General features: G+C 41.8%; 2 protein-coding genes across 2 annotated transcripts; both read left to right on the top strand.

The window, feature by feature from the left end:
• The first annotated feature begins 7,604 nt into the window (after window positions 1-7,604).
• Window positions 7,605-13,972, top strand: LOC149274210 (thioredoxin, mitochondrial-like). Its single transcript, XM_089505705.1, has 3 exons — window positions 7,605-7,879; window positions 10,244-10,367; window positions 13,856-13,972. Exons 1-3 carry the CDS (start codon window positions 7,605-7,607, stop codon window positions 13,970-13,972), a joined length of 516 nt encoding a protein of 171 aa, XP_089361831.1.
• A 77,573-nt stretch (window positions 13,973-91,545) lies between these two features.
• Window positions 91,546-119,237, top strand: LOC149274209 (myosin-9-like). The gene is made up of 40 exons (XM_089505703.1): window positions 91,546-91,878; window positions 92,493-92,649; window positions 93,865-93,892; window positions 94,227-94,320; window positions 95,001-95,093; window positions 98,005-98,068; window positions 98,919-99,017; window positions 99,131-99,274; window positions 99,727-99,822; window positions 101,117-101,235; window positions 101,315-101,467; window positions 101,712-101,885; window positions 101,962-102,135; window positions 102,222-102,336; window positions 103,062-103,255; window positions 103,562-103,683; window positions 103,806-103,875; window positions 104,128-104,288; window positions 104,365-104,473; window positions 104,628-104,759; window positions 104,888-105,094; window positions 105,498-105,635; window positions 105,763-105,886; window positions 106,069-106,240; window positions 107,003-107,215; window positions 107,303-107,447; window positions 107,882-108,088; window positions 108,169-108,273; window positions 108,669-108,821; window positions 111,132-111,380; window positions 111,616-111,828; window positions 114,315-114,527; window positions 114,598-114,759; window positions 116,422-116,550; window positions 116,654-116,742; window positions 116,918-117,041; window positions 117,506-117,714; window positions 118,259-118,367; window positions 118,455-118,627; window positions 119,123-119,237. Exons 1-40 carry the CDS (start codon window positions 91,546-91,548, stop codon window positions 119,235-119,237), a joined length of 5,880 nt encoding a protein of 1,959 aa, XP_089361829.1.
• Window positions 119,238-144,179: the final 24,942 nt, after the last annotated feature.

The raw sequence follows: 144,179 nt of genomic DNA, 5'->3' as shown, positions 1-144,179 counted from the left end.
GTAACGGAAGTGAGACGGCTGATGCCCTTGTGGAAGGTGAGGAAGTATCAGAATGCGTTTGAAAGCGTCAGTTAATAGCCTTGATTTTATTTTTTGCGTTCGTACCGATTGATTTTAAAATCGGAGTTCGACGACGGGGATTCGATGTCAGTAGGAGTTCTTTCTTAATATGTGCCGTTATCTGAGTGCAATGTTTTCGCAATCTTCGTTAGTGCGCAAGTCCGTATGTGTACTTGTAAAGCGTCAATATCCCCTACAATTCATCAGCGGGAAAGCTGACTGCTGCCTCTAGTACTAAGGGTCTCCACCTGCTAGTGGGTTTTGGCAAAATTGTTTCAGAATCTTGCGTATATAAAGTTCCTGTCCCATGTCAATGCTGAATTAACCATTTTTGTAATTAAATGCAACGCTAGAATCATCGTTCCTAGTGCTGGCTAAGTCCCTAAATCCAAAACACTCCAGTAACACAAAAGCGGGCACTGCCTGAGATAAGGAAGGAGCCTCTAAAAAAAATTCGCTGAGAGGACCCTTTACATTTACATGTTGGTGCCCAATTTAAGTGCTGTTTCAGCTAACTCTGCAAGCCAGGGTTGCTTTCCTGTCCCTGATTATGGAGGACACAGAGGCAGTGTACATTCTTGCCCCTCCATCTTTCACTTGCATTGTTTGCTTAGAGCAGGGGTGTCCAAGGGGTGGGCCACTTCATTAGAATTGTATATGTGCGAGGGCCGCACTCATTTTCACTTTTAGATATTCAAATTTAAATAAAGTAAATGACACAAAACGTCATCTCACTGATTTCTGGGCCTAGAAAGTTTTGTGACTACAAATTCAGGATTCTGGATAAGTAAAAATGAAATAGTTCTATTTATCCTAGGGATACACCGAAATGAAAATTCTGGACCAAAACCGAAAATTCAGGGTTTACTTAGCTGAAACCGAAGACGACCCCCCACACCTTTAAAAATAATTTAAAATTCCCACACTTTTAATAAAAGTAAGTTACACACCAAAATTGTACAATAAATTTAATAATGTTAATATATATATATATATTATGATTAACAGTAATCTCAGGCATACCCAGATTCCAGCATGTACTGGTTGGCTGGGCATGATAGGAGTATGATTGCTGTCAACAATCATATAAATTAAAATTATTGTATCTTATTGTCCAATTTTGGTGTGTTAACCACACTTTTATTAAAAGTAAGTAACACACCACAATTGGACTAACTGCAATCACACTCCTTTTATACCCAGGCAACTAGTAAATGCTGGAACCTAGGCATGATGGGACTGTGATTGCTATTAGCAATCACACTCCTATCATGCCAAGTCAGCCAGTACATGCTGGTACAGGGTGGCTGGAAGTGATGTGCAGGCCCCATACTGCTGGCAGCATCAATACACAAGGGGGGCAGCTAGCCAGGTTTCGGCATGTACTGGCTGACTTGGCATGATAGGAGTGTGATTGCTAACAGCAATCACAGTCCCATCATGCCTAGGTTCCAGCACTTACACATCCATCCTATCACACACACACGCATTCATATACTCATTCATTCACAGATTCATCCCCTCGATCACGCACTCATTCAAACACCCTCCCCACCCCCTTACCTGCACTGCAGCTCTCTCGATGCCGCTCTCAGACTTCAGCAGGGGGCGCGGCGTCCCTCTGCGTTCTCTTGTACTGCACAGAGGAAGCAGGACTGGAGCAGAATCATGTGATGTCACGTGAACTCTGCTGGGTTCTGCTTCCTCTGTGCAGTACAAAAGACCCTCCCACAGGTAAGTAGCAGGGCCCGGGGGATCTTGTGATCCCGGTTGCCCTGGCTGCCGATCTCACGCGGGCCGCACCTCGAGGCCGTATCTTGGACGCCCCTAGCTTAGAGGATACCCTGGTGTGTCTCTTTGTAATTTTTAGAGGGTGAATAACGACATGTCAGGCGCCTCATGGAACTACATCCTGTTGGTGACAGTTGGTATGCCTGGCACATCAAAGATCACTTTCTTCTCCCAAATAGTGTTGCTGTGATGCCTCCGAAGAGTGGCCACAAGCCCCATTGCGAGAGATTTTGCGGTGGCCATTAAAAGTACTGTATTCGCTTGATTATAACACAAAAAAATATGTAATCAAATAGAGGGCTGACTATAAGACTAAGATCCAGATCCCATGCAGCGCTGCAGGGGGCCTGGATCCTCCTCGCTGCTGCTGGCACATCCGCTGGGGCTTCTATGACAGAGCGTCATCATGACATGACCCTCCGGTGCTCCACCATAGAAGCCCCAGCGGAAGTACTGACCAACAGCAGCCTTTGTGTAGCTGTAATTTTGTTCTTTCTCATTTAGTGTACCCACACAAGTTATTTGTTTTCTTTTCAGAACATGAAAGTCTTTCTTCAGATACTATTTCTTTATCATATCTAATTTCATATATAAAATATGGTGAAAATGCCAAAAAAAATAATACTTTTATTTGAAAAATCTTTCACTTATCTACAAAAGCTAATGAAAAAAACCTGCTAAATAGATTCTACTATTTGTCCTGAGTTCATATTGCTATTTCAAAACTGGTCATTCTGCCCCCATGTACTATTGGGGACATCTTTGAAGCCGGCCCCTTCAATTTACCCCATAAAACTAGACACCCCAAGGTATTTTAAATGCTGGTATTTTACCCCTCTCCACTGCCCCCTTTGTCAAACTTTGAGGTAGTAATTTATTTGGGGCTTTTATTTAACACAAACTGTAATTCAGGTATAAATTTACAGCTTCTGAAATATGTCACTTCACAACAACACCTTGATATGTGTTCAGCGATACCACCCATGCATGGGGGCTAAAAGGCCACATTTGGGAGGTGCACTTTTTTTTTTCCTCTTCATTTTTACCTATGCCCTATTTGGGACATCTTTAAACATGATCAATTCAATTTGTCTCATCAAACCATACATTTGAATTTGAAATGCTAATATTTTAACCCTTTCTATGGGTTTTGGGGAAGATATTTTCCTTTTTTTGTTTGGAACTGGATGGTTCCCCTGATTGTTACATCACTGTCTAAGTGTTTTTAAATGTTACCAAATCCATTTTCATTTTTAAAGAAAAAATATATTTTAGTAACCGTGTAGAGATTAGAAAGCTGGGCTCAGTTTACTTGCATGGTTGAATGCATTACCTGTATTTAATTGACTCCAAAGCTCTTTTAAATCAGGTGACTGCCCCTATACAGTGTATGGTGAACATTGACATCTGGGGGAGGGGCTACACAATGCCGCTGCAGTAAATTTCGATGTTGCTGAATGCCTCGACATTGGGGCATTACAGCAACACCATTTAAGCGGAACAAAACAATCCAGGCCCCTCAGTGGTTGTTAAGTGTCTTTATTTCCCATAACATAATTGGCACGTTATTGGTTGAAGGGTTAAAATAAACGTTGTTTTTAAGAGTTTAAAGAACAATTCACTTCTCAATATGTAGTTCTTTCTTTAAACAGTATATTAAATTGTTTTAGTTCGCTTATGTGTGTATTTCCAATATGTGTTATCTGGGGGGAATAATATGCCTCTCCAACATACTGTCACAGCACTTGTAAATGTGGATTGCTGTGTCAGAACATCCACAGTAAGGGCGTGGGGCTGGGATAAAGGAAGAGAGGGCAATGGAATTTGTAGGGAAGACATGTTGGCTATGTCAGCAACTTTACTAGCTATTGGGCCAAGAAAATGCAACTCTGGGCGGGGGTGCGTGTGTGTTGCATACTCATTTTGGTTACTCCTTGCTACAGCCATCAGTAACTTGAGGACCCCAGCTGCTGATAGAAGAGACTGTTCCCCTGTGGCTGTGCTGTTTGTCACTGGGAGGGGATTGTTTCCTTTCCCTGGTGTCTCTTTATATCAGGGCTTGACAAATTTGTTGTGAATCTAGGCGCCAGGTAAAAAAGTTAGGAGCCAGGATTTTTTTAAACTAACAGTTGGTTAGGAGTGATCGGATCATCATCAGCCCACTTACTAAACTCACAGCGTTTGACCTGGAAGCACCCTGGACTTTCAGGTCAGTGCTGTTTTTTTTTTATTATTATTATTTTTTTAACTCTTTCGATGCTGATGTTCCATTGGAGCACAGCATTGACTGATATTTAGTCCCCACAAGCTTGTGGGGAAAAATGTTAACCCCTGCAATGCCACGAATGTGTCATACACAAGTGTGGCATTGAAGGGGTTAACGCTGCACTGTCGCTCTCATGGAGCGAACAGGCAGCAGGGGGGTGTTGGGGCTGGTGTCCACACTCATGTGGAGACCAAAGAACCTTCTCCCCTGTCCCTGAAGCTGCCTCTGGCAGCTGGGACTCAATTGCTGGTCTATAGAGCAGCCATTGCAGGGAGGGGAGTCTTTGATGACTGCTGTAGGCTTCCATGCCTACAGGAATCATCAAAGGGCTTGTGGGGGCTCGTTTCTGCTGTTGCTGGTCTGCCTGGGCTTCCAGGCAGACCACCAGCAGCAGAGCCCCGTACAAAACGGGAATTAACCCCTAAATGCCGCGATTGCGGCATTGAAGGGGTTAACGCTGCACTGTCGCTCTCATGGAGCGATCAGGCAGCAGGGGGGTGTTGGGTCAGGTCCCCACACTTGTGTGGGGAACCAATCAACACTCAACCACCTTCCCTGAAGCTGCCTGTGGCAGCTGATAACACGATTGCTGGTTTTGCAGCAACCGCGGTTTCAGCCTACAGCAGGGGTGGGCAATTAATTTTCCCATGGGGCCACATGAGAAATTGGAATGGTTTTAGAGGGCCAGACCTCTACAAACTCCGAAGCCTTGTCCATTTTGTTAACTTATGTGCTGTTTAATAAAGTTATTCAAGCCTACGTCATTGGTAGAGGTGCTTGAATAAGTAAGGCCTGAATAACTATTAGCACAGCACAGAAGTGAACAAAATGAACAAGGCTTCGGAGTGCATACCGTATTTTTCGCTCTATAAGACGCACCTGCTGATAAGACGCACCTAGATTTTAGAGGAGAAAAAAAAGGAAAAAATATTTTGAGCTAAAAAATGGGCTAAAATATTTATTACAATAACTGAATAAGCTATGAACACAGTAAGACACACACACACACACAGACACAGTGAGACCCACACAGACACAGTGAGACCCACACAGACACAGTGAGACACACACAGACACAGTGAGACACACACAGACACAGTGAGACACACACAGACACAGTAAGACACACACAGACACAGTGAGACACACACAGACACAGTGAGACACACACAGACACAGTGAGACACACACAGACACAGTGAGACACACACAGACACAGTGAGACACACACAGACACAGTGAGACACACACAGACACAGTAAGACACACACAGACACAGTGAGACACACACAGACACAGTGAGACACACACAGACACAGTAAGATACACACACACACAGTAAGACACACACACACAAACACAGTAAGACACACACACACAGTAAGACCTCCCTCCCTAACCCCCCTTCTCAGTATCTCCCCTCTAACTCCCTAACCCCCCCTTCTCAGGATCTCCCCCCCCGCCCCGGTCACTTACCTTAAACTCCTGTGTTGGAAGCGTGAGGCGTTTGTCTCGGGTGCCGGCGCTTCACTGCTGATCGCCGGCGTCTGACGTCATATGCCGGCGCCCAGCGTAAAGCGCCGGCACCCGAGACAAACGCTTCCAACACAGGAGTTTAAGGTAAGTGACCGGGGCGGGGGGGGACACCGGACTCATTGGTGAGTCACCAGGACACTCTTTGCGGGCCGGATGTGGCCCGCGGGCCGTGCTTTGCCCAGGTCTGGCCTACAGGATCACTCCGTGGGAGTGATCTCAGGCTCGGGGGCGGGCTCTGAGTGGCTGTGCTGTCTGCCCAGACTCCTGGGCAGACAGCAGCAGCAGCGCCCCCGTGTGGTTACTCAGCCTCTTACATCCACATTTTTTTATGGATGTAAGAGGCTGACAAAACCTAGGCGCCAGGACAAAATTCTCTGTCGCCATGGTGACCTGGCGCCTGGGATTTGTCGAGCCCTGCTTTATATAATAGAGACATTGTTTATAGTATGTATGTGTAAACAGCAATGTGACTGTATTATGCATGTAGATAGCTGTATTACGAGTGTATAGGGTAGTATGACTGTGTAATGTGATATTTTGGATGTTTTTCCCAGCTGATTATGTTAGAGCTAAAGAAGTGCTCTTCTCTTGGTTTAGAGTCAGAGGGTCCCCCTGGGAAATTGAGACTAAGACTCTCTTTAACCCCTTAATAACTTCTGACGGGCCAGACACATCACGCAAAAAACAAGCTTAGAAACTTAAACGGTTAAACTGTGCTGCTGTAATGCCTCAATCAACGATCGCCACCTAAGCTATCCCCCCCGTACACATCTATGCTATCACACACACTCATTCATTTAGTCATTCACAAACATTCACTCATTTATATACTAATCATTCACAGATATTCATTCCCTTAAACACGCATACTTGCTCATACACCCTCCCCCACCCCATTGCCTGAACTGCAGGTCTCTCACTAACAGACTTCCATAGGGAAGTCTACTGCTTCCGTCTGTGCGAACTTCTGTTCAGAAGTCAGAAGTAACTGAGCAGAGTCATGTGACGTGCATTCACGTGACTCCGCTGGGTTCCTGCTTTTCCTGGCCAGTACAATAGATGCTGCTCGCACAGAGCAACGCACAGGTAAGCAGCCTGGCCCCTGGGGACGATTATTTTCAGCCTTTTTTTATTTTTTTTTTGGCGTATTTTTTTCAAATATAAGTGAGAAAAATTGGGGTATAGGAAATTAGATGATACAAGCCCTTTTTGTCCTAAAAAAACAACATAACTTGTGTGGGTACACTAAATTGGAGGGGAGAAAATTACAACTAAACACGAGCCCCGCAAGAGTGTTAAAACAGCCTTGGTCACGGGTAAAAAAAACAGCCTAGTCCTTAAGGGGTTAAAGCAGTTTTTAAAAAATTACCCAAGGTCAAAGCTGCCCTCTTCTCCGGTAGTCTGATTATTATTGCTTGGAGCAGCCATTCAGTGACAGGAAGACGCTCCCATTGAAATCATGTTGTGAGGAATAGATTCTATAGAGGTCTGTTCCTGCAGAAGCACAGATCTCCACAGTGTTAAATTGGGTTATAAGGCCCTACCAGGTTGCCTGATTGCCCAAATAGGGTGGTTTGGCTGTAGTAAAGCAGTAGATGGTAAGCCACCAGCTGGTAAAGAAGGCCCTCCTTGCAAGCTTACATTATATGAAGCAGCAGACTGATGAGTGCTCGAACAAAGAGTTGAAACTCTTGAGAAACATAAAGGCAACTGCATAGGAAGCAAATGCTCAAGCATGATTTAACAATTCCTCATTAGTCATATTAACGCAGGGGTGCACAACTCCAGTCCCATCAGGAATTATGTGTAGCCTTGAAAACAATAGGTAAGTTATTTAATTGATGTGCTCGTTTTAATGCTGAGTTTTTATATTAGTGTATTTATTATGTGCCCAAATAAGCTTTGCTTTATTTTATACTTTATGACACTAATTTTATATTCTTTTTTGCAGATGGCTCAGCGGTTGTTCCTGAATCCTGCCCTTGCTCACTCTATAAAAAGTCTTATTGTTCCAGCACAACCCATGTTTACAGTGTTAGTAAGGTTTAGAAAAGCACACTGTTGTCAACCTCTATATACAGTTCAGCGTTTTTCCACTCTCCCTAATGTCCGTCACTTCTCCAGCTCACTGAAACACAGAGTAACGTTCAATGTTCAAGATGCAGATGATTTCCAAGAACGGGTAGTTGCTAGTGAGACCCCTGTTGTTGTGGATTTCCATGCACAGTGAGTTTCTTACATATCGTTGATTACTACAATAGTTTTAGATTTTTGGATTTTAGCAAAGGTGAAGAAATGTTAAAACATGAGGTCATCATCTAAAACTAGACTTTCTAAAGGGTTAGATGTTATGTAAGGAAGTTTTACTGAAAGGGTGGTAGATAAGTGGAATAGCCTCCCAAGAGCAGATGAATGGGTGAATACGGTAAGGCTTGATTAAGTTTTGAGTTTTTAGAGAAGTAAAAACTGGGCATACTAAATGGGCTAAATAGTTCTTATTTGTCTTCAAATTCTATGTTTCTTTAAATGTTTTTGTAGCTAAATGCAGTATTAGAAACATTATTCCATACTGTTGAATATACAAACAAGTCCCAGGGATAATTGTCCAGTCTTGTAAAAAAATTATTTTATCTTTTTTTTTTTTTTTGCTGAGAGCTTGATACAATAGCAGACACTGACATGCTGTTGCCATAAAAACAGATAAAGCTTATGTTTATGTGCTATTCCTAAAGATTGCAATTATTATTTTTGTGAGTGAATCGGCATCTTTAATGCATCTAAATGTAACATTTGGCAAAACCGGTCTACACAGGTGCCACTTTTTTTGGTTGATATACATCAAATAGCATGCAAATGCCCTTGCTTCGAGTGCAACTGTTGTAAGCAGATACACTTCTACTACGTTTCTATGTGTGAGTGGACATTAACGGACCTTTGTTCTCATCCAGTCTTGAGGTTATGCATATACACTGTGTGACCAAAAGTACCTGGTACTTCCTGGTCATGTGTCATCAGCAAACCAGGGTGTACCAGGTATGTCATTGATGATGCATGATCCAGCGTCGCTCTGAACGCTGGGATCGCGAGGGGATGGCTGCTACTGACCCCAGCGATCCGTGGCAGCCAATCCCCCTCAGTTCCCTGCACGTGATCGCTGCTGACGCGAATCACGTGTATGGAACACGGAAATTTTAAATGGGTACGCGCTAGGGCTGCAACTAACGATTATTTTAATAATCGATTAGTTGGACGATTATTTTTTCGATTAATCGGATAAAAAAAAACAATATGCAAATTTTTTGTTTATTTAAAATAATTTAATGAACTGGATGTTAAAAAACAACTTAAAATTTACATTAACATTCTTATTTTGTTATGATGTAATAAAAAAACAATATTTTCAAAGTACAAAAACCCAAACACAATATTTATGAAACAAAATAACCCCAAACATTCTGAAAAGAGGTGGACTATTACTGTTCAAGAAACTTTGCACCCGGCACTTTGCACCCAGCACTTTGCCCCACCCCTGGCACTTTGCACCCGGCACTTTGCCCCAGCCCTGGCACTTTGCACCCAGCACTTTGCACCCAGCACTTTGCACCCAGCACTTTGCACCCAGCACTTTGCACCCAGCCCTGGCACTTTGCACCCAGAACTTTGCACCCAGCCCTGGCACTTTGCACCCAGAACTTTGCACCCAGCCCTGGCACTTTGCACCCAGCACTTTGCACCCAGCCCTGGCACTTTGCACCCAGAACTTTGCACCCAGCCCTGGCACTTTGCACCCAGCCCTGGCACTTTGCACCCAGCCCTGGCACTTTGCACCCAGCCCTGGCACTTTGCACTGTGCCCCTGCACCCAGTCTCCAACTCTGCCCTGCACCCAGCCCTGCCCCCACATTCTGCCCTGCCCCCACACTCACACCCTGCACCCACTCTGCTCTGCACCCACACTCACACTCTGCCCTGCACCCAGTCTCCAACTCTGCCCTGCACCCCCACCAATGGAGCCACTCGCACAGAGCGAAGCGCTCTGTGCGAACGGAGCCACTCGCACAGAGCGAAGCGCTCTGTGCGAACGGAGCCACTCGCACAGAGCGAAGCGCTCTGTGCGAACGGAGCCACTCGCACAGAGCGAAGCGCTCTGTGCGAACGGAGCCACTCGCACAGAGCGAAGCGCTCTGTGCGAACGGAGCCACTCGCACAGAGCGAAGCGCTCTGTGCGAACGGAGCCACTCGCACAGAGCGAACCGCAACTAAAAGAAGGCGCGTGTAGCGGAAGCGGGGAACGCTCGCGGAGGTAAGTAAAAGGAGCCGAGTGCTCCAACAACGAATCGATCACTCGATTAATCGATAACGGAAATCGTTGACAACGATTTCCGTTATCGATTATTATCGATTTTATCGATTCGTTGTTTCAGCCCTAGTACGCGCTAAAAGGAGTATGAACTTCTGTGGTAGTTTTGTCATTTCAAATAAAAGCGTGCAGCTATTTACAATTTGAGTGGGATATGGAGGGTAAACCACAGAGTACCCTTCCATTCTATTTTTAAAACAAGTCCTTACCGGTCTTTCTCTTTACCATTAGGTGGTGTGGACCCTGCAAGATCTTAGCACCAAGATTGGAAAAGATGATTGCCAAGCAACAAGGAAAAGTGCTGATGGCGAAAGTAGATATAGATGACCATACTGACCTGGCCATTGAGTATGAGGTATATGTAGCATTTGAGAGATGTGCCTACTTGTGAAATACGCACTCCCTTTTCAGGACTCTTGAAAAATTGGTAAATTGTGTGTATTATACCTAAGATTTTACAGTAATGCTATTTGGCAATTATTGAAGCTCTCTTACTGTCCTAGTGAATGAAGGTACCCCTAGACAACTGCCATTACCCATTCCTTAGAAGATTCAGGTTAAATATTTGGTGCAGTACAGGCTTTTTGACAGGGTGGCTAGAAGAAACAAAACGTTGCTAGAACTGTCTGTAAATTACCCTGCATCAAAATATAAAGTACCGTATTTTCCGGCGTATAAGACGACCCCCAACTTTTCCAATTAAAATATAGAGTTTGGGCTATACTCGCTGTATAAGACTACCCCTCTACCCAGTATACAACAACCAGCCAATCACGGCAAGCGATGTACCTCACCGGTGATTGGCTGGTTGTTATACAGACATATACATACATACACTGCCCTTACACACACACACACACACACACACACACACACACACACACACACACACACACACACCTACACATACTAACATACGCCTATCTATACATACACATTTATACACTGCCCTCACCACACACCCCTGCCTTTACACGCACACATATATATGTGTGTGTGTATATATATATATATATATACACACACACACACACACCAACTTACAAACACACAAATACCTACACTGCTCTTACACACACCTGACCATACACATACACTGACCTTACACACACATATATACACATACACCCCTTTCTCCCCATCTCTTACCTTTCTCATCTTCCTTCTTCCATCCAGTTGTGGGAGCGTGAGGTCTGTCATTTCAGACCTCTGCTTTACTGCTCCCTCATCACTACACGCCAGCAATTGATGCCGAGTGCCGGGATATGAGGTAGTGATTAGGGAGCACGGACGCCGACCCTAATGTTGGGCTAGTTAGAGGGAGGTCGTGATCTCCCCAACCAGCCCTGCTCATCAGGCGCCCGCTGATCAGGGCTAGTTGGGGAGATCACGATCTTGCACCTACCTCGGCGCGACCCTGAAGACCGGTCCGAGGGAGGAAGCTTCTCCACTCGCCCCTCCCCTAGAGGGAGGCTACAGCTTCGTGGGGAATCATCCGGCTCGGTGAGTTTCAGTACCCTGCGTATAAGACGACCCCCGACTTTTGAGATTTTCATGGGTTAAAAAGTCGTCTTATACGCCGAAAAATACGGTATATAGCTTGAGAATTCGATCCTAAAATAGCAAATGTCTCCAGCGTATACAGTGGATATGGAGTGTCTCTTTATCACGTTTTATATTATTATATGCACAAATAAGTTACTTATTTCATGCTTAAATAAGTTATTCCTGATCTGATGTCTAATCATCCAATTTCCCATTAAATATAAACCCAAAGTACCTACTTAAAATAAAATACTATTATTATTTGTGACAGTTCCAGGCTTACCAAACACTTTTGGGACTGTAGGTTCATGTAGGTCACTGTTGCTGCTCCTCTTCTTTAGATGACAAAAACCCTGTTGCTCTGGAGATTCTGAAGTAGTAGTGTAATGATTTATTTTGCAAGTAGGGAAAACGCACCCAAAAAGTAGCCGAGACTTTGTTGAGGACTACACTGGGAGAACTGATTTATTGAGGAAAGAATTCAAACTGAGCAATAAAATACAAAAGGGCTTGGTTTATATTAACCAAAAGGGTGTAGAGGGAGGGCAGACCAAACAACTAATAGACACACGCCATTAGAAACCAGTGAATGCAGGGGAGCTTTACCTGCTAGTAGAAGAAATAACTAAGATGTCAATGTGGTTATCGTTCTAGGGGACTTTAATCTCAGTTATGTAGACTGGATAAAACAAACAGTTGGGTCAACCTGGAGTAGACATCTTTACAGGGACCGTATCTTAGGTTATAGGTAGAGGAGACAGCAAGAATGGAAGGCTGTGCTAGATTTAGTATTTTCAAACGGAGACTTATTTTCGGATGTCATCGAGTGTTTGGGCTCCTGTGACATCAATTTGTGTGGTTTTATTATAAGGACAGATGTATTGCAACCCACTGAAACTAAGGTTTTAGGTTTTAGAAAAATACATTTTCTAAAATGGAAAAATATGTAGGTGAGTGTTTGATGATCTGGACATCTTTAGATGGTCCAGAAGAAATGGAAATTGAGATGTCCTGCCAAAGGTAGGAAAACATTGCATTAAAGTTGTTTGTAAGACTAAAAGAAAAAGGTAATAGGAAGACATGTAAAGCATATGTGTTTACAGAGGCAGAAGTTCTACTTGAACTTTCCAAATTAAAAACCGGCAAATCCATGGGACCTAATGCGATACACCTAAATTTATCAAAAGAGCTCCGGAGTGTCCTGGCAAAACTGTTAGCAGACTTATTTCTTTAAACCCTTTTCACACACCCCTTGTGTGGAACCATTTCTGTCCATTTTTATTACATAATTTATTTGGGGGGGTAGTTTGAAAGTTGTGTGTAGAGCGGTATGTCCCCCAGCGCTGCAGGGAATTCTCCTCTCTGGGTGCCGGGAAGGTATGCGTGTAGACAACCTCTGCTGCTGCCCGCACTTTCGCCGGTGCCGGGTGATAGAAACCCTGGTGGAATTGCCGGCAGCAGCTGAGATTACCAGACAGGAGGATCCAGATCCCACATACCGCTGCAGGGGACCTGGATCCTCCTTAGTCTCATAAGGAGACCTCTATTTGAGGTCTGATTAGAAGACGACCTCGATTATAAGACGAGGGGTATTTTTCAGAGTATTTGCTCTGTGAGATACTGTGTGTGTGTGTGTAAAATAGAGATATATATATATCTATCTCTATAAATCTATATATATCTATCTCTATATATCTATATCCATATTGAATTTTGACCTGAAACACCTGATTTATTGCAATATTTTTACCTGTTTTGGGTAGTTAAGACCCAAAGAATTTTACTAATTTTACTTAGGCATTTAACCAATTAAGGACAAAGCTGTTTTAACATTTCTGCTGTGTTCATGTTTAGCTGTAATGTTCTTCTTTCTCATTTAGTGATTATATGATATATTGTAACAGGAGGCATTAAAGGGATAAATAAAAAAATAACCACCTTGACAAAAATATGTAAATGAAGGCGGATGTAGTTAGGCTTTGATAGTGAATGGACACTAGGAGCTGTGTCTCAGGAGCATTAAAAGTGGCAACAAAGTGATATAAACATACTAATAATAATATAACAACTTGATACATATAGGACGACTCATCATGTCCTACAGCCCCCTTCCAAGTTCATTATTTCTTTTAACCCCTTAAGGGCAATGGGCAGTCCCAAAACCCATTGAAAACAATGCAATTTCAGCCCGTACATGTACGGGCTTTGTCATTAAGGTGTTAAATTACAAAATGCTCATAACCCTAATTTTCTTTGAAAATGTTTGGTTGAAACCATGGTATGGTTTATTTTTTGCAGGTGTCTGCTGTGCCCACAGTGCTTGCGATAAAAAACGGAGATGTTGTGGACAAATTTGTTGGACTGAAAGACGAGGACCAACTAGAAGCTTTTCTTAAGAAGCTCATTGGACCCTAAATTGATATGAAATCTTAAAAGATAACTGTGCTCTACCAAAAAGGCATACATCTATTTACTTAAGTCCCATCTGGCCTATGTGTACTTTTCCTGTGTTTTCATCCTAAACTCAGTACTTCATAACACAATATACATTGTATAATACAATGGGACATTTGAATATAACTTCTCACTTTACATTAAGCAAAGTTTCTATTATTATGCATATTTCTTTTTTGTTAATGTGAACCTCATGCCTATTTTAAGGCAAACCAGTTTGCTCTGCAGGCCATTCTTGCAATGACCAGCACATGGTAAATTAATAGGTAGTACATTATGTAGGTTTTTTTCTCTTTTTCATAGTATGTTCTAAAGCCTAAATGTGCATCATCTACTTAAGAGGGAACTAACAACTGGGTTGTGATTTTAAATCTCTCAACTCACACTGTACTGAGCGTGAAGTACTGAGTTTACTGAATTCTATTTCTCTAAAGAAACATCTGTTTGGCTATACATATTACATGCTTTTCCTTCCTGGTGTTAGATCTTAATAATGAAGTGAAGAAACAGAAAAAGGAATCCCCTGGAAACTTTCCCTTTAGTGATTAAACCCCAATAGGAATCAGATATGTTTTGATGTAGATGCCTGTTATAGACGTTTTTAAAATCTTATCCTCTATAACTAATATTTAATAACAGTACTCTGGACTATGCAACAATGTGATGAAAGCACTTAGTAAATGCACCACAGTCCCAGTTTATAATAATTTTGATGGCCTAACATCACTCACCTAGTGTCACAATCATACTCCTTTTTTAATTTGAAGAATCATTGAACGTGTATATCAACTGTGGAAAAAAAATAAAATATGAATTTGTCTATGTCCAGCTATGTGAAAAATTACAAAAAATCAAAAAACTGTCACTCTTAGTCAATGTGACAGTATAGCAGGAGTGGAAATTGGACATACAGTACTTTCCACAGGATGGTAAAGCAGCTTCAAGTGGGATGTAAAGAACTGATACTGTGAAATTTTTTTCCCTTGTATATAATTTGGTGGCAAACAGGAAGAGAGGTTCTCACTTTGGTTGAGATCATGGGTAATTTATTACATTTTTTTATTTTATTCAACTCGTTTCATTTAGAAATACAAGGCATACAGAAATGCAGCACTGCCAAATCCAGTGAGCCATTCTATGTAACACAACATATTACAAACGTTTGGAAGGACTATGCATACGTTGGTGATGTTCAATGTTTACCCAGTAATGAATGAGAAACATACTTATAAAAATATCTTTAAATGCTGTATGGTTCACAAAGTAACTATTAGTATCAGTTCTGTTAGCTGGAGAACTGGACAGACCAACAACAGTCAATCTCGGCTAGTTCTATGCATGTGGTTCTGTTATTCTTGAGAGTTTGTAACTGGTATGAAATGTCAAGATTGCAGTGTAAAAAGGGGGCTGTTTTTTCAGTTAACTTCTTCACCTCTTCTTAGCATTCAGCTGTCAGGCACGTACCGGTCCTCTACCGCGGCGCGGGTGCACGACAGGGCGGCGGTACTCCTAGCGAAGGTGTCCGTCACTGGCTCTGTTGTCCGGGGACAGTGGCGGCAGGACGGGCAGCGCTCCTGCACGTTGTCCCTGTGCTGCCTTCTCCTGCGTACTGTGTGACAGGAGGAGGGGTGGGCGGGACATTACTGGGTTCAGTTGAATGGGCGGCACTTCCAGTGCGTCTCCTTCAACAGACTATAGTAGGGAAAGGTACGGGAGGCAGATCTACAGGCGTGACATCATACAGAGATCCCTATAAAACCTCTGAGCTCCCTTATGTCGGTGCTCCGATATTCTGAGGTGCTCTGTGTGCCACAGTGCGTTCCCAGTTCTGTACTCCTTTCCCTATTGTAACATGTTTTCTTCATCTCTATTGCTCTGCTACTGTTACTGACCTTGGATTGCCCATTTGATCGCTGCCTGGAACCTGACCTTGGATTGCTCTTTGACCTTGCTTTTTGAAACGCTGCCTGCCTACAGACCTTGGACCGCGTACTGTCAGTTACATACCTCCTATGTAGTGGTTTGTCCTAAAAGATTGCAAAAAGTGATAGATCACCTTTTTGTAGTGTAGTGCTGATAGACAGCTTTCTCCCACCTGCCCCTAAAAAGTTTTACTAGTAAATATTAATGTAAACTGTTTTTTCATATTTAATAAAAGCTATGATTGAGAAAAAATTGTTTTTATTTACCTTTATTTGCCACTCTGCCCCCAGAAATGCCTTGTACCCCCCTATATGCCAGTCTGCCTCCAGAAATGCCTTATACCCCTATATGCCACTCTGGCATATAGGGGGTTAAAAGGCATTTCTGCAGGCAGAGTGGCATAAAGGTGGTTAAAAGGCATATCATGGGGCACTTTGCGTCCAGAAAAGCCTTATGCCCCCCATATACACCCCCCCGACCTTCCCTGGTGTCTAGTGGGGACAGCGGGTGTAGTTCTGCCGGGACTTCTGTGACTGAGCACCGGAAGGTCATGTGACGCCGGTGCTCCTTCATAGAAGCCCTGGCGGAAGTGGGGGTTGTCTGTGTCCATCGCGCAGACGTTCGCCGGCTGCTAGAGAAGAGAATTCCCCGCAGCGCTGCTGGGAATTCTCTCTGGCAGTCGGGGAAGGTCTGTGTGATGCTTGTAGACAACCTCCGCTGCTGCCGGCACTCGGTGATAGAAGCCCCGGTGGAAGTGCCAACAGCACCTGAGGTTACCAGACAGGAGAATCCAGGTCCCCTGCAGCGCTGAGGGGGATCTTGATCTTAGTCTCATAGTCAGACCTCTATTTGAGGTCTGATAAGACGACCTACAGTATAAGACGAGGGGTATTTTTCAGAGCATTTGCTCTGGAAAACACATTGTCTTATAATCAAGCAAATACGGTATGTGTATGTGTATGTGTGTATATATGTATATATACACTGCTCAAAATAATAAAGGGAACACTAAGATTATACATCCTGGATCTGAATGAATGAACTAATCGTATGACATACTTTCGTCTTTACATAGTTGAATGTGCTGACAACAAAATCACACTAAAATTCTCAATGGAAATCAAATTTATCAATCCATGGAGTCACACTCAAAATCAAAATGGAAAACCACACTACAGGCTGATCCAACTTTGATGTAATGTCCTTAAAACAAGTCACAATGAGGCTCAGCAGTGTGTGTGGCCTCCACGTGCCCGTATGACCTCCCTACAATGCCTGGGCATGCTCCTGATGAGGTTGCGGATGGTCTCCTGAGGGATGTCCAGTACTGGACTAAAGCACCCACCAACTCCTGGACAGTCTGTGGTGAAACGTGGCGTTGGTGGATGGAGCGAGACATGATGTCCCAAATGTGCTCAATCGGATTCAGGTCTGGGGAACGGGCGGCCAGTCCATAGCATCAATGCCTTCCTCTTGCAGGAAATGCTGACACACTCCAGCCACATGAGGTCTAGCATTGTCTTGCATTAGGAGGAACCCAGGGCCAACCGCACCAGCATATGGTCTCACAAGGGGTCCGAGGATCTCATCTCGGTACCTAATGGCAGTCAGGCTACCTCTGGCAAGCACATGGAGGGCTGTGCGGCCCCCCAAAGTAATGCCACCCCACACCATTACTGACCCACCGCCAAACTGGTCATGCTGGAGAATGTTGCAGGCAGCAGAACGTTCTCCACCACGTCTCCAGACTCTGTCACGTCTGTCACATGTGCTCAGTGTGAACCTTCTTTCATCTGTGAAGAGCACAGGGCGCCAGTGGCGAATATGCCAATCCTGGTGTTCTCTGGCAAATGGCAAACATCCTGCACGGTGCTGGGCTGTAAGCGCAACCCCCACCTGTGGACGTCGGGCCCTCATACCACCCTCATGGAGTCTGTTTCTGACCGTTTGAGTGGACACATGTACATTTGTGGCCTGCTGGAGGTCATTTTGCAGGGCTCTGCCAGTGCTCCTCCTGCTCCTCCTTGCACAAAGGCGGAGGTAGAGGTCCTGCTGCTGGGTTGTTGCCCTCCTACGGCCTCCTCCACGTCTCCTGATGTACTGGCCTGTCTCCTGGTAGCGCCTCCATGCTCTGGACACTACACTGACAGACACAGCAAACCTTCTTGCCACAGCTCGCATCGATGTGCCATCCTGGATGAGCTGCACTACCTGAGCCACTTGTGTGGGTTGTAGACTCCGTCTCATGCTACCACTAGAGTGAAAGCACCGCCAGCATTCAAAAGTGACCAAAACATCAGCCAGGAAGCATAGGAACTGAGAAGTGGTCTGTGGTCACCTCCTGCAGAACCACTCCTTTATTGGGGGTGTCTTGCTAATTGCCCATAATTTCCACCTGTTGTCTATTCCATTTGCACAACATCATGTGAAATTGATTGTCCATCAGTGTTGCTTCCTGAGTGGACAGTGTGATTTCACAGAAGTGTGATTGACTTCGAGTTACATTGTGTTGTTTAAGTGTTCCCTTTATTATTTTGAGCAGTGTATATATATATATATATATATATATATATATATATACCATAAGACCCACAAACAAGCAGCAACTGTAGCCTTGCTGACCATTGCATTGCAGCATATGAAATATCTCTCCATCATGAAAGTTAATCCCATCATGACAGCAATGGGTAAACATCAGGGCCCTGATGGTTTCCCCTTACCTAAGACATGAAACGCTAGAACCTAGTGTTGTTGTGACTAACCAAACTATTTAACTCTCTCTCCTAGAAGGATCATTGCTTGGGTGTCACACTCCTCCTCACATACAGTGAAGGAAAAAATAATTTTATCCCCTGCTGATTTTGTACATTTGCTCGATGGCAGACTTGATCAGTATATAAATGTTTATTTGAACAGTGAGAGATATAATAACAACCATAAAATCTAGAATAACGCATTTCAAATAAGTTATAAATTGATTTGCATTTTACTCAGTGAAATAAGTATTTGACCCCTTTGCAAAACATGACTTAGTACTTGGTGGCAAAACCCTTGTTGGCAATCACAAAGGTTAGATGTAGTTGGCCACCAGGTTTGCACACATTTTAGGAGGGATTTTGTCCCAGTCCTCTTTGCAGATCAACTCGAACCTTCAGCTCCCTCTGCAGATTTTCTATGGGATTAAGGTCTGGAGACTGTCTAGGCCACTCCAGGACCTTAATGTTCTTCTTGAACCACTCCTTTGCTGCCTTGGCCGTGTGTTTTGGGTCATTGTCATGCTGGAATACCCATCCACGACCCATTTTCAATGCCTTGGCTGAGGGAAGGAGGTTCTCACCCAAGATTTGACGGTACATGGTCCCATCCATCGTCCCTTTGATGCGGTGAAGTTGTCCTGTCCCCTAAGCAGAAAAGCACCCCCAAAGCATTATGTTTCCACCTCCATGTTTGAGGTCATAGGCAGCATTCCTCCTCCTCCTCCAACACAGTGAGTTGATGCCAAATAGCTCAATTTTGGTCTCATCTGACCACAACACTTTCACCCAGTCAATCCTTTGAATCATTCATTGGCAAACTTCAGACTGGCCTGTACATGTGCTTTCTTGAGGAGGGGGACCTTGGGGGTGCTGCAGGATTTCAGTCCTTCACAATGTAGTGTGTTACCGATTGTTTTCTTGGTGACTATGGTCCCAGCTGCCTTGAGATCGTTGACAAGACCCTCCCGTGTAGTTCTGGGCTGATTCCGCACCATTCTCATGATCATTGAAGCTCCATGAGGTGAGATCTTGCATGGAGCCCCAGACCAATGGAGATTGACAGTTATTATCTGTTTCTTCCATTTGCAAATAATCGCACCAACTGTAGTCACCTTCTCACCAAGCTGTTTGGTAATGGTCTTGTAGCCCATTCCAGCCTTGTGTAGGTCTACAATCTTGTCCCCGACATCCCTGGACAGCTCTTTGTCCACCATTAAAATTATAGACTGATCATGTCTTTGTCAGTGGGCAGACATACAAAATCAGCAGGGGATCAAATATTTTTTCCTTCACTGTATTGGTATAAAACCCCATCAATGCTTCACGCTATCAGAGTATTCAGAGTTGTTGGACCATGGTTAGCACTGTGGGGTTGAGCAGGGAGCTGTGCTACAAATATGGTGGAGCTACAGGCTACTCAAGCCCTTCTGGGAGCGCATAAAAGATATCCTCAATAAACTGTAAGATGACCCACTGCTGTTTAACAGCAAACTACCTCCTGCACCATAACAATAGACCATTCTTGCACTATAAGAAGTCAATCATGAAGCAATTACTTATTGCTGAAAATCATAGTATTCCTTGGCAGGTATAAAAATTAGGCAAATACAACCTCAGATGAACAATAACACACTTCAACAAAAATAAAGCTGACATGCAGAAGCCATGTATAAAAACACGAAATACATCCTTACAGCTTCTATATGAATTACGATGTTAAGTAGCAGACAGATGATGCCCTTGATTAATTGATAAGCAACAAGCGTAACCAAATCTATAAAAGCCAAAGGTTTAGTGGTTTGCTGGTCTGGAGCATTCTGTAGAATGTTAACAACGGGAATGAAAGACATCAGGAATGGCCTTGGAGAAGAAAGTCTTGCTGCCCATTAGTCTGGGAATTATTATTATTATTATTTATTGTTTTATATAGCGCCATCAAATTCCGTAGCTCTGTACAATGGGTAGACAGGACATAACAAGCATCCTTAAAGAAGTGGGTCTTGAGGGATTTTTTGAAGGAATAAAGGCAGGGGGAGAGACGGATAGACCGGGGGAGGGCATTCCAGAGGATAGGGGCAGCCCTTGAGAAATCTTGTAAGCGGGCATGAGAGCTAGAAATCAGAGGAGAGGATAGAAGGAGATCATTGGATGAGCGGAGAGACCGGTTAGGAGTGTATTTAGAGATGAGAGAGGAGATGTAGGGAGGGGAACCGCTGTGAAGGGCTTTGAAAGTAAGAGTGAGGATTTTGAAGTGAGACCTGAAGCGCGCAGGCAGCCAGTGAAGAGACTGACAGAGGGGATAGACATTAGTAAAGCGATGGGAGAGGAAGATGAGTCTGGCAGCAGCATTCATGGTGGATTGTAGAGGGATGAGAGGGAGACCGGATAAGATAGAGTTACAGTAGTCAAGACGGGAAATAATCAGGGCATGGACTTGCTGTGTTAGGAAGGGACGGATACGGGCAATGTTTTTAAGATGAAGGCGACAGTTTTTAGAGACAGACTGAATATGGGGTGTGAACCAAAGGTCGGACTCAAGGGTGACAGCGTGCATGAGTAGACGGGGAGATGATGGCACCATTAACATTAAGGGAGATAGATGGGGGAATCTTAGAGTTGGAGGGAGGAAAGATGAGGAGCTCAGTTTTGGAGAGGTTGAGTTTCAAGAAACGTTCAGACATCCAGGTAGAGACAGATGCAAGGCAGTTAGTTACACGATCTAAGACAGAGGGAGAGAGATCAGGGGAGGATAGATAGATCTGGGTGTCATCAGCATACAGGTGGTAGTGAAAGCCAAAGGATAAGATCAGTTTGCCAAGGGAGGAAGTGTAAAGAGAGAACAGAAGGGGTCCTAAAACGGAGCCTTGGGGTATCCCAACTGAGAGAGGGAGGGGAGGGGAAGTGTTACTGGAGACAGAGACACTGAAGGTACAATCAGAGAGGTAGGAAGTGAGCCATGAGAGAGCAGTATCACGGAGGCCAAGATCATAAAGCTTTTGAAGGAGAAGAGGGTGGTCCACCGTGTCAAAAGCAGCAGAAAGGTCCAGTAGGATTAGCATGGAGTAGTGGCCCTTGGATTTAGCAGTGAGTAAGTCATTAGTAACTTTAGTAAGGGCGGTCTCAGTAGAGTGTCGAGGGCGAAAACCAAACTGAAGAGGGTCAAGCAGGAAGTTGGAGTCTAGAAACTTAGTTGTGTATAAACAATTCTTTCAAGAAGCTTGGAGGTGAAAGGAAGCAGAGAGATGGGACGTTAGTTGGAGAGACCAGTCGGGTCGAGGGAGGACTTTTTCAAGATAGGAGTAATGGTAGCATGCTTGAAGGACGATGGGACAGATCCAGTAGTGAGGGAGAGCTTGAAGATATGAGTTAGAGTAGGGACAAGGGTAGATGAAAGAGACTGGGTGAGATGGGAAGGGATGGGGTCAAGGGGGCATGTGGTAGGACAAGAGGAAAGAAGACAATCTTCAGTGACAGCAGAGAAATTAGTTAATGTAGTGAGGGGAGAAGAGGTCAGTGGGAAGGGGGGTGCGTAGTCAGAGGGAGTTGACTGTGCAGATATGTCATCTTTGATAGTTTGAATTTTATTATTGAAGAATGTGGCAAAGTCAGATGCATTAAGGTTAGTGGAAGGGGTAGTAGGGATCGGTCGAAGCAGGGAATTGAAAGTATTAAAGAGTCGTTTGGGGTTGTGGGACAGGGAGGAGATGAGGGAGGTGAAGTAGGTTTCTTTAGCAAGGTTGAGAGCAGAGTAGTAGGAACGTAGCATAAATTTATAGTGCAGAAAGTCAGACATGGAATTAGACTTTCGCCAACTACGTTCGGCAGTGCGGGAACAATGTCAAAGGTGTCGGGTTACAGTCGTGTGCCAGGGTTGGAAATGTGAACGTTGTGAGGAGCGAGTAGTAGCTGGTGCTACATGCTCAAGAGCAGATATGAGAGTGGCGTTATAGAGTTACCATTGCTAGGGCATGACATGTTTGAGATTGGAGAGAGGAGAGGGAGTAAATTGGGAAGGGTTATAAGCCCATTTCCAAACAATTTAAAATCCATAATTTCACAGTGTTAAAGATTATTCAAAAGTGGAAAACATTTAAGACAGCTGCCAATTTTTCCAGACGTGGATGTCCCAGCAAATTCACCCCAAGGTCAGACCATCCAATTCTCAGAGAAATTGCTCAAACTCTACAGGCCTCAGCATGTTAAATGTTAAGGTTCATCATCCTTGCCGAACACCATCGCCGCTCCCTGAGGGTGCCGAGAAGTGGCGGATACTCTCCGCAGACTCACCAACGGAGAGGACACAGCGGGGGGCCGCCGGCGACGTTGGAGACGGGGTTGGTCGGCTGTCATCCCCTGATCTCACCGGTGCCAGCACACACACTACAGATGGTGGAAGAAGTGCCGTCCATCGCTTTTCTCAAGCCATCCTGAGCGCCGTGTGGCCGCCACCTGCTGTAGGATCCTTGGCTCATCGTCACACCATACAGGCCTGTATACCACCACAGCATTCATACTTCTACAGTGAATGAACATTGTACGAGAAAACGGCTTTTACTTATATATTGATAGGCTATCAGAAGTAAATTTATTGTATATATTCTTCAAGATGTTTCCCTGGGCCCGATCCGCCTAATGGCTCCATTGTTTTGATATATAGCACATTGCATGGGGCTCATATCAGTCTTCACTTGAATTTTATTACACGAATCTCCCTAGCACCTGTGCTGAATACCTGCTATAGATTGGAGCCTTACGTCCACGGCAAAGCGTGGCTCAGTATTAGTTTTATTTTCCACGTTCTTGTGTATAATCATCTAAAGCCTGATTCACTTACTGACAGCACCGTGGGCAATAACGCATCGTGTGTGACGCTCTCCAACCTTCACCTTGAAACTCATATACCTCATTGGTAATGTTCTTACCTAACAAATTCTACTGTCTACACTGACTCTTTTTGTGCCACAACGTCATTACCTATTACAGTGCCTATTCTCTTCTGCATATAACCACTACACTGTTCCAGAAAACCAGACAAGGAGAGGTGACAAAGCTAACGGCAACCACGTAAAGATGGATAAGTTCCTCAACTCTTCGGGTAAAGCAGCCGGCAAATCCTCAAAAAAAAAACGTTTAACTAAACTGCAGTCATCCCAACCGACAAGTGAAGACTCACAGTCCCTTTCTCCCAAAGCGGTCTTCTTTGAAGAGGATCCAGAGGACAGCGTTACCCCTCCTCAGGCTCTGGCACTGGTAAAAGCAGTTTCTGACGTCATGATGCCGATGCTGCGCTTCCAAGACCTCAAAGAAACTTTACTCACTATACGGCAAGAAGTAACAGATCACACTACCAGACTCACCGCGTCCCAGCTCACACAGGAAAAAAGTTCTAACAGTGCTACAAAGGTACAAACCCCAAATAATGTTTCTCCAGGAAACTCATTGGAAAGTAGGCTCCCAATCAACACTAAAGGATTACTGGATGGAAGCTTGCTACTCAGCCCCTTATAAAACTAAATCTCGGGGAGTGGCAATCTTAATTAGTAAATCCTTACCTTATGACATCCATAATACAATTATTGATCCTAATGGCAGATACATACTCTTAGCTCTCACCATACATCACCAGAGGTTTAATATCGTTAATTTATATGCTCCTAACTACCCGAATCATTCATTTTATGTACAACTTTATGAAATGCTTATCACTCTTTCTTTCCCCTCCAACTTCCTCATAGGCTGCTGTAGGATCCTTGGCTCATCGTCACACCATACAGGCCTGTATACCACCACAGCATACATACTTCTACAGTGAATGAACATTGTACGAGAAAACAGCTTTTACTTATATATTGATAGGCTATCAGAAGTAAATTTATTGTATATATTCTTCAAGATGTTTCCCTGGGCCCGATCCGCCTAACGGCTCCATTGTTTTGATATATAGCACATTGCATGGGGCTCATATCAGTCTTCACTTGAATTTTATTACACGAATCTCCCTAGCACCTGTGCTGAATACCTGCTATAGATTGGAGCCTTACTTCCACGGCAAAGCGTGGCTCAGTATTAGTTTTATTTTCCACGTTCTTGTGTATAATCATCTAAAGCCTGATTCACTTACTGACAGCACCGTGGGCAATAACGCATCGTGTGTGACGCTCTCCAACCTTCACCTTGAAACTCATATACCTCATTGGCAATGTTCTTACCTAACAAATTCTACTGTCTACACTGACTCTTTTTGTGCCACAACGTCATTACCTATTACAGTGCCTATTCTCTTCTGCATATAACCACTACACTGTTCCAGAAAACCAGACAAGGAGAGGTGACAAAGCTAACGGCAACCACGTAAAGATGGATAAGTTCCTCAACTCTTCGGGTAAAGCAGCCGGCAAATCCTCAAAAAAAAACGTTTAACTAAACTGCAGTCATCCCAACCGACAAGTGAAGACTCACAGTCCCTTTCTCCCAAAGCGGTCTTCTTTGAAGAGGATCCAGAGGACAGCGTTACCCCTCCTCAGGCTCTGGCACTGGTAAAAGCAGTTTCTGACGTCATGATGCCGATGCTGCGCTTCCAAGACCTCAAAGAAACTTTACTCACTATACGGCAAGAAGTAACAGATCACACTACCAGACTCACCGCGTCCCAGCTCACACAGGAAAAAAGTTCTAACAGTGCTACAAAGGTACAAACCCCAAATAATGTTTCTCCAGGAAACTCATTGGAAAGTAGGCTCCCAATCAACACTAAAGGATTACTGGATGGAAGCTTGCTACTCAGCCCCTTATAAAACTAAATCTCGGGGAGTGGCAATCTTAATTAGTAAATCCTTACCTTATGACATCCATAATACAATTATTGATCCTAATGGCAGATACATACTCTTAGCTCTCACCATACATCACCAGAGGTTTAATATCGTTAATTTATATGCTCCTAACTACCCGAATCATTCATTTTATGTACAACTTTATGAAATGCTTATCACTCTTTCTTTCCCCTCCAACTTCCTCATAGGCTGCTGTAGGATCCTTGGCTCATCGTCACACCATACAGGCCTGTATACCACCACAGCATACATACTTCTACAGTGAATGAACATTGTACGAGAAAACAGCTTTTACTTATATATTGATAGGCTATCAGAAGTAAATTTATTGTATATATTCTTCAAGATGTTTCCCTGGGCCCGATCCGCCTAACGGCTCCATTGTTTTGATATATAGCACATTGCATGGGGCTCATATCAGTCTTCACTTGAATTTTATTACACTTCAACACAGTTCTAGATGACAAATTGGACAGGACGGGACGGACTATACACTCCATTACCCCCTTGGAAGGTATGCACCAACTCATTACACCTAGTGGACCCATGGCGTGTAACACACTCTACACATAAAGAATACACTCATGCTTCTAGAGTACACCACTCTTTCTCTAGGATCGACATGTTTCTTGCATCATCTTCGCTCTTACCGTTTATATCTGACACTCACATAGACACAATAGTAGTCTCGGATCACGCACCCATTCGTCTTACGGTCCAACTACCCAACACACAAAGATCACATAGACATTGGACATTCCCTGCCCATTATACCTGCAGAGACGATTTTACCACCATGTTACAAACATCTTGGGTAAATTATCAAGATGACAATTTGGAACACATTAATAATCATATGCTCTTCTGGGAAGCCGCTAAAGCAGTAATAAGGGGTAACATCATATCTTACGAGGCAAATCAACGTAAACACTGGTACCAGAGGTATGATTCCTTACTTGCAGAAGTGCAACGCACTTTTCTTGACTACTCCGTCTATAAAGATGACTCTCACAAAATCAAATACACGGAATGTAAACAACTCTTAGACGCTTTGTTATTAGAAAAAGCCCAAACTCAAATAGACAAAACAAATTTTTCCGATGGGGCAACAGAGCTGGTAAATTACTGGCCAATATGGTGGAATCCCGCAAACCAAAACATATTATTCATAAAATCGTTACGGACGCGGGAAATAGCGTTTTTCAACCTAAAGATATTAATCATGCATTCTCCACTTTTTTTACACACCTATATACCGCAACACAGGATAACACAGAGTTAGGCATACAATTATTACAGAAGGCAAAACTGACAAAACTTACTAATGAACAAAGGGACAACTTAAATGCTATCATAACAGAAGAAGAGGTTAAACACACTATTCACTCCCTGTCCAACGGTCGTGCTCCTGGCCCAGATGGCTTCTCTGCTGAATACTATAAGATACTTTCACACCTTGTACCAGCCCTCACTGCATTATATAATGATATTTTTCAAAATAATTGCCCTATACAGTCTTTGACACGTTCCACCACTATACTGATACCAAAACCACATAAAGACCCTACAAAAGTTCAATCATATCGACCCATCTCGCTTCTCAACCAAGACTTGAAAATTCTCACTAAATTAATTGCCTCCAGACTGCAATCATTCCTCCCAAAATTAATCCATCACCAGTTGGGTTTCGTAAAAGGCCGCAATTCAGTCAGGGGTATCCGTACAGCCCTAGCAGCTGTGATAACATCCAACTCTGACCCAAGTCACCATCCTTGAGCCTTATTAAGTCTAGACGCAGAAAAGGCTTTCGATACTGTAGCTTGACCTCACCTCTACAGGATCTTAAAAAAAACGTTTCTTTGGACACATTTTTTTAAACTTTATACGCAATTTATATACGTGTCCAGAAACAGTTATCATCACAAACGGGATGGCGTCTGAGTCTATCCGCTTGGGCCGGGGGGTTAGACAGGGATGTCCTCTTTCTCCTCTCCTCTTTGATTTGGCTTTGGACCCCCTACTTCGTATTCTTATTTCTTCCAATGATTTTCGAGGTATTACTTTTGGTTCGTTGGAACACAAACTGACGGCATTTGCTGATGACATCCTCTTATACATCTCTGACCCCAAAACATCCATCCCACACATTCTCTCTTTACTACACACCTGGGGGGAGGTGATCGGAGGCGCTTTATTTGGGCCCCCTCTGTCTTGCCTCCGGATACCCCTAGTTTTGGCTTTCATTGGGCGACAACTTCAATTAAATATCTAGGCATCATTCTACCAAAATACCCACATCAACTCTACAGATTAAACATTTCTAGAATCGTTAAGGAGGTTACGAATGAACTGAAACTATGGCACGCGTTACACTTGACACTGACGGGTAGGATTAATCTCATTAAAATGATTAGCTTTCCTAAACTTCTTTACACCATGCAATCCTTACCCCTCTTAATCAAATCCACTGTCAAATCAACAATTTAACCTCTTCCTTTGGAAGGGAAAGAAGCCCAGGATCGGCTTACACAAACTTAAACACGCACCACAGTCCTTAGGTTTTAATTTCCCGGATATTAAGCAATATAACATAGCTGCTCTTTCATGACACACAATTGATTGCTTGCCGCTATCCCACAAATTTACAGATAGCTCTCTGGAGAGTCAATTATGTACCCCGCATACGCTATCTGTCCTATTACACACGCCATACCTTGAATATTAAGGAAAATCCTTTACTATACTCCACGATTAGGGCTTGGAAATCTCTTCGTACTCTCCTCAAACTCAATTGGCAATACACTTCTCACTTACCGCTTGTCAACAATCCAGCCTTCCAGGAGGGACACTCCACATTTCCATTTACCATGTGGCACGCCATGAGTCTCACATCAATTTCTCGTCTTCTTGATGAGTCTAACCAACGCATTCTTACACTGAGTCAATGTCGAGACAAATTTCCTAACCTACAGATTCCTTGGTTTGCATGCCTGCAGCTTCAAAGTTATGTTGGTTCGGTCACTGCTCATTTCACCCGCCATGACTGGCACAACCTTCTTGACAGACACATTCATGAACACAGAGGACATACACCTTCCATCAGTTTTTTATATAAGTTTATTCGATCTACATGTGACTCGACTGACAAGATTGGTGGACTGTACAGATGGACAACATACATACCGCCTATTACCAGAGATGATATATGTAAAGCTACCGCTACCGCCTCCTCTATTTTGCCAGTGGCGACGTATAACGAAATGGCTTATAAAATAACTCATGATGTCTACATTTCTCCTGAACGTCTCCACAAACTGGGTTTGAGGCCAACCTCTAATTGTCCTAAATGCAATGCTGAAAATGCACACTCCTTTCATTGCTTCTGGCAATGCCCTTTAATCCAAACTTTCTGGTCCCAAGTACACACTTTTGTTTTGAACCACAAGATTGTATCGTTTCCGCTATCTCCTGAGGTGGCGATGTTTGGTATGGTTGGTCCGACTGGTCGTTCTTTTAAAAAACTCACACATATTGTTACTGCTGTGGCTCGTAAATGTATACTTCACCATTGGATCCGACCTCAACCACCCACTCTCACTCTTTTCCAAGACAAATTGTTCCACCTATTTCGGATGGATTGGGTAGATGCCACGCTGACAAAAGGAAAATCCACCAGTAAATTTTTTGACACCTGGGGCACATTCATTTCCACATTGAAAACAGACACACAATTGTTGATCCAATCCGCTTTTCAACATACCTCGTGGTACAGTCTCCAACTCTTTCAAGTTTGCCTACATAGGTTCTGATGCCGTACACAACCTGGTGTTTAATAATGGTCAAACCCCCCCCTTTTTTTTTTTTACCACCACGCAGGATGAGCAGAGGGTTTATCTGTTCTTGTTTGTTATGTTATGTTCTGTTTCACAGATTACATTTATACACGCTCATGTCTATGGATACACAGAATCATATTTACCTCACGACGAGGGCCTCTACACCTACTCATATTGTTGACACACACATTACCATCTCACCTCCTCTCCGTGGATCTCTACCCGAGATTGGGAACTACTCATGCTTTTGAAGTCTTGATGCACTGCTGTTATCTCTGTTACATATCCTCAACTTATATGTATTCTTACTTATATTTATTCCACGACATTCATGTTGTGATGGCTCTGTACCCATTCATATACACTGTGTGAATATGCTTGTAATTTGAGATTTACCATGGATCTGAAGGTGCATTATTTGTAACCCCCCCTTCTTTCTTTCTGTATCCTTGACGTGAAAAACAAAGAAAACACAAAAAAGAAAAAACTTGAAATAAAAAGAAGTTTAAAAAAAAATAAAAAAATGTTAAGGTTCATGATAATACAATTAGAAAAAGACTAAACAAGTATGGTTTGTTTGGAAAGGTTGACAGGAGACGAATAGTTAAATTAAAAAAATTAACATTTAAAAATAATTATGCACTGATGTCACATATTAAAAAATAAATAAATCTAAAAACAGTAGGACATGGGCGCAAAATGTCAAAATGAAAAAATAGCTGCCAAACAACCAAACCAGTAACCAGTTTATAGGCCATAAATATGTGTATTAGTATGGATTTTTCTTGGCGTGTGCACGTTGGGAAATTTAAGTGCAACAGAAAAATTTGTGGGGTTAAAGTGTTCTCATTGTCCAGGATTTCATGTAAAATACCATATTTGCTCGATTATAAGACGACCCTGATTATAAGACGACCCCCCAAATCTGAATATTAATTTAGGAAAAAAAGAAAAAGCCTTAATATAAGACGACCCTATAGGAAAAAAGTTTTACCAGTAAATGTTAATTCATGTAAACTATTTTTTTAAAGAAATGCCTTATACCCCCTATATGCCACTGTGCCCCATGATATGCCTTTTGACCCCCTATGTGCCACTCTGCCTCCAGAAATGCCACTCTGGCATTAAGGGGGTTAAAAGGCATATTATGGGGCAGAGTGGCATATAGGGAGGTTTAAGGCATTTCAGGAGGCAGAGTGGCGTATAGAGAGTTAAAAGGCATTTCTGGAGGCAGAGTGGCATTAACGGGGTTAAAAGGCATTTCATAGAACACTCTGCCTCCAGAAATGCCTTATGCCCCCCATTTAACACTCCCCTGCCCCCCCCAAACTTACCGGTGCTTCTGACTCCCCTGTCATACAGCCGGGGCAGCGTGTAGATGTCTACGCGATTCACGTAGACAACTTACGCTGCAGCCGGAAGGAGGTGTGGCTAGCAGCGGGGGTTGTCTGCGTCCATCGCGCAGACCTTCCCCGACTGTCAGAGACAGTTACTTCTAGAATGGCTTTTCCCCAGTCGGCCGTTTTATGGAAATATTCCTCCCATTTAGAAAGTGCTCTCGGTTTACCAGTCCCTTCTAGGTCCATCACTTACAATTTACTGTTCTGATGTTTAGCTAAGAAATGTTCGAGTTCTGTGCAGTTCATAGTACCTGTGTTTTTAATAAAATTTCTAATTCTGAGATAATTGTAAAATTCCATTGCAGGCAGGTTGAAGTTCTCCTCAAACACCTGGAAAGGTCTAATCTTCCCTGCTAATAGGATTTGGGAAATTTCATCAATTTTACTGTCTTTTCAGCTATCCAGATTTATATTCTAAATCATATATTGGACGGCTTTGATTGGAGTTGACAACAGACGTTTGTTCTGTGTTTTTATTAATTTCTTTTTGGTCTGAGAACTGATAGGATATCCCTAACTATACATTTTTTAATATTGGCCAGTTTGATTCTACCTAGGTCGGTCCAGAAAAGGTTGGATATGTTAGTAATGCTTTCTCTTCCATTTCTTTTTCCAGTTTGAAGTATAGGATTTATTTTTGTCCCATTTTAGATAATGCAGTCGTGTATCTGTTTTACGTGCAGAATGGAAAGTACACAATCCTCCGGTCTTTTAGCTAACCTTCTAAAGGATATTCTGGGCTTCTTCTATTTTGAAAAAGTTTGATGGAACTGGGATAGGACCACAGCCGGCATTCTTAAGGGGATAGATCTTAACAAGAAAGTAAGTTTTGGTAACATGTAAGCTTTTACTGCATTTACTCTGCCCAGCCAGGAAATCTCTAATCCCCTCCATTTGATTGTATTTTCCCTCACAGAGGACAGCAAAGGGCCATAGTTCTCTGGTACTATGCCTGCCAAGTCCATTGTCAGTTTGATTCCTAAATAGTCCATCAGGGTCCTATCCCAGTCCCAACTGTACATCCTTTTGAGTCTGCCGAGTTGGTGTAATATTACTGGTTAAAATTTGTGTTTTAGAAAAGTTGAGCTTATAACCCGAATATGTTCCAAACTCAGATATAACTCATTACACTGGGAATTGATGTAATAGGATTTGTTATTGTTAATAGTACATTGTCAGCATATAGAGAGATTATATGGTGCCTCAGACCTATTTTGACCCCCTCAATACTTTTATCTTGTCTAATTAAAGTGGCGAGTGGTTCAATAGTGAGTATGTACAGGAGTGGGGCTAAGGGACATCCCTGTCTTGTAACATTACTCACGTTGAACCGGATGTTATCCCACTTCCAATGACCCTTTGCTTGTGGGGAGGTATACATGGCCATAACATTCTTAAACTGTCCCGCTACACCATATTCATCCAAGACCAAGTTGATTAAAGATATTTGGCAATAGTCCGGTAGGGTGGCTGGATCTTTCCCTGCTTTGGTATAGGAATCAGGTCTGCTTGAAGATATTCAGTGGGGATTAGATTTTTAGTAATCTTGGGGAAATCAACTTTATAAAGGTTTTATAAAAAGGCAGCTGAAAACCCATGAGGGCCAGGGGCCTTTCCAGATTTGATTTTGGAAACGGTTTCATTAATCTCAGTTATCGTGAATGGCGCGTTGGGGAGCTCTAATTTGCTTTCCTCAATTTTGGGCAGGTTACATTTTTTTAAGGAATTTTTTATATCTGCATCATGCGGGGCCTCATCTTTCGAGTTGTAAAGATTTGAGTAATACCCCCTAAAAGCCTCTCCGATTTGTTTTGGAGATAAATGTTTTATTTCCAGTTATAATTTTTCTAATGATCTTTTTTTTTTTATTTTAGTTTGTTAGAGAGAGCTTTATCTGGTCTGTTATTTGTACTGTACCATGTTTGTTATAGAATGAGTAGGTATTTATTTGTTTTTTCTATTTCTTTTTCTTTTATTTGTTTTTCAATATCAGTTATTTTTGTATGATTTATGTTGGGTGAGATTTTATTTTTTCTCTCATGGGTGTCATACCTTGTTTTTTCTTTAGATGTAAACCCAGTGTAATAAGGGGCCCCGCATGAAGCATTTAAAGTTGACCATATCACAGAGTCTGCGACTTCGTTGTTCAAAAAAAAGTCCTGAGCTTGTTTCTCTAGATCTTTTACATGCGATTCTCATGAAAGTAAAGCTTCGTTCAACCTCCATTTGGCTCTTATCCTGCATTCCCCATTATTTTGAAACTTTAGGAAGGGGGGGCATGGTCCGACCAAGAGATTGGGTCGCCGGTACAGGAGTCAAATTTATTTAGTGTATCTGCTTTAGTCAGTATTAAATCTATTCTTGAATATGAGCATGCAAAGTGAAATCTTTTTCTCTTGGGTGATGCACGCTCCAAATGTCATAAAGGGAGTTTTTGAGAAGTAGATTTTAAAAAGAGGCTAGAGAATAGAGTTGAAGTCACCTCCGAAAATCAGTTTTCTTTGTGATATTTGATCTATTCTATTTATTAAAGATGTTAGGAATCTTAATGGGGCTTGGTTTGGACTGTATATGTTGACCAGTGTATAAATTATATTATTTTGTTTACAAATTAAAAGCAAAAATCTTCCATTTATGTCTTCTTCCTGAAAAATTGACTCAAACTTAATTTTATCAGAAAGGACGCCTCTTTTTTATTGCCCTTAAGATTTGCTTAGGCTATAATAGGGTATTTGGAATATTTCCATAGACCCCCTGCAGGTATGGTCCCGTGGGTTTCCTGGATAAAAGCAATATTGACTTGGTTATGCATTAAGGTTTGGTAGAGGTGTCCTCTTTTTTGGGGGGGAGTTTAAGCCCTGAACGTTGATGGTCATCATATTAAGTGACATTAAAGTGACCCCTCGTTACCGCTACCGCCAACAACCTCCCTCCACCCATCTCTCCCAAGAAATTCCCGATCCTGATCAGTTCAACATACAAAAACATAGACATAGACACAGTATATTTACAATACACAAAGACTTCCTGCATACACTACTAATCAAGCGTGCTATCTTGATCTGACCTGTAGCCGTCACAGGTCCCATTCTAGGTGTGCAGTACATTGAAGTAGGCGTATATTAAATATGTGGTATACTGTCTTATCTATATACGTAGATTTATGTTTGCCTTAAATCTCTGTTCATCCCCCTTGTGGGCCTTGTGCTTTTGGATCGTGCTTCGGATATTCTATTTGGTAGCCCGTACGGCTATTGTGTGTGATATACAGCTCTGGTGTAGATGTACAAATAGGCCTCCTTCCAACCTCTTACCCCTCTCCCTTCCTTTACATTTTTGGGTGAGACATAACTCCATACCCTAATTTATGTTCAGCAAGACTATCCCATAGAAAATAAAACTTATCCCTTCCTTCCCAGAATATTATCCTGGGTATACGTTGTGCAATTTCGGTCTTGTTGTACTAGTCCAACCCATATTAGATCATAGCCTTCTCCTTCCCTGCAATCTAGGTGGGGCTTAACGCCGTTCCCTGGGTTTAATGAACCCTATAATGTAGTAAGAGAGATAACAGAAAAAAAACAATATCAATACTCAGACGGTTTTCAACCTAGTTGGCTTACTATGTGCCCTTATCCAGCAAAATGTTATCCTGGGTGTGTGATGTGCAATTCTAATCCTGTTGTGTAAATAAGAAAAATGTGGAAATAGTGGAAAAAATGTGGGGGAAAACCCCTACCTAAATACCCCTTTCCTACATCTGAATGGGGGATAGCTCAATTCCCTAGTTTAAGTGTAAACTCTAATCATGATAATGTGCATAGATCAACAGTGTAAATCCCCAAAATGTCAAAATAAATGGGCAAAATGTGAAAATAGTGATAGTGAACATAGTGATGAGAACATTTGGCCTCAAATTCTAATTGGCGCGTCCCCAAATGGGGCAAGTTACTGTGCGTGAGTCAACAGTGTAGTTCAACTGTGTAAAAAAAAATTGACTTGATGGATGGCGACCAGTTCGTGGAAAAAATATGTGGGGATTCGTCGTATTTTGAGAGAGTCTTTATGTATTAATTTGGTTTTTGCTTGAGTGGGGTCGTTAAAAACCTGTGTTGAGTCCTCATATTTAACTATCAATTTTGTAGGGAATCCCCATTTTCAGATCTCAAAGGGTGGATGTGCTTTCATTAAAAAAATTTCTTGCTAGTAGGGTTGCTGTTGAAATCTGAGAAAAAAATCTTAAATCTTTGTATTTCCCATCTACTATTGGAAATTTACGAAGTTCTTTCATTATCAGATATTTTAAATGTAACCCTTTTTTGGACTAACCTGGGTGCAGGGTTAGTCTCCAGCTTGGTTACCTCCATATTGGTGATAGCAGGTAGTCCTGAGCCTCTGCAAATTGTTGAGAGATTGGGGATCTAATGACGCAGTGCCTACACTTAACTGGGATATCTGAAGCTTTCAGATATATTACCCACTAAGAAAATAACTTTACAATAACAAAAGGGAAAAAAAACAAGGCAGACACAATAGAAACCTTTTTTTCACAAGAGGAATGACATCCACTAAATATATTGTAGCAAACTATACTTTATGTGATATTAGAACATCAGTAACTATAAACTATGTAAGCACACAGCTCTTAACCTAACATTTACACAGAATGCAATAGCACAATTTAGACAACAATGCCCACTTTCCCAATACCCCCTCACAAAAGTGTAACTTGTGTCCAATCTGCAGTAACCCAGCCCCAGATTCCCCAGGGAAACGGTGGTGCACTTAGGTGGGGCCCTTCAATGTAGTAGATGGTATTATCTTGGAATAACAGGTTAGGATGACACCAAAACTTTATGGAAAAAACTGGTAACAACTCACACGTCCCAGGGTCTGTTCTTTTGAAGAGAGTAGGTATTTTAAGTGTTGAGGCTGGATTCAACTCCAACAACCACTAAATCATGCTTGACTAAACTTAGCTTCTTCTGCCCCAGTGTGCTTCAGATTTGTAATCTCTGGGGCACAGATATGCAGTAAGACTGGCTTAGATTCTCCAGGTATCTGTACAGAACATCACTCCTGGCTCCTCTTCTTCAGGTCCTCAATCTCTAAGATGGATGCCTTGACCCCCCTTTCCTTTTAAAAAAATCCCAAGTGATTGGCTTACACAGATGTTCATAATACTGGCTGATGAAGGACAGTCAGTCTGCTATATCTAGAACTCTGTGGTGCATAGTTCATCACCATGGCAACTGGAGGAGTCCTAGTGCCAGGGCTACATCAATAAAAGTTTGTAAAACTGACTATTATATCTCTTTGTCTTGTGATGTTACTATCCTTAGATTTTAGTTCAGAGTTCTCATTTTGTATCGTTTTAATATCTTCCTGTATTGAGGTGAGGATGTCCTTTTTTATTTTATGATATATCTTGTCCAGTATCGCATTTAGGGAATCCTGAGTGAGACAGGGTGAATTTGAGTCCCTAGTTTTGGGTCGATGGATACTCGATGCCGGTTCTGTGCTGTCGTATCTGTACCAAGCTTTGAGATTTTGGGGAACCAAATATATTCATAGATTTGTTTTTTTTTCAGGGTCATTTAATTTATCTTTCTTCGGGGCCATGTTAGTACTCAGCTGGTGTCAATTCAGAGTGGTACAATTCACAATCCTATTTTGTATGCGGGGGATGGGAATACATATGGGCTGGCTCCCCCTCAACTGAAATTTTGAAAGAAAACATTTATTGATTTTGGTACATATTTGTTTGATCTGGTAAGATCAATTTTTTTTTAGTTACATCTATCACGCAGGAGGCGGTATTCACAATCTTATTTTGTATGCGGGTGATAGGAACACATATGGGTTGGCCCCCCTCAACTGAAATTTGGATTTTTTTAAATTGATTTTGGTAGATTTTTGTTAGATCTATCAAGCAGGAGCTGGTATTCACAATCCGCATTTTGTCTGATCTAACACAGAGCTATCATAATCAATAATAGTTTGTTGAATTTTTTGTTGAGGGGGGCTGGCTACAGGTTAAAAAAAGATTGTTAATATTGCATATTTTAGAGTAGATCTAACGAAAAAAACCATTTGATCTAACCTGATCTAACAAAGATCTAACAAATTGAATGATCTTTTGTAAAAATTCTTAATATTCTTAACAAGTGATTACTTTTTTGTGGATTATTTAATCCCTACACATTCATAGATACAAATTTTAGAGAAGCACCCATATTTGTGTTTTCTCTCGTGTTCTTAACGATACCATTATACTTTTCTCATATGTTAAAACATTCACCATGCACACATGCATACCAGTTTGGAGAGCCTTTTACTCAAATTCCATCCTTCTACTGCCGCAGGAAACTTTATCGTCGGCATGAGGCTAGATGCTTGGGTGCGCACTATATAATATTATTATATAAACGGTAAATTGCTAATATACAAAGATAGGGAGAGAGGAGAGGGACAGAAAAAACTATATTATTCCTATCCTTAATGCTTAATACCGTATTTGCTCGATTATAAGACAAGGTTTTTTTCAGAGCAAATGCTCTGAAAAATGCCCCTCGTGTTATAATCAGTCTTGTCTTATAATCAGGCCTCAGAGGTCTGACTATGAGACTAAGATCCAGATCCCCTGCAGCGCTGCTGGGGAACACCCTCCTGGGCTGCAATAATGAGGTCTGCGTGCTTCATTCCTGCAGGGAATGTTTTGTGGCTTCTAGCAGGTGTTCCAGGTAATGTAAGCCTCTGGTTTGATTTTAAGGTAGGAAGGCGTCTGAAGGTTGCACCAGTGTGTGTTCATCAATCTTGTTCAGATTCTTGTGGGTAAGTAAGGGGAGATTTACAACTTTGACAAGGTAAGTAAGATAATAGCCATAGAAAAGAAGCAAGGAGACTCCAGAACCTCCAGGGAGTAAAAGGGAGAAATTGACCTCCCCCTAGTTAGCCCCCCCAAATTAAGATATTTTTTTTTAAACTCTTTTTATTAATTTTTGAACAAAGAAAAAAGAACAAAAAACATTGTAACATAACGTCACAGCTAATGTCACAATCCCAGATAAGGGAGACAAGTGACAGAATAACACAAAAGAAAAAAAAATCCACCCACCAGCCCGTATGTATTCCCCCCCCCCGCACACAAGATAGAATTGTGCGTACCGCCTCCTGCGTGATAGATCTAACGAAAAAAACAGTTCATTTAACCGGATCTAACGAATATCTACCAAAATCCATAAAAAAAATTCCAAATTTCAGTTGAGGGGGGCCAGCCCCCCTCATTAAATATGCAATATCTCAGTAATTAGACTAGATCTAACAAAAATGTTGTCTGATCAAACCTGATCTAACGCAGAGCCATCATAATCAGTAACATTGTTAATATTGCTTATTTTTGAGTAGATCTAACGAAAAAAACAGTTGATCAAACCTGATCTAACAAAGATCTAACAAATGCAATGATCTTTTGTTAAAATTCTTAAAATGGGGGGGGGCTAACCTGGGAGAGGTAGAAATTGTGCCAAATAAAGGGTCAGATTCACTCCACAGCAGTTTGTGATAAACAATTGTCGCAATGAGCGCAGAAAAGAGTGGATAGAGGCAGATTAGATGACAGCTCAAAACGGAGCGCTGATAAAATGTGGCCATTTTGTTTGCGCCCCTCTTGGAAGTCCAACCACTTGTAAGTTAATAAAATACATAATTAAATCTTAACAAGTAGAAATATTGGAGTTCTTTCTGTCCAATGGGAATATTACCATTGACTCTAAGAAGGTATCTGCAATAACAAGCAGATCTTCTCATACGGGTGTTAAAGCCACTAAGAGATTCATTGGATTCACCAACTTTTACACATGATGTAAGGTAACTTAGGAAGAGCCTACCATGATTTCGATAGTGGAACTGTAGTTGAGGAGTCGCTGACTTGTGAATACCCACAGAGGGTATAGTGTAGTAGAGGTAGGACATCCTTTGTGGAGCTGGATAGGAACAGATAAAGGACTGGTGAACACAGACTGGAACAAGGTAACACAGACTGGCACACACAGAGGAGGCTGGAACAGGGCTACAGACAGATGGCATCGAACTGGCACATGCAGAGGAGACTGGAGCATGGCTCCGCAGGTACCGTGGTATAGCAGATTCCAGGTGGTGTATACAAGAATAGTCAAGGGTCAGATATCAGCATGGTCAAGAGTCAAGCCAGGGTAAGCAGCAGAAAGTCAGTCAAGGGTAAAATTCCCCAAAGTAGTCAGCAAAGGAATTCAAGGTCAGAACTGGTAAATCCATCATCAGGAGCAGCCATAAGGAAGGCAGGGATGGGGTACTTGTTAAGAACTCTGGGTAACCAGGGAAAGGCCAGGTGCAGGAACTTAAGGCCGCTGAGTTGTAGTGTACTCACCAAGACAACTAAGTAATGAAATGGGAGAAAGTTATGGCCTTAAATAGTGTCCCAGAAGTCCAGGAGGATTTCCGCCTAAAAATAGGTTGAAGTCGCTTTAAGAAAGTTTCTGTAGGCATATGCACATAGACACATAGCCAGCAGGTTGCAGAGGATGTGGCAGGACTCAAGGACATCATGGGAGTCCACGGGCCTTGGCAACTTATTACTGCCATCACTAAGAATATTTGTTTCCAGTGGACATTTTGCAGTAGAATAAGCCTCTGTGGCACAAAAACATTTCCTAATTTAGGTGGATGCTTCCGAGAATGTCATAGAAGTTCTGTTGTCCCAGTGTCATCAAGACTACTACTGCAGATACTACATCCAGACTCCTCCTCTAGAAATTAACTCCAGCACAATGGAATTAGAGTACATGGTAGGTGAGCAAGGACGTTTGGTGATCAAACACTATTCAGAGGAATGAAGATATCTTCACCGATCACAAAAACCTAGAGCACCTCATGCCCATCTGTCACAAAGGGTTTTAGAAATACAGGTGAGGAGCCCAGTATGCAGATATGGCACTGGTAACGAACATTGGAAGCTTTACGAATAGTCAGACAAGCTGGGTCAGGAGTGGAGAAGGCAGCAAAGTCAGGGACAAGCAGAAATCAGCAACGGAGAGAATAGTCATATGATCCGGGTCAGGAGTGGAGAAGGCAGCGAAGTCAAGGACAAGCATAAATCAGCAACGGAGAGAATAGTCATACGATCCGGGTCAGGAGTGGAGAAGGCAGCAAAGTCAGGATCAAGCATAAATCAGAAATCTTCAGAAACACAATTGGAACAGCTCAGCCAGAACAATAACCGAGCACTGAATGGCAGTCAGTGCTCAGCTTTTGAATCTGCCGCCTTCCCCAAGCTCCGCCCCCAACGGATGACGTATTGTTATCTACGTTGCGTTGCCTCCAGGGAGGCGTACTATAAAAGAGGGGCTAGGCGCGGGTACTCGGGTGAAGTGCTGCGTTGCGGTTCTTGTCACCGTGAACCGTGACACCATCCATCAACTTGTCCCCAGACAAGCCAGATAGGCCTTGTTCTTTTAGTATTATTATTTTTTTTTTTATATAGTGCCGTCAAATTCCTTAGCGCTGAACAATGGGTAAACAGTACATAACAAGTGTATTTGCTCGATTATAAGACGACCCCCCAAAATCTAAATATTAATTTAGGAAAAAAAGAAAAAGCCTGATGACTACCCTATAGGAAAAAAAGTTTTACTAGTAAATATCAATTCATGTAAACTAGTTTTTCATATTTAATAAAAGCTATGATTGAGAAAAAATTGTTTGTTCTTATTTCCTTTTATTTGCCAACCTGCCTCCCCCAGTTATGCACATCTGCTCCCAGGCTTGCCACTCTGCCACCAGAAATGCCTTATACCCCCTATATGCCACTTTGCCCCATGATGTGCCTTTTAACCCTCTATATGCCACTCTGCCTCCAGAAATACCTTATACGCTCTTATATGCCACTGTGCCCCATGATATGCCTTTAAACCCCCTATATGCCCCTCTGCCCCATGATATGCCTTATACCCCTATATGCCACTCTGGCATATAGGGGGTTAAAAGGCATATCATGGGGTAGCGTGGCATATAGGGAGTTAAAAAGGCATTGCTAACAGCAATCACACTCCTATCAAACCCAGGCAGCCAGTACATGCTGGAACCTGGGGATGATAGGAGTGTGATTACAGCCTCCCTATGCCATGCTACCACCCTCCCCTTACACATCCATGCTATCACACACACACACTCATCCACATACATTTAAATGCTCATTCATTCCCTTAATCACACATACTTGCTCATAAACCCTCCCCGACCCCTTACCTGAACTGCAGATCTCTACTTGCAGACTTCTGCAGGGGCCCGGCTTCTAGTTCTTCCCTCTGCTTCTCTTGTCCCGCCCCCAGAGGAAGAAGGAGGGGGGCAGTGTCATGTGACAACTCTGCTGGGTTCCTGTTCTGCTGCTAGTACAAGAGACGCTGCTTAGTGATGGGAAGTTCGGATCATTAAAGTGAATCGGATCATTTTGATTCGTTCACTGAAATGATCCGATTCATGATCCGAATCTTCGGATCACTCAGTGTGACTCACAGGAGTTACTGTTTTCCAGTAACTCCGTGCAGGCACACTAATGATTGGCCCCGCCCCTTTCATTATGAATCCTCCCCCCTGCCTCCAGTGATGTCAATGAAGGCAGAGAGTCGTTCAAAGATTCGGATCTTACAGGGATCCGAATCTTACAGTGATCCGGATCACTGTAAGATCCGGATCATTGTAAGATCCGGATCTTTGAACGACTCTCTGCCTTCATTGGGATTCGAATCAGTCAGATAATATTACCATACTGTTATAAATAATACATTAATAATCACTGCCCCCAGGATTTACATTCCCCTTTACCTGCAACTGCACCTTAAGCTAACTTTATTAAATTAATTAAATTAACCCTCACCATTAAATTAACCCTAAACACCCCATCAACCATGTCTGCCCCTAAAATTAACCCTTAACACCCCATCAACCATGACTGCCCCTAAAATTAACCCTTAACACCCCATTAAGCATAACTGCCCCCAAATTAACCCTAAACACCCCATTAAGCATAACTGCCCCTAAATTAACACTAAAGACCCCATTAAGCACAACTGCCCCTAAATTAACCCTAAACACCCCATTAAGCATAACTGCCCCCAAATTAACCCTAAACACCTCATTAAGCATAACTGCCCCTAAATTAACACTAAAGACCCATTAAGCATAACTGCCCCCAAATTAACCCTAAACACCTCATTAAGCATAAATGCCCCTAAATTAACACTAAAGACCCCATTAAGCATAACTGCCCCCAAATTAACCCTAAACACCTCATTAAGCATAACTGCCCCTAAATTAACACTAAAGACCCCATTAAGCATAACTGCCCCTAAATTAACCCTAAACACCCCATTAAGCATAACTGCCCCTAAATTAACACTAAAGACCCCATCAACCATACCAATTTATTAGATAATTTATCTGGAGTACATGCAATTAATTTAGGGGCAGTTATGGTTAATGGAGTATTTAGGGTTAATTTCAGGGGCAGTTATGGTTGATGGGGTATAAGGGTTAATTTTATGCTGATGACTGAGGGTTAATTTAATTAATTTAATAAAGTTAACTGTAGGTGCACTTGTAGGTAAAGGGGGGCAAACTTAGGGGAATCTAAATCCTGGGGGCAGTGTGAACATTATTAATGTATTTATTTATAAAAGTATGGTATCAGTAATATTCTCTGTAAGATTCGAATCTCTGTAAGATTCGGATCCTTGTAAGATCCGGATCCCTGTAAGATTCGAATCATTTGAATCATTGAATCATTCGAGTCTTCGGATCATTCGAATCATTGAACGAGTCTTCGGATCATTCGAATCATTGAACGAGTCTCTGACTCTGAGTCATCGTTCCTCTGTGAATTAATGAGCTGTAACCTGACCCCAGAGTCTGTGTCTGAGTGCTCTGCAGATGACTCACAGCTCTAGGATCAGGTTACAGCTGAATGATTCACAGACTGAACCGCTACAAATGAATCGTTCAGTCTACTGAACCGATTCATCCGGATCACTAAAAAGAACCGGATCAAATGAACGATTCGTTCATGATCCGGACATCACTAACGCTGCTCAAGACCAAAGCACCGGTAAGCAGCCTGGCCCCAGAGGACATTTTCTTTCAGCTATTTGAGGTCTGATTAGAAGACGACCTCGATTATAAGACGAGGTGTATTTTTCAGAGCATTTGCTCTGAAAAAAACCTTGTCTTATAATCGAGCAAATACAATAGTATGAAACAATTTGACTTACAGAAACAGCAGAGGAGGAGGGCCAAGTTTATAATCTAGAGGGAGTATTATACAATAGGTAAAAGGTAAAAGTGCCTTTGGTATGGATGGAGCAGCCACACTAGTATAAGTATTGCAGGATAGGGACTAGGAAAGGTGAACTACAGGAATATGGGTGAGCGTTAATTTGCAATGTTGTAAGTGTCTTTAAAGAAGTGGGTCTTGAAGTTTTTTTGAAGGAACAAGGGCAGGGGGAAAGATGGCTAGGCCGGGGGAGGGCATTGCAGGATAGGGGCAGCCCTTGAGAAATTTTGTAAGTGTGCATGAGAGCTAGAAATCAGAGGAAAGGATAGAAGATCATTGGATCAGTTAGGGACCAGTTAGGAGTGTATTAAGAGATGAGGAGATGTAAGCAGAGGAACCACTGTGAAGGGCTGTCATGCAGAGCCTGTGTTGGGCTAACGTAGGAGTTTGGCATTGGAAGGGTTAACCTAGCCAGATGTGTTTTACAGCCAACAACTTGCCCTCTTAAGCCACTCAGAATGACTGACACCTTTTACATACCTTTTTTACCTACCATAAATTCATTCAGGTTAAACCTCAGTGACCATAAGTGGTACCTCCCCTATGATATGGAATTTTGGGTGATGGTCTTCTATGCTGGGTTTGGGTCATCTTGAGGAAACTATGAGATCTGTCAATCTTAACAGATGTATGTTAAGAGTATATTGCGTGATACTAAGGGCTAGGCCTGGGATGTCTCTCTGTGACACTGGAGGGGCGGAACATCTCACCAGGGAACTTTTACAGATTTGGAACATCACTGAAAACCATCAAACTAAACAAGGACATTAAGGTTCCTGCAGATGACCTATATGGGTTTCGTATAATTAGGTTTTTCTGTGTTTCTCCTGTTCACAAACTGTATCGTATATTCTGTATCTAAATTATCAACTTTGTTCATATTATTTTTGTACATAAACACTGTGACATTCGTCAGATTAAACTACATATTAATCCAGTTTGCGTCTCTGTGCTCTAACCGAACTCCACCTTCCGAGAAAGCCGGAATAGACCATGTTACTTAATTGTTTTACTTAAATTGGGTTTTATACATTTTCGATTGGTTCACTGCGGTACCGGGGGTTACCGAAGCGTCCATAAACTGTAGTCAGCTTAAAATATAACTTGGTGGTGGCAGTGTATTACCAGTCTGGTGTGGGTTTTTGTAGTGTGTTTAAGGGTTAAGTGAGTGACCAAAGGGCTGGTATCATTAACCCTTTCATACCCACACCCTATGTGTCCGGTTATCTGATAGCTAGCCGTGACAAGGACTTTGAAAGTTAAGAGTCAGAATTTTGAAATGAATCCTGAAGCGCTCAAGCAGCCAGTGAAGAGAGTGACAGAGGGAAGAGGTGTTGGTCAAACCATGGGAGATGACGATAAGTCTGGCAGCAGCATTCATGGTAGATTGTAGACTTGGGCACCAGGGGGCTCTTCGTGTTCGTCTTCGTGCTCGTCTTCGGGGGAAAAAAAACCTTCGTATTCCGCGAATATTCGCCCGTTCCTGTCTTCTCTTCGGGCGAATATTCGCGGACATTCTTCGTGCTCGTTTAATCTTCGTTTCCTTCCCGGTTGCCTAGCAGGGGTTAATACGGGGTTAACAACACATCGGAGCAGCAGCAGCTGCCGTGAAGGAACGTGTGTGCAACTCTATTGGTCTGGCATCAACGAGTGAATTGCAGAACGCACTTCATTCGTTGATGGCAGGCCAGCCCCCTGCCGAAACGACCAATAGAGTTGCACACACGTACTGAGGTGTACTGTACACAAAATGACCTAGAGACAAATGCTCCAAGGAACTTGGCCTCCGTTTATCATACACAATCACACATCCATAGATGTTTAATAAAAGAATAGGGATTATTTTACATTTTTAAATTGATTTTGGACCACTTGTAATACATGCCTAACATTTGCTACCTATTCACAATGGCATACTTTGCAACAACTTTTACTGGACAGGACTGGAAAAAAGCAGGACTGTCCACCAAAATCTTGGGTGTGTTGGCAGGTATGCGGATGGAAAAATGTTGGACAAGAACTAAAAAATAGCTTAGGGTTAATGTACGGTTATGTTTAAGATTAGTAGCAGTGCACTGGTTTGGTTAAAGATGTATTATGTCTAAATAATAATTTAATTTTAATTTTAATGGGTTTTAAAAAAAAAATTAGGGGTTTATTTAAATGTATTTTAAAGTTAGATTTATTATTTAGTGCTTTATTATATTTATTTAATGTTTATACTAGTGCTACCTACCGAGCTATAACTACCAACGTGTATTTGCATACCTAGATAGCTAAATTAGATGGGACAGGACTGGAAAAAAGCAGGACTGTCCCTGAAAAAGTTGGGTCTGTTGGCAGGTATGTGGATGGAAAAATGTTATAGTATGAAGTGTGAGTTATAGCGTTAATGCTAGTGAGTGTAGAAGTGAAGGCCAGGACAAATAACAAGAGGAAAGGTCCTTGTGATTTGTGCATTGTACGTGTGTGTGTTATGTGTGTTGTCACTGTGTGTTATATGTGTTGTGTGTTATGTCACTGTGTTATTTGTGTTATTGTGTGTGTTATGTTTGGTTGGTTGGTTGTGTATCAGAAGGAAAATAATGAAATGGAAATGGAAAAGGAAATGGAAAAGGCGAATGAGTGGGCAATTGGCGACCCACTCACCTGTTTCACCCCAGAGCAAAGCATCCAAACACTGTCAGTCCTAGACATTTGGCAGCGGACTTCCAGAGCTCAGACACAAGGCCCTAGCGTAAGCTGGCCACTCCGGCGGAGGTAGCAGGCGTTGCCACACCGCAAACAGACGCAGCCAGGGGGGAGAAACTGCCCTTACCATTAGGGACATTTTGGGCATGACTCTAGCCAGGAAGCGAACTGGCACAGAAGAGATGCTGGCACAACCACCACCACCAGCAGCAGCATTGAAAAATGGGAAAGGCGAATGAGTGGGCAATTGGCGACCCACTCACCTGTTTCACCCCAGGGCAAAGCACCCAAACACTGTCAGTCTTAGACGTTTGGCAGCAGACTTCCAGAGCTCAGACACTAGGCCCTAGAGTAAGCTGGCCACTCCGGCGGAGGTAGCAGGCGTTGCCACACCGCAGACAGAGGCAGCCAGGGGGGAGAAACTGACCTTACCATTTGGGACATTTTGGGCATGACTCTAGCCAGGAAGCGAACTGGCACAGAAGAGATGCTGGCACCACCACCACAACCACCACCACCACCACCAGCAGCAGCATTGAAAAATGGGAAAGGCAAATGAGTGGGCAATTGGCGACCCACTCACCTGTTTCACCCCAGGGCAAAGCACCCAAACACTGTCAGTCTTAGACGTTTGGCAGCAGACTTCCAGAGCTCAGACACTAGGCCCTAGCGTAAGCTGGCCACTCCGGCGGAGGTAGCAGGCGTTGCCACACCGCAGACAGAGGCAGCCAGGGGGGAGAAACTGACCTTACCATTTGGGACATTTTGGGCATGACACTAGCCAGGAAGCGAACTGGCATTGAAGAGACGCTGGCAACACCAGCAGCAGCAGCAGAATTGGGAAAGGCGAATGAGTGGGCAATTGACGACCCGCTCACCTGTTCCACCCCAGAGCAAAGCATCCAAACACTGTCAGTCCTTGGCGTTTGGGAGCAGACTTCCAGAGCTCAGACACAAGGCCCTAGCGTAAGCTGGCTACACCGGCGGAGGTAGCAGGCGTTGCCACACTGCAAACAGACGCAGCCAGGGGGGAGAAACTGCCCTTACCATTAGGGACATTTGAGGCATGACACTAGCCAGGAAGCGAACTGGCAGAGAAGAGACGCTGGCACCACCACCAGCAGCAGCAGCAGCATTGGAAAAGGTGAATGAGTGGGCAATTGACGACCCGCTCACCTGTTTCACCCCAGGGCAAAGCATCCAAAGACTGTCAGTCCTTGGCCTTTGGGAGCGGACTTCCAGAACTCAGACACAAGGCCCTAGCGTAAGCTGGCTACATTGGCGGAGGTAGCAGGCGTTGCCACACCGCAGCAAGTGCAACCAGGGGGGAGAAACTACCCTCTCCATTAGGGACATTTAAGGCATGACACTAGCCAGGAAGCGAACTGGCAGAGAAGAGACGCTGGCACCACCACCACCAGCAGCAGCAGCAGCAGCAGCAGCATTGGAACAGGCGAATGAGTGGGCAATTAGCGACCCGCTCACCTGTTTCACCCCAGGGCAAAGCATGAAAGTCTGTCAGTCCATGGCGTTTGGGAGCGGACTTCCAGAACTCAGACACTAGGCCCTAGCATAAATTGGCTACACCGGCGGAGGTAGCAGGCATTGCCACACCACAAACACGTGCAACCAGGGGGAGAAACTACCTTAAACATTACAGAGAAAAAAAATTAACTTTCCAAGCTAAGAGCTGGGTAACCCAACTTGGGCAGATTGAATTTAAGAAAGGCAATCTGCTCCATCAGATGAGGTGCCATGCGTGAGCGCTGTGGACTCGGTATGTTTCCAGTCATAGAAAACACGCGCTCACTTTGAACAGTGGTTGGCGGACATGATAGTAGCTGCTGCGCAACCCATGAGAGTGCAGGCCACACACTCTTCTTTTCATCCCAGTAGCTAAGAGGATCAACATTAGGCGCAGAAGGAACTTCACAGAGGTAAAGTTTGACCATTTCAGCAGCACTACTCTCCTTTCTGCTGCTAGCTCTGTCAGATGGTCCAACTATACTCCCAAGTGCCTCTTCCCAAAACGCAGCTGCTCCACTCAGCTGTGTTGTGCTGCTTGTGGCACTGCTGCTGATGCTGCTGCTAGGAGTAGCAGACCACATCATCTCTTCCTCCTCCTGCACCTCTCCCTCCTCGGACAGCATTCCCATTTTACGCTGCCAGTCACGCACCTTGTTGACCAATTGCTCCCGGTAGCTACTGAGAACATTAAATTTCAAAGCTAGCTTTCCCTTAATTCTTGGATCGCAAAGGCACGCTAGCATCATTTCGGGACTCTCTTCCATTCGTTTGCGAAGGTGTACTTTTAGCAGATCCTTCAGCTTCCTGACTATGGCTGCTACGTCAGGATGTAGAGTGCCACCTTGAACAGCCTCACGGTTTCCAAGAAACACATCCATCTTGCTGCCTAGATGGGAGAACACTGGGATTACCTGGGCCAGACTGGCAGTGTTTGACCTTAAATTTTCTGTGGCATCCCTGAATGGTTTAAGGACTGCCACTAGCTGGGCGATCACTGTCCAATCCTCCCTATTCAATGGAGAGGTAATCCCAATATTGTGCTCTGAGGCAAGATTATGGATTGTCCTCTGCTGCTCCAAAATCCTCTCCAGCATGTCTAACGTGGAGTTCCACCGTGTACTGACATCCTGACGTAGGCAGTGTACGGGAAGACCTGACCTCTCTTGCTCTTCCCTCAAAAGTTGGCTAGCCTTAACACTATGGTGAAAGTGCCCAGCGTTCTTTCTGCAGCGGGACAGAACTACTGCTGCCACATTAGTTCCTTCTGACATTGCTGCCTTCACTACAAGATGGATGATGTGGGCTGCACACCGCACACCAACAATGTGACCATCTCGCAGCGCTTTCACCATATTGGCACCTCCGTCAGTTACCACAAAACCAACTTCAACATTGGTGCCCGCCTCTGCTCCCACCCAAAGGCTAAACATTTTCCTCATTGCATGCAGAATATTTTGGGAAGTGTGCTTTTCATCCATCACTTCTGCATGGAGAAGGAAAGATCGGTAGCCTGCTGCAGCAGCTTCCTTAGACACACCGGGCTGCCACCAGTGTGCTGTCAAAGAAAGAAAGGCATGCTGGCCGCTAGGTGCACTCCACAAATCTGTAGTGAAATGAACAGACTGACCAGCAGCCTTGGAAAGCTCCTCTTTCACTGCTCCAACACAGGACCGATACAATGAGGGGACAATGTTCCTGCTGAAAGTGGAACATGACAGAACTGTATATTGTGGAGCCACAGCCGCCATCAATTGTTTGAAAGGCTCCCCTTCGATCATAGAGAAGGATGCCCCTCCAACAGCAATGAACTGACCAATCAGTCGCGTTACTTTATTGGCCTGCTGTTTGGGCATTGACCTTTTGGATTGGAATGCCACAAATTGTTCCAGGGTGGGCTGGACATGCAGTGCTCCAACCTGCCTTGGTCTCTGGCTGCCAGCACTAGCTGCTGCTGCTGCTATTGGCTCAGTAGAAGAAGCTGTTGGGGTTTTTCCACGGCCACCAGCTATGCTGCCTACACTAAGTTTTACTTCTGCATCTTTCCCCAATAGCACAGCGTTGTGTTGAGTGCTGAGGTGATGCTTCATGCTAGCACTGGTAAAATGGCCAGACACTTTCCCTCTGCTTATTAGCTTCCCACAATGTTTGCACTTTCCATAGCGCCCTTCTTCAACATTTTCAAAGTGCTCCCAAATTGGGGCGCGCATAGCCTTGGAGTGTGCCTAGGGTGCTGCTCCTACTGCTCGGGGTGGATGAACAGAGGCAGAACTAGTGGTGGTGGGACTGGTGGTAACAGTACTGGCCATAGTGGGACTGCTAATTGCTTTAGATTTGATAGGTTTTGCTGCTGCTGCTGGTGGTGGTGGTGATGGTGATGATCGTAGCGGAGAAGGTGGAGGCTCAGGGGAAAATTGTGCACTAGTCATTTGGACACTGCTCCCTGAGGAATCTGATTCCTGACCACTCATCTCCTCTACTTCCTCTGGCTCATAGTCTAGCTCTTCATTAGCCAGATCGAATGGAATTCCTGCTAGGCTGGAGCTAAGACTGATATCGTCGTGAGACTCGTGACTAGTAGTAGTGCGAGCAGGAAGAATAGACTCTGCACTTGGCCTCTCAGTCTCAGGCTCCTCTGCTACCTCGCTAGGTGGAGTTCCACTATGTGTAGCCCTCTCTCTAACTGTCTTTACAAACATTTTGTAAGGACTTGGTGGCTTGCTAGAGGTACTAGGAGGACATGGCGTGGCGGTACCAGTGGAAACAGTAGGCGCAGCACTAGTGGTGGTAGAGGCGGTGGGGGTGGTGGTGGTTTTCCCTACAAAGGAATGAGATCGCTTTGGTTTGGGACCCCTCTGAGTCTTGCTGCTAATTTGGCTCTGCTTGGTACCTTGCATGCTGCTTGTGGATGGGGAAGATGCTGCTTGGGGCAAAAGGCACTTCTTTTTAGTCACTGGGCTGGTACTACTTGTGCTACCCTTTAACTTTGAACGTGCTTCTGGTGCTTTAGGCTTTCCGTAAAAAACCATAGAGCTTGTGGGCCTAGCCGCACTACTACTGCCTGCTTTTGATGCCTTTCCTTTACTTGATGATCCTTCAAGCAATGCTTCCCCAAATGATAAGCGAGAGCTTGGCCTACTTGGCCGACTAGACTGATGCAAAGGTTGCATCTTAGAACTGGTGGTGGTGCTGGTGGTGGTGGTGGTGGTAGATGGAGCTTGTCCCTCCTTAGTCCCAAAAGGAGGATCCATTTCAAATGTTGTGTTGTGTGTGTAGTGTAGTGTAGTGTTTAAAAAACTATAAAAAAAAAAAAAAAAAGGAAAAACGAATTAAAGACAAAAAAATTAGAGGAAGTTCTCTTCAGTACTACTGCTTAAAAAGTAAAACTGTGCACTACTGCACTGTGCTGTTGTGTGCAATCTGCCAAAGTGCTAAAGTTATTTAAATTATTAACTCAAGATTAACTATTTAATAACTAGCAGTATTTTATTTTGAATTTGAATTTACACGGGCCTAAGAGCTTAGCCTACTACTATGCTAGCCTAAAGCTATATTTCCTTACTATAAGTCTACCTCTAGGCAGACGCTCTCAAACCCACTAAGCTAAAGTGAGGTTAAATCAGATTCAGTATATGATTTATTAATTAATATTAAGTTATATAATATTAATAGATTAGAAATAATTTACTTATGTATTATAGATTATATAATATAGAGATAGAAGAATATAGATTATGAATTAGAATTTAGAATTAGAATTACTTATATTATAGATTATGAATTAGAATTTATATTGTTATATATTATTTATAATATATTATAGATTAAGATTAAAGAAGATTAGAATTATTTTAGTACTACAGCTAGTAGCTTGAAGCTTTGCCTAGTACAGCTCGTCACAGTCAATTTTTCTTGAAAAGAATTAGAAATAAAATAAAATGTCACATCAAAACAGTTAGCTTCACTGCTTGCTGAACAAAAACACACAGCACTTATGCGGCTGCACTCACTAGCCCAACAAGTTCACTTCACTGATGGACTGAGGTGAGCAAAACAAATGAAATAAAATGAAAGATTATTAATTAAGAAAAATTGACTTGGTCTCTTGCTGTTGCTAAAACAAAGCACAAACTATAGAGCTGCAGCACCAGTACTAATAAGATTAGCTGAACTATATGCTAGTAGTAATTAATTAATATTATTACTTTTATTTATAGCTAATTTAATTAACTATTAAGATAAGAAAGAATTATAGAATTATTGATATTACTGATTTTAGATTAGACACTAGTAGATGTCTTGAATGTCTACAGTACACTCTACACTAGTATACTATTACTAACTATAACTGACAAATATATATAGAATTTTATAATGAATTCAATTATTAATTATATTAATTAATATTACTGATTTTAAATTAGACACTAGTAGATGAATGTCTACAGTACACTCTACACTAGTATACTATAGTATATATATATATGACTGACAAATATATATATATATTATTATAATGAACTATTAAATTATAGATTCTATTAAATTATTATTTATAAATTCTATTTAATTTATTTAAGCAGGACAGGCAGTAGGCACTAGTGCCAGCCCAGGGCAAGGGCACCCCAGTGCCACTGAGACACTGGGTGCACTGTCAACTCAACAGCACTTACACTACAGTTGATGACAAATTAAATAAAAATGTAATTAATCAAATTATTATTATTAATTATATTAAGTAGCACTGAAGTGAGGATGAAGTACACTGTGAGAAATGGCAGGCTAAGGCTTACCAGTCTCACACAGAACAGAACAATCTCTCTGTAACGCTCGGATGCAGCACAGTAGTGTTGCCAAAGCAGTCACAGCGAAAAATGAATGGATCTCTCAGGCAAGCTCTGGTCTTATAAAGGCGCCTTCAGAATTAAAAAAACAGCAGCACAGGCATTGGACGAGACCCTTAGCGTGACGTCACAAGAGTGAGCTGATTGGACAGACGAGATCAGCTCACTCCTGTTTGAAATTTTGGCGGCTGCGCTGCAAAAACGAAGACGATCTTCGATTCTTCGTGGTTGTGAGTCTTCGTCTTCTCCTACGTTTTGCCGGCACTGTATTCTCTTCGGCGTGTCTTCGGAACGAACAAAAAAACGGCCTCTTCGTGCTCGTTTTCATGTTCGCCCGAAGACGAATGCGCAAGTCTAGTAGATTGTAGAGGGGTGAGACAGGTAAAAATGAGACCAGCTAAGACAGAGTTATAATAATCAAGGCAGGAGATAATAAAGGCATGGACAAGAGCCTTAGTGACATCCTGTGTTAGGAAGGGACAGATGCGGGCAATGTTTTTAAGATGGAGACGGCAGTTTTTAGAGGCAGACTGAATGTCGGGGGTGAACGAGAGGTCAGAGTCAAGAGTGACACCAAGACAGCGAGCATGAGGAGACAGGGAAATGATAACAACATTAACATTAAGGGAAACTGATGAGGGAATCTTAGTATTTGAGGGAAGGAAGATGTGAAGTTCAGTTTTGGAGAGATTGAGTTTCAAGAAAAATGGAGATAGATGCAAGGCAGTTAGTGACATGATCTAAGACAGAGGGAGAGAGATCAGCAGAGGATTGATAGATCTGGGTCATCAGAATACAGATGTTATTGAAAGCCAAAGGATGTGATTAATTTGCCAAAGTGAGGAACTGTAAAGAGAGAACAGAAAGGGGTCCAAGAACGTTTCCAGATTTCACTTCCACATCACCTATATACAATGGCAAAGCCAATACTTTATCCCATATGATTGAGGATGCATCCATGCTTGTTCAAAACCCTAATACATTTTGTCCTATGTGGCTTTGTATACGAGCATAAAGGGTCCTCCCTTGATATTATGGTCCCATTAGATGCCACAATGAGGTCCAGAGACACATTAAGGGGCTAAACTTGAGACAAGGTAGTAGCTGACATAGTAGCTGATGCTGTGCCATAGGTTGCAGGGGAAAGGACAGACTTGAATAACCTGCAAAGTACAGAGAATCAAGATCTTCTACATGCAATCAACACTGTAAATATACATTCAACTCTAGAGCGGTACAAGGCAGTACCGGGAGCCTGCAATCAATATAATGAGATGTTAACCGCTTCAGTCCTGGGGGTTTTCATAACCAAAGGACCAAAGTATTTTTTGTTCTTTTCACCGCCTGTTTATTAAAACATGATTTCTCCATTTGATGAACCCACACAAATTATACATTATATATTATTTTGTTCCGGAGAAGTAGGGCCTTCTTTTAAAACAATAGAAATACACAAAACATAATCATTTTAGATGAAAATATATTAAGAATACATATACTTCTTTTCCAATCTTCCTTAAATGTTCTTATATACTGTAAGCCCCACAGGTTATACTGTGCTTGTGGTTGGCAACACTCGGAGGTGGTTACGGAGAGGGACCTCATTTGGAAACCCTGGTTTTATTACCAATCTTTAGGACAGGGGTTTTACCAGCTGCGGCTATGGAACTCTGGCCCGGCTACTGCGCGGACTATTCACAGGGACGTTTCCGACGCTGTCGCTCAGGGTCCCGACATCGTATCATCGCTTTTTGGTTGGGCTCACCATTGGTACTCGGGATTGAAGGCGCTCCCTCGGGATCACCCCCGAAGTATTGACTCTTTGTCGGGTGGGCTTTGCTGGCCACAGAACTGTATAAAGACGCTGGGCTGTCTGAAAGTGATGGGATTACACACATGATCCAATTATGTTTTTGTGTATTAATAGCCGTGCTTGTTCCAAATAAACAGAATAATGTTTTCACCTCAACATTGGTGCTGTCTGATACTTGGGGTGAAAGAACACTATGGGGCGCTCGTGTATGCCGGTATTAAAATGAAAGAAAAAACAAGAAAAAATATAATTGTGTAATATTCAACACAAGAGCTGTCGCTGTAAGTCTATATGATGCACTTACAGTGTTCACTTGTATTCAGGTTTTAATAGACCATCCTGTCTTCCAGATGCATATGTAGTGGGTATATGTAAAAGAGCAGAGAGACAAAATAGGGACCCCAATGGTGTATTATCATGCACTGTTTGTAACGCGCAAATACCAAAATGCACTTACACTTTTGAGGGGGTTTTTTAACCCTTAACCATCAGATGTCTTTTCCTCTGTTCCTCTGTTCCTCTTGTGGTGCCTTCCAATGTTCTGTGCACATGGGACCAGGTCCCAAGAGATGAATCAGGCTAGAACCACTCTCTGGTATAGTGTAAAATCTATTTATTCAAGGCTGACATGCCAAAACAATAAAAGTATTTACATACATCCACCAAGGGATGCTATAAAAGTGAAATAAAAAGTCTAGATAAAAAATAGGTAGAGCTCTGTAAAATCCTCGACGCGTTTCGCCAGTTCTGTGGCTTCATCAGGAGTAATCTTCGTTGTGGATGCGAGGTCTTTTTAAATTATGCGCGGCGCCATCTTTTTTCACCGGGCATAATTTAAAAAGACCTCGCATCCACAACGAAGATTACTCCTGATGAAGCCACAGAACTGGCGAAACGCGTCGAGGATTTTACAGAGCTCTACCTATTTTTTATCTAGACTTTTTATTTCACTTTTATAGCATCCCTTGGTGGATGTATGTAAATACTTTTATTGTTTTGGCATGTCAGCCTTGAATAAATAGATTTTACACTATACCAGAGAGTGGTTCTAGCCTGATTCATCTCTTGGGACCTGGTCCCATGTGCACAGAACATTGGAAGGCACCACAAGAGGAACAGAGGAACAGAGGAAAAGACATCTGACGGTTAAGGGTTAAAAAACCCCCTCAAAAGTGTAAGTGCATTTTGGTATTTGCGCGTTACAAACAGTGCATGATAATACACCATTGGGGTCCCTATTTTGTCTCTCTGCTCTTTTACATATACCCACTACATATGCATCTGGAAGACAGGATGGTCTATTAAAACCTGAATACAAGTGAACACTGTAAGTGCATCATATAGACTTACAGCGACAGCTCTTGTGTTGAATATTACACAATTATATTTTTTCTTGTTTTTTCTTTCATTTTAATACCGGCATACACGAGCGCCCCATAGTGTTCTTTTGTCCTCATTTTGAAACACCTGGAGAGTGTTTTTTTACGGGTTGCAGCTGAGTATCCGGGAATCATACATCATAAAGGGAAGTATTCTTTATTGTTTTTTTCTCTGTATACCCATTCCACACTGGTTTTCATCACCTTTGCTTTTCTGATACTTGGGGTGGGCTGCTTTTCAGGACAGAACATGCACTGAATATGCTAAGCTACTGCTAGCCACAGCACCAACGCAGCTCCTGTGCAGCGGCATCCCCCTTCTTTTACATCTGGTGGCAGCGGTGGGATTACTTCGTAGACTGAGGGACATTCCACACCACCACCGGAATCTCCAGGAAAAGGGAATGGGAGTAAGCTATGTAGAGCTGCTCGATCTATCAGGAGCCTATCGGGAGGATCTACGGTGCTTGTCCAAGTACAGGACCAACCCTCCAGTGAAGGTAATCCACTCAGTGATTAGATCTACTTCGGATTACAGTGTATGAATGGCGTGCACAGGGGTGGTTTGATTTCAAAAAACAGACTTTTCCAGATAGGAGAACGGCTGGCATCAGAGCAGGAGCACCAAGGAGGGGATGCAGGCAGCATCACTCCCCAGTGACTGAGGGAGAGCCTGGGAGATGTCACAGCCAGCCCATCTCCCCAGCGGCAGCTGGAGCACAAGGGAGGGCATCCAGGCAGCATCACTCCCCAGCGGCTGAGGGAGAGCCTGGGAGATGGATCAGCTGTCCCATCTCCCCAGCAGCAGCCGGAACACCAGGGAAGGGATGCAGGCGACAAGAATGGATTGACTAACCCGTCTGGGGTCTCCTCTTGTGTTAGTCTTTTTGTGAAGGGGAAGAAATGTCACAGTAACACACTGAGCCTGAGGACACATGGGGCAATGTTTCAGTTTGGGAAGGGGAACTGATGGATTCCTAGAGAGACCTTTTACCTGCCTGCCCAGTCCCCTCTTATGTGCTCATTGGGTGGCTTGATGCACCTGACCGGGACCTACCTGCAAATTCATGGAACTGTACAGCGGCTAGGAACCGCGGCGATACACGCTGACAATTGGAACTGTGTCGCTACAGATATAGGTTGTCCCACCACGTCACTCTTTTGGAGTTATACTGCGCTCGTTGTTATGGCATTTGGTGCCTTATAAACTTTATTAAACTGAGAGCACAAGATGGAGGCCTGTACACTGCCTGGATATTGCAAACACTGCTTTAATCCCAAAATGCAGGGTCTACATAGACTAAGGTTTGTTGGCCCTGAGAGGGACAATAGAAGACCCTGATATATTTATGAAAGACTCATAAAAGAAACCAGGTGGATAAACAAGAGGGCCTCCACGTAGACTTTACAACCTGAGAAACTATAAACCAAGAAGCTTCAAAGGAGGTCACATATTGCAGTTGTATGCGCATAAACATCCATCAAAAACATGGACTGTTTGCTATTTCAGCAAGGCCCAAAGTCTGAACTCTCAACGTATTATTACATTAGTGGAATCGGCAAGATGGAAATGATATGTATAGAGCTTGATTCTATACATAATACATCTGATGATGTGCACTGATACAGAGGAATACTTCAGTGTGATATGTTATCTGTATTTTTGAATCAATCTCATTTAACCCCTTAACGACAATCCACGTACATGTACGGGGTTGCCGTGCAACGTGATAACAACAATGCCTGTACATGTATGGGCTGCCGTTAAATAGCTGCATCGCCGCAATTGCGGCATTTTCGCCGCGATCGGTGGCTTTGCAGCATCCACGGAAGCCTCACAAGTGAGGCTGACCGTGTTTCCAGGGAGGAAAGCCCTCTCTGGATGAAAAATGGCCGCCGCCGCACTGATCATCAAAGATCACGGCGGCGCCCCCGGCTAAAACAGCTTCCTAAGCATAAACTGTGATATCGAGGCACGTCAGTAACACTACCCCCTACCCCGATAGCCTTGTGATTGCTCCGATTGCAACCACAAGTGCCATCCTGTAAATGACGTTGCCGTCATTTACAGGATGGCATTAACAATAGAAAAAGAGTTCCCAGAGGGTCTATCCAGACCCTCTTGAGAACTCTCGAGCTCCTCCTGCAGGTTGAATGCAGGTACTGCAGCCAACCATGCAAGGCCAATGGAGCCCAGCTAACTAATCAGAGGGATTAGGAAAAAAAAAATGTTAAAAAATTAAAAAATATATATTATTGTTCAAAAATGTTAAAAAACAAATGTAAAAAAAATATGGTAAGAATCCCCACTGTCACCAAAAAATAAAAGTTTTTAACTTAATTGCAAGTATTACAATTTTTTATCTTCACAAAAATTCCAGCATGGAAAGAGTTAAAAAATTGGCATTATAAATGCCCATAGGGTGTCTAGTTGTATGAAATGTATGATTTGATGGGGTAAATTAAATATGGGACATAGGGGCAGTAGGATCAGATGTCTAAATGGCAAAAAATACACACCTCACAAAGGCGGCCTTTTACCTCCCAAATAGCCAAACAAACCCATGCATGTGGGGTATCACTGTGCTCAGGAGATGTTACTGAACACATATTGGGGTGTTGTTTGACACGGACATATACCAGGAGCGATAAATTCATACCTGAAGTACAACGTGTGTGAAAAAAATAAAAAACATTTTTTGTACCATAAAGTTTCACAAAGGCTGGTGGTACAATCAGTGCATGGAAAGGGTTAAAATACCAGCATTTCAAATACCTTGGGGTGTCTAGTTTTTAAAAATATATGATTTGATGGGGTAAATTGCATTGGCCGGCTTCAAAGATACCCGAAATGGCACATGGGGGGAAGAATGACCAGATTTGGAAAAAATGGTTTTGAAATAGCAAAACGCTACCTGTACTTATTGCCCCATAATGTGCATAACTCAGGACAAATAGTACAATCTATTTAGCAGGTTTTTTCATTAGTTTTTGCAGATGAGTAAAAGTTTTTTGTTTAAAATTGACAAAAAGTAATTTTTTTACAAAAAATACCCATATTTTATCATTTTTTTTATAGTAAATTAGATGATATGATAAAATTTATGTATCTAAAGTATCTAAAGAAAGCCCTGTTTGTCCTGAAAAGAACAATATATAATATGTGTGGGAGCATGAAATGAGAAGAAAATCACAGCTAAACAGCAACACTGAAAAATGTTAAAAGAGCCATTGTCCCACGATATACTACGAGTAAGAACTCCTATTGTCCTTAAGGGGTTAATTATCCTATCTGTCGATGATTGATAGATAGATAGATAGATAGATAGAGATACATTTAACATTGGTTTATATTAGCTCAATAAGAAAATATCTGTCCACCAAGCCTAGTTAAAGAAATAATATAACCAATGAAAATACTTTAATCTTGTATTAGTCACCAGTTTATTTTAATCTAATGTCAATTATTTTATTCAGTGGATCAATATATGACAGTTAAGATCTTCATGCCTGGGGAAAGCGTGCCACCTACTGATTAGGGTCTCCAGAGGCCACGTTAATTAAGTAAAACACGCCTATAACCAATGAAAAACCAGACTTTACCAAAAGTTCTTCCCACGTACAAACAAGGGGCAAGAACTGATAAGGGGGAAATGATGGTTAAATAGAGAAAGAAGAGAAAAAAGGCCTGAGAGAAAGGAGAGAACAAGGACTGCCCCTAGAGGCAGATAATTGATGACTAGTTCAGGTGCTTATTAATAGACTTGTGCATTCGTCTTCGGGCGAACATGAAAACGAACACGAAGAGTGCGTTTTCGTGTTCGTTCCGAAGACATGAAGAAGAGAAGACAGTGCCGGTAAAACGTAGGCGAAGACGAAGACTCACACACGAAGAATCTTCGCCTTCGTCTACTATTCTCCCCGGTCCCTTCCCCATCTAACTTACCTTATCTTCACAGCATCGCGGGAGTTGACTGAAGTGGAAATCCGCAGGTTCGTCGTCAGGGGTTACAGGGCAGTGTGAGTGAGCCTATTGGTCACCTGGGAGCAGAAATCCGTAGGGTAAAGGGCTGTGCAAGCGACCAATAGGCTCACTCGCACGGCCCCTTACCACTTAGTTGCTAGGCAGAAAAAAAAATCAACCTGGGACCCTGCTGCAACAGTTAAAAGTCCGTGCCAGCGACCAACAAAGTCGCCGGTACGGACATTTAACTGACACAGCAGGGACACCAGTGGTCTCCCCGCTGTGTCAGTTAAATGTCAGTGCCAGCGACCAACAAAGTCGCCGGTACGGACATTTAACTTAGCATAAATAACTTACTATAACTTCGGACACAATGCTGCCCTCTGTTGGTTTTACATTAAGTAGCATATGCTTGAAATCCAAAGTTATTATGCTACTCAGAGGGCAGCATTCTGTCCGAAGATATATTAGCCATATGTGGTAGTGTGTTCATTTTCATTTATTAATTATTTAAATAAAATATATCCCCATGATCCGCTGCATTAAGTAGCATAATAAATAACTGGATTTCAAGCATATGGAACAATGCTACTTAATGTAAAACCAACAGAGGGCAGCATTCTGTCCGAACAAATATGGCTAATATATGTTCGGACAGAATGCTGCCCTCTGTTGGTTTTACATTAAGTAGCATTGTTCCATATGCTTGAAAGAAATCCAGTTATTATGCTACTTAATGTAAAACCAACAGAGGGCAGCATTCTGTCCGAACATATATTAGCCATATGTGGCAGTGTGCTCATTTGCATTTATTCAGATAAAATATATTCCCATGATCCTTTCGTGTAATGGTTTAATACAAAAACCCCCCCAAAATAAATAGAAAAAAAGAGTTTGCAAGTTCGACAGAATTAATGGCTGCGAGTGCGGACATTTAACTGTTGCAGCGGGGAGACCAGCGGATCATGGGGATATATTTTATTTAAATAATTAATAAATGAAAATAAACACACTGCCACAGATGGCTAATATATCATCGGACAGAATGCTGCCCTCTATTGGTTTTACACTGAGTAGCATAATATTCTGCCCGAGAATATATTAGCTATATATATGGTAGTGAGCTCATTGGTCCCCAGCAGAAGGCCCCCTGCTGGCGACCAATAGAGTTGCTGATACGCACATTTAAACTACTGGCGCCAGAGCTGCTGCGGTACGCGTTAACCCCGTATTAACCCCTTAACTGGAAAAAACGAAGAAAAAACGAATATTCGCCCGAAGAGAAGACAGGAACGGGCGAATATTCGCGGAATACGAAGATTTTTTTTTTGACGAAGACGAGCACGAAGACGAACACGAAGAGCCCCCTGGTGCCCAAGTCTACTTATTAACGAAACTTCCCACAGAGTTCCTGGTAACGTATTAAGGTTTCGTTTTATTCTAAATATTTTAATATGATGTCTAGTTTTATATATCTATTGTGAATTGAACCCACCCCATTCGGGAGATAATAGTAGCACGGTTATGTCTTATCATATCTTATTGTATGTTGATTGTGGTGTATCTCTAGTGTGTTTTATTAAAATTATATATATTTTAAACAAAGTCTCCTTTCGGGGCTGTTTGCCATACATGAGTGTTTATATCACCGTCTGAAATAAAAGGACTATAGGGTTGTTCCTGAGGTGTATATGTAGGTCTGGACATATTTACGCAGTATTGTATGTCTTTTATATATATAAGGCCTTAGATAGCCTGACATCGTGGTTGCCAACACTCAGAGGTGGTTACAGGGGGGGCTCATTTGGGAACTCTGGTTTTATTACCAATCTTTAGGACCGGATCATAAGGACGAATCAAGTTGCTTTTTGGTATATAATGTCCTTGGATCCTGGGCTCTCCATTGGTACCTCATGATTGACGTTGCTCCCTTGGGATCAGCCCGAAATAGTGGTTATATGTCAGGTGGGCATAGCTGGCCATAGAACTATATAAAGGTGCTGGGCTGTTTTGTATGGGATTATCATCCTAATCCAATTATGTTTCTGTGTGTAAATAGCTATGCTTGTTCCAAATAAACAGAGTTCTGATTTCACCTCAACATTGGTGCTGTCTGATGCTTGGGGTGGGCTGCTGTAATAACTCACTGTCCTTTTCAGGATAGTACATGTGCTAAATATGCTAAACTACAGCTAGCCACAGTGCCAATGCAGCTCCGGTGCAGCGGCATCTTCCTTCTCTCTACAACACTGGTTCTGTCTGGTGCTAAAAGAGTTAACCATTTGTGTCCCAGCAGGAGGAATCGCAATTCAGCGAGAGTGCTCAGTTGGGGTACAGGGCATCCCATCAGCAGTGACACCTACCTGAAGGGAATGCCTGCTTGTGCTGCTGGCGGTAGAGAGTCCAGGCTGTGGATAGATAACCTGATCTCCCTGGCGCTGCAACAAAGTCAGGACATACGTGTATGCCCTAATGGGCTTCTTGCTACAAGTTCTAAGGATTGGCAGGTACATCCTAAGGGGACTTGACAGGTTAAAGAACACCCAAGGAGAAAAACGAAAGCCAGCTCATCAGAAGTAACATAGCTCAAAACATACCTAATCCTTTATTGTAGAAAAACTGAGTAAAGAAATCCACAGAAGATATCCAAAAAGGTTATTCATCAGCATTATTTGTACCCTTTTAGATATCTGCTGTGGATTTTTTAATTCGGTTTATCTACAATACAGGATGGTGTTTTATTACTTGTGAGCTGGATTGTGTTTTTCTTCTTGAAGGTACAGACATGGCCAAGGTTTAAGAGATGTCCTTCTTAAGAGACTGCAGCACTGTATGATGATATGATAAAAGATGAGAGTTGGTACCGTGTTAGCCGTAGAATTACAGGAGACAAGTGGAGTTTGAATGATACCTTTATTGGCTAACTGAGTAGATATAGATTGCAAGCTTTCAAGACCTCTCAGGTCCCTTCATCAGGCATGTTATACAATAATGTGAAAAACCTCTCTTTAAGTATCAGTCAAACAGTATGGTTACAATTGGGAAGCAGATAACATCAAAATGTCCAGGACAAGGTTCTTTGATCAGTCAATAGTGTTAAAATCAGAGGTGGATTGGAGTCATAAAAGGAGGTGTCAGGGGGTATTCACAACTCTAATGGGGTCAGGTTGTGTGCATGTCTGGTTAGTTATCTACAAAGTGATAATGGGATACAAATTCCCTATCCCGGTTGAGGCCAGTGTTTAATTTAACCTCCCATATTTTTCTCTCCCTCTGAGTTTTGAACAGTCCCATTAATACAGCCAGTCTGATGTCACTGATGCTATGTCCATTTTGGCAAAAATGTTCTCCCACTGGTGTCTCTGCTCTCTTGTTGTTGATGTTAAATCTGTGTGAATTAAACCTTTTATGCAATGGCTGGCCTGTTTCACCCACGTAGAGGGCTGTTGGACACTTTGCACACATAATAAGGTAAACCACATTAGAAGATTTGCAGGAGAAGGCACCATTGATCTTATGGAGTGTATTAGAATTTGGTATAGGCACCATGTCCACAGTGTGGATGTGTGCGCATGTTTTACACCTTCTTTGTAGGCAGGGGAAAGTGCCATTTTTTGTGGACTTGTTCAGGGCAATCCTGGTTAATAGTTGTTTAAGATTGGGGGGCTGTCTGAAGGAGAGTAGGGGAGGCTGTGGAAAAATTTCCCTGAGTCTGTCATCCGTGTGTAGTGTTGCTTGAAGTTCTTTAGATATTTTGCGTAGAGCTTCTACCTGGGGGTGGTAAGTGACAACCAGGGGCACACGGGTTCCAGTATGATGTTCTTTGTACTTTAGTAATTTTTTTCTGGGAATGTTGGTGGCCTTCTGTATCTGGTTGTCAATTATCCTGGCATTGTAGCCCTGGTTCATGAAGTCTCCCCTTAGTTTCTGGAGCTGTTTGTCGCGATCTGCTGTATCAGAACAGATGCGGTTGTATCTTATGGCCTGGCTGTATATGATAGAGTTTTTTGTATGTTTAGGGTGGAAGCTGTTGTTTTTAAGGTAAGTCGGTCTGTCTGTTGGTTTGCGATACAGGGATGTGTGGATGGTATTGTTCTTAATGCTGATGGTGGTGTCCAGGAAGTTTATTTCTGTGGGTGAGTGGCTGATTGTGAGGTTGATGGTGGGGTGAAATGCGTTGTAGTTCTCGTGGAAGGTGAGAAGTTCCTCTTTGCTGGCGGTCCAGATGATTAGAATATCATCTATATAGCGAAGGTACACCAGGGGTTTTGTTTGGCAGGTGGATATGAAATCCTCTTCTAATTTTGCCATAAAGAGGTTGGCGTATTGTGGCACCATTCGAGTACCCATCGCAGTCCCAGTTTTCTGGATGTAGAGGTCCTGTCCAAACCTGAAATAGTTGTGGTTAAGTATAAATTCAATGAGCTGCGTAACTGATTCGGTGTCCATGTTGTGTCGGTTCAGGTATTCCTGGCATGCTGCTATGCCATCTCTGTGTGGGATGTTGGTATATAGGGATTCAACATCCATGGTGGCCAGGAGAGTGTTCTGTGGGAGTGGGCCCAGGTCAGCCAGTTTGTTTAAGAGGTCTGTGGTGTCCTGAAGGAAGCTGGGTGTTCGTTGTACCAGGGGTTGCAGGGTGTTTTCTATCCAGCCAGATATATTCTCTGTCAGTGTACCAATTCCAGAGATGATGGGTCTCCCTGGGTTGCCTTCTTTGTGTATTTTCGGTAGCATGTAGAAGGAGCCCAATTTTGGATCTTCAGGTATTAGTGGTTTTAGCTGGTCTTTAATGGTGTATGGCAGTTTTTGTATTATCCTATTGAGTTGTTTAGTAAATTCCGTGGTGGGATCATCCTGTAGCTTCACATAGTGTCTTTCATCTGACAGTTGTCTATTTGCCTCATGTATATAGTCAGTGGTGTTCATAATGACAACAGCACCCCCCTTGTCCGCCGGTTTAATAATAATATCCTGGTTGTCCTTCAGGGATTGAATGGCTTTATGTTCTTTGTGTGTCAGGTTGGGTGTTGGCTCGAATATAGGCCGCACTCTTTTCCCCCACTTTAAGTCTTTAAAGTGGGGGTGCGGCCTATATTCGGGGTCTAGCGCCCGACGCCCGACACATGCAGTTCCGGGCGCCGGGCAGGCAGCAGGGTTAGGATACAGATCCCCCGCAGCGGTGCAGGGGACCTGCATCCTACTCTCTGATACGCTCTGACAGCCTCCCCTGTCACGGGAGATTGTCTAGCCGCATCGCGCAGACGTTCACCGGCAGCGGCGATGAGCGTGAACAACCTCCGCTGCTGGCACGTCTGCTCAATGTGCTTTAACAATCTCCCTTGCCAGGAATTCCCACGGGGGGGAATTCCGGCAAGAGAAATTGTTAAAGCACATCGTGCAGACGTGCCGGCAGTGGAGGTCGTTTACACGATGCGCTTAGACAATCTCCCGTGCCAGCACCGGAAGTTGTCTACGCGTATTGCGTAGGTGTCCCCTGCCGGCCCCGCAAGACACACGGGAGTCTTCTTTGGTAAGTCGTGGGGGGGGGGCACATCTTGGGGGCAGAGTGGCAGCGTATCTTGGGGGGGGAGGCAGAGTGGCAGTATATATCGGGTGGAGGGCAGAGTGGCAGTATATATATCGGGTGGAGGGCAGAGTGGCAGCATAACTCGGGGGGGGCACAGTGGCAGCATATCTCGGGGGAGGGCAGAGTGGCAGCAGATCTATTCTACGGTTTGTTTTTTTTTACTAAGAAAATGTTTTCCTTAGAAAAGCACCTAACTTTTTAGGGTGCAGCCTATATCCGAGCCAATACCGTATTTAACACACTCGGTGAACTTGTGTTCATTGGAGTTGCTACCTCAGCAATTTTTTCCAATAAGATATACACTCACTGGCCACTTTATTAGGTAACCCTGTTCAATTGCTTGTTAACACAAATTGCTAATCAGCCAATCATTTTCACACACAACCATCTCTAGGGTTACAGAGAATGGTCCGAAAAAGAGAAAATATCCAGTGAACGGCAGTTGTGTGGATGAAAATGCCTTTGATGTCAGAGGAGAATAGGCAGACTGGTTTGAGACGACATAAAGGCAACAGTAATTCAAATAACCACTCATTACAACCAAAGTATGCAGAATACCATCTCTGAACGCACGTCGAACCTTGAAGCAGATGGACTACAGCAGCAGAAGACCACACCGGGTGCCGCTCCTGTTAGCTAAGAACAGGAAACTGAGGCTACAATTCACACAGGCTCACCAAAATTGGACAATGGAAGACTGGAAGAATGTTGCCTGTCTGATGAGTCTCGATTCCAGCTGCGACATTCAGATGGCCTGCTACATTCAGACCTTGGCGTAGACAACATGAAAGCATCGATCCATGCTGCCTTGTATCACCGGTTCAGGCTGGTGCTGTAATGGTGTGGGGGACATTTTCTTGGCACACTTTGGGCCCCTTAGTACCAATTGAGCATCGTTTAAATGCAACATTCTACCTGAGTATTTTTGCTGACAATGTCCATCCCTTCTGATGGCTACGTCCAGCAGGATAATGCACAATGTCACAAAGCTCACATCATCTGAAACTGGTTTCTTGAACATAACAATGAGTTCACTGTACTCCAATGGCCTCCACAGCCACCAGATCTCAATCCAATACAGTAGAGTACGTTTGGGATGTGGTAGGGAGATTTGCATCATGGATGTGCAGCCGACAAATCTGCAGCAACTGTGTGATGCCATCATGTCCATAAGGACCAAAAACTCTGAGGAATGTTTTCAGCACCTTATACCGTATGCCACGAACAATAAAGGCAGTTGTGAAGGCAAAAGGGGGGTCAAACCCAGTACTAGTACCTAATAAAGTGGCCAGTGGGTGTATATAAAATAAAAAAAATAAAAAAGGCAAAATGAGTTTAAAAAAAAAAACATTTTCATAGTTTTACCCATTAGAAATTGTACACGACTAATGTAAATTAAAAAGTCTCAACATATATTTACTTTTGTTTCGTTTGGAAACACCTTACTACCTCACGTGATTGGGATTTTAACCTATTTCCCTTGAGACTCTCACTGACAAGGACCGGGAGAGATTGAGATATATATGTCACCTTGTGTAGACAAAATTTGCCTTGCATTCCAGTTCTAGATTTCCCTTGCGGGCGAGAATAGTCTGATTTGCTTTTCCTTTGTGACAGCCCAGGTGAGCTAATATATATTTGAGATTCTCCTATGTGGGGTTCATTTACCTCAGACCGAAAAAGTAAAGGTTGGCATACTTGTGGACATGTATTTTCTACCTATAGTTTTGATCTTTTAAGCATGATGGAATTTAACCTCTTCTTTTATGTTGTGTACTGTCATCAATATGTGCTGCGTGTGTAATCTCTATGTATATGCAATCACACCTATTTTATAAATGTAACATGATAATCTAATTTTCAGTTTATGGGGAAATAATGAAGAGGGATTAGGCATCTATCAATAGTTTTATGTGTCCTAAAATGTATTGTATTATAATGTTTCCCTTGGTTAAAAGTAAGCTATTTATAAGATTTGGCACCTAACCATAACTATTATAAAACAATGAAAGATGGCTTGGCATTCCAAGGGGATAAATATACCCTGACCCCCAGCACTTACAGAGTTAATATGGAGCTTAACCCAAAATCAGGGGGTGAAGCTTTTATTCAAAGCTTTTTAAAACTTATTTAAAAAAAAAAAAAAGAGAGAAAAGTACACTAATCATTGTCCACTCTGTTTATTATTTGTTTGCTAATTTTACTTTATGGTGAAAATACAGATTAATATGTTTATTAAAAAAAGTGAAGAGAAAACCTACCAGCTGTTTTTAAATGTGGTTAGCAATGAAATTGTTAGCATTCCCAGGGGCCTCAACCCATTGTATGGAGGAAGGCTACATACAAACAAGAAGGAAAGGGAGGGCTTCTACTCATCACCCTTGTGCACACCCCTACATTCCTTTATGGCCATATAAGGTTACATGTTAAGCCAGAAAACAACTATTGAGTCATTACCTGCCTGCACTAAGGGCCGCTGGCCTCTTAAATCGAGTGCACATTTCCAGATCTTATCATTAGCCCCTCCTTTACCCAAGTTACACTGAGTTCTTTGTCCCTTCCCCCTACAAGCTCATACAGATTCCTTTCATAATATTTCGTGAATTTTGTTTTTTCTTTCCTCTAAACGTTTGTTTACTTAGTTGCGTAATACACAGCAGTACACAATGGAAATGCATGTTACAGACAAAGGCAATAAAACATAACCCTTTACTGTCCTCTTTATCTTGGTTCGTGTTAAAACAGACGAAAGAATATATCAGTTAGAGATGCTTTAAAGTAGGTGGTAAATCCTTAAGCTTACGTGTGTAAAGGCCGCCACATTTCTTGCACAGGGAAGAGCCAACCTTCTCAAATTAATGCTTTTGTTACTTAGACACATTAAGAAAAAAGTGTAATGCTGCTTCAGAAAACCTTTAATTAACCCCTTAAGGAACAGGCTGTTTTTATTTTTGTACCTCTGTGACCAAGGCTGTTTTACACTTACGCGGTGCTCGTGTTTAGCTGTCATTTTCTCCTCTCCCAAGTTATATATATTGTGTTTTCAGGACAACAAGGGCTTTGTTCAGATACATTTTTTTTATCATATCATCTAATTTCCTATAAAAATTAACATGATGAAAAATTGAAAAATAAAACCCACCTTTTCTCACTTTTATTTGAAAAATCTTTTACTCCCCTTAACAAACTAATGAGAAAACTTGCTAAATAAATTCAATTTTTTCTGAGTTTAGAAATACCCAATTTTTTTGTTTTTTTGCTTTTTTCTGCAAGTTATAGGGCCATAAGTACAAGTAGCTACTTACCAAAGCACCGGTAAGCAGCCTGGCCCCAGCGGACATTTTTTTCCCCAGCTATTTGAGGTCTCAATAGAAGACAACCTCGATTATAAGACGAGCGGTATTTTTCAGAGCATTTGGTCTGAAAAAAAACTTGTCTTATTATTGAGCAAATTTGGGTAGCCACTTGTGTGCCGTTAGTGAAAGAAAGGCAGATGTTCACTAGTGGTCCTCGATATGTCGGAGGTGAAGTGGATGGTTTTTCCAGCTGCCTTGGACTTCTCATCCTTCAACAATCAGACACAAGACTGGTAAAATGGAGGGTACTATAGTCCTGCTGAAGATGGTGCGACAAAGAGTAGTGGGGAGGGAGAGCCTCTAGCAGCTGTCTGCAGGGCTCCCTCTCAATCATGAAGAAGTAAGCACCTCCAGCATTGATAAGCTGACCAAGCAGTCATGTCAATTTATGTGAATGTTACTTTGGCATACCCCTTGAATGGAAAGCCCCAAAATGTTCTAGGGTAGGGCAGTGCAATGGATTTCCTTGCCCAATCTGTCTCTGAGAGAAGGCTGAGTTCTCACCAAGCCCTTTGCTCTGTCAACTGCTGCTGGTGGCGGCAATTGTGGGTTTGCTGTTGTTGCCAATGCTGCCAGTTTCCCCTTGAAGCAAAGCTGCGCTATGGTGTGTACGTAGATGTTGATTTCTCCCAGAAATGTTGGGAGGTGAAAACCTCACCCCGACTCACTATTTATTGAATATGCACAATATAAACATACAGCAGATGGAAAACAGAGGATCACAATATGCATAATATTGTACAAAGCAAGAGTATGTTAAGTACAATTGATCCAGCTAACTTAATAACAGCCGAAACAATGATGACCGAATAATGACAGAGCACCCGGATCACCGAAAGATGGCATGCCAGGGCCCATGGTACTCAAAGGCAATTATGTGACAATTCGAGTCCTAAAGCAAAATGTGGATCAGACGAGTCAAATAGAAACGGAGAGACAACAAAACAACAAATATGAGAGGTAAGAAAAAAGACAAGAGAAAACACAACCTACACACTAAGCAAACCCAATGTAAGATCTGAAGGAGGAGGGGTCCAGAGGGCGAAAAGCAGTTTGGCGGGGACGTGATGGGGAGTCCACCGAGCGCCCACTGGCCGCGCAATAAAGAGCTCAGGCGAAGGGGATCAGAAGCACGTGTCAATAAGGCGGGAGGAGGACAAGAAGGCCGTCCAAGGGAGCCAGATCATGTCATTCTTATATTCCTTACGCCGGGAGATGGCCACCAGATCCTCCATTTGGTAGATAAAGTTGACCCTGGCTATCCACGCGTCAATGGGGGGGTCCCTGGGACTTCCAATAACGAGAAATGATAGCCTTAGCTGCCTGGATTAGGTGAATGAGTAAAGACCCCCTATAAGTGGTAATAGGGGAGTCAGTGTGATGAAGCAGGAGGGCGGCAGGAGAGGCTACAAAGTCGGGATCCGCTACTTCCCTTATCACCTTCACCACCGCGGACCAAAAGGGGCGGATATCTCTGCAGTCCCACCACAAATGTAGGTAAGAACCAATGGAGACACCACACCTCCAGCATAGAGGGGAGACAAGGGGGAGAAAGTGATGTAGCTCGGATGGGACCTTATACCAGCGCGATAAAAATTTGTAGGAGCACTCCTGTATCTTGCTAGAAATGCTGCCTGTATGGGTGAGCAGTATCATCTTGTCCCAATCTGCGTCTATAAAAGAGATCGCTAGGTCCCTTTCCCAGAGGCTTAAGAAGAACGGTTTGGTTGTACACCACTCTTCCAGCAGCAGGGAATAGAGGTGGGAGAGCAAGTGGGCTGGCTCCCTATCCAAGATACAAAGTCTCTCAAGGTTGCTTAACTCCCTTGTAACCTGGGGATCCAGAAGTAGGGTAGAAGCAAAGTGTTTAATTTGGTGGTATACAAACAGTTGCCAGAAGGACGGGGGGTCTGCCGCGTAAGATTGCGGATCGGCCGAAAGGTAGTGCCCTTCAGGATCTGGTGGATCCTGGTTGGTCTAGAATGTGGTGGTGGGAACAGGAGGCGCAAACCTCCGCGGATAGTGGGATCAAGCGGGGTTGTGCGTAAGGGGGAACAAAGGGCCCGGAACGGAGGTCAGGAGACGGCGAGAGGCCACTCACCTCAGAACGCCTAGGGATGGTGGGGTGATTAGGAACCAACAACGTCCTAAAGGGGTTCCATAACCAATATGAATAGGAGTGGGGAAAGAGGGCAGCCCTGCCTCGTGCCATTCCTAATGTCAAGACCATCGGAGAGGATACCATTCACTTTGACCCGTGCCGAGGGGTTGGCCTAATTTTTGGGATGAACGCGGCGGCCTGTTTGGACCTCAAAGCCCTAGCTAGAAGCTTGCCCGGTCTATCGCCCAATTCGTAAAAAGCTTTTCGTGCCAGGAGGAAGGAGCGCTTCAGCCTAGTATCCAGGAGGGAGGCCAGTTGTGTACGAAGAGACTGCAGGCGGAGTAGGATAGTCGGGTCTAAGGAAGCTTTGTGAGGCCGCTCCAGTAGGGAAATCTGACTATGAAGCGACAGCACAGCGGCCACTTTAGCTTTTTTCTGAACCGAGCCAAGTTTAATGAGATGACCCCTGATCACGGCCTTATGTGCCTCCCATACTGTGGGAAAAGGGACCTCACCCGTGTTGTTGTCTAAAAAATAATTTTTAAGATGTTTGGAAAGTTCAGAGAGAGAGAGGTGGGATTATCAAGGAGATTCTCATTTAGTCTCCAGCTCCAAATCTTACTTCTGGACGGGGATAAGCGCAACGTGAGGTGGACCGGAGCGTGGTCGCTGAACGAGCGAATGCCTATGTCTGAGGAGTGTAACTGTAGCAAGTGGTGGATAAGAATAGCACATCAATCCGGGAGTACCGGTTGTGTGGAGGAGAGAAAAAGGTGTAATCTTTCGTGTCTGGGTGCTGTGATCTCCACACGTCCACTAACTGATTGAAGTGTAATGCCCTCCGTACCTTTCTAATGTGGCGGTAAGGTATATGGGAGAACCGGGAGGAGGTGTCCCTAAGAGGATCTAAAGTCATATTCAGGTCTCCCCCAAAGATAGCCAAACCCTCCTGAAATTCCCTAAAACGGGATAAAACGCGAGACAGAAATAGTGATTGACCGCGATTGGGTGCGTATACATTTGCCAGAGAGACCATTTGGTTGCCTATGTAACCTTTGAGGACATTGGCTCTACCCTCCGTGTCCCTCCAGATATCCAGCAGACGAAAGGGATGCAAGAGGATCGCAACGCCCTTTGTTTTTGAGTCTGCGGAACTAGAGAAGTAGTTGTGGGAGTAGTGGTGAGTTTGAGTTCTTTCGAGGACTTATAATGCGTCTCTTGAAGAAACGCTATATGAGTTCGAAATGTGCACAGTATGTGTAACAATTTAGATCGCTGTTGTGGTTTGTTCAAGCCTCTTACATTAAAAGAGGTGAGTTTAATGAGATCAAGTGTCATCCGTAAGGCATCTGGAGGAACATGACGGAGCAAACGGCAGAGCAGCGGCGCAGAAATAAAGAAAAATTAACATAACCTGGAAAACCAGAAACAACAAAAAACAAAAACTGTGGTCCGACGTGTGTGTGAAAAACACAGGAGACCCTGGATGCCAAGGCATCAAATAATGAGCCATTCGACCTAACGTTAGGTCATGAACCAAGGCTTCGCCTCTGAGAAGAGACAAAGCAGGCTGGCTCTGGGGGATATGTGTGTGAGAAACGAGCAATCAACAACAGATGTATTAACAAAAGGTGTATGGAAAATTGGCAAGTAAGCCAAAGGTGAGGACATGAAGAGCTGCGCGGTGCATCTGGTCCTCTAAGTGTTCTATGTGTAGAGGTGATAGCATGTAGCAGTGCGATGGGCTAGGAAGGAAACCTATAAGTCCTGCATTCCCGGTTAGGTGGGAGCAGTCGCAATCAAGTTAAACTAAATTGAATTAACGGGAGAAGTAGAGTAGGGGAAGGCGCTACCCCCCCAAAGAAAGAAGGAATGTGATTGGTGAAGGTGTATATTCACACCTCATTGCGTGTGCATGTATGGAATGTCTGTGAAGGGACGTGGCCGCACAGGGGTAGAAAAGGGTAAATGTAGATGTATGGAAATAAGTGCAGGAGAACATAAGCCCAGTGATAGGCAAGTGTAAAAAGTTGGCCGGCCACACACCCCAGGGGCGGAGGACATCCCCAATGAGGCAGGTGCATAACAGAAAACAAATACCCGATAGCATACATATACGGCAGGTTTCGGGATAACATAAAGGAGGAACGCCCCTATTTTGGGGGGTTTTTATTTCCATAATAGTTTTCAGGATGGTAATGGCAGCTACACATGGCAAACGAATGACAAACCCTACTGAAATTTCTGCACTTTTGCAATTCGGTTTCATCAGGAACAGACCTCATCATTGGAGATTCATACGAATCATCATCAGTCATATTTTCGGTAATATTTATCATCATATATATTGTTAGGAGCCTCCTAAGCATCCTTCAAGTTCCACTTTTTGAGGATGAAGGAGAGGTTCTCTTATTGAGTGGATGTTTACTTTGAGCCATCCTCCAGGCCTTGTCCAGGTGTTTTGTGAATGCAGCAAAAGATAAGGGGTCCTAAGGTAATTGTACAAATGTATCCAGTCCACTCCTTGTTCTCCCAGCAGGGCCCAAAGCAACTACACCTTAATCCTGAATTTTTAACCACACAACCCGAAAAATGTACTCACTGCCACCATCAAGCACTAATAAAAATACCTAAGGAGGCTTCAGTGACCCCCTGAACTACTTAAACCATATCAAAACTCAAGTTAGTCAGAAAAGCTCTCGTGTCCACATCGCCTGAAGCTATGAATTTAAAATTAATCAAATAAAAAATGGTCAAACTTCTTATATAATTATTGTAAAAGAAAACATAAAAAAGAGAATGCAACATAGTATAAAAATAAACAAGGATCAAACACAGAAAACTTACACTCTACATATGAAAACAATTTGAATCTCCTGCAATTTCCTTAACCCATTAAGGACAAAGGGTTGTCTTTAATTAAATCCATTAATGACAATGCATTGTGAGCCCGTCCATGTACGTGCTTTGTCAGGAAGGGATTAATTTCCTTTTTACAAGGAACTTTAACATTTAGATATCAAAGTTCCTTGTCAAAAAGACATTCAGAAAATTCCAGGTCATTATAGAAATCACCTTTTTTGTCTCAAGAAGCCAGACCACTATTTTTGGTGACACATGCGAGGGGAGTGTGTAGCCCAGACACTTTAAAACACTAGTAATGAGTTAGGTCTGTCGACAAACTCTGCCCTGATATCTCAAAATCTCATATTTGGTGATGCCGATACCTTGCATGTTAATGCAAGTCTGTGTTGGTTGTTACCCCATTAGAACCATTGTATAGGCACTGTGACACTGTACAGCCCCAGGGAAATGCGGCAATGATGTTTAAATTGTGTGTATGGTCCCTGGGGTGGAGCATTTGGAGAGCAGGGCAGGTCAATGCTCCAACTCAGTGTTGCAACAGACTGGAAGTCCATACCACTGGCAGTTCAAGACTTGAATTAACCCCTTAAGGAGCAGGCTGTTTTTTGCCTTTTGTAACCTTTGGGTCCGAGGCTGTTTTAACACTTTTGCAGTGCTCGTGTTTAGATGTAATTTTCTCCTCACTCATTTAGTGTACCCACACAAGTTAAATACTGTTTTTTTCAGGACAAGAAGGGCTTGATCATTTTGATCATATTATCTAATTTCCCATTTTCTGACTCTTACCAAAAAAATCTTTTACTCATCCAAAAAAGCTAATGAAAAAACTTGCTAAATAGAGTCTCCTATTTGTCCTGAGATTAGAAATACCCAATGTTTTTTGCTTTTTTCTGCATGTTATTGGGCAATAAGTACAAGCAGCGTTTTGCTATTTTAAAACCCTTTTTTTTCCCAAAGCTGGTCATTCTGCCCCATGTGCTATTTCGGGTATCTTTGAAGCCAGCTAATTCAGTTTACCCCATCAAACCATATATTTTTGAAAACTAGACACCCCAGGGTATTTCAAATGCTAGTATTTTAACCCTTTCCATATATGAAATTCTACCACCTGCCTTTGCCAAAGTTTGTGGTAGAATTTTTTTTTTTATTTTTTAACACAAATTTATAGCTCCAGGTATACATCACTATCAAACAACACCCCAATGTGTGTTCAGCAACATCTCCCGAGTGCAGTGATACCACCCATGCATGGGTTTGTCTGGTGTTTGGGGTTAAAAGGCCAGATTTGGGAAGTGCACTTTTTCCCCCCATTTTGGTCAGTCTGTGCCTATGCCCTATCTTTGAGCCCGGCCACTACAATTTACCCCACCAAACCATGCTTTTACTTTAACTCTTTCCATGTCAAGATTTTTGGGAAGATACAGTGCTAATTTTAGCACTTGCTCATAATAATAAACTTTATTTTTTAATTTAATTTATTTTATTCTTTTTGGACTTTTTTACATTTTGCTGGAACTGGATGGTTCCTCTCATGCATAATTATTTTTAAATGTTACCACTTTGTTTTTTTAAGCTTTTTATCAAATTTTTTTTTTCTTCTTCAATATTTTACTAATCACATTGTGATTAGAAAGCTGGGCTCCATTGACTTGCATGGTTGAATGCAGTACTTGTATTCAACCTGCAGGTGGAGCCATAGTTCTCTAGGGGGTCTGGAAAGCCTCTGGTGAACCTTTCCAACTTTTTTTAAAGGACGCGCCGCTATCTTGAGAGTGGCAAAGTCACTCACAGTGGCGGTTGTGACCGCTCTCCGGAGCGGTCACAGCACGTCCTGGGGTGAGTGTTCGGTGTGAGCTTATCCATTCATATAGCCAAAACCTCCCATTTATATTATGTTTGTATATTTGTTGCCAACTTTATTAGAGTGAGAAGCGCAGTTTTTGTTTTTTTCTCTTTAAGAGGGGCCCATTCTTATTGCTCAGACCCCATTTAACCCCCCTCTTGAAATGTTTCCTAACATTCTGGATAATGTCAGCACACAGAATATATTCATGTTACAAGTTTACTATGAAAACCCAACCTTACTTCTAACATTTTAACTATGAAATGCCATGTCACCTGCAGTGATCCCAGTGCCTGGTCCCTAAAGAGTTCTATGGCACCCAGGATAAAATACCTAGCCCCCTTTAAAGATATCTTGCTTGGATGCACTTCACTTTATGATGTTTCCCTTCTTTTCTGAAGCGTCATCTGGGAATGGTCTGAATAGATCTGAGGCCTGTGTTTATTCATGTAGGTAGGTTATTCATGTTTCTAACCTTTCTGAAATTTTTTTTCATGTGAGAAAGAAAAATCATATAATAACATCACGTCTGCCTTCAGTTTAAGGAATTTCAAAAAGACAGGAAAATAGACAGGAAAACAGTGTGTCCTGTCCAGGGGCGTACCTAGAGTATTTGGCACCCGGGGCGGATCCTGTAAGTGGCACCCCCCCACACCAAATGTAAAGACATCTACAAAATTATGTTAAGAATATTTATTGCACCAATTTGTAAACTGTATGTCAACTGTAAACAACAAGAAATCTGAAAAAATAAATGAATAACTTATAAGTAAAATAAATACGTTTAAATAACATTTACTGAACATATAATAGTGCTTTCTTTAATAACTCCAAAAAAACAGCGTCCACATTGCCCACATAGAACCTGACCAGCACCCAAATTACACACACATAGGACGTGCCATCTTTGCCCCCAAACAGCCCAGCATGAGTCAGCATTGTTCCCAAACAGCCGAGTGTACGCCATCTTTGTCCCATAAACACGCTACCTGTGCCATCTTTGTCCCATAAACACGCTACCTGTGCCATCTTTGTCCCATAAACACCCTGCCTGTGCCATTTTTGTCCCATAAACACCCTGCCGTTACCATCTTTGCCTTTTTGACAAATCAACTATACACCTATGATTAACACAAACACTTTTACAGTCACTCACTAATTCACTTTCATTCACACAATTCATTCACGCAATCATTTAGTCTTTCACACAAATTATTTACACATATTCATTGATGCATTCTCACAAATTCATTAATTCTCTCACTCATTCAAACAATTCATCCACACATTAATCCATTCATTTTCACTCTCTCATTCTGACTCTTTATTTCAATATTCTTGCTACCCTCCTTTCTCCCTATCTACCCATTCTCACCCCCTTCTGCCCTATCTACCCCTTCTCACTCCCTTCTCCCTATCTACCCCCTATCCCCCCGTCTCACTCCCTATCTACCCTCTCCCCCCTTTGAAGTTCACTTACCTTTCAGGAGTCCTGCGGTGGGGGTGCAAGGCCTCTGTCTCCCAGCTCTGCCACTGTATGGAACAGTATAGAGTGATGGGAGTTATGATGTACTTTAGAGCATAATTATATAATGAAAAAGACACTGGAAATGGTACAGCATAACACCCATCACTCTCACACATTTACCAATCCACATTTACCAATCCACACTTACCAATCCACAGATTCCACACATACCAATCCACAGATTCCACACATACCAATCCACAGATTCCACATTTACCAATCCACACTTACTAATCCACAGATTCCACGCATACCAATCCACACATACCAATCCACAGATTCCACGCATACCAATCCACAGATTCCACACATACCAATCCACACATACCAATCCACATTTACCAATCCACAGATTCCACACATACCAATCCACAGACTCCACACATACCAATCCACAGATTCCACACATACCAATCCACTCTCACTGAATGATTTCCTACCTTTCCTCTTTTCTTCTTACAGCAGTAAGCTCATTTTCTTCCTCTTCTTCTGTCTTCTTCGCTCCTCTTCTTCTGTCTTCTTCCGGGTCAGAGGGCACGGACGGCGGTGGGCGCGGCTTCAGTGTTGTGCGCCGGGATCTGAAAACAAACCCCGGCGCACAACAGCAGTTGCCGCATGGATCGCAAGGGAGCGGTATCGGAGGTCTTTAACAGACCTCCGGCTCCCTTGAGTGATTTTAAGCCGGTTCAAGGGAACCGTCTTAAAATCACTCAAGGGAGCCGGAGGTCTGTTAAAGACCTCCGATACCACTCCCTTGCGAGCCTTCTCCTCCAGCGGCGGACATTACTGTCCGTCTCTGGAGGGGTGCCGGGTGCCGGCAAGTTGGCACCCCCCTGATGAGCGGTACCCGGTGCGGACCGCCCCCCTGCTAGGTACGCTACTGGTCCTGTCTAAGACATTTTCTTTCTTCTGGAGATTTTTTTTAAAAACAAGTCATATTAGGTGATCTGTTCAGCTAATTCTGATTATTTTGAGGGACTGTGAGGGGGATCTAGTCATATTTGAACCAAATGCTTTTGTTCACATCTGCCTAAACCTTTTGCACAGTACTATATATATATATATATATATATATATATATATATATATATATATATATATATATATATATATATAATCTTGTGGCAGAGTGGCCCGGTTCTTGACAAGAAACTTCAAATACAAACATACCTTTTCCTTAGAGTCTAAGGGCCTCAGGCTTAACTGCCTCTTCCCCTGTTGTCAGACTCCTAATGCCCCCAGAAGCTGACCTTTAAACATTGCAGCAAAGGTTACTTAAATTCACCTGAAAGGGCTGGCTTCCATTTGTTAAACCTTTCATGCTGGGAACAGAGAGCACTCCAACCTGCTACTGACATAGAAAGCCTCTCTAACTTTGCCACAATGTATATATCACACATGTGCAAATGGGCCAAAAACTATTTGGACAAACTTTACGTTCATTCCTTATTCGCTTCAACCAAAATTTCCGGGAATTTTTATTCAGGAACAAAATGTGTTACCCACATTCACTCAACTCCAACTCCAACTAAGGGCAATATGGAGATGCTTGAGGTGACGTACTCTCCTTTTCCTCCAATCTGGGAAGAGGACATTAATGCATGTGCCATCAGGTAAACTGAGGGCAATATGGTGGCACTTGTGGTCAGGCCCGGACTGGGACAAAAAATAGGCCCGGGCATTTCAGACTGAACAGCCCATTTTTATATAAAAACATATATGTACATACATATACATAATACTTGGTCATTCAACATGGGAAGCCTGAAGCCACAATTTAGTGTGACTAATCCTTGAAATAAATATTATAGAGTAAATAACACAATACCTTATCTTTTCCACTATTTCAGGGTGATTTCAGGGCCTTGAATGTTTTGTCCCCTGAAGTCACTACAAATTCAGGAGGGCATTTTATCTCTGGATAAGTTAAAATGAAATAGTTCCCACTGTAAATTAAGGAAACAGATAACCAAACACACACACCGGGACAGGCTTTTCCCACACCGACGCCCAGACACACACACCAGGACAGGCTCTGCCACACCGACACCCAAACACACACCAGAACAGGCTCTGCCACACCGACATCCAAACACACACACACCAGGACAGGCTCTGCCACACCGACATCCAAACACACACACACACACCAGGACAGTTAAAGAAAGAAGAAATGTTTCAGCACTCAACTCCCAGGAAGCTGGGAGCTAGCAGGAAAAAGGGCAAAACAAAAACAGAAAGCATAACAAAAATAGCAACGTTTCGGCCAAACAGGGCCGTTTGAGCTTGACAAAGACCCTGTTTGGCCGGAATGTTGCTTTTTTGTTTTGCTTTCTTTGAGTAAAGTAACCAAAGGATTGGAAGCTGATTGGAATGCTGGGGTTCTTTTCTGTGTTCGTACACACACCAGGACAGGCTCTGCCACACTGACACCCGAACACACACATCAGAACAGGCTCTGCCACACTGACACCCAGACACACACATCAGGACAGGCTCTGCCACACTGACACCCAGACACACACACCAGGACAGGCTCTGGACAGGCACACCGACACCCAAACACACACACACACCAGGACAGGCTCTGTCACACCGACACCCAAACACAAACACACACAACAAGACAGGCTCTGTCACACCAACACCCATACACAAACACACACCAGGACAGGCTCTGCCACACCGACACCCACACACACACCAGGACAGGCTCTGCCACACCGACACACACACACACACCAGGACAGGCTCTGCCACACTGACACCCAATCACAAACACCAGGACAGGCTTTGCCACACTGACACCCGCATCCGGAGGGTTTCCACAGACGGTTTCACTCAGCCTGCCTCCAAACTTTGCCACCAAAACAGCCTGCCTGTGATAACTTTGCCACCATAACAGCCTGCCTGTGGCATCTTTGCCCCCCCTTACACATCCATGCTATCACACACACACACATATTCATTCACTTGTTCACAAATATTTATTCACTAATTCACAGATAATCATTCATTTATTCAGATATTCATTCATACATTGATACTCATTAATTCCCTCATTCAGATACTGATTTACATATACTCATTCACAAACATTCATTCACTCACTCCTTCACAGATACTCATTAATTCACTTTTTCATTTAATCTCACATACACCATACAGCCTCCCTCACCCCCTTACCTGAACCGATGATGCACGCGCCGCTCGCAGACTTCTGCGGATCTGCACAGGGGAAGCAGATGCACAGCAGGGTCATGTGACGTACGTCACGTACGTCACATGGCTCTGTTGGATTCCTGCGTCCCCCTGGCCGTGGAAGGGACGCTGCTCGCCGGTAAGTAGCGGGCCCGGTCGTAGTTGCTGCAGGCTTAAGGGGCAGGTGCCCCTTTTGTCCTGTGTTAGGCTGACTGGGCCTATTTTAAGGTAGGGGCCTGAAGCTGCAGCTCCATTAGCCCCTAAGTCAATTCGGCCCTGGCTGGCCCGGCCACGGCCCTGCTCCGGCCCGGCGTGCCCGATGGCCAGTCCGGGCCTGCTTGTGGTGACGTCCTCTCTTTGATCCTCCAATCGCGAACTCACTGACTCACACCTTTACACATAATCAGCTAGCTCACTTTGTATCTTCCTCAGAGTGGCCAAGGATAGTAGCGAGGCAACCTACACAATTTGAGTCGCTGTGCCTTTCTGGGGAAGCCCCATGCAGGTTTACCTCCAAAATTAATTGTTTATTACTGGATATCAGGCCTTTCTGAAAACCTTACTATATGTTGCTATGGGAAAGGGATTCTGGGGTGGCCTTGACCAACCAGAAGCGGGGGAAAAGCAGAGCTACCACATTAAACTTGCTGTCCACCAATATAGAAGAAATCACATTCAAAATCTTAACCAGATGGTACAAGGTAGAGCCCTGTGCAGGACTGTTTTTTTTTAATCCCGCTGCCGGTGAATTTCTGACCATTACCGCCCGCTCCCGCAATGTGTGTGTTCCACTCCCGCCCACTTCCGCAACATGTGGTCAATCCCCCCCCACACCCGCTTTCCTGATCTGCAGATTTCCCAGCGGAGTCACATGAATTTACGTCACTTTACGTGACTCCGCTGGGTTCCTGGGTGGAACAAGAGAAGAGGAGACGCTATGTGGGAGCAACGCGAAGGCAGCTTTGCGGGAGTTACATTTGTTTTCCTTTTCATGTGTATTCTCAAAAACCCATATTTTGATGAAAACGTAAGGCGATGTAACCCTACCCCATTGAAATTGTTGGATGATTTCACTGTGCATAGGTAACAACAGCTTGGACACAACCGTTTATTGTAATGCTCATTCCAAAGAGTGTGTTTGTGCCTTCCGACAATTGTGAAAATCTTGCAATAAACAGATATTAAACAAAACAGAAAAGTAAATTGCCACTTAAATGAAAAGTTGTAAAAAAAAAAAAAATACATAACAAAGACAGGACAAATATTAGAATCTATTTAGCAAGTTGTTTCAGTGGCTTTTGCAGATCAATAAACGATTTTTCAAATAAAAGTGAGAGAACAGTGAAGCATGTTTCAGGCTGTATTTCTGCAAATGGAGTTGGGGATTTAGTAGGAATTTCTGTTCTCATGTTGAGAAGTACAGGCAGATACTTATTCATCATGCAATGCCACTAGAGAGGCATCTGATTGACCTCAAATTCTTCAGCATCACAATGACCCCAAACATATAGCCAAAGTCATCAAGAACTAGACTTTGAACGAATTGCAAATGTACAGAATTTTGGTAAATTCTGCAATTCGTACAAAGCTCCGAAAATGAGGCTAGACCACCACGAATGGGACAAAAATTAACCAAAAAGCTCAGAATTTCCATCTGAAATTCTTGGGTTCACATTCACTTATGCTCAGTCACACTCTCACTCTCTCACACTCTCTAATTGTTTCCCTACCCTCTCTGCCGACCATTTAGCTTCTGCCGAACACTTCCGCATCTTCTTCTATCTTCTCCATTCTATCTTCAATCTTGAATCCTTAATCTGGTATCTTCTGAATTCAGTTCCCCTGAGGGCAAAATGGCAACACTTGCAGTGATGTCCTCTCCCTCTATTGGAGGATCAGGAGAGGACATCACCGCAAGCACCTCCATTTTGGCAAAAGTTACCGGGTTATGTCTGTGGAGATGCACAAAAAGAAAGAAGATACTAGATTAAGGATTGAAGATTGAAGAATGGAAAAGAGAGGGGAGAAAATATTAGAAAGAAGATGAAGCAGAAGATGCAGGAGAAGATGCGGAAGTGGTCAGCAGAAGCGGCAGAGATATTTGGAACATCCTACCTGCCTGAAAAAAATGTTTACAAAAAATCCAGGATTTAGAAAACTGATCTATTGATTTCTCCAGAATTTGTATTTATTGTATATAATTGTTGTTATCGCCCTATTGTCTTAATGATTTTCTTAACATGATTATACAGGCTTCTCTGCTGTAACTCTTTTAGGGCTGAGCATGGTAAAACATGTAACTCTGAAAATATCCTTTGTTAAATACCCAGCAGCTGTATGTGGGAGAGATACCGGGCCCTCTACTATCAATATAATTACTAGACTTGGGTGCCGGCCAACTCTTCATGTTCGTCTTTGTGGAGGGAAAATCTTTGTATTCCACGAATATTTGCCCATTCCTGTGTTCGGTTTGCGTACATTCTTCGTTAATACGGGGATAATGCGGTACGCACTATGCAGCAGCTTTGGCGCCAGGATTTTAAATGTCCGTACGAGCAACTGTATTGGTTACCTGCAGGGGCCTCCTCTGCCATCAACCAATGAGGTACACCTATACTTCATTGGTTGATGGCAGACGAGCCCCTTGCAAGCCACCAATAGAGTCGCTTGCAGGTCCCTTTAACTCCTGATGGGGAACTTGGCTTGTCTCCCCTCTACAAGAGTTAAAGGTCTTTAACTCCTGACGGCGAACCTAGGGATTTCCGCTCCCGTTATCTATGTAGCATCGCAGGGGTTAACGGAAGCAGAAATCCATAGGTTCGCTGTCAGGAGTTAAATGGCCATAAGAACAACTCTATTTGTTGCTGGCAGGGCCCCTGCAGGCGACCAATAGAGTCCGTCGCATGGCCCTTTAACTGCTGAAGCTGAACTTGGCCTGGGGAGACCATTGAGACCACCTGGCATCAACCAATTTGTCAATTAGTTGATGCCAGAGGAGGCCTCTGCAGGCGACCAATAGAGTTCCCGCGGCCCTTTAACTCCTGACGGCGAACCTACGGATTTCCGCTTCCGTTTACCCCTGCGATGCTGCATAGATAAGGTAGACTAGATGGGGAAGGGACCAGGGAGATTAGTAAACGAAGGCGAACATGTTCATGTTCACCCGAATACGAATGCACAAGTCTAATAATTACAGTTAGTTTTTCTGCAATTGTTTTCAGGGCAACAAATGTAGTTTTCCAGCAGTTTGTTTTGGCCGAAATTCAGAGGTCTTTATTCGGAACGACATTCAGGAGGGCATTCCCAAAAGGGGGGGTTATTGGGCTCACCTTTCATTATAGAAGTTAAAAAAAGGGTTCCTCCAGAGTTAGGACAGTCAAAGATGCAGCAGCAGCAGTAGTAGTAGAGTACTGGGCCTGGACAGGCAGACACTGGAACATCTTAGGCACATGCGGCCCCATGGAGCAGGACTGGATTTGCCCAGTATTATAGAAATGTAAAAAAAAAGGTTTTCCCCAGAGTAACGACCGTCAAAGAGGTGCAGCAGTAGTAGTAGTAGTAGAGTACTGGGCCTGAGCAGGCAGACACTGGCACATGGTAGGCACATGCAGCCCCGTGGAGCAGGACTGAATTTCCCAATGTTATAGAACTCTTTTTAAAAAAGGTTCCCCCAGAGTTAGCATGGAGCATGATGCTTGGGTGGGGCTAATACGGATGCTCTGCATGGGTGCAAAGGATTGGAAATGGGACATGTTACTGGCACTACTGCCGCTGCTGCTGGGAATTCCTATTTCCAACTTCTGCATTTCTCCTACTTTTAGCATCCCCCTTTTGTGACCTCCCCCGGGTTAGCCCCCCCATATTAAGAATTTTTACAAAAGATCATTGCATCTGTTAGATCTTTGTTAGATCAGGTTTGATCAACTGTTTTTTTCATTAGATCTACTCTAAAATAGGCAATATTAACAATCTTTTTCAGGGGGGGCTAACCCGTAGCCAGCCCCCCCTCAACAAAAAGTTACTGATTATGATGGCTCCACGTTAGATCAGGTTTGATCAGACAAATTTTTTGTTAGATCTAGATATTGCATATTTAATGAGGGGGGCTGGACCCCCTCAACTGAAATTTGGAAAAAAAATTAAGGATTTTGGTAGATATTCGTTAGATCCGGTTAGATCAACTGTTTTTTTTCGTTAGATCTATCACGCAGGAGGTGGTATTCACAATCCTATTTTGTGTGCCGGGGGATGGGTATACATATGGGCTGGCCCCCCCTCAACTGAAATTTGGAATTTTTTAATCGATTTTGGTAGATATTCGTTAGCTCTGAAAAATACCCCTCGTCTTATAATCGAGGTCGTCTTCTAATCAGACCTCCGCTGGGGCCAGGCTGCTTACCGGTGCTTTGGTCGGGAGCAGCTTCTCTTCTACCAGCGGCAGGAGAACAAGAAGCTAGAAGTGTCACATAACTCTACCTCCCCCTCCTTCCTCTGGGGGCAGGGCCAGAGAAGTTGCTCGCACAGCCGGGCCCCTGCAGAAGTCTTCGAGTGAGAGATCTGCAGTTCAGGTAAGGGGGTGGGGGAGGGTTTTTGTGATTAATGTGTGAAGTATGTGTGATTAATGGAATGAATGAGTATTTAAATGTTTGTGAATGAGTGTGTGTGTGATAGCCTGGATGTGTAAGGGGGGTGGAGGTGGTAGCATGGCATAGGGAGGCTGTACTCACACTCCTTTCATCCCCAGGTCCCAGCATGTACTGGCTGCCTTGGCTTGATAGGAGTGTGATTGCTGTTAGCAGTTATATATATATACCTCCAGAAATGCCTTTTAACCTCCTATATGCCTTTTAACCTCCTATATGCCACTCTGGCATATAGGGGGTTAAAAGGCATATCATGGGGCAGAGTGGCATATAGGAGGGTATAAGACATTTCTGGGGGCAGATGTGCATAACTGGGGGGGCAGGTTGACAAATAAAAGGAAATAAAAAAATATATATTTTTCTCAATCATAGCTTTTATTAAATATGAAAAAATTGTTTACATGAATTAATATTTACTAGTAAAACTTTTTTATATTCAGGCTTTTTGTTTTTTTCCTAAATTAATATTTAGATTGTGGGGGGTCATCTTATAATCATGGTCGTCTTATAATCGAGCAAATACGGTATATTTTTTTTCATTTACCATTTTTTCACCTGCTTTGAGAGTTGGGTTTGCATTGTTTCCCTGCTCGTCCCCTCATGGTTTCTGTGTGAAGACTGCCACTGCCATCATCTGCAACTTCCCCCTGTGTGATCTGAGTCGCTGCCCCCTCCATTATCAGCCTTTTGAACCAGCAGGGAAATGCACAATGCTGTTATACCAATAAAGTGTAAGCTATTGCAACAGCACAACGGATGATACTAGCACTCTCTAAATTAGTGTAACATAATAAACATCACCACATTATTATTATTATACTTTATTTATAAAGCGCCGACAGATTTCGCAGCGCTGTACAAAGATGAAAATGTTACAGATAACTACAAGTACAATACAGCAATTGACATACAGATGTGTAACAGGTAATATCACCCACTGTAGCCAGTGTTCTTGACACTTTTTCCCATGACCCAGTGAAGTAACATCAGATACACTCATGACCCTATGTGTGTGTTTGCAGAAAATGGCTTTTGACTTAACAAACGGAGGTTTATACTCTCAAAAGCTTGTCCTTAAAATGCAATGTTAGTCCAATAAAAAGGTATTATTTTATTTTATATTGCAATGCTCATTTCTTTTGTTAAATTTACAGAAGAGGATGGGTAACTTTCGGCCCAACTTATAGAAGACTGTAATTAATCAAAGGAATATGATCCTTATTTTATTTCATTACCTCAGAAATGTTTTGTAGTAGTAAAAGGTAACATTTACAGATGGTTAAGAACATCCATGAATAGAGGATATAATTAGTGATCTAATCGAGAGGAAAATGTGAGAAAATATTGACCCAGAAAAAAAGGGCAATCGTTGTTCTAATATTTCTGTTGTGGTAAGTTGTAATTTTCTTTAGATGCCATTAGTAGTACTTTTTGTTCAGCAACATCTCCTGAGTACATGCATTGGTTTGTCTGGTTGTTTGGGGGATAAAAGTCCACTTTTGGGACATGTGCAACTAAGATTTTCAACTTGGAACTTTGACATGTTGTCATCCTGTACCTGTGTCCTATTTGGGACAAATTTGAAGCCGGCCAATTCAGTTTACCCCAGGAATTATTTTTGAAGACTAGACACCCTAGGTTATTTCACGAATACATCTCACAATTTAATTCTACCATCAGCCTTTTCAGAATTTGTGCTTCTACGTCGTCCCCCCCCCCCCCCGGAAAACAGCCAAACAACAATATGTGATACCGCAATGATAAGTTTGCCTGGTTGTTTGGGGGCTAAAGGAGCATGTTTGGGAGGCGCACATTTGTAGAATTTTGACATTTGGTCATCCTGTGCCCATGCCCAGTTTGGGACATCTATGAAGAGATAAAAATGCACAGGTTTGGCTGTGTTTGGGTGTGCATTAAAAAATGCACACCCGACTAGTGTCACAGCAAAATGGCTAAATAAAAACAAACCTGCACCAATCCAACACTCAAATCCTTTCTACTAGTTTACACATGAACATCTACATTACCATATGGCCAAGTTAGAACTACACATTATGCCCACATGCCCCTTTCTTACCATTATGTCCTTTTTGTAACCTTATTAAAAAGCATTCTTGATTTAAATTACTTAGAAAAAGAACGGTGAAATAATAAATTAACCTAAATACAGCTGTCGGTAGGTTGTGAGCTCATTTTGATTTTTCCCCGTTGCCACACCCATGAATTATGTCCCGCTTTGGACGCCTGAAATATGTTTAGGTAAGAACACATCATCACTCCACGTCCATGAACGTTCATTTACCTTGTTTAAATCCGGAGGGAAGGGCGACACGAAGGTATTAGCCGAATTTCAATGTATTTTAAGTCTACTCCAGTATCTTATATTACAAGCTTTCAGACTCCATCCCCGTCAGTTTGTGTTATTTTACCTGGGACAACCATTTCCCCGGATATGGGCGACCACGAGCTTAACTATTGACGCTGTAATAATTGTGGTTTATTGTAACTAATCATGATAATTCCGCAACGGTAACTCACTTTAGTCAAAATATATTTATTGCGGTAATAACCCGTCCTATGAACTAACGCAGTCGCAAGCAACACGACGCATTAAATCATTCTACCGTTTTACTGGTTAAGACTCACAAGGGCGCAAAATCTTGCATCGTTCTTGTGGCACTGATTGGTCAATGAATGCACCCATCTCTTCGCTACGCCCCACCTCCTTCAAAAGACCTTCCCATTTTGTGGGTGTGATCTACTGGCCACCACCCTAGTTCAAACGTCTGCAGCTGACCGGTATTAGTCGGTGCTCGGCATTATTTGAGGTGTCTGCGGTTTAGAGCACTTATCGTTATACTTTCTTGCTCTGTACTAGCTGCATCTGCAGCGGTAGTCTATCTGCAGTGGGCGTCCTGTCTTCAGGTAGAGTTGTTACCTACCCTGTCTGCTTCCTCTTTATATGGGTTATTCACTGGGCTTCTGTTTATTTAGAACTTTATGGGTCGGAATTCAGCGATACCGTCTTCTGCCGTGTGATCTGTTTTTGCGATGTCTCTTGCTTGTGGATAAATACGGTTTCCTCTTCCTTTTACGCTTTCTCTTGCGACTACCTTTTTTAAAGTGCATTTGTACATGCGTGCATGTATGTTAGAACAAAAAAAAACCATTACTAAAATGTTGGCGTGCGTGGCTTTCAAGAGTTTAAGTAGCGTGTTGTAGCTTGCTTCCGCGAGGACTGGCCACTCCTAGGAGTCGGTCTGTGACAAGGGAAGGTGTGCTAATGCAGGCGAATACTGCAAAGGAGAAGCTAAGGGATGGTCTCTGGCGCTTGGTCGTATGTACGCTCTGTAACCTTTTTTTCACAGTTCACGTCACAACGATATGTATATATTTTCAATACAATAATCGTGTTACTCATATTTTACACTCTTGGTGTCTTTGCATCTCCTATCAGCTTTTTTTATACGAGGCTTGTGTTTTTAATTGTTTTATGTTACATTGGTGCAGAGGGCACATTTACTAAGTCGAGCTCGTCATTGCCCTTGAAAATCTGTATTGTAGGAAGCGCTATACTAAGACAATATAATAACGAACAGTCTAACTTGAGTCTGTCCTTCAGGGGCTTGGTTTCCACCCTGTTCACCACTTCCCCCCCCCCCCCCCCCCCCCCCCCCCTAATAGAATTCTCTTGCATAGCTTTCACAAGTGAGAATATGGCAACTAGCCATAGGTGTGAATGCCAATTTAGTGTCTGGGCACACTCCCTCTTCCCTTTTACCTTTTTTGTGTATGAAGTTGTAATGTCTTTACAAGGAACATAGGTATATTCTGTAAAACCTGTCATTCTAATTGCTTATGTATAGCTTTTTTTTTTTTTTTTTTTTTTGGAAACTTTCGTTTTCACCAATTTTTGTCATGTGTGTTTGTTTTCTTGGGTTTGTTTAACCTTCTACTGTGTCTATAATATGGGAAACCTATAGCCACATGCCTTTCTTACCTGTGTTAACCACTTCCTCAGTAAAGCTTCACGCTGGAACCACACCCAGTTCCCATCTAGAAAAAAACTTTAGCTGGTATTACATGCAATATTATTTGTAAACTAGTTAATAACAAATTGCATTTTCTGCGTATTAGAACCACTCCCGAAATTTATTTTCAATTTTACTATATATATGTATATTGTCTGGGGTTTTTTTTTTTGTTTTTTTTTATTTTGTTATACAAAGGCCTCCATTATTTGAGTTGCATTTCACTGGTGTTTGTAGAGGAGCACGTTCCTAAAATAACAGATTTCTTTTTACTCTAAACAAACTGTCTTAGAACTCTTCCAGATATTAGCTCGCTTTCATTTTAAAAACAACTCCTGTTTGGAAGACAGATGGGTATCTGTAGAGGTATGTGTACTTATATGTTCAGGGATGCTCTGTAATATTTAGCATGGCTTATAGGAGGTGCTTGGTTAGGAATTTCACTTCGGGGTATATTCAAAGGAATGTAGAATGGGGGATCATTTCATGTCTGCACTTGAGTCCCTGTAACTTTTTGCTGTAGTAGATACATTCTAAGCAAAACTTCTGTTCCATGCCATTCGATGGTGTTTGTTTTAAAAAGACAAATATTTGAGAAATCACTGTATAACCAGTCTATGTAATTGCATAGTTTTGCAAAAGGTCTTGTAGTATCCTCAAATACGGATAAAGCATTTGTTTCTGATCTGCAAGGTAGTTACGCAACTAGCTTTAGAAGGATAACTTAGGGGGGGATGGAATCTCTTTATTCATTCCAGGTGGAGAGAATTTTTTTTTGGTCTGATTCATCCTGAGTAATGTGGCTGTAATCTGTGCCTTGTCATTGTTCAAAGTCCTATGGCAGCTCTGGCCTAACTTTCCTTTGGAAGGTCATTAACACCTTTTTCCTATTTAAAGCTCTCTCTCTCTCTATTTTGGTGTAGCCAGGCTTATACAACATTTTTTTTTTTTTTCTTCTCCTTCTCCCTCTCCCCCTCCTTGCTTGGGCTGATCAGTGTGATCAGCAAGCAGGGCTCCTTAAGTTCAATAAACCAGTAAAAGGAATAAAGGGAGAGCCCAGGATGGTCTAGAAAGACCCAGTTGACAAACTCCCGTCAAAAAAGTGAGCTTTTGGTGGGTGTCAGTCGTGACAGTTACCAGAAGGTAATGACTTACCCGCTCTAGGGGGAATGTAAGGGTTAAAGTACATATGATGGCTGGAGTGTTTTATTTTTTTACTGGTAAATGCTAATTGCAGGTAATCTATTTATTAAACACCTTTTGTTTAATCTCCGCCTTAAGCAGATACTCCATCATATGTGTTTGAATGCATATGATGCCACATGGATTTTAAAGTTATCCATTTTGTAAATGATGGGTGCTTCTATTAAATGCTGTGCTGAAGATGTTTGGATCTATTTGGCTCATCCTATCAGGTCCAGTGCTGGCTTGGGCTAGAAATGTTAGTGGCGGTTTTTTTTCAGACCCACATTCACATGTGTGGAAAGGTCTCCTATTGATTCCAATGGGAGATTCTTCTTGCCACTGATTAGCTGCTTAAAGCAGCCATGCAATAACTTATAGATTAAAAAGGAATGCCATGAAGATATGTGAGGAATGCAGGATAATGTGGTCTTAATAAGAGATCAGACAGTGCCTGGAAATAAAGGCAAGGCATGTTTTACTGGAACAAACTATTTATACTTTAAGGTCTTTAGGATCAGAATCTTGTTGTATATTCACAAAAGCTTTATATTTGTTTTGTATTGAGAATATTTTTTTTTTAAATATATGCCCAAATTGTGTGTGAGCCTGATTTTGGGACTGCCTCAAGCCTGATTTTGTTTCAAAATGTTACATATACCGTATTTGCTAGATTATTAAGACGACCCCCCCCCCCCAAATCTGAATATTAATTTAGGAAAAAAAGAGAGCCTGAATATAAGACGACCCTATAGGAAAAAAGTTTTACCAGTAAATGTTAATTGATGTAAATTATTTTTTTTAATAAAAGCTATGATTGAGAAATATTTTGGTTTTATTTCCTTCTATTTTCCAACCTGCCCCCCAGTAATGCCTTATACCCCCTATATGCCACTGTGCCCCATGATATGCCTCCATCGCGCAGACCTTCCCCGACTGTCTGAGAGACTTCCGCGTGCCGGTACCGCACCGGTGTGGGGAACTCTGATCTCTGACATCCGGGGAAGGTCTGCGCGATGGACGCAGACAACCCCCGCTGCTAGCCACACCTCCTTCCGGCTGCAGCGTAAGTTGTCTACGCAAATTGCGTAGACATCTACACACCGGGGACTCAGAAGCACCGGTAAGTGGGGCGAGGGGGCGACGACAGGAGGATCCAGGTCCCCCCTGCAGCTGCGGGGGATCTGGATCTTAGTCGTCTCATAGTCAGACTTATTTGAGGTCTGATTATAAGACGACCCCGATTATAAGACGAGGGGTATTTTTCACTGGAAAAAAAAACTTGTCTTATAATCGAGCAAATACGGTAGTTTTGAATGTAAAGAATACATGCCTCAGTAAGATATTAGTGACTGGTATGGTCTGTTGTGGACATTGCCAAAAAAGGCAATTCCAGCTACAGCTGGCTTATACAGATACAGGAAATCCTGTAACAGTTTACATGTGAGCAAGAGTCAAAGATATTTCATGTTTGTGTACAGCTTGTCCATCTGTTTCATGTCTGGTATTTGCACAATATAGCATGACTAACGTGATTTCTTACCTCTAATATACAATAGTTTAGAAAAACGATATGGTCTTGTGGGTTTAACTCCTCCTCCTAATGCTTTTACCTCTGCATGCTTCAAAAAGCCACAGTTGGAAAGCTTTCTAATACTGCTGAGTTTGCAAGCTAAAACTATGTTCCCCAGACAATGTATAGATTTCAGATTATTATTCATGCCAGGTTTTCCCATGCGCTGGCCTATTAAGGATTTTTCTCTTTTGCTACCGTTGAATCAGAGTATCTTGCTATGCCCTTGAGTCAATTTTGTCATTTACTATGTTGGTATGTTTTCTATTTCAGGTCTTTTTACCCTGACAAAACATGGCGCAAAAAGATGCGGACAAATATCTCTTCGTGGATCGGAACTATATCAATAACCCATTGGCTCAAGCTGATTGGGCAGCCAAAAAACTAGTATGGGTTCCTTCAGAAAAGCATGGCTTTGAGGCAGCCAGCTTGAAGGAAGAAGTAGGAGATGAGGCCATAGTTGAACTAGCTGAGAATGGCAAGAAGGTAAAAGTCAATAAGGATGACATTCAGAAGATGAACCCACCGAAGTTCTCCAAAGTAGAAGATATGGCTGAGCTAACTTGTCTAAATGAGGCTTCTGTCCTGCACAATTTGAAAGAGCGCTACTACTCTGGTTTAATTTATGTAAGTAAAACAGCTGTGTGAGTTTCATATGAAGGGCAAAGGCCATCACAAATGGTAGCCAATGTACTTAGTCAACCTGCTTTGCACTGTGAATAAGCTGTAAAATATTATAAAAACATGCCACAGTAATGGGTTGTATGCATAAATTGCATAGCTCAGATTTATCCTCTCTAAACCTTGCTATAATGGGTTAAATTGGAATTTTACAAACCGAGGTACAATTCAAGATCTCCCTCAAGTTCAACATTACTCTGATACTATGTCCTATTGATGGTTACGTGCCCCTTTTTTTTATTGTTCGTTGAATTACTTTTGTAGCTAGATGCTTGCCTTTTATGTAAGCCTGCATGCAGTGCTAGGTTTTTAACAGTTGTAATTTCATATCTTTAATGTTTTGCTTTTTAGGACAAAGTCCATCTCGCTGTTAAACTTTTGGCAAGTGCCAAACACTAAGTTCTCTAGATTTTTAAACAATCTCCATGACAGCTGCTAATTGTCACGCAGTGAAACGTTTTAATTGATTTTACCGTCACGTCTGCATATTAATGTTCATTTTTCTGTGAAAGTACTCTTCGTAACAATTTTATTTTTTGTTCCCTATCATTTGATTGCAGACTTACTCTGGGCTTTTTTGCGTAGTTATAAACCCCTACAAGAATTTGCCTATTTATTCTGAAGATATAGTGGATATGTACAAAGGCAAAAAAAGACACGAGATGCCGCCTCATATTTATGCTATTACAGACACTGCTTACCGAAGTATGATGCAAGGTAGGTTGGCTGTAATACTTGGCAAAATGTCACTTTCTCCAAGGATGTGATGGAATTGGTGAGCTGCATTCTTATCTGAATCGGAAGAAGAGTTAAAATGGTGCTGATTCATTTGACTTTTTGTTTCCCTCCCAACTAAGAACTAAGTGCATTTTTAAATAGTTACTGATGTTTTGCATAGGCTTTGACAAGATCATCTTTATATGAAGCAGCACTTGCCTGCTGATATTTTGACTTGTCTTAGCTAAAACTCTACAGTTTAATCTGTGGAACAAGTGGTTTTTGAATCTAGGTATGAAAAATGCATTAACATATATTTATATCTCAAACCCAGTGAAACAAGAAAATGACCTGTGTGTGTGTGTGTATACCATTGATTCCTTAAATACAATTGATGTGATTCCTCCATTTTGCCCATACATGACATTAGTCATATTGATATGTGTGTTCCACTTGCTTAAAAATTGAAGCAAAGTGGAAGGAAAAACAAAACAAAGTGGTTTCTGTGATCTTTTAAAGGTGCTGAACTAAATGTCTGTTTTTTGGGTTGGTTTTTTTTTTTTGTGTATCACGGTTATTTTTGCTTAAAGCAGATTGAAAGCTATTACTGCTGCAAGGAAAATCTGCCTTTGTATTTCTGAGATCTGGCATCCAGGAAGTGGTGTGTTTAGAATGAGTCAGCCCCTCAGCTTGCATCATTCTCTTGCTGTTAAGCTTTCTTCCTTTTATGGAGCACGCAGTGAAGAGGGGAGGGCTAGAGATGGAATGAGTGATATATAGCTGATAAGTTTTTTTTTTTTTTGTTTTTTTTCCCCCTCCCCCTCTCCTCAATTGCTTCAAAGACTGACTCTATTGAGGAGAAATATACTGCTGTTTACAGGATAATTACCACAAGTTTTTAATGTATTACATTAAGATTTCAGGATAGAAAACAAATCTCGCCCTTGCTCTGAAAAACAATTATGCCGAAAGAAGTGCCAATTTATTATGCTTTATGCAGGTCCAGTTCAACCTTCAATGTATGGGCAAAATATGTTGGGTTTTAGGTACAATTGCATAAAGATGAATACGTTAAAAAATACAAGAGCTATGTAATGGCTAACCACCACCACCGTCTGTAATATTTGTAAGAAGCAATCACCTGTACTACCTGGCATGCTTTTGATATCCCCTGTTATGATTCACCTATTTAAGTGTAGCTTATTTTATTTTCAGATCGAGAAGACCAGTCTGTTCTTTGCACGTAAGTATATTATACACGCGTATTATCAAATTCCTCATTTAATGCATAACTTGCTACTAACTAATCATGGTGATGTATCCATTGAGTGTATTCCTGCATGTGCAAAATTGCTCTGTTGCTAATCACTAACATTTTAGACATTTATAGTAATGTAACTGACGTTCAAATTAAGGCGGTAAATGTTTGATACAGAAATGCAGCACACCATGTAAAATGGCATCAGACTATGAACAATGTAGCCTCTGAAAGTCTATCCCATTTTGTCTCTTACATTTATAACTTATCTTTAAATGCCTACATGAAATCAAGTATTAAAAACCAATATCTGTTCCAGAGGAGAATCTGGAGCTGGCAAAACAGAAAACACGAAAAAGGTTATACAATACCTGGCTTACGTTGCATCTTCACACAAAACAAAAAAGGACCAGGTGTGTATACTGTGCATTATAATGCTAAAATCTCCTTAATTACAGTTGTATGGAAACTTTTTACAGGAAAGTACTTTAATATGTAAATATAAAGAGTTGTGCATTTTTATTTTTTTCCCTCTTTGCCCCTAAATCCTGTTATCTGCATTAAATTTTCCTCTAACGTTGTTCTCTCACTCTCTCAATACCTTTTTTAAGTTTAGACAGCTATACAGACTATTGAAGAGTGATCAAACTGTTAAATGTCAAATTTACAAGACTAAAACTGGCATTGGCAACATGCATACATGTCTCCGCAAGCCAGTTAGCAATTGCTGGTCTGCGTTTGTTCTTTGGGGAGCAAGCAGCAGTGGATAAGTTTGTGGCGTTCAATGACAAAAGAGGGTGTAATATTACATCCTCTGCCTTGAATGTTAGCTTGCTGAAATTGATTATGTCCTTAAGGGGTTAAACATACCCAGCAGGCAAAAAAATTTTTAAGACCCCACCCAAAGACCTAGAACTAATGCAGTAATGTCTTCAATTTACCGGTCAAAGTAAAATGTTTACCTCTTGAGTACTGGTGGGGCAGTTCCTAGGATACAAACTTTATAGCTGTAACTAACCATTTGAATGTGATTTTCAGTCCATAGAATGTTAATGCTGTGCCTGACCTGGTGACTTGTCTTTCTGCTGTTTAGGGTGAGCTTGAAAGGCAGTTACTACAAGCTAACCCAATTCTTGAGGCCTTTGGAAATGCCAAAACAGTTAAAAATGATAACTCGTCAAGATTTGTAAGTAATGTTGTGCTTTTGTTGTATGGCCTACATTTTTGTTCTGTATTATTCCATTTGAATTAAACCAACTTTTTAGTGTCAATCTATATTTAATGGAGCCAGGTAATGTCCCTTTTGTCCCTGTTCATTTAATTGCATGCATAATTTTTTTTGGAGTTGGAAAAGGAGACTGAAATTAATGAATTCATGAATCTTATAAAATAGTTACTGTATTCTCTAGGGCTGAAACAACGAATCGATAAAATCTTTTTCCGTGATCGATTCGTTGTTGGAGCACTTGGCTCCTTTTACTTACCTCCGCGAGCGTTCCCCGCTTCTGCTGCACGCTCTGCAGTCTCCTCCTTCTTTCAGCTACATGACGGATGTGACGCGTTCCGGAGGTAAGTATTCATGTCTATGTGCGATTCGCTCTGTGCGATTCGCTCTGTGCGATTCGCTCTGTGCGATTCGCGGGGGTGGGGGTCCACGGCGGGGTGGGGTTTTAGGGGATGCAGGGTGTGAGTGTGGGTGCAGGGCAGGAGACTGGGTGCAGGGCAGAGTGGGGGGGGCAGGGCAGGAGACTGGGTGCAGGGCAGAGTGGGGGGGGCAGGGCAGGAGACTGGGTGCAGGGCAGAGTGGGGGGGGCAGGGCAGGAGACTGGGTGCAGGGCAGAGTGGGGGGGGCAGGGCAGGAGACTGGGTGCAGGGCAGAGTGGGGGGGGCAGGGCAGGAGACTGGGTGCAGGGCAGAGTGGGGGGGGCAGGGCAGGAGACTGGGTGCAGGGCAGAGTGGGAGACTGGGTGCAGGGTGTGGGTGCAGGGCAGAGTGTGAGTGTGGGGGCAGGGCTGGGTGCAGGGCAGAGTTGGAGACTGGGTGCAGGGGCACAGTGCAAAGTTCTGGGTGCAAAGTGCCAGGGCTGGGGCAAAGTTTCTTGAACAGTAATAGTCCACCTCTTTTCAGAATGTTTGGGGTTATTTTGTTTCATAAATATTGTTTGGGTTCTTGTACTTTGAAAATATTAGGGCTGAAACAACTAATCGATAAAATCGATAATAATCAATAATGAAAATCGTCAATGATTTTCATTATCGATTAATCGAATAGATTTTTTATCGATTAAAATTTTTTTCTGAGCAAATGCTTTGAAAAACTCCTCTCCTTTATATAATCCGACCTCAAACAGAGATCGGATTATAACACTAGAATCCAGATCCCCCGCAACGCTGCAGGGGACCTGGATTCTCCTCACTGTCGGCCGGTCTCTCACTTCTGTCTCTCTCCCCCCTCCCATCTGCCTCCTCCCCCCTCCCATACATCACTCTGCCTCTCTACCCGGCTCCATTACTGACAGGTACTTTCCCTGCAGCGTCATAGAAGCCTTAGTGTAAGTGAAGGGCAGTAACGGAGGCTGGCTGTGCGCATCGTGCAGACCCCCACCGGCTGACAGAGAATCATCCTCTCTGTCAGCCGGTGGGGGTCTGCATCGCACAGACAGACTCCGTTACTCACCTTCACTTACACTGAGGCTTCTATGAAGCTGCAGTGAAAGTGCCTTCAGTAACGGAGCCGGGTAGAGAGGCAGAGCGGTGTATGGGAGGGGGGAGGAGTCAGAGGGGTGTATGGGAGCCACCCTCCCATACGCCACTATGCCTCTCTACGCGGCTCCCTTGTGTCTTGTCAGCAACGGAGGTTCACAGGAGGCAGAGTGGCGTATGGGAGGGGGGGAGGAGGCAGAGTGGTGTATGGGTGAGTTATAGTGGTGTATGGGGGGTATTATGAATTTCAGGGCATATAGGCATATCAGGGGGCATAAACATATCTGGGGGTAAAAGGTATCAGGGGGCTCAGTGGCATATAGGGGGTATAAGGCATATTGATATTAGGCATATCAGGGGGGCATAAAACAAATCTGGGGTAAAAGGTATATCAGGGGGCTCAGTTGCATATCACTGGCATATAAGGAGTATAAGGCATATCAGGGGCACAGCGGAATCTGGCATATAAGAGGTATAAGGCATATATATGGGGGCAGAGTGGCAAGCTGGGGGTCAGATGTGCATAACTGGGGGCAGTTTGGTAAATAAAAAAAAAAAATGTAAACGGCTTTTTTCTCAGTTTTTATTAAATATGAAAAATAGTTAACATATGAATTAATATTTACTAATAACTTTATTAAAACCTAGTTTGAGAAACACTGGGTTCTTGTAGCTTTTATGTCAGTAAAATAAGAAGGTGAATAGAGAGGCCATTGCAATAAAGAGGTGAAAGTGTAAATTGTACGTTTTTTTTATTGCAATTTTTCTTCAATTTAAAATGAATTTTTTTTATCCGATTAATCGGCCAACTAATCGATTATTAAAATCGTTAGCTGCAGCCCTAGAAAATATTTTTTTATTACATCATAACAAAATAAGAATGTTAATGTAAATTTTGTTTTTTTAACATCCAGTTCATTAAATTATTTTAAACGAAAAATTATCCGATTAATCGAAAAAAATCTGCCAACTAATCGATTATTAAAATAATCGTTAGTTGCAGCCCTAGTATTCTCTGTGCAGACCCTTAACCCCCCCCCCTATACCTGTTGCTAATTCAGAGATCCAGAAACCTGACCCACCTGCATTATCTTTTAATGCTTGTTCTAAGGAGGGAGAGGTCATGGCTATTGTAACTTGAAAAGACAACATTCTAAAGAAGAAAAAATAAATATGCTTAAGATTAACTTCATTCAATCTCTAGCTGTATTGCCCCCAAAGTGGAACAGCACTTTATTTTTTATTAGCAATGGCATCTCTGACTGGTTCACATGTTCCATTTCCCATGGCTTTTATTTGGGTTCCATTAGTTCAGTGACCAATGATCAAAGTTTAGACAATGTTACATTATTTCTCTGCTTTACAGGCACTAATGGATTGTCTTTCTTCTTGCAGGGCAAATTTATTCGGATTAATTTTGATGTCAATGGCTACATTGTTGGTGCCAATATAGAAACTTGTATCCTTTTTGTGTTTTTTGTTTGCAGGTCTACATCTCCCATACTCCTTAGCCAGCCCCTTAGCTGAAAGAGCATTATGGGAGATGTAGTCCTGCAGTAGCTGGAGGGCCGCAGGTTAGACACCCCTGAGCTATAGGTTTGGTGTTTGACCAGTCTGGAAGAACCTTCTTGTTTCAGTGAAGTCTGCAACAGAGTAGACTTTGTGGAATTAAAAGTTGAATGAAAGTGGAAATAACTGTCTAGTGAGTAAACTCTGCTGTAAGTGTCAAGTCATGCGTAACTCTTGAAGTGGCTCTGAGTTTTCACAAATACAACACTTTACATAGTAGATGTCTTTAAATATGTATATATTACTAAAGTGGGGGAGGTAGTCATGCCAGAAAGGCAAGAACTTCAGGACTGGAAATTGATCAGTTAGTGCTAACCTTGCCACAGGCTGCCACCAATATGCCACCCTTGTTACAAATGGCATAACAGAACTTTATACACCTGCAGGCATTGGCTTCTATCTGTGTGATCCTATTTTTATAAAGCGCAAGCACATTTTGGAATGCCAATATTTGACAATCTTAGTGCTCAATAGTTTTTGTATCTTAAAGTGTCAGTCACAGTGGAAATCCCCCAGCAGGATTCCGTTGTTTTTGGGTTTTTTTTTTTTTAATTGTACATCAAGTATATTTTATGCCTTTTTTTTTTTTGTTTTTTTTTTTCTTTCCAATTTCTAGCTGGAGGCACCATTTATTTAGTTTCTGCAATTTTGGTACTACCTTAAGCCATGTTCCTGTAGTAAGGGGGATCTTCCTGTTTATAAGATTACATTGTACAAGTTTTACCTTTACTTCTTACAAGACCTTTTGGAGAAATCGCGTGCTATTCGGCAGGCGAAAGAGGAACGAACGTTCCATGTATTCTACTACCTTTTATCTGGGTCTGGTGAACACTTAAAAAGTGAGTTGTGAAATGTTTGGTTATAGAATGCTAGAATGCTCGTTAAATGTATCTAAAATAAGACTTTTGCAGTGTGTGTGTATATATATATATATTTTTTTTTTTTATTATAGGTGACCTCTTGTTAGAAGCCTACAACAAGTATCGATTCCTTTCCAATGGACATGTCACTATCCCAGGGCAGCAGGACAAGGATCTTTTCCAAGAAACTATGGAGGCAATGAAGATCATGGGCATCCCAGATGAAGAACAACTTGGTATTTACTTCTGAATGCTTTAGTTTTTTTTTTTTTTTTTTAAATAAAGCTTATTGCTCACCTGCGTTTCTGTATACTGTATATTGGACTTCTGCCGTAATGGAAGCAATGCACAGGAGAAGCCAATTGCCCAATAGGCTTTGCATACCCAGAATGTGGTTCTGCACTTGTGTAGACTACTCGTGCTCAGGTTTCAAGGGAACTTTACATCAATGTGACATTTTATATAGGTGTGTAATATACACCTTTTCTGCAATATTGTGTTATGAGGTTTTACAGCACTAGAAAAATTGCACAGATTTTGGAATCTAATATCGAGTGAGTGGGTCTGCAGTTCTGTCATGCAGAAAATCTAGTGTAATTGTTCTGTGTGACCCTTCCTCCTAAACCAATGCTTTTGTGGGGTTTCTTCTGAGGTTATACATCCATTTCACTTTGATGTTTGTTTGCAGGTCTTTTGAAAGTAGTTTCGGGTGTTCTGCAATTGGGCAACATTGCTTTCAAGAAGGAGCGCAACACGGATCAAGCATCTATGCCAGATAACACAGGTAAAAATTGGTTAGAGCTTTTGTTTTGAATTAGAGTTTAGAGAGTTTGGGCTTATGTAGAAAAGAAAATGTTCAAGAAAAATGCATTTAACACTTGTCCTAAGGTTATTGTAGAAGAAGAGACTAACATGCATTAACTGCAACAAGACCATTTTCAACACTTCTACAATGTCCTTCAACCATAATTTTCCTTTCTCATTTAGTGTGCTCATACACATTATATATTCTTCAGGACAAGTAGGGCTTTCATTTTGAATCATAATTTAAGTAATCCAGAATTGTAGCATGGAAAGGCCTAGTGTAGATGTATTCATATACCTGTCTTGCATTTGGCCACGCTTCATATGCCTTTTATTTTCTTGGATGGCTAAATTAGAAATTTTTTTTACAAAGAGTAGACCATTCAGCTTAATATTTTCGAGTATACATGAAACTACAAAACACCTGGATTGTTGCATATGTTTGGGAAAGCTACAGGCTACAATTGGAACATAAGCATTTTTCTAAACTTGTTGTTGGGCATTTTTTCCTCTCTCCCTTTTCGTAGTGATCGGTAGCAGGGAAATGAGGGCATCCCTGACAGAGGTTCAAGCATATAAATCTATGGAATATGACAGTGCATGTTTTGAAGTACCCTTATTTAAATACATTGTTTGATCCTGGTTAGATGGGGAATACCAGGCTGTCAGTTGACTGCCTGATCTCCCGTACACTGGCTGGGATGCTGGGATTTAGCCCTGCCAATGCACAAGCATCCAGATGTAAGATCTCAGATGTCCACTGCAAACTTGGGATGTACTATAATCTCCATTGTCTCAAAGGGGTTAAAGAGGCAGGTATCTGATAGTGCTGCTTATTTATACTACTATTTAGATATAGATCTATCTATGATCTCTTAACAGAAACCCTAAGTGTCATTTCTGTAGTGTCTCTTAGAAATGGTTGGCAAATTGCCAATTTCCTAGAACCTAAATATTGCATATTGTGGATAAGTGTTTAAAATGCACAGAATTGTGAATCTTGTCAATGAATAGGTGCTATAGATTGTAAGCTCGTTTGAGCAGGGCCCTCACCTGTTGTCTCCAAGTCAATTTGCTATGTTACATACTTGTTGTGTCCTGTCTACCCATTGTACAGCGCTACAGAATTTGATGGTGCTATATATAACAATAAATATAGCAAAGGGTTTAATATGCATTGGAAGTCAGTATTCCTATCTGGTCTTTATAAAGATGTACAAATAACCTTTGAATTTGCATTTTGAACACGGATCTCCATTTTATTTCTGCTGTAGCTGCCCAGAAAGTTTGCCATCTTCTTGGCGTGAACGTCAATGACTTCACCAGAGCCATCCTCCTACCTAGAATTAAAGTTGGCCGTGATTATGTGCAGAAAGCTCAGACCAAAGAACAGGTAAAAAGCGATAGTGATTGTGGCTTTTGTTGCCTCCTGACAGATCTTTATAGTTATCTTAATGATTTTCCATTTACAGGCAGATTTTGCTATTGAGGCTCTAGCTAAAGCCACTTACGAGAGGATGTTCCGTTGGTTGGTAATGCGCATTAACAAGGCATTGGACAAGACAAAACGGCAAGGGGCTTCTTTCATTGGGATCCTTGATATTGCTGGCTTTGAAATCTTTGAGGTAAATGCCAGTCTTATCTTAACATAGCTACATAATTGCTATTCTAAGCCTTGTTTGTAAAAATGTAATGCACTCCAACACCGAGATGACATCTGGATCAACTTGGCCAAACATCGCATCACTAGCCGGTTTATGCTCTTCAACACGTATATTAAATTATTTAGGTATGCTAAATCTTTAAATCTATACATGTTTTAGTGTTACCAGATTCACTGACTTGAGTGCTTGTTCTTTCATTCTTTAGTTGAATTCATTTGAGCAGCTTTGCATAAACTACACCAATGAAAAACTGCAGCAGCTCTTCAACCACACAATGTTCATCCTTGAGCAAGAAGAGTATCAGCGTGAAGGAATCGAATGGAACTTTATTGACTTTGGCCTGGATCTTCAGCCATGCATTGACTTAATAGAGAAGCCTGTGAGTTTTAGTTGCAAACACTTGTGGGTTAGAACTCCTGTTAGAACATGGTGTAGTTCATAATGTCTTTCTTTAGGCTGGTCCACCTGGTATTCTCGCACTACTAGATGAAGAATGCTGGTTCCCGAAGGCTACAGATAAAAGTTTTGTAGAGAAAGTTGTACAAGAACAGGGCACACACTCAAAATTCCAGAAACCAAAGCAGCTGAAGGATAAAGCAGATTTCTGTGTTATGCATTATGCTGGCAAGGTATGTTTAAACAACGTGCAATCAAACTGAACAAACATTAAGGTAATATTTTTTTTAAATGTTTGTATTTCCCTCCCTCTCTGTAGGTGGATTACAAGGCAGATGAATGGCTCATGAAAAATATGGATCCCCTTAATGACAATGTTGCTACACTTTTAAATCAGTCATCTGACAAATTTGTGTCAGATTTGTGGAAAGATGGTAAGAATTTAGACTTGATGTTTTTTGTTTTTCATCAAACAAAATCATGTTGCGAACCACCATCGCTAGTTTTGCACCAAACCCCATCTGTACCATACTCGAGACAAAACCTCTCCTTCCTGTTAGCTCTACAGATATCTCAACTGTCCATCTAGCGATGATTTGAAAGGCTCAGGTATTGTAGTGCATGGTGTGTCCATTCACATGCCTGAATTTTGTTCTGACACTGCCTAAATAGCTTCACTTTACCACTCCTAGGATAAGACTACTTTACAGCTAGTGCAGTATGGGTTGTACTTGCCGCCAACAAATGTGCCTTTGGTGCTGACCCAGGGCAGCTCCCCTGCTGCCCGCTCCCTCCCGTCTTCCCTTCATGTTTGTGTTGCCCTGTGCAGGAATGTTTTAATGTTCACTTCGCATGGTTTTGTATTCTACATAGGAACTGGCTATTTACCAGTTTTGCCTTTTGTAACCATTCAGTACTACAAAAGTACAACTTACCTGTCTGTAGGCCTTAGCACAGTGTGTGCATGCAGATGATTCAATGAGATCAATGGCTTTTGAGTGGACTTGTTTCAAAGAACTGTCTGCAATATTGTTTAACTGAAACTGTATGTACAACAGACTAGGAGGGCAGGCTTTTATTTTAAACTGTGTATGTATTATGTACCGTTAAAAAATCCTCATCTTCATCGCATATCAAAGACTAATTTTTCACTCTTTAGTGGATCGCATTGTTGGCTTGGATCAGGTTGCTGGTATGTCTGATACAGCACTCCCTGGAGCGTTCAAGACCAGAAAAGGAATGTTTCGGACAGTAGGTCAACTTTACAAAGAACAACTTTCAAAGCTGATGGCAACCCTCAGGAACACAAACCCTAACTTTGTGCGCTGCATTATCCCTAATCATGAGAAAAAGGTATGTGCAGCTGTTAAATGAGTGGCACCGTAAAGCATTGCTAATTTAAAAACTTGCTTATTCATATTTGGAGAACATTATCAGAAAATACTAAGGGAACTCTATGTATAGCTCAGAGAAGGGAAGTGATTTCCATACATGAATGGATTTAACACACTATTGGGGTTGGGTTATTTCAAAGGAGGGGAAATATTATAACAAGGTCATAATCTAAAATGTCTGTACAGCATGGGATTGGTATAAAGCTATCCTGAATCACTTTGTATCTGAGCCTTTACATCAGGAAATTTTTTTTTTTTTTTTTAGTCTGGTAAGCTAGATGCCCATTTAGTGCTTGAACAGCTGCGCTGCAATGGTGTGCTGGAAGGAATCCGTATCTGCAGACAAGGCTTTCCAAACAGAGTTGTCTTTCAAGAGTTCAGGCAAAGGTAAATGTTGCTGTGGCCCGGACACAAAGATGCGGAAGAGTGGATACATGTAATTTGAACGGCGTTCAAGTTAAATGGGATTCTGTGCCTGTTGAACTAAAAGTATTTGCTTCATCTCAAAGGTACGAAATTCTCACGCCCAATTCGATCCCTAAAGCCTTTATGGATGGAAAACAAGCATGTGTTCTTATGGTAAGCACATACTACTTGTGAGTACTTCATTCATGCGTTATTAGTTTTACTACACATTTGCATAGTTTTGGTTACCATAGCAAAAAATGGAAGAGGAGCTCTGTGGCATGGTACAGGTGAGCCAGAGAGAACCAAAGTATTCGTGTCTGGGCTTGTTTGCACTCCTTTACTCTTGGGATGCCGGATGCTTTGTGTTGGCGACACTTTGGCCAGATATACAGCAGCTGAACAGAATGAATCCTTTTTATTTAGATCAGAGCTTTGGAGCTCGATTCCAACCTCTATCGTATTGGGCAAAGCAAAGTGTTCTTTAGAGCTGGAGTCTTGGCTCATCTAGAGGAAGAAAGAGATCTGAAGATTACAGATGTCATAATAAGCTTCCAGGCCTGGTGCAGAGGTTATATTGCCAGGAAGTAAGTGTGCGTGTGTGTCCTATCCTCTCCCCACCCCTGAATTCAAATACATCATAGACATTTTTATATTTTTCAGAGCCTTTGCCAAAAGACAACAGCAGCTTACTGCTATGAAGGTGATTCAAAGGAACTGTGCAGCATACTTGAAACTTAGAAATTGGCAGTGGTGGAGGCTCTTTACAAAGGTGAGACTATAACTGTAAAGCTTGGAGCTCTTGTATTTCAAATGTTTAATACATTATTTATTTAATCTTGCTAAACCTTTATGTAAGCATAACTCCCAAACACATTTTTAAGTAACAAGAAGGAACAATCACAGGAAATGCTTTTGCTCTTCAGGTTAAGCCTTTACTCCAAGCAAACAGATTTGATGAAGAGTTGCAATCGAAGGAGGTTGAGCTTCAGAAGGTGAAAGAACTCTTCACTTTTTCAGAACAAAAACTTACAGAGATGGAGCATAATCAAATACAGGTGCGTGATGAACTTTGCATATGAATGTTCTTGGTGAAAGCTGATACACAAGCTTTTTTGTGAATCTATAGTTCTGACTATGTAAATTGAATGCATGTTTATTAAATGGCAAGTTATATTTGTTACAGCTTCAGCAAGAGAAAATGCAGCTCCAGGAACAGCTGCAGGCAGAGACAGAGCTCTGTGCTGAAGCAGAGGAAATGAGGGCCCGTCTTGCGGCAAAGAAGCAGGAGCTAGAGGAGATCTTGCACGACTTAGAATCCAGGGTAGAAGAAGAAGAGGAACGTTGCCAGATACTGCAGACTGAAAAGAAGAAAATGCAGCAGAATATTGGGGTATGTCCATACTGGTGCAGAAGAAAAATCTTAAAACGTGTGAAATCTGATTGGTGGTGGGGTGGGGGGGTTTGCTGCTTATGTAGAATAATTTTATATGTATACTACCCCCCCTCCCCACACTGCGTGTATGTAGAAGGTGTGAGGATTTGTTTTGACACTCGGACAACTGGAATAAGGGGTAACTTAGTATCACCATAAAGGATCTGCAGCGAAAGTCATCCAGAATATCGCATAACTGACCACAATGGCAGCCTTCAATCTGCAGATAAATATTGTGATCAAAGATTTTCATTTTAGAACTCATGATTTGCATGAACTCTTAAACACCTGTTCTGTAGCCATTTTTACCATATGTTAAGTAGATTCTCCATGTTTTGCAACACATTTATTATCGTTGCAGGAACTAGAAGAACAACTTGAAGAGGAGGAAGCGGCCAGACAAAAGCTTCAGCTGGAAAAAGTCACTCTGGACGCTAAGCTAAAGAAAATTGAAGAAGATGTCCTTGTCCTAGAGGATCAGAATGCAAAGTTTATCAAGGTGCGATTTCTGGAATGTTTGTTTTTTTATTTTGTGGTTGTGATGTATGGCGAGTTAAATAGATGACAAATGGATTTTTGTCAGGTAATATGTAAACTCTTCCTACAATTAATCCTATTCTGTGTAGGAGAAGAAACTCCTTGAAGATCGCATTGCAGAATTCACCACAAATCTTGCTGAGGAGGAAGAGAAGTCGAAGAGTCTTGCCAAACTCAAGAACAAACATGAGACAATGATCTCTGACTTGGAAGGTATGTTCTGGATGCAATACAGGATGGAAGAATACATGCAGTCTTTTTACTGCATAAAATGTGTATGCAAATATTATGCATGCACACTGCTGTGTGCATAGTATCTGTTTCTACATGGATACATTCTATATATCACCTTGTGGACAGTCCACGTTATAGATAATATTTTGTTCCACCTGTAGAGCGTCTGCGCCGGGAGGAGAAGCAGCGTCAGGAGCTTGAGAAGACACGGCGAAAATTGGAAGGAGATTCCACAGATTTGCACGATCAGATAGCTGAACTGCAAGCCCAAGTTGCTGAGCTGAAGTTGCAGCTTGCCAAAAAGGAGGAAGAACTGCAGGCTGCACTAGCGAGGTATATTTATGAAACCTACAAGTGGTACACACAGGAAGTGAGGATCGCCATTTCTATTTAACCTCTTAAGCCGAGAATGGTGTGTTATGCTTGGATGCAAGAACATTCAGCATTTTAGTGTAGCTACACATGCTTTTCATGGTAAATGAAACTTTCTTTTGAAACTTTATGCATGGAACACAGTAGGCTTGCATCAATGCTGGAGGATACTGCCAAGTAATAAAATCACAACTTTTTTATAGATTGCATAGGGGTAGATAAAATGCATATTGGCCCAGATTGGAAGAAAATGTATGTATCCGAGCCAGCAGGGAGAAGTGTTCGTCCAAACAGCACGCAAATTAGCTGGGGTGTGTGAAATACATATTGTCGTTCCGCAGCATCCCCCAATGTGTCAGCTAAATGGTGACAACACAAACTTTAAAGGGGCCAGCTATTGTTTGAATTCATGTTTATATGGTGACTGGCGTGTCCCTTTTTTAAAGGCAAAAATTCAGTACAAAACCTACAAATTCAGTTGGCCAAAGTTCCCTTCCCAGGCCAGATCTCTGATGCTGCATGGATGCAGCCCAAATTAACATCTGTAACAAGTAGATATAATGGCTTTAGTTAACACTACCTCTCCAGTAAGAAATCAAGAATGAAGTTTTATATTATCGGCTGTGTGCTATCTCTTGGAACTGCGTAGGGTTTTTTTTTTTTTTTTTTTTTTATTAAACATTTTTTTTGCTTACATTGTGAATACTTTGCATAAACTTGTAGAGTGGAGGAAGAGGCTGCCCATAAAAATATGGCTTTGAAGAAAATCCGTGAGCTAGAGTCCCAGATTGGTGAGCTGCAGGAGGACCTTGAAGCTGAACGAGCTGCACGTAATAAGGCAGAAAAACAAAAGCGTGATCTTGGGGAGGAACTTGAAGCTCTGAAGACTGAGCTGGAGGATACTTTAGACTCTACTGCTGCGCAGCAGGAGCTTAGGTACACTTTGAGAAACTATTATTTTGTAACATTACTTACTTGGAGGATTGTTTAAAACGGTGCCATTTCTGTCTCAACCCCCCCCAGAACAAAACGCGAGCAGGAGGTTACACATCTGAAGAAGACCCTAGATGAAGAAGCTCGTGCACATGAAGTCCAAATACAGGAGCTGAGACAAAAACATTCACAAGCTGCAGAGGAATTATCAGAACAGCTGGAGCAGACCAAACGGGTATGAGGCTAGGGTGGGGAGTAAAGTATTGGTCCATAGAGGCTACCTGTTTCAAGATATATATATATATATATATATATATATATATATATATATATATATATATATATATATATATATATATATATATATTTTCTTAATGGCCAGGGATTTTACGCTCAAGTGTCTTTAAACTGTAATGTGATGAGATTGTGGGAATGTTTTTACATTAATGTTTTCACTGGTGTCATGACTGATAACTGTAGAGAATACCCATACTTTAGAGCATTCCATGCTATTCACAAATCTTGGCCCCTGCTGCCATTATGTCTGAAAGTCCTTCATGGTGTCTTAATCTTGCATATGTTGCACTAAATAGCAAAATGTAATATTTGGGAGGCGTGACCAACAAACTTAAGATGTACAGATGTGAAGAATGCAACTTTTTGTTCTAGCTGAAAGCTAACTTGGAGAAGGCCAAACAGTCTTTGGAGAGTGAACGGAACGAGTTGGCAAACGAAGTGAAGACTCTTCTTCAGAGCAAAGGTGACTCCGAGCACAAAAGAAAGAAGATGGAGTCTCAGCTTCAGGAACTGCAAGTCAAGGTTACAGAGGGAGACAGAGCTCGCGTTGAGCTGACTGAAAAAGCAAACAGACTTCAGGTAATATAGTTACTTGCATACACACTGAAACACAAGGATATGGGGAACTGTTCCTTGAATAACATTTTTTACTGCTTTAGGTTGAATTGGACAATGTTACTGCTCTCCTTTCCCAAGCTGACAGCAAATCCATAAAGCTTGCCAAGGACTTCTCAACTTTAGAGTCACAGCTTCAGGATACTCAGGTAAGGATCCCACCAGTTGAATATTTTCCCTTTTTATAAGGCTATTTAGAGGAAAAACCTGATAGTTATAAGGGGAAAGTGATAAAAAGCAACTTGGTACAAAATCGAAAACACTAGTCTTACTGTAATCCACATAGAGCAGACCCAGTCCAAAGGAGGGTCTAGATCAATCTGTCATGGGTGAGGGAGCTTTTAGCTCTTTGCCTTGTCCAACCTTAGCTTCTCGTGCAGTAAGAGCTTGGTGCTGTATGATGTATAGTTAAGATATTTCTCAAAGTATAGCCATATTGGCCTATGAGAAAATGGTCTTCAACCAAAGAGTGTGAGAAATATGTGAAATATAGTATGTGTATAACTTTTTGTATGGTATGTAATGCATCTTTATTATGTATTAGGAACTTCTGCAAGAAGAGACTCGTCAGAAGCTGAGCCTTAGTACTAAACTTAAGCAAATGGATGATGATAAAAATGGCTTTCTGGAGCAGCTTGAGGAAGAGGAGGAGTCTAAGAAGAATTTATTAAAACAAATAAATACACTGCAAACTCAGGTATGAGTCCATATTATCCCCTTAAGGACAATGGGTGGTTCCTAAACCCATTGAAAACAATGCATTTTGAGCCTGTACATGAACGGGCTTTGTCATTAACCCCTTCACTCCCAGGGTTTTTGGTACCTCAAAGCCCAGAGCAATTTTGCCATTTTTGGGGTATGTCTGTTTAGCGATGATTCTCTTTTCTTGTGAATAGTGTACCCATGTAAACTATATATTGTTTTTTCAAGGAGATAGAGCTTTCGTTTGATACCATAGTTGGATGATTAGCTGAAAATTTAGAATGAGAAATTTAGTGAAAACTAGCGAAGATTAGAAATTTTTTTTTTTTTTACATTTTCCCTCTGAATCCTCACAAAATTAGGTAAAGTGATGGAAAATCCCCTCCAAGTTTATCAATTCAGGTGTCCTGATTTCAGAAATACCTAATTTATATAGATTTTCCAGACTTTCCCAGCACCAGGGAGCATACTATTAGGTGTACAATTTTGTATAATTTTTATGCCTATGGCTTAACGGGTTTGGGGGTTGTGAACGGGGCAGGAGGGTTATACTGGCTAGATGTTATGCTAGGGCAATGGGATGTAAGGTTTTTTTTTATTTTTTTATATATATATATATATATATATATATATATATATATATATATATATATATATATATATATATATATATATATATATATATATATATATATATATATATATATATATATATATATATAAATTTTTTTAAATGTGGTTTACATTTTTGTACATCGCAGCGTCTCTGTGCCTCATCGGAGGGCAGGATATCCCCACAGGGGATATCCTGTCCTCCGATGACCTTCCGGGTTACGTCAGCAGTGACGCAACCCGGAAGGGAATGCCCGATCGCGCGTTTGAAACTGCGCGATCGGGCAGTTTACCGGTAACAGCTTACCGGCTTTCATGCCGGAAGCTGTTACAGGCGATCGGACAGCAGAAAGCCGGCAAAGCCGGCTTCTGCTGTCAGTGGGGAGTCCAGGCTGTCAAACGACAGCCTGGTCTCCCGTGCAGCGGCAGGGATGTGTCCCTGACGCTGCACGAAGGGCTGGACGTACCGGGACGTCCATAGGGGTTTCTTTGTGGGCGTGTTTTGGACGTCCCGGTACGTCTATAGGGGGTTAAAGCAGGCCTCCGAACTAGGGTAACAATCGGTTCCAGTGCGTCCACACTTCCCTAGTTTTAATCTGGGATGGTGTGAACACCACATTTAAGATTTACAAAAACACTACTAGGCTTCACTCAAGCTCCCTGACCAAGTGCCCATGACTAGAGGCCTTTTTTGGATATCTTAATCTGACCAAAGGGAAAAGCTAATTCACCCAGTATTTCAATCTCTAAGGTGGGGTGTCCTGAACATGGCTTTTCTGGACTCCTGCCAGAACCACATGCTTTCAAGGGTTTGGCTTTATAACCTGGATTTGCCAACAGTGTTCATCAATGACTAACATAACCTTGGAATTTGTCTTTTTCAAAACCTATATTTCCTCCTGCCAATGTTTTTTCTGCCGTTTTAGGTCTGAATAAAGTTCTGGTTGTCCCATATTTGGCTATTCTGGACATGACTGCACAGCCACAAATAATCCTCCCTCTTAGACTTATCAAAATGTTGTCTGCTCTTTTGTCCTAATCAGACAGGCTTGATTTTACTGCCTGACTCTTGAAACCCACATGCTTAAGAGCAGACTATTCTTGGCACTCTTGTCGCTTTGCTACACATAAGAGAACCATTTAATGTTCCAGGAACAATTATCTGAGTGTCTAACCCAGCTGGTGTGTTCAGTCGTGGGTGGCCTGGAGTTTGTTCTGTCACCAAGCTCCGTTAACTTCTACAGCGAGGATTTGCTAAGGGCATCAAATAGCCGTTCTTGAAGCCTCAGGTTTTGACCTTGTGTCCTCCCCACGCATCAGCTGGCTTTCCCATATCCATTTGACAACATTGAGATTCATACTTGTTAGCCATTTTTAATTGAATGTGGCTGAGTGTTTAACTTCATCATTCTGAGGTCTGGCAGGCATCTAAATGCCATTCTTTGAAGACATTAAATGGTATTTTTCATTAAATCCTTTTCTCAATCACCAGTAACTTGTGCTCCATCCAGTGATCACAGAATATGACCACTTTACTGGCACTGATTATGAGCATATAAGAAAAGGTGATAAGCAAGAAATCAATTTATTGTGCCCAATCACTCAATTTAATAAGTGAATATATTTGATTCTAAAAACTGATATAAATAGTGGACAATGTTTACAGTCCATATGTATGTGTATTTACTCTCAGATGACAGATATGAAGAAGAAGATGGAGGAGAGCATTGGCTCACTGGAGAGTGTGGAAGAATTGAAGAAGAAGCTACAGAAAGATTTAGAAGCAGCAAATCAACGCTTTGAGGAAAAGGCAGCAGCCTACGACAAGCTGGAGAAAACAAAGACCAGGCTTCAGCAGGAGTTGGATGACCTTGCTGTGGATCTTGACCATCAGAGGCAGACTGTTTCCAACCTAGAGAAAAAGCAGAAGAAATTTGATCAGGTGTGGGGGTTTCTCCTTTTGAAATTGGGGTGCAGTTTACTGCTGCTGCTTTAGCGTCCCTCATATTTTGCGCCTGTTCTTTAAATATGCCATTTTTGTCAATGTCTTGTTGTAGAAAAGTTTGGGGTTTTTTTTCCCTCTCTCATATACCCAAGCTTCTCAATGTCTTCATATGTGTATATGCTTTTGTTTTACTTTTTTTTATTTATTTATTTTTTTTTGGGTTTCATTTTAGCTTCTTTTAGAGGAGAAAAATATATCTTCTAAGTATGCAGAAGAGCGTGATCGTGCAGAAGCAGAGGCTCGTGAAAAAGAGACTAAGGCATTGGCCTTGACCCGCTCCCTTGAAGAGGCACTTGAGTTTAAGGCAGAGTTAGAAAGACTCAATAAGCAGTTGCGCACAGAGATGGAAGACTTGGTCAGCTCAAAGGATGATGTTGGCAAGAGTGTAAGATTATACATGTTTCTTTTGAAATTTAACTAATCCAAAAATCAATCATGTACACATACACTATGGTGGGGGGTTTTTTGAGGGGGGGGTTTAACCCCTTAAGGACCGGGCTCATTTTTCGTTTTGTACCCTGTGGGACCGAGGCTGTTTTGACACTTTTGTGGTGCTTGTGTTCAGCTGTAATTTTCTCCTCACCCATTTAGTGTACCCACATAAGTTTATATATTGTTTTTTTCAGGACAAGATGGGCTTTCTTCAGATACCATTATTTTGATCGTATCATCTTATTTACTATAAAAAAAAATTTAAAAAACATGGTGAAAAATTGAAAAAAAAACACATTTTATGACTTTTATTTGAAAAATCTTTTACTCACCTAAAAAAGCAAGTAAAAAAACTAGCTAAATAGATTCTACTACTTGTCCTGAGTTTAGAAATACCCAATGTTTTTATATTTTTTTTGCTGTTTTTTGTACGTTATAGGGCAATAAGTCCAAGCAGCGTTTTATGATTTCCAAATCTTTTTTAACAAATCTGGTCAGTCTGCCTCCATCTCCTCTTTGGAACATCTTTGAAGCCGGTTAACTCAATTTAACCCATTCAAACCATATATTTTTGAAAACTAGACACCCCAGGGTATTTCAAATGCTGTTATTTTAACCCTTTCCATGCACCAATTATACAACTACACTTTGTCAAACTTTGTAATAGTAATTTTTTTTTTTTCCCCACACAAATTGTACTTTAGTTATAGATATACAGGTGCTGGTATATGTCACTGTCAAACACCCCAATATGTGTTCAGCAACATCTGAGTACAGCGATACCCCACATGCATGGGTTTGTCAGATTGTTTGGCTGGTAAAAGGCTACTTTTGGGGCATGCGTAATTCAGGTGGTCATTTGGTCATTGTGCCTCCATCTCCTTTTTGGAATATCTTTGAAGCGGGTTAACTCAATTTAACCCATTCAAACCATATATTTTTGAAAACTAGACACCCCAGGGTATTCCAAATGCTGTTATTTTAACCCTTTCCATGCACCAATTATAGAACTACACTTTGTCAAACTTTGTAATTTTTTTTTTTCACACAAATTGTACTTTAGTTATAGATATACAGGTCCTGGTATATGCCACTGTCAAACAACACGCCAATGTGTGTTCAGGAACATCTCCTGAGTGCAGTGATACCCGACATGCATGGGTTTGTCGGGTTGTTTCAGATTTAAAATGCCACATTTGGGAAGTGCGCTTTTTTTTCTCCATTTTGGTCAGTCTGTACCTATGCCCTATCTTTGAGCTAGGCCACTCCAATTTACCCCATCAGCCATTTTTTTTTATATATTAGACACCCCTTGGGTATTTGAAGTGCTTTTATTTTAACTCTTTGTTGAGATTTTTGAGAAATTTTAGCACTTGCTCAAAATAATAAACTTTATTTTTTAATTTTATTTTATTTTTTTAATACTTATTTTTTTTTACACATTTTGCTGGTACTGGATGGTTCATCTAGTGACATCACTGCATAATTATTTTTAAATGTTAGCACATTTTTTAATTTTTTTTTTCCATTTTTTATTTTTTTTGAATATTTTACTAATCACATAGTGATTAGAAAGCTGGGCTCCATTGACTTGCATGGTTGAATGCAGTACCTGTATTCAACCAGCAAGTGGAGCCAGTTCTCTAGAGGGTCTGGAGACCCTCTAGCGAACTTTTTCGTCTTTATTGTTTTATTTCCCGGGCCGCCGCCATCTTGCTTGATGGCGAAGATCACCGGCAGCGGCGGCTGTGACCGCTCTCCGGAGCGGTCACAGCCCACCCAGAGGTAAGTGTTTGGTGTCGCTGGATGCCTCCTGATCGAGGCATTCCAGCGACACCATTTAAGTTTAGGAGGTGATCGTTGATCGCCTCCTAAACACTTTTAAAACGGGCGTCCGCCGCCATACAATGTATGGCGGCTGTTGACGCCCTGGGGAGGGGCCAGACATGGCCCCCGATGCCGATCTCGGCCTTGCTGAATGCCTCGACATCGAGGCATTGCAGCAAGGCCGTTTAAGCGAAGAAAGTGATCCTTGATCACTTTCTAAGCTTATTTAATTTTTTGACGGTTCAGGACCGTCAAAGGTCATTTAGTGACCTTCTTGTTATGACGGTCCTGAACCGGCAAAGGTCGCGAAGGGGTTAATGTCCACAATTATGTAGTGTATTTACTGCTATAAGACATCAAGAAAACAGCAGTGCTAAATATAAAATGTGTACTCTGACACATGATCAAAGAACCCCCTTTGGAAGAGGGCGGCAAGGAACTTAAGCAATTGTTACTTGTACATCTATCTTTTGAAAAGTGACTAATTTCAGCTGTTTTGCTGAAGTCCCAGAGCATCTAACAAAACTGCCTTCAGCTGGCCATCTCGGCAGGAAACTTTTTTTTTTTTTTTGTATAAGTGTAACTTTAAAAGGATCTTTTCTGTCAAATTAGGTACATGAGCTTGAAAAGTCTAAGCGTGCTTTAGAGCAACAAGTAGAAGAAATGAAAACCCAGCTTGAAGAACTTGAAGATGAGCTGCAAGCCACAGAGGATGCCAAGCTCAGGCTGGAAGTAAACTTACAGGCTATGAAAGCTCAATTTGAGAGAGACCTCCAGGGGCGTGATGAGCAGAGTGAGGATAAAAAGAAGCAGCTGGTCAGGCAGGTAAGATGGTAATTGTGTGTGTATGTGTGTGTGTGTGTATTTGCTCTATAATGGTGTGTTTTTTTGTTAGGTGAAAGAGATGGAAGCAGAACTTGAAGATGAAAGAAAGCAGCGTTCCATTGCTGTGGCTGCGCGAAAGAAGCTGGAGATGGATCTAAAGGATTTGGAAGGACAAATAGACACTGCAAATAAGAACAAAGAGGAGGCAATCAAGCAGCTGCGCAAACTTCAGGTACTAGAGCTGATGCATGTGTTAGCTGTAGCGTTATGCTTTCAGGTGATTCCTATACAACGCCATCATATTCAGCTGCGATGTACAATGGGGATGCTAGCTCTTGTATCAACACACTAGATATTTGTAATGAAATTCTTGCATGTACTGTTAAATGTCCAGTTGGCGGAGGAAGATGGATGGGTCAGAAACCCTACATTAAAGAAAATGAGTGCTAATGAACCCTGCAAATATGACAGTACTACCAATCTTATATATTTTTTTTTTTGTGACTTGTTCACAGCAAACTATCTGGATTAAATTTTCACTTCGTTCTTGCAGCATTTGTGTTCAGGGAACAAGTTTTCTTTCTAAACCATTTGGCACAGATGACATTCGCAGGGTGTTCCCAAAGGGGGGGGTGGGTACCTGACACCTTTTGGACTCTCCTTTCACCATCCCAAGGTTAAGGAAGGGCTCCACACTGTTTGTACTGAATGACCTCCAGTACCACTACACTATTGGATGCACGCATCCAGCAGCATGCTATGGGATATGATGGCATGTACATATTATGCCTAGTTTTGTCACCAATAATTACCAATGAAGAAAAAATATTTTACCCTAAAATAAACTGGTAAATGTCTGATGCAGTCCTTTTTATAGGTGTCATATAAACTATGCATACCCTACATATTCTCCAATCCACATTAGTACATTTTCTGCACTGAAATAAACTCAACCTTGCAGTATGGTAGGTGAGCATCAATCGCTGCCTCTGCTAAGATGTCAATCTCACTCAAACTGTGGCTGCTGACAAGTTAAAATGTGCACTTGGATATCTAATGCTTGTCCCTTGCCATTGTAAATGCTGATTGGCCAGAGTGGAAAAAAAGGAAACTCCCACAGGTTTAGACCCATCAATCACACTCAAAACCATCGGATTGCTTTTTTCCTTTCTACTGATCAGTGATATGTACTAGAGGACTGCATTGCCAAAAAACTTGCAGGCTGTCTTGCTGGGGCTGCGGGCGGTCAGGCACTGTACCTGCGGGTCCAGGTAAAGCTGCGCAGTCCAGCAAGGCTGCCTTCTCGCTGCTCCCTTACAGTGTTTCCTATCTTGCTCCGCCCAGGAACAAAACGGATGTGACATCACTTCCTGTGACTCTGCCTTGTTCCTGGGCGGAGCAATAGAAGAGACTCTGTGAGGGAACAGCTCGAGGGCAGCCTTGTGGGACTGTGCGGGAAATTGGGTAAGGAGGCGGGCGGGATTGGCCACAAATGTGGCGGGAGCGGAACACCCACATTGTGGGAGCGGGATTAAAAAAGCCGACTACACACAGTCCGTTCCCAGTTTGCCTCCAAGTAGCTCCAAAATGGCTTGTAATGGCGGCTACATCTGGCAACAAATCTCAACGACATTTCATGACTTCTGCAATTCTTTTTTTTTTTTTTTTTTTTTTTTTGGCATCCTCGACAGAGCACTCATTTTGAGAGCCTCTGAATGTCAATATTTCTCAAAAAAATCTGCATATTTTGAGCAGCTGCTTTTGTGTAAGAGGATTTAAAGCCCCCTGAAATGGTCGTCTATGGTCTCTATAAATGGCTACAAATTATCTAGCTCGGTACTATAAAACCAAATTTATATATTGTATATTATAAAACGAAATTTCCCCCTAATAGGGTCAGTTGAAGGATTATCAGCGAGAACTTGAAGACACTAGAGCTTCCAGGGATGACATCTTAACTCAGGCTAAGGAAAATGAAAAGAAATTTAAGAGTATGGAAGCAGAGGTGATCCACTTGCATGAGGTAACCTCAGACTGGTCGATTTTTGTTCTATAATTTTTCTACTCATAATGGACTTTCCACAAGGTATATATTTGCAGAATTAATGCATATTTATTTTTCTCAGGAACTTGCTGCTGCTGAGCGTGCGAAGCGCCAAGCTCAGCAGGAAAGAGATGAACTTGCTGATGAAATTGCAAACAGTAGTGGCAAGGGGTGAGTGTGTGGTTTGGGGCTGTAGTTTGTGTAGTGTTCCATCGACGGCTGACATAGCAGATCAGAATTAATGTTCAACTCTAAAGGTATTGACCTTTTTGCCACCAGTTTTGATTGGCTTACTAGCTTTAATTAAAGGTTCTACTTTTTTTTTTTTTTTTTTTTTTTTTTAAAGTGCTTTGGCTCTTGAAGAGAAACGCCGCCTGGAATCCCGGATTGCACAGCTAGAGGAAGAGCTTGAGGAGGAACAGGGCAACACAGAACTGGTTAATGACCGGCTTAGGAAAGCAACTCTTCAGGTACTTGAAAACAAAAGTTATATTTTTTTGAAAGTATTAAATTGAATGGTACATGTAAACTGTTTCACATGTAATGAATAGTAAAATTCTCCTTGAGCATTAAATATAGTGGTCTATGCAGTAATATTGATTAGCATTGACAAACCTTGTTTGCCAATTGTTGGTCAAGTAATATACTTGGGGCGACTTCCTTTGCTCAAAGCACTGATTCAGGACGATGTTAGTGAAGTCTGCTCCTGCATAGATTTCACTAGTCTATATCAGCGTGAGTGATTAAGACAATATTTTCCACAGACAGTATGATTAGAAGTTGGAACACGGCTAATATGCAGCACACTTAAAATATTTTAATGCGAACCCAGGTCAAGCAGACCCAACTAAACACATACCCAACTAAAGAATATCAGTGTAACGATTGCTTTTAGTCCAGATATTTTGCAGTTTACCACTAACCTTTATTTTAGATTGACCAGCTGAATGCTGACTTGAATGCAGAGCGTAGCAGTGCTCAAAAGAATGAAAATGCACGCCAACAAATGGATCGCCAAAATAAAGAATTGAAGACAAAGCTACAAGAGCTGGAAGGGACTGTCAAGTCAAAGTTCAAGGCTTCAATCGCAGCTCTTGAATCTAAGATCTCACAACTGGAAGAACAGCTTGATTCAGAGACTAAGTAGGTTTAAAAAAAATTGTTTGGCTTCTCCTGTAGTTGTACAACATTGTAAACACACTCCCCACACTGAACTCTTATGAAGGAAAACGGGGGTTTCATCTTCCTACGTTTATTCTAAACTTTAAAACATTATCTTTCTCTTCTATATGAAAAACATCCCAGGAGCAAAATTAACAAACTACGGGATAATCCTATCAGACTAAAGTACTTGAAATAATCTGAACTAGGAGTTAATAGTAATGGAGATAGATACTTGAGACAATTCCAATTTTTCAAGGATTAGGTGCATAGTTACGTGGCCCCACCTGTGAAAAAGAATGAACTGCTTATTCAGTCTAAAGTGCCTTTTTTAATGGAGTACATTTGCATGCATTATTTGAGTGATGTGGCTGAATATAGGAGTGCTCATTGTTCTTTGCTCAATCAAATGTTACTGTTTTCCAACTGCAAAAAATAAAATGAAGCTAATATATGTTGCATTACCACGGTATATTGCTTGAAAGTTTGTACCTTCACATTCACAACCCAATTGTTCTTTAAACAGAGAGCGTCAAAATGCCAGCAAGCAGGTGCGTCGAACAGAAAAAAGACTAAAGGATGTCCTAATGCAGGTAGAAGATGAACGACGCAATGCTGAGCAGTATAAAGAGCAGGTGATCAGTCCTCCCCATTTACTGTGTGAAATACGATCTTTTCACTTATTTAGTATTTAACTTTTTTTTTTTTTGTCCCCTCAAAAGGCTGAGAAGAGTAATGTCCGTATGAAACAGCTCAAGAGACAGGTGGAGGAAGCAGAGGAAGAGGCCCAGCGTGCTAATGCTATGAGACGCAAGCTGCAGCGTGAGCTTGAAGATGCGACTGAGACCGCTGATGCTATGAACCGTGAAGTGAATACCCTTAAGAGCAAGCTCAGGTGTGTTTCTGTATAATGTAAAGGTTTCTTCAAATAAAAAAATAAAAAAAGTAATTGAATCCAGCACTGATGGTCATTATATAAGGCCTGCCCCGCTTGCTGGAGGAACTATTATTTTGTTATAATGTATTGTTAAGCTGGTATGTTTAGAATTTGTGCATATAATTCCTATGTAAAACACCGATTTATAAATGTGATTGGTATTTGGAAGAAACATGAATTTGGGTAGATGTATTCAACACTACAGGAAACTTGCTATGTGAAGTTTTTTTTTTTTTCCTTTGGATTTGATATAGTTCATATACACTACAAGATTTACTCTATATACCATCAAGAATTAGACGCAAAAAGCACAATTGTGCTAGACTAGTTATAAAAATATATACACGTACAGAGTGTCTACAACAGCTTTGTACTGTTTGAAGTGCTAATATCTTCACATTAAAACTTTTTAAAATTTATACATATCGTATGTTTCTACATATTTTAACACAGGCGGGGTGATGTGCCATTTGTCACAAGACGTGTTGCAAGAAAGGGGATTGATGAGGCTTCTGATGAAGACTTGGATGGAAAAGCAGATTCTGGTGATGGCAAATCAACAGATTAGTGTGCAACTACTTTTTCACCATTAAGTCATCAAGATACTGCAAACATCTAAAGGACAACTTTTGTTTCCCATCTCAAATGTTCCACTGCCTCTTCCCCAAAGCACCAGAGCCATTAATTGATCAGATGTGGTTCCGTATACAGGAATTAAATGTCTAGTGGATGTTTCTCTAAAATGTTAAAGGCAATATGATCTTGCACTTTCTATAGTGATATGATTGAATGACAGCTGTTTTATAGCATTGTCATATTCTATTATCCCCTCCCATAAGCAGTCCACACATGGGACAAAAATACCTACTAATGACCTTTTGTCAATGTGCGGGTGGGGGGGTGGTCCTTATGTTTTTCAGCCACTTGTCGTCATTTAATTTTTTTTTTTGTGTACTCAAACTATGTAAGGGACAAACTAAATGAAAATGTAACTGGATAAGTAGCTGTACTGCACCAAATATATGAACTGCTACTCTGCTCGTGCACACATTGTAATGACTATTTTTGAAAAATTGTCACTTTATATTTTTTACCACTTTATAACTGTCCTGGACATTCAAACCAAAGAGGGCCTGGCTAAAAAGTAAAGACTTTACTGGAGTTTAATTCTGCCTAACACTTGACTGCTAAGTGCCTTTTATCCTGCAGCCTGTAAGTTAGGGCTTCTTCAGTTTGCTTCAAAATAAACTTGGTCAGTGCTGCAAAAGATGTGTGTTTTACTTTGTTTTGATACTGAATACTGGTGGTTAAACTTTAATGCATACTGTGGCTGCATGGCTTTTTTTTTGTGTTCTCAAATTTGCACATGTATGGGAGAATTCTGCATACTTCCCCCAATATGAATTTGCCCCTCCTCCCAGGTAAATGGCTTGCAGGAGCTGAACACATCTTCCAGCACATGGTATCTTTGCCTTCAATGGGACTACTTTAATTTCACTGCTTGAAGCTGCCAGTCGGTGGCAGTCTCCCCACGGAGGGAGGGCAACAGCACTGCTTATTTGTTTTGGACGAATGCATGTTAACACCTTTTGTAATTTTAGGAAGCATTACATCCTGTAAAACATCAGAAAGATGACCAAGAATGTGTGGTTTTTGCACTGGTAGGGACATTTCCTGCCCATACGCAACAATAGTTCAGGCTGCCATTAGACATACTAGAGTCCTTACTGTCAACAGGACTGATCTGATGTAACTCTGCTTAACAGAAGTGCTGATTAAACCAGAATATGCTTATAGAAGTTCAGGCATTCTCTTCCGGCAGTGTCACTATGGCCAATCCAGGCTCTCCTGAGCCACCCTTGCAGTTTTATAACCACCAGTTGTTTGCTGCAGGCACATAAGGATCCCACCCAAGACCATTCCTCAGTCTTCCCCAATCTGGAATATATTGGCATGGTGGACATGCATTGCCCATCCTATGGCAGCCTGTTCTCTTCCAGTCCAGTAGACAGTCCTGTCAATGGACACTAACCTTCAGGGCTTGGCAGTCCTTTCATCCTCTCTCATTGCAAGGGGGTGCCCAAGCAAACAGAAGATCTGCCTATAAATATTCTGGAGCTCCAGCCTATATTAACAGAAAACCTGCTCATTGAGAGACTGCTATGAGGTCCCCTGACAATGCCATATCAGTGCCTTAAATCAACCACCAGGGATGCACAAGAATCTGACACCCAGAAAATGTTTTGTATCTGGTATAAGATTGGCACCTAGCAAACGGTCTCCACACATAGGGGCAGGCCTGGACTGGCCATCGGGCCCACCGGACCGGGTTGGCTTAGGGGCTGATGGAGCTGCAGCTCCAGGCCCCTACCTTAAAATAGGCCGCATTAACGCAGGGCATAAGGGGCACCTGCCCCTTAAGCCTGCCGCAACTGCGACCTGGTCTGCCACTCAAAGGGGCCGGGAAGCCCCCACCAGGGCCGGCCTTACAGGTGTGCAGCCGCACAGGGTTTAAATTAAAATATCGGGGGGGCTTTTTGTTTATTTAACATCCTCCATGTTAAAGTTTTTAACTTTATTTAACATGGAGGATGTTAAAGTTAAAAAAAAAAAAAAAAAAAAACCCCCGATGTTTTAATTTAAGCCCTGTGCGGCCACAGACCCCCTAAGGCCGGTCCTGGTGGGGGCTTCCCAGCCCGTTAGAGTGGCGGACCCGGTCGCAGTTGCGGCGGGCTTAAGGGTCCCTATGTTAATGTGGCCGCATAGGCCCAGTTAGTCCGGTCCTGACTGGGCCTATTTTAAGGTAGGGTCCTGGAGCTGCAGCTCCATCAGTCCCTAAGTCAATCCGGCCCTGCCGCGGGCCCGGTCACAGTTGCTGCTTGCTCCGGCAACAAGGTAAGTAGGGTGAGGGAGGGGGGTGCAGTGAGAAGGGGCAGAGGGAGGTTAGATAGTGAGAAATGGGGAGAGGGGATAGATAGTGAGAGGGGGTACATATTGAGAAGTGGGGAAGGGGGTTCGTAGTGAAAAGGGGAAACAGTGAGAAGGGGTAATGTGTATGAGAATGAATGAATAAATGTGGATGAATTGTGTGAATGCGTATGACAATGAATTCATGTGTGGATGAATTGCTTGAATGATTTGTGAGACTGCGTTAATGAATGTGTTAATGATTTGTGTGAATGAGTAAATGCAAAGATGGTACATAAAGGGTGGGCTTTAACAATAAATAAATAACTTAAATAAAAATGGGCTGCTCAGGCTGAAATGCCCGGGCCTATTTTTTGTCCCAGTCCGGGCCTGCATAGGGGTATGCTCATGTTCCGTATAATTTGTGGGATGTACTGGAGGTAGTTATGATGGTCTACCCACAAAGTTCTGGAGCAAAGCCTGTGAGCCCAGAAGTTATTTTCCTGGCGTATAGTGGCAGTACCGTTTGGGCTTGCTCTCTTCCCGGGACAAACACTGTAAAAGATTGAAGGGTTAAGCTCCACCCCCCCACCCACCCCCCTACCCTATAACCGCATGTACCGGCGATCGGCAGTCAGTTCTTTTTTTGTCCCGCAGGGACGAGCACTGAGGCTTCGGCTCCACTCGAATCGGACCGGTCGGCACACGGGTTGTGCCGGCCAGAGGGGGTCCTGCAGTCCGTTCGCTCCCCGTGTGGGAGCTCGGCTGGTTCTCGTCGGCACCGCGTTACAGACTGATTCTGTAGTGGTGATTTGAGAAGGCAGGGGAGGAGCATGCGCAGTACAGTGGAACGCACTCCCGGGTGGCTATGCGTTCGACTGATGATCCGGCCGTGCTACAGCGCATGCGTGGTTCGGATCATCCAATTTTGGTGCCAAATTCAAAATTTGGCTGCCTATAAATGCTGTGCAAACCTGTCTGACCACAAGAGTGTGTGTCAGGACAGGTTTTGCCGTGTTGTCTGACCCCCACGCGGTTTTTGGTGATCTTCATATTGATACACCAAAAAAATATGTTAACCCCTTCATCTCCAGAGAAGGATAAAATGCCTTCTGCTCCTCCCAAAAAGACTTCATGCAAGTCTAAACATTTGGCTTGCCTTGAATGTAATACTCCTCTCCCAGACAGCTACAGGAGGAAGACATGCCAGCAGTGTTTAGCAGATATCCTGGCAAAGGAGAAACAGAAGGATATGCAGTCCTTTCTATCCTGGTTCCAGGATAATTTGTCTCAAACATTCCAAGCGTTTAAGGAGGCTGCCAAACCAACAGTACAAGACAAGCCAAGTAAAAAACGCAGGAGAGAGCGAAGTTCATCCACATCAGAGTTGTCATCTGGGGAATGTTCTCGTTTATCTATGGATGTGTCTAGTTCTGAAGATTCAGAATCCGAATCCGGTTTTCCCTCTCAAGAACTGCGGAAATTTGTTAAAGTAAACCATATATTACTGAATCCAGACGCTAAGAAAAAGGGTTTCCCAATTTTGCCTCACCTTATGGAATTTCCACAACGTGAGTGGAAACATCCAAGTAAACGAGCATTTGTTTCAAAACACTTCAAACTAATTTTTAAGCTTCAAGATCACATGTGGGAAGAGCTTCCTAAGGTTGATGTCCAGATCGCTGAGTTGTCTAAGAAAACTACTTTGCCGATTGGAGAGGTTTCCGGCTTAAAAGATACCATGGACAAAATAACAGAGACTGCTAATAGACGAATCTTCCAAGCAGCAGGACTTCAAAGCAAAGCAGCATCAGCTGGAGCAGCGGTAGAGAGAGCTCAAGGCTTATGGCTCCAGAAATTGGAAGACCACGTTCTGGAGGATGCAGATAAGGATCTTTCTCAACTTCTAAAAAATTTGAAGCTTTCTAATGAATTTGGTCAAGCTATCTGCTCGTAATATGGGACTTTCAACGGTTGCCAGGAGAGCAGTTTGGCTTAGATCCTGGAACGCTGATTCTGCATCAAAATCTTCACTGTGTGATTTACCGTTTGAGAGAAAAAAGCTTTTTGGTTCTCCTCTGGAAGAACTTTTGAAACAAATGTCGGACACCAAGAAAGCGCTGCCTCAAGATGTTAAGCCTAAATGGAACCGCAGGTATCCCTATAATAGGCAGAGATATTTCAGACCATCGGATAAGTCTTCCTTTCGGAAACAAAATAAAGACACCAGATTTCACCCTAAAGCGGCTAGACAAGATAGGGCGAGACGGTTCTGACAAAGTAGGAGGTCGCCTTCAGATGTTTCAGGAAAGATGGTTCCAGACTACCAGCAACCCATGGATCCGTCAGATTATATCGGAAGGCTACACCATAAGATTTTGCAGACCTCCACACAATTGTTTCCTAGTCTCCTCTTACCCATCAGTGGACAAGAATGCAGCGTTAATCAGGGCAGCATCAAAACTCCTCAAGCAGGAAGTTATAGAAAACATTCCAAAGATTCAGCTGTTTCAGGGAGTTTACTCTCGCTTGTTCCTGGTCCCAAAGCCGGGTGGCACTTTTCGTCCCATACTGGATCTGAAGTCCGTCAACCAATATATTCCATATCAACACTTCCGTATGGAAACCATCTCTTCAGTTACTCCAATGATTCAGAGAGGGGATTATATGGCTTCCCTAGACCTCCAGGATGCTTACCTGCACGTGCCTATAGCGGTAAAGTCAAGAAGATTTCTAAGATTTGCAGTGAATACAAGCAAAGGTTTACATCACTTTCAATTCAAGGCGCTACCCTTCGGCCTATCAACCGCTCCAAGAGTCTTCACCAAGATTCTCACTCCTTTGGCGGCAGAACTGAGATTGAGAGGAATAGCTGTGGTTCCATATCTGGACGACTGGCTGATAAAAGCTCATCCGCTGCACAACTTTTAATAGATCTTCAAGTGACGATCACTCTGCTCAGAGACCACGGCTGGCTTCTGAATGTGCTCAAGTCACACTTAAATCCAACCACAGAGATCAAGTTTCTGGTATTTCGGGTAGACTCAAGATCTCTACGTCTTTTTCTTCCAAAAGACAAAGCCAAACGCATTCGGCTAAGTGTCGCCGATCTACAAGCATACCCCCTCTGCTCTATCAGAAGGGTAATGAGCATTTTGGGACTTCGACAACTAGAGTGGTGGAAGGTCAAATGAAATTTGACAAGCGGGCTGTCATTCCAGCCCAAGCAGTGGAACCACAGACGCATCCCAGACTGGTTAGGGAGCTCATTTCCAATCTCACACAGCACAAGGGAAGTGGTCAACACAGGAAGCACGTCAGTCCTCGAACTTCAGGGAACTAAATGCCGTCTTCAAGGCTCTAGTATTCTTCAAACCATGGATATTGGGCAACCCGGTAAAGATTCAATCAGACAACACCACAACAGTGGCCTATATAAACAGACAAGGAAGTACGAGAGTAACCAGTCTCCAAACTTTATGCACCAAAATCATGCTATGGGCACAAGAAAATCTAGAAGCTATCTCTGTGGTTCACATCAGAGGTCAGAACAATGTACTAGCAGACGATCTCAGCAGAAACAGATGTTCTCAAGCAGAATGGTCCCTTCATCCGACTATTTTTCAGAAGTTGGTGGCAATAGTAGGCATGCAAGTGGATCTCATGGCGACAAGACTGAATCGGAAAGTCCCTCTTTTTGCCTCTCTGTACAGAATGGATTACCCTCCTTTCCTAGATGGATTGGAGATCAAGTGGCAATTCAACCTGGTACATCTTTCCTCCGGTGTCGATGATTCATCGAGTCTTGCTCAAGGTCAAGATGGAGAAGGCAAGAGTGCTGGCAGTTCTCCCGTTTTGGCCCAACCGGAGCTGGTTTTCAGACCTTTGCCAGCTTTCGGTAACTTATTGGGAACTTCCGTTGTCCTCGGACATTTTGGAGACAAAAGGAATTCCACTCCACACCCTCCAAATGTTCAGACTGACGGCTTGGCTGCTGCAAGGCTGATCCTGAAAAATCAAGGTATAGACCCTATAATGACTAATCTCCTCTTGGGTTCAGTAAGATCTACATCAACAATTTATCTAAGAACCTGTAGGAAATTTCTGGAATGGTGTCAGTCTCAAGACCTGCAGACTTCTCCTCCATCCATTCCGGTCATTTTGCGCTTTTTACATGGGGGATTTACAGCGGGCCTCAAGGTGTCAACACTTGATCTCAGTCATTTCCTGCTACTCGATCTGGCGTCAGATCGCTTAATTCGGAGATTTTTTAAGGCCATCATGATTAAGAGACCTCCGGTTAGATCGTTTTTTCCACCATGGGATCTTACCGTGGTACTCAAGGCTCTGTGTTTGTCTCCGTTTGAGCCTCTCCAAGAGGTTTTGCTAAAATTCCTCTCCTTAAAGACAGCATTTTTAGTAGCTATCACATCAGCACGGCGGATTGGGGAACTCCAGGCTCTCTCAGCCTCAAAAGATTTTCTCATCTTTCATCAAGACAAGGTGGTGATGTATCCCAGACCGTCATTCCTGCCGAAAGTGTTATCTCAGGTTAATATTAACCAACCTATAGTCCTGCCAACTTTTTATCCAGATCCTACGACACCAGAAGAAAGCAACTGGCACTCTCTGGGTGTTAAGAGAGCTCTTACCATATATTTGGAGCGTACCGCTTCCTTTCGTTCATCTGACCATCTGTTCCTTCAGTTCCATGGAAGATCTTCAGGTCAAGCTTTGTCAAAATCTACGCTGTCCAGATGGCTCACAGATACCATCCGGCTGGCATATGACTCCTGTGGTGCCACGATTCCTCCTCAGATTACGTCTCATTCCACAAGAGCCGTCTCGGTTTCCTGGGCCTCCAGGTCTTCGGTCTCTCCTGTGGAGATTTGTAAAGCAGCAACATGGTCCTCATGGGACGTCTGGAGAGCGGTCACAATAAAGAAGAAAAAGTTCGCTAGATGGTCTCCAGACCCTCTAGAGAACTCTGGCTCCACTTGCAGGTTGAATACAGGTACTGCATTCAAACATGCAAGTCAATGGAGCCCAGCTTTCTAATCACAGTGTGATTAGTAAAAATAAATTAAAAAATAAAATTAATAATTAGAAAAAAATAGTAAAAAAAACCAGTAAAATGTAAAAATAATTTCCCACTGATGTCACTATCAGGGGAACCTTCAAGTTGAAAAAAAATGGTAAAAAAAATTTAAAAAAGGCAAAAAAAAATAAAATATATATAAAAAATATATATTTTTGTGAGCAAGTCCTAAAATTAGCACATTAGCTTAAAACAATTCTCGCATGGAAAGAGTTAAAATACTGGCATATTAAATGCCCATGGGGTGTCTACTTTAAAAAAAATGTATGATTTGATGGGGTAAATTGAATTGGCCGGGTTCAACAATGTCCCAATTAACACGGGGGGAAGGATGGCCACACATCTAGTTTCCAATTAGAAAAATGCACACGTAACAAATGTGGCCTTTTAGTTCCCCCCAAAAATGACAAACCCATGCATGTGGGGTATCACTGTACTCAGGAGATGTTGCTGAACACATATTGGGGTGTCGTGTGACAGCAGCATATACCAGGAGCTGTAAATTCATACATAACATAGGTGTGTGGGGGGAAAATACACACAAAAGAATACTACTGTAAACTTTGAAAAAATTCTGGTGGTAGATATGGTGCATGGAAAGAGTTAAAATACTAGCATTTGAAATACCCTGGGGTGTCTAGTTTTCAAAAATATATGGGTTTATTGGGCACACTGAAATGGCCCGGCTCAAAGATGTACCAAATAGGACATGGGCAGTTGATCGCCAAACGCCAAAGTTCAACACTGAAAATGCGCATGCCCCAAATGTGGCCCTTTTGCCCCCAAACAGCCAGGCAAAATCATTCATGTGAGGTATTGCTGTACTCAGGAGATGTTGCTAAACACATATTGGGGTGTTTTATCATAGTGACATATACCAGAACCTTTTAATTTATACCTGAAGTAAAATGTGTGTGAAAAAACAAATGCCAAAAAAATTACTACCATAAAGTTGGACAAAGGCTGATGGTAGAATTAGTGCTTGGAAAGAGTTAAAATACTAGCATTTGGAATACCCTGGGCTGTCTAGTTTTCAAAAATATATGACTTGATGGGGTAAATTGCATTGGTTGGCTTCAGATAAGATACCCGAAATGGCACATGGGGGGAAGAATTACCAGATTTGGAAAAAATGGCTTTGAAATAGCAAACCGCTACCTGTACTTATTGCCCCATAATGTGTAGAAAAAAGGAAAAAAACATAAAAACATTGAGTATTTCTAAACTCAGGACAAATAGTAGAATCTATTTAGCAGGTTTTTTCATTATCTTTTATAGATGAGTAAAAGATTTTTCAACTAAAAGTTAGAAAGAGTCATTTTTTTCTAAATTTTTCACCATATTTTATACTTTTTTTTAATAGTAAATAATATACAATCAAAACAATGTCATCTAAAGAAAGGCCTTCTTGTCCTAAAAAAAAATATCTAATGTGTGTGGGTTCAGTAAACGGGAAAGAAGAAAATTACAGCTAAACACGAGCAGCGCAGAAATGTTAAAACGGCCATTGTCACGAAGGGTACAAAAAGTAAAATCAGCCTTTGTCACGAAGGGGTTAAACAATAAGCATGTTTTTTTTCTCCTGTAATTGTAATACATGCCAATATGTTACTGGTCCTTGAAGCACCAGACATTTAAACACTATTGCTTGGTTTATTGTCCATAGTTACTCCCATATAATTTGATAGCAATTTCTCCAACACTGCTCCATGTAAGTTTTCATATACACATTTTTCCCCAGTATAACCTTAGTAATATTTCTTTTTACTGGGTATTTCAAATAGTGTGATACGGCTGTGCATGTCAGAAGGGCCAAAGACGTGTCTTGTGACCATGGCTGACTATTTTTGTGACAATGGCTGTTAACATTTCTGTGGTGCCCGTGTTAGCTATAATTTTCTTCCTTCTCACTTACTGAACTGCCACACGTTTAGTGTTTTTTTAGGACAAGAAGGGCTTTCTTTAGATGCCATTAATTTGAATGTATCATATAATTTACTATAAATTAAAATAAGACTACAAAAAAAAGACTCGGACTTTTACGTAAAAAAACATATTCTACTCATTTATAAAACCGAATCAAAAAACCTGCTAAATAGATTCTAATATTTGTCCTGAGTTTAAAAATACCCAATGCCATTATCATTATAGGGTAATAAGTACCGTTTTGCTATTTCGGAACCATTTATTTTCTTCTGCCCAATTTACTCCCATCAAAGCATATTTTTTTTTAAATAGACACCCCAGGGTATTTAAATGCTGGTATTTTAACCCCTTAAGATCAATGGGCGGTCCCTAAACCCATTGAAAACAATGCATTTTGAGCCCATACATGTACGGGCTTTGTCATTAAGGGGTTAAATCTTTCCATGCACCCATTTTGCCACCAGCCTGTGGCAACGTTTGTGGTGGGTTTTTTCTCTTTTTCTTTTTTTTAACACTCATTGTACCTCAGGTAAGTATTTACCCAGGTCGAAACATTGATATGACCTAATATAATAAACATTTTTGTACTTTAATATGAAGTCTTACAAGTGCATCTATTTCCTTCATGAATATATATATTATACATACACTCACTGGCCACTTCATTAGGTACACCTTGCTAGTCCTGGGTTGGACCTCTTTTTTGCCTTTAGAACTGCCTTTATTCTTCATGGCATACTTTCTACAAGGTACTGGAAACATTCCTCAGATTTTGGTCCATATGGACATGATGGCATCACACAGTTGCTGCAGATTTGTCAGCTGATTATCTCCCGTTCTACCACATCCCAAAGGTGCTCTATTGGAATGAGATATGGTCACTGGAGGCCATTGGAGTACAGTGAACGCATTGTCATGTTCAAGAAGCAATCAGCGATCATCTGAAGGACTTCTTTATGCTGCGGTTCGCACTTTGTATTCATGCGGATGCTCCATTGTAAGTGGTTTGAATTTCTTTAGTACACACACATCTCTTTATTTTTATGAGTTTGAATGTTCTACACTATATATATCTCTCACCCCCCGTATGAGCCTCAGATAAGCCTGGGTCCCAGGAAGGTGAGTAACACAAACGCGTTGGTGACATGGAACCCAGTTGCAAAGAAAATCAGACCTGCGAGGATGATTACACACCACCGGAGATCTAGAGTGAGAAGAGAACCCTTTGGGAGTAGTCATGAGCATGGATAGTGCATAGGAGTGTGTGTCAGGATACACAAGAGCCAAAGTTCCAGGTCCCAGAGGTCTGGGTAAACGGTAAACACAATTAAGGTGCACAATGCAGGAGCAATGGAGGCACAGAATCACTGAGCACCGGCATGATGTCTATTTATAGGGGCTGTAAGTACAGCAGCTAGAGCCTCTGCCTTGTTCATTATCTCTAGAAGAGCCTTATGGTTGAAATTCTGGTCAGGGGATAATGCACCTAAACACTGCTTATGCGGTACCCCTTTCTTGGGTAAGGAGCTATTTGGGAAGGAAATGGAAGTGCTGCTGGAAAAGACTACATGAGACAAAATGTCTTACCTAAAAGAAGACCTTTGCACCGCTTCCTTCCAAACTCGTTTAAAGCAACTATCAAGATCCTCTGCCTGGTTTCGCCACAGACACTATTTTTTCAAGACAGAGGGAAACTTGCTTCTCAGAACCAGGAGGGATTCTCTATGCAAAAAGCATGACACCACACATTCCCCTGTAGGAGGTAGACTGAAGGACTTCCTCCAAGAATAGGTCCCTGTTACTTCAGACAGGTGGTGTTCAGGGATCTACTCCAGAGAGTACGATTTGGAGCTCACCATTGCTGCCACTCCTGAACCGCTTTATTACCTACCTGAAATTTAAGATGGAATTTGTCAAATCTACTCTGGACCTCCTCTTTCAGGAGGACTTTTTGGTAATGCTAGTGTTACTCCTTCAGTACCGGAAAGGTGCGGACGGACGTCTGCTCGCACCCGCCAGTCTCAGAAATCTATACTTACCAGGGCACGGTCCTCCTCTGGTCCTGCTGACATCATAGGGGGAGCAGCTAGGCAGGGCAGGAGGCTTGCTGCAGTGATGTCATCTGAGGGGCGGAGCTTTGGGAAGGCAGTGGATTTAAAAACCAGGAAGTGCCCTCTCTAGTTACCCTGTTGTGGTCTTCGTGCTTCAGTATTGCTGTGAGTTTGTTTCCTGTGATTTTGACCATTTGCTTGCCTGACTTCCCTTCTGCCTATCAATTTTGTACCTCTGCCTGTGATATCCGGTTATTTATTTGGCTCGTCTGACTACCCGCTCTGGTTTTAATCCCCGGCTTGTATGACTACCTGATTTGTGTACCAACCTGGCTATCCTGACCATCCTGTTTGTGTTAACCTCGGCATTGCTGAGTTCATCAGTGAATCCTATTCTATGCTGACTTCTACACCTTGCATTCTCAACTCATATCTACGCATTCTTCCTGGGCCTCCGGATAAACAAGATCTACCAGATAACTTTTCTCCAGGAGGACAAGAGGTTGATCAGACTCTCCTTATATGTTCTACAGAGTTGCAGATGCAGTCTCAGACTTCGTATCAATCTCCTGGAACTTCTCCCAGTCTACAGAGCTCTACGTTCCTGGCAGGACAGACTTCACTGGAAGGCTGTAAAAGTCCTCTCGGACAATCACACAGTTGTGGCCTACCTCAACAGACAAAGAGGTACAAGAAGTATGCAGCTGGGGAGATAAATCACTGTGGATTTCCTCAGTAGAGTTCCTGTGTTACAAGGGGAATGGAGTCTGTCTATCATCCTTCCTGCTGATCACCAAGGTATGGGGTATGCCGGACATAGACCTCATGGCTTCCTATATCAACAAGAAGATCTCTTTTTCTCCCTTTCAGACAAAGGTCATCCCCAGGCTTGGCTGTATCTAAGAATTCTATAGCCTGGTGATGGCTATACAAGGCCACGAGGCTGTTGGAAAAGAACCTCCCCAGGGACTTAAGTCTCACTCCACTAAGGCTGTCTTGACATCTTGGGCAGAGGCAGCAGTGGTTTTGATGGAACAGATCTGCAGAGCGCGCATACCTTGTGTCATGGAGACCCGTACTTGGATTGAGTAGCTCAGCTCAGATCTTCCTTGCCACTGAAAGCTTAATTGCTTTCAAAGGTTTGACCCTTCATATTCACCAAAGCACTAGCCGAGTGTAAGTAAAACAGAACTCTCTTTATTGAAGACAGCACAGATATTTATACACAGGACATGATATGATATGATATAATCAACTACCAGACAGCCCAGCGCCTCCATGCAATTCTATGGCCAGTAATGCCCACCCGACAAAGAGTCACTATTTCGGGATGATCCAGAGGGAGCGGCGTCAAACCCGGGATACCAATGGAGAGCATCAGCATAAAAAAAACAGGATCCCAAACGAGCTCCCTCTCTTTAACCACCACCGAGTGTTGCCCACCCCAAGCTTAATGTAACATCAAAAGAGCGACACGGTGGGGCAAAGGGCATCCGTAGCAACGCTGTTCCATTTTTCGACGGGCATCGCCGCAGTTCCTAGGTCCCGGTCAGGCGCATTGAGCGTTTGCTGGCTTGTAGAGCCCCCATAGCCAGCTAGTTTCTGGGAGTCTGGTTCTGGCAGACCAGATGGGGTTTCTCGGTCACCCTGTGCCCCCTAATAAGCACAGCATTACTTAGACATAAGAGGGGACTGGGCAGGCAGGAAAGGAGTCTCACCAAGAATCCACCAGTGCCTCCCAAACTCAAACATACCCCCATGAGTTCTCTGCCTTAGAGGGTTAGCATGACACCTTCATCAAGCATTACTGCCTGGATAGACTGAGCTATCTCCTATGTCTGCTACCAGAAAGTGACAAGGGAAAAAAATGCTCAGGTAAGAATTTACTGTTTTCTTAGTCCACATCTTCCCATAAAGGTTACCTGGAATCCCGGCCAGACCCCACCATAAAATCAGTGGGGCAAGAAGAGTATCCAAGCAGGGCATCTTCAAAGTATGCCAGATGTCCGGTCCTGGATGCTATAAATTCCTACATGGAAACAGGCACAGAAAGGACTCAGCACTGAGCATCTTCAGAGTTATGATTTGAGAAATATGGTTACATTTCCGTAACAGAATCCTCGCATCAAGATGTTCTGTATGCTGACAGTGTGACCTCCAAAATGCTAGGGTTAAACAGGCCCTGAAATATGTCAGGGCACTGGTATGTGGCTGCACAACCCTAGATACCCACCCGGGTGAGTGCAGTCGCCCTGCACCAGGCCCTGTCCAACTCCGCTACTGCACCGTAACTCCTGAACACAATCTTTGGGCACTCTGGGTCATTACAGTCGTCTGTATGGACCCAGTCCCTGACATAGCAGCAGATGTTGTCCAGAACAAAACAAAGTGATAGCCTGCAGGCACCCTGGAGCAGGCATGAGGCATAGCACTATAATCATGTGCAGGATACTGCAGGCTGGGAGTAGGGAAGCTAAGCAGAGTACAAGAGAAACATAGCAAGTAAGGGGGACAGAGCAAGGAGCATAACAGACAAGGTATACATAAATACAGGACTAGCCTAGGACAGAGATACTAAACAAACTAAACATGAAATCTAAACACATATCAGAGAGACATACCTGTATCCTGCAGACTGAGTCAAACAAAACGGGTGGAGCACACCTTATAAAGGAAACAGATCTGAAGCAAAGAGCAGAACTAGAATCCAGGAATCAGAGGTTCAGGACAGAACATACAGAAATCCAGAAATGGACCACAGCAAGACAGGGAACTAAAAGACATGCAGCTCTGCAGCCTGGATGGGGCCTGACAGTCACCTAGCTATCTGGTACAAAGGGGGTGTTTAGCACCTGTACACTTGTAAGAGGGACGTGATCACCCCAAAGTTATTAACAAAAAAAGGTACCATAACACCAGAACATGATGTAGTAGAATTTCAGGCAGGAGTTTGTTGCCATGGTTTACGGCCCAGCTCATTAAAAGTGTCTGGGCTATACACTCCCTCTCCATCTTACACCAAATGAGCATATCCCAGAAACAAAGGAATTAGATTCCTAAAAGAATAGAAATCTGGGAGAAACCTGGGGGGAATTTCTATTATTGAACATTTTTGACAGGAGATTTGTAACATCTGGTTATTTAACTTTTGTTTTATGTATGTTTTCTGTGCACTTCCCTCTTTCTACTGCCAATACCTCTCCCTACACAACCAAGCATTCTGCTAGCATTTCCTGCTGCTCTATTGCATTGTCTACCTACCTTTAAATCCTCTGAAATAATTACTCCTTGATCCCTTTCCTCACATGTTGAGGTTAGGACAGTATCAAATATTCTTTTTTTTTTTTTTTTTTTTTTTAATTTAAGTACATACAAATTTTACATATATACATAAATAGGTAAAACATAAATAAGACATACATATTATACATAATCATAATACATTATGTTTATATAACTCCTTGTTTCAGCTCTAGTTAGTTTTGTAGTTTAAGAGCGTGTTATATAAATCAAAACTTTCAAATGTAAATCTTACAAAGGCCTACAGCCTTTAATATGTAGATCATTATGAATTGATGATTTAAATACTTCTAACGCTCAGTTATTGTATTAACTAGTTTAGATTATACTATTACCGAAAGTTAAGAATTAAACAAACATTAGGTAATTAAGAACATTCTTTCATCATTCATACAGGTATCGTTTATATGTTTATAAAAGGATAAAAATAATTGGTTTTAACTAATTACGTAAAATTGCTATGGAAGGTGCACATGTAATCCATGGTAACCATATCCCCAAATATTTCTTTTCATTTCCTGTACTCCTATAATATCCTTCTTCCATTTGACATTGGAATTGGATTTGTGTATAAACTTCTTCCCATAAGATATTTCCTGGTTTCTTCCAATTCCTAGCTATAACCTTTTTGCATCCTAGTACTAATTGGAGTATTAGGATTTTCTGCATTTTTTGTAAATTGGTTAAACCTATATGGAATAGGAAGATTTGGGGGGATGGTATTATGTCGAGATTTAATAGTTGCTTTATAACCTTAAATAAAATGTCGACGATTTTGGCTACCTCTCTACATTCCCACCACATATGGTACATAGTACCATCTTTTTCCTCGCATCTCCAACAGAGTTTAGTAGTATTTTTGTTAAATTTGGAGATCAGCATAGGAGTCCTATACCACCTGTGAACAATTTTGTAGTATAATTCATGCATATCAAGGCAATGTGAGATTTTCTTAATTTCGTTATATGCTCGTAGCCAATCCTCTAATAAATATAATTCTCCTGTGTCATTTTCCCACTTTTCCTTATTGGGTAGAGACACTTCTATTTCTAAATTTTCTTTCAATATCTTGACTTTACGAATCAAACGTGATTTATAATGTTTATTTAAAAAATTTTCAAGTTGTGGAGAGCGAGTTATTCCGACTAATTGAAGGAAGTTTTTTATTCTTAAATAATTGAAAAATTCCTTATTTGGGATTCCCCATTTCTCTTTCATAGAGGTCCAAGTTAGAAAATTATCTATATTATAGAGGTCTGATATGTATTTTATATTACTCTGTATCCAATTACTTATGTTTAAATCTCTAATATGATTACTTAAAACTTCTATAGGAGCTGAGAATTGTACTCCTTTTTTAATTTTCATGTTTTTCTTCCATTTATCTAGAGAAGTTAATAAATCGTTAACCACTATATTCTCACTTTTGATATTCTTGGTTATATCATGATTTATCCAAATCAAATCAAAGAGATTTATAAGATTAATATTGTCCATTTCAATACTGAACCAAGATTTTCCTTCATCGTTAGATCTATCCCATAAAAGGAAGTGGGTAAACATACAGGTTTCATGCAATTCCTTAATATTAGGAAAGGAAAGACCACCCTTTTGTGTTGTTCTAGCTACTCTTGTATATGATATTCTTGGAGGTTTGTTTTGCCAAATAAATTTATTTATTAATTTTTGTATTTGTGTAAGAATAGAATAAGGGGCTCTTAAAGGGATTGCTCTTAATATATACAATATTTTAGGGATATAGTATGCATTAATAGTGTTTAAACGTCCTAACCATGAGATTTCAAGTCCATGCCACTCTAATAATTTTTTTCTCATCTTTTTAATTAATATTTGGTAATTATCTCTAACCATTTCTTTCAAATTATATTTTAGTTGTATACCTAGGTATTCAAGAGACTTTTTACTCCAATCTACATTTATAAATGTTTTTAATTTTTTAATTTGTTCATCTGTTTGATATATTGAAATAATTTGAGTTTTATCAATATTTAATTTATAATTAGAGTGGCTACTATAGTCTTTGATCTTTTCTAACACATATTTAATTGATTTCTCAGGGTAAGGAAGTGTTAAAATGATATCATCGGCAAATAGTGTCAACTTATATTGATTGTTACCTATGTTTATTCCTTTTATTTCGTGTGAATTTCTGATTGCCTGGGCTAGTGGTTCTATAGTTAAAATATAAAGAAGTGGGGATAATGGGCAACCTTGTCTCGTGCCGTTTCTAATTTTAAAACTATTGGAAGTAAACATAGGTCCCATAATCGTTGCAGAAGGGTTGTTATATAAAGCTAAGATATTTCTCCTAAATTGTCCTGGAATACCGAAGATTTCTAATGTTTCCGCCAAGAATGTCCAATCCACCCTATCGAATGCCTTTTCTGCATCTAATGCTATAAAGGCTGTATGTGTATGACTTTTATTAGTAATATCCATAAGATTAATTATTTTACGTGTATTGTCTGTTATAGATCTATCTTTTATAAATCCAGTTTGATCTGGGTGAATAATGGTTGGGAGAAACAATTTTAGTCTCTCAGCTAAAATCTTTGAGTATATCTTAATATCAATATTTATCAGTGAAATTGGTCTGTAGTTAGGGACATAATTTGGATCTTTATTAGGTTTTAATATTGGACATATTGATACTTGAAGCATTTCAAGTGGGATATCAGTGCCTTCTGTAATTTCTATAAATGATTTATGCAATAAAGGAGCTATAATTTCCTTAAACATTAGGTAGAATGTTACCGTGAAGCCATCAGGGCCTGGGGCTTTGTTCTTCTCCAAGTTTTCTATTCCCTTGTTAATCTCTTCCATTTTTATTGGAGCGTTTAATGTTTCTATAGCTTCTTCATCTAACTTTGGTAGATTAAGGGATCTAAGGTATTCCCTAATATTATTTTGTGATTTAGGAAGATCATTCAAATTGTAAAGGGATTTATAGTATTTTTCGAAGCATTGAGCTATTTGGGAAGGATTTAAATATATCTCATTATCTACTATAATTTTTTTAATAGCTCGTTTACTATGTGCATACTTTAATTTATTAGTTAAGTACTTCCCCACCCGATTGTTTCCATAGTACCAATTTTGTTTATTTTTTAAGAGAGCCTTATTAATTTTATCTTGTAATTTATTATTTATTTCTGATCTTAATAGGTTAACTTCTGTTGTAATTAGAGTGTTTGGATTTTCTTTATTTAATTTCTCCTTAATGGCTAAATTAATATATAAATCGGTAAGGCTTTGACCACTTTTTTTTTTTAAATAGGCATTTGTATTTATTAAACAGCCTCTCATGTAACATTTAAAAGTGTTCCATAATGTTAAATTAGTAACTTCTCCGTTATCATTTAGGTCTAAAAATGTGGTAGCTTGTTTATATAGATCTTCCCTTAATTCGTCCTTACTTAATATGTAATCATTCAATCTCCATTTATATTTTGTGTTATAATACTGGTTATTCTTAATTTCTATGAATATTGGTGCATGGTCCGACCAAATTATCTGTCCTATTTTAGAATTTAATATTAAGCGTAGATTATCAAGTTCAGTTAATATAAAGTCTATCCTAGAATAGGATATATGGGGCTGTGAAAAAAAGGTAAAGTCTTTTTCTTTTGGATGGAAAGTTCTCCATATATCATAAAGCGAATTATTTTCTATAAATTTCTTTATGTGTCTTGCTTCTGTTTTTATACTCATGTCTATTGATATAGTTGGAGATAAAGCTTTATCTTTTTCAGGCTCTATTATACAATTGAAGTCTCCTCCTATGTATAATTGACCTTTTTTTATTTGTTGAACTCTCTCGTATAATTTTTTTACAAACTTAGTAGGGTTCTTATTTGGAGCATAAATGTTTACAAAGGTATATGGTATATCATTTAATTTGCAGATCAAAATTTGGGATCTGCCTTGTATGTCTTTTTCGTGTAATATAAGTTCAAATTTAAGTTTATTTGAAATTATGATTGCAACACCTCTCTTTTTCCTAGATCCCTCCAAGTTTGCATAGAATATATCGGGATAGAGTCTATATTTCCAGATTTTTTGTGGGTCTACTATCCAGTGTGTTTCTTGTAATAAAGCTATATCTATTTTATTTTGAATTAATGTATCAAACAAATGCTTCCTCTTTTGTGGACTATTTAGGCCTTGCACGTTCCATGATATCAATTTTATAGAAATACCCATTTTTAAAATTCTATAATACTTTTTAACGATACCATCATTCTTTTAAAAATCACATACATTCCACATACATTTATTCTTCTTTCGATTTTAGGACTCTCTGTCCAAAAATCCGTCCTGCTCATATTACAGGATTCTATACCAAAGGAAATTTAGAAATAAGGCTTTCAGTCCTACATAAAGCTTCCAATTTAAACATTTCAAATACACTTAGACATTATAATCACAGTCTCTATTGGCAAAGATTAGGGGGAGAGAAAGGAAGAGGGGGGGCAGAGGACCGAGCAAATAGAGACAAAGAAATAGACAAGATATCAAGGATAATTGTTTCACTTCTTATCACCCAATTATAGATTTTCTTATTGAGGTCTGCTTGAGAGAGAGAGAAAAAAAAAACAAAAAAAAAAAAAAAAAAAAACAAAACAACGTGTTGTGTACTGTATTCTAATCGTATCGTTTACTTTAAGTGATGTAATCTGTTTTAGATTAAATATATGTGTAATAAAAAGAAAAAGGGATTTGTGTGTTGTGATGTGTATTAAACCCCTCATGTTTAGCATTTAATTTAAGTGTCAAGAAAAAAAAAAAAAAAAAAAAGTGTAAATAAATAAATATTATATATATTAAATAAACCAGTATTGTGTGGTGTATTCTATTCAACAAAGTGTGTTTGAGTCCTTAGTGTTTAATAAATAGTGAGTAAAATTAAATATGTAAAAAAAAACAAAAAATAAAAACAACGTGTTGTGTACTGTATTCTAATCGTATCGTTTACTTTAAGTGATGTGATCTGTTTTTGATTAAATATATGTGTAATAAAAAAGAAAAAGGGATTTGTGTGTTGTGGTGTGTATTAAACCCCTCATGTTTAGCATTTGATTTAAGTGTCAAGAAAAAAATTAAAAAAAAGACCTTTTATATAAATCCCCAATTTGTTAATTTTTTTCTACCAGATTCAACATCTTTTAATATAACTGTAGTGCCTTCATATACTACTTTAAGGCTGGTAGGGAAACCCCATCTGTAACTCATGTTTTTTTGCCTTAGTATTGAAGTAAGTTCATGAAACTTTCTTCTCTCCATTCTTGTTATCGGTGAGATATCTGCGAAGTATTTTAGATTTTTGAACTTTTCTGGTAACGTTGTTTGTTCTCTGATACCCGCATTGAATCTTTCTTTTATATAGAGGCTCGTGAATCCTATTAGAACATCTCGTGGTAATTCATTATTAATTTGACTTGGTTTTTTTAATCTATAAAAGAATTCCAGCGATATAAATTTTGTTGTTTGATTACCGAGAGTCCCATTTATAAGTTCCGATAGATAGTTTTCTAATGTATTTCCCTGAAATATCTCTGGTATTCCTCTGATACGTAGATTTCTTCTGCGATGATTATCTTCAAATTCTTTCATTTTATTTTCCAGGGATTTAACCTTTAAAATTAGAGACATATTATCAGCTCGAAGTATGTTTTGTTCTTCCTTGATCTTTAATGTCTCCAATTCTTGTAGTTTTAACGACTGTAAGATTTTCGTGACATCTTCTTTAATTTTGTGTGTGCTTGTTTCAATGTCATTCTTAATTTTTGTATAAAGATCTTTTATCTGGATAGATAAGGGTTCTTCATCGGTATATTGTTCGTGTACTTTAAACAATTGGAGAGATTCTCTCCTATCCTCCAATGTTGATCTTCTACTGGTTTGTGAATGTTCTTGCTGAGAGGTTTTAGGAGAGTAGTAATCATTAATAGGTTTATTTTTGTCCTGTCTCTTTTCTTGTATTAGGCTCTTGTCTCTTTCTTTATCTTTTTTTGGAGCCATTTTCAGCTTAGATACTTTACTTGAATTTTTAAGTAAATTCGTTAGTACTTATCTCTGACAATTTAGTATATATTTAATCTTTGTTCAATATTTGTAGTTAACTTCTTTTCTCCTTTTCTCCTTTATCTGAAACTAAATCATCCAGCTTAAATCAGTATCCATTTTCAGATAGATAAAATAAAGAAAGACATTTGTTTTATAGATACAGATTTCACTACTCATATAGCTGATTGTCTCCATTCTCATACAGTCTCTCCATTCTCCTAATACCTTCCTCATTTTCATGTGTGTTAATAAAGCCTCTGCCAGCCTCCCTCCCCGTTCAAACTCTTCCAACACTTCCGCTTAGTATTTCTTTTTATATCCTTTTTGGTACTAAATATATTTGATATGTTAAAATGTTGTGTTAATTATTGATATTGTTAACTGTATGGAAGTCCAAGTATAAAGAGGCTATTTACGTGATTAGTACACACATCCCCCCTCAATTCAATTTCTGGATCCAAAATTTTGTATAAACTATACACGACCGGCATACATATTTGTATATCCTTCACTTCAATCAGTCTACTCACTTTTAGCAGAAAGTTCTTGTTGTAAGCGATGTAGAGCAGAATTTAATTGATTAGAAGATCTCTTCATCCTCGAAGGAGTTATATTCATGATGGTTGCTGCTATTTATGGCAGTGTTGTTGTAAAATGCCGTGAAGTGCCGAAAAATTCCATCGTTTAGGCGCGAAAAAGAGGGGGGAGTGACTAATTACGCAACGTTTCCATTATCGTTGCTGTAACTCTTTATACTTATAAGATCGTTGGTGTAGTGGTGTAGTGGAGCAGCCGTTTCGGCGGTCATCAGGATCGTCTTCGGATCTGACTCGCCTTCTCCAATTGGAAGGCGAGCCCTTCTCACCGTCTCGCCTCCATTGTGCATCCTAGTGGTTCGCCTCCTAAGCCTCCCCAACCACTTCGGATGCCGCACCCGGTCTCCGTTTCCACCTCCACTCCAACCGCCAAGCCCATCTCCTCCTCCTCCTCCGGAACGCACGTCGCTCGTCACACGTCGTCACGTCATCACGTTTTGCCTTGTAAGTATCAAATATTCTATACTCTGCCCTTGAGTTTTTATGCCCTAGAAGCATTACTTTGCATTTATCTACATTAAAAATGCCAGTTGCCACAGATCTGACCATGTTTCCGGTTTACCTAAATCATTTGCCATTTGGCTTATCCTCCAGGAACACAAACCCTGTTTGTGTCGTCAGCCAAAAAGACATACCTTACTATCAATACCTTCTGCAATATCACAAATAAAAATATTAAAGAGGATGGGTCCCAGTATAGAACCCTAAGGTAGCCCACTGGTAACAAGACCTTGCTCCGAATAAACACCATTGACTACAACTCTCTGTTTTCTGTCACCTAGCCACAGCCTAATCTATTCAACAATATTGGGATCTACACTCAGAGATTGCAGTTCATTGATAAGCTTTTTATGTGGACAGTGTCCAAAGCCTTACTGAAATCCAGATATGTAATGTCTACTGCACCACCTTGATCAATTAATTTAGTCACCCAAACAAAAAAAATCAATAAGATTAGTTTGGCATGATCTTCCTGAGGTAAACCCATCTTGTTTTTCGATCTTGAAACCCATGTGACCCATGTTCAACAGTCCTATCCTTTAACATAGTTTCCATTCATTTCCACACTACAGATGAAAGACTTACTGGCCTGTAGTTGCCAGACTCCCCCCTACTGCCTTCTTTTTGAATGGCACAACATTCGCTAATTTCCCGCTAATAGAGGGTAGATAGTGAGAAGGGGGTAGGAAGAGGGTAGATAGTGATAAGGGGGGGGTAGGGAGAGGGTAGCTAGTGAGAAGGGGGAGGGTAGATAGTGAGAAGGGGGTATGGCGAGGGTAGATAGTGAGAAGGGGGGGTAGGGAGAGGGTAGATAGTGAGAAGGAGGGTAGGGAGAGGGTAGATAGTGAGAAGGGGGTCGGGTAGATAGTGAGAAGGGGTAGGGTAGATAGTGAGAAGGGGGTAGGGTAGATAGTGAGAAGGGGGTAGGGTAGATAGTGAGAAGGGGTAGGGTAGATGTGAGAAGGGGGTAGGGTAGATAGTGAGAAGGGGTAGGGTAGATAGTGAGAAGGGGTAGGGTAGATAGTGAGAAGGGGGTAGGGTAGATAGTGAGAAGGGGGGTAGGGAGAGGGTAGATGGTGAGAAGGGGGGTAGGGAGAGTGTAGATCGTGAGAAGGGAGGGAGAGGGGGTAGATAGCCTGAAAAGGGAGAGGTGGTAGATAGGGTGAGAAGGGGGAAAGGGGTAGATAGTGTGAGAAGGGGGTTAGAGGGGGTAGATAGTGTGAGAAGAGGAGAAAGGGGTAGATAGTGTGAGAAGAGGAGAAAGGGGTAGATAGTGTGAGAAGGGGGTTAGATAGTGTGAGAAGGGGGTTAGAGGGGGTAGAAAGTGTGAGAAGAGGGGAAGGGGGTAGATAGTGTGAGAAGAGGGGGAGAGGGGATAGATAGTGTGAGAAGAGGAGGAAGAGGAGGTAGATGAATTGTGTATTATTTATAGCTAACCCCCCAAAAAATAGTTGTTTATAAATCATGATTTTTTTTATTGAAGGGAGGGATGTTTTATAAACAATGTTGATTAATGCTTGTCCTTTATATTTGCAGAACCACACCATCAACGGCTGTGACGTGTGACTTTTTTCCTATCCTGAATTCTGCATTGTTGAAGATAAAGTTGAAAAAGTTGACAGATATGATTCAATATGTAATTTGTTGAAAAAAAATTGTGTAAAAATCATGTTTTTGGGGGGGGGTTGGGGGTGGCCCGTAACAGATTCTCGCACCAGGGCCCTGAGGCTTCTAGTTACTCCCCTGCTCACATGTATCTTTTTTCCTGACTGAGGTCCCTTTCCTTTATTTTAATTTGTAAAAACTGAACAGAAATATTTGTTGAGGCAGTAAGCTAGACCTTTATCTTCTTCTACATACCTTCATTCTATTGTTTTTAATCTAACTAATCCTTGTTTTACTTTCTCTCCTTTTACTTTACATTTTCTCTCGCTTTCTGTTTTATCTCCCTTTTTTACTGACAGGGCAATTCTCTCTTTTGCGTGTGATATAGCAATAAATCTGTCTATCTTCCTCACTTTGGGTTTTTTTTGTATTTATTTAAGCCTAACTTCTTGTTTTTTAAGATTTTGGCCACTTCTGCAGAGTACCACATTGGGTTCTGGAATTTTTTACCTTTACTGACCAGCATAATACATAGAAACATAGAAGGTGACGGCAGATAAGAACCAGTAGGCCCATCCAGTCTGCCCAAACTCTGAGTACTTTCCTTTAGTACCTGCCCTTATCCTATATCTAGCTTGGCCTTATGCCTATCCCATGCTTTCTTAAATGCCTTTGCATTAAATACCACTTCTGCTGGAAGGCTATTCCATGCGTCCACTACCCTTTCCATAAAGTAATATTTTCTGATGTTACAATTAAACCTTTGCCCCTCTAGCTTATGACTATGTCCTCTTGTTGTGGTAGTATTTCTCCTTTTAAATAAACTCTCTTCCTTTATCTTGTTGATTCCCCCTGTCACGTCTTTCTTCCAGGCTATATAGGTTAAGATTCTTTAACCTGTCCTGGTAAGGTTTATCCTGTAATCCATAAACCATTTTAGTAGCCCTTCTCTCAACTTTCTCCAACATTTCTATATCCTTCTGGAGATATGGTCTCCAGTACAATTGGAAATTATTCTAGCCTTGGTGCCTGAATAATTATAACTTTAATAAAGACAGGAGGCGAGTATTTTGCATCTCTTCCTTTACTCTCACCACAGCAGCAAAGAAAGAGTTAACGTGAAACAGTGAACCAACCAATAGAACAACATACACAGGAGGTATATAAACCCCTAAACCTTACCCCTCTTCCTCTTTCGTCCGCTGCGAGCCGGAGCCGAGGATCATCAGAACGCTGCCCAAAACCAGAGAACCTCAACTGGAACCAGAACTTGAACCAGGAATCACACAAGGAGGGCAACCAGCCACTACCAGTGGAAAAACCGCAACAGGAACAGGACACGGGAGCGCTCAAGCTGAAAAGAGAGAGGGAGAAACGTAACAGAACCACATCCAGAAAAACAGCCGGAACGGCCGCAAACATAACACAGGAGCATAACA

This window comes from Sceloporus occidentalis, unplaced genomic scaffold (assembly GCF_023333645.1).
Source record: "Sceloporus occidentalis isolate IW3139 unplaced genomic scaffold, rSceOcc1.0.p SCAF_343, whole genome shotgun sequence".
NCBI classification, from domain to species: Eukaryota; Metazoa; Chordata; class Lepidosauria; order Squamata; family Phrynosomatidae; genus Sceloporus; species Sceloporus occidentalis.
This window is presented reverse-complemented; position numbering and strand designations above follow the sequence as displayed.

What these genes read in the sequence shown, in the direction of transcription:
- LOC149274210 (XM_089505705.1), top strand. Translation starts at nt 7,605, where the DNA reads ATGGCTCAGCGGTTGTTCCTGAATCCTGCCCTTGCTCACTCTATAAAA. An exon ending in GTTGTGGATTTCCATGCACA is followed by an intron (nt 7,880 to 10,243) that starts GTGAGTTTCTTA and finishes CTTTACCATTAG; the next exon opens with GTGGTGTGGACCCTGCAAGA. An exon ending in ACCTGGCCATTGAGTATGAG is followed by an intron (nt 10,368 to 13,855) that starts GTATATGTAGCA and finishes TATTTTTTGCAG; the next exon opens with GTGTCTGCTGTGCCCACAGT.
- LOC149274209 (XM_089505703.1), top strand. Translation starts at nt 91,546, where the DNA reads ATGGCGCAAAAAGATGCGGACAAATATCTCTTCGTGGATCGGAACTAT. An exon ending in TTGACTTAATAGAGAAGCCT is followed by an intron (nt 101,886 to 101,961) that starts GTGAGTTTTAGT and finishes GTCTTTCTTTAG; the next exon opens with GCTGGTCCACCTGGTATTCT. An exon ending in AACAAGCATGTGTTCTTATG is followed by an intron (nt 103,876 to 104,127) that starts GTAAGCACATAC and finishes CTTTTTATTTAG; the next exon opens with ATCAGAGCTTTGGAGCTCGA.